Consider the following 121,896-nt stretch of genomic DNA (forward strand, 5'->3'; position numbering starts at 1 on the left):
GGCCCGCAGAACTTGATGAAATTATATTAATAAACCTTGTTAACGATTTTTCCCCGCAATTCTGGCGTTTTCCCAATAGATGACGCACTCTATATACATTTGTGGCGACCCATTTCCTGGCACATCCGAACCGGCTCACAATTAGCCAGCGTTCCGGCTAAGGGAGATAGCCTGCGGGGATTTGTGAGCAGAGAGCTTTGGAGCCTCTGCGCAGGGGGGCAGGTTGAGGGAGGCTTAAAAGTGAGGCTGGGGATTTCGAATAAAGTTTTTTTCTTCGACTGCAGTTACCGACTCCGTGTTGTAATTTTAGCACTGCATGTAGCACACCGCTACACATTGACCTTGGTTGAGGTGCAGCGTATTACTCCACATTTGCGCTTTACTCTTTGTTCGACTCGACCTATTTGTGTGAACAGGCGTTCAGCGTCATGAACATCAACAAAGCCAGCCACAGATCCGAGTTAACTGACCAACACCTCAGATCCATCCTGAGAATCGTCACAACAAAACTAAATCCAGACTTTGATGCGCTGGCTAAAAAGGGAGACCAACAATGCTGTTCCCACTGAAATTAAAAATAAGTTTCTTCGTTGTGTTATGTAAAAAATGCATTTGAAAATATTTTTTTCAATAAGCCTTACATGTTACATGTCATTTCTGTTAAGTGATGGACATGAGTAGTGCGCAGGTGCACGTACATTCTCAAAATAAAAAATACGCTCCAGATCAAATAACGCGCTCCGCATACTGGCGCGCTGTCACTGTTCTGTCTTTGTGCTGGTCGTTGTTGAGTTTTGGCACAGGATACAATTGAATAAGAAGGAGCAGGACAAGTAGACCTGCATCTCCTACCGTTTTTGAAATAAAGACAGTCAGGAGGAGAGTGATGATGATAATATCTTGAAGGATGACAGAATTTTCAGTGCTTTAAAATAGTAACTGTTACTATTAAAAAAAGCTGTATTTTATTCATTTAATTTTCAGTGTTTTAAAAGTCATTTCAATAAATAGCTAAATACCATGGGGCTTCAAAGACAGATATTTTGTTGTAATGCATTTGTTCATTTTCAATTGAAATTAAAGCTCATGTTTTCTACATATCCCATGATATTTTATTTTCTCTTATGAGGTGTATTACCAAAACACCCAGTCCATCTGCTCCTGGTCCGGCCCCCCTGTCAAATTTTAGAACCCTTTTTGGCCCACAAGTCAAAAAGTTTGCCCACCCCTGATCTAGAAGCTCCAACTTCCTTTGTCAAACAATGAAATGTCATCATCTTTAGAGATTGCCTTTTAGAGATTTCTCTTATCCAAAGCTTTTAGCCAGCATTCCAAATATCTATCATCCTTACCTTCAGCATTGCCCCCCTTCTAAAATATTTAAATAGCAGAATTGTTTCTCCCATCTGCTCCACCCTTCTCCAATTGAAAATTTCAATCCAAGCAACCCAATTTTCTTTGAATAACAGGCAATACCACTCTGATCTTTGCTATATCATACTTGCTTTCCTTTTATCATTCTGAAAAATGATAATCCATTGAAACGAAACACACACACACTCACACTCACACTCAATGCTGGAGGAACCCAGCAGGTCAGGCTGCATTTATGGAATGGAATAAATAGTCAAGATTTCAGGCCAAGATCCTTTATTAGAAGTTCCTCCACTATTTTGTGTGTGTTGCTTTGGATTCCAGCATCCACAGAATCTCTTGAGCTCAGAGGTTAGAAATTAATGATGAAAGGTCATGGACCTGAAACAGCTGTTTACTTTCTGATCTGCTGAGTATTTCCAGCTCTTGCTGTTTTTAAATATCATACTGCTACACCGATAGTAACACATACAAAATACCGCAGCAAGTTAGGTCAGGCAGCATCTTTGGAAGGGAATAAATGATCATCGTTTTGGGCTCTTCATCAGTACTGGAAAGGAAGGGAGAAGAAGCCAGAATGAAATGGGGAGAGGGGACCGATTACAAGCTGGAAGGTGATAGGTGAGGCCAGGTGTATGGGGGAAACGAGCAGGGGGAATGAAGTGAGAAATTCAGAGGTGATGGGTAGAAAAGGTAAAGGACTAGAGGAGGAGGAATCTAATAGGAGAGGAGAGTGAACTTTGGGAAAAGGGGAAGGAGGGGCACCAGGGGAAGATGATGAGAAGAGGTAAGTGGGGAGCCAGAATGGAAGAAGAGGGAATGGGAAGCAGAAAATGTTGTCAAAATTTAGAGAAACCAGTGTTCATGCCATCAGGTAAGAGGCTACCCAGACAGAATATGAGATGTTGCTCTTCCAACCAGAGAATGGATTATCCTGTCAAACCTATGTTGCATTCCCTCCAAGACAATTAAATGCTTCCTGTAGAAGCTGTTGAGAGCTGCACTTTCCTGGACAGCTTTGTATCACAAGCTCACTAGCTGAATTTCAGACACACTTAAGTATACACAGGGTGGAATTTGGCTGGGCAGTCAGCAAAATCAATGAATTAGACCATAAGACATAGGGAAGCAGAAATAGGCAACTTGGCCCAACAGGTCTGATCCTTCTCCACCCCCCCCCCACTCCTCCTCAGCCCCACTCTCCAGCCTTCTCTCTATAACCTTTGATGCCGTGTCCAATTGCACCTATCAAGCTCTGCCTGAAATACACCCAGCGACCTAACCTCCACAGCTGCCTGTGGTAATAAATTTCACAAATTCACAAACCCCCAGCTAAAGAAATATCTCCGCATCTGTTTTAAATGGATGACCCCACTCTTGAGGCTGTGCCCTCTTGTCTGAAGCTCCCCCAACATGGGAAACATCCTTTCCACATCTACTGTCTAGGCCTTTCAATATTCAAAACTTTTTAATGAGATCTCCCCTCATCTTTCTAAATTCCAGTAAGTACAACCTAGTCATCAAACATTTAATAACCCTTTCATTCCTGGAACCATCCTTGTGAACCTCCTCTGAATCCTCTGCAATACCAACCCATCTTTTTCTTAGATGAGGAACCCAAAACTGTTCACAATACTCAAGGTGAGGCCTCACCAGTGCCATATAAAGCCTCAGCATCACATCCCTGCTCTTGCATTCTAGATTTCATGAAATAAATGCTAACATTGCATTTGCCTTCCTCACCGCTGACTCAACCTGCAAGTTAACCTTTAGGGTGTCCTGAACAAGGACTCCCAAGTCCCTTTGCATCTCAGATTTTTGGATTTTCTCCCCCATTTAGAAAATAGTCTGCACATTTATTTCTGCTACCAAAGTGCATGGCCATGCATTTTCCAACATTGTATTTCATTTGCTGATTTCTTGCCCATTCTCCCAATCTGCCCAAGCCCTTCTGCAGCCTACCTGTTTCCTCAACACTACTGGCCCCTCCACCAATCTTTGTATCATCTGCAAACCTGGCAACAAAGCCATCTATATCATTGATATACAGCAGAAAAAGCAGTCCCAACACAGACCCCTGAGGAACACTGGTATCGCAAAGGCATAGACATGGGTTTTGTTATCAGCTAAACTCTGGAAAAGGTGGGAAAAGTCAACATGCATATAGAAAAAAAGATGGCTACTAGCATTCTTAAGTATGTAACTGGTAGAATAGATGAGTGGAAACTTGGGAATGTGGACAAATTGGATTTCAGAAAATGCTTATTAAGGTTCCATAAAAGAGACCAATCAACTAAAGCACGAAACAAGAAATTGTGGTCAGAATATTGATAGGGGTTGATAATCAATTTCCAGATAGAAAGCAAAAGTGGGAATCTTTCTTGGGCTGATGGGCTGAGACTGGTGGGTACCACAGGATCTTATTACAATTTTGAAGGACTGTGGTGAGATGGTAGATGAGCCATTGTGTACAGTTTTGGTTTTCTTGTCTGAGGAAGGATACACTTGCTATAGAGTGATCACAGTAGTAGACTGGCTCCTGAAATGTCTTGCCCAAGAGACTACAGTTGCTGGAATCTGGAGCAGCACACAGAATGTTGAAGGAACTCAGTGACTCAGGCAGAGTGTGTGGAGGGCCATCATTTCAGATCAGCTCTCTTCACCAGGCCCGCAGGAATGCCTAGCTTGATCTGTGAGGACAATGACAGTAGATTGGGGCTGTATGGTCCTGAAGAGATTTCACTGAAATATACGTGACACATTGAAACAAAGACCTTGGCATGCAAGATTCAGAGTAGATACAGCCAGTGGTAAGGAGCCCAAGACCAGGTTCTCTTGTTTCAAAATTGGGAGAAGGCCATTTACAACCAAAGAGAAATTTCTTCACTCAAAAACTTCTTAATTTCTGTAATTTTCAGATGTTTAGTGAATGGGTTTGTTTAAAACAAAGACTGATAGATGACATCAGGGAAACATGGGGCTTGCTTTGGAAAACGGCACAGAATTATACTGGTCATGATGTTAATTAATAGTGAGACGGTACATGAGGGCACACTGGGGCCAATATCGTATGCTCACAACTCACTAACCCGAACTGCAAGTCTGCTGGAATGTGGGAGGAAACCGGAGCACCCAGAGGAAATGCACGTGAGCACAGGGAGAACATACTCACTCCTTATGTACAGTGACAGAAATTGAACCCCATTTGGTGATCACTAGCATTGTAAAGCCTCGAGCCAATCACTACACTATTGCCCAGGAAAACCTAAGTGTTGTGCCTCAGTGGCTATTGACCAGTACCCCTACCATCGACCACAGTGAAGTGTTTGAGACTGGTTATGATCTACATCATTGCTGGTCTTCCAGACTATATGAACCACTTTGTATGCAAAGGCATACCAGAAAAAAAAAGTTCACTGAGGAAACTATCTTCCTTGCACTATTACATTCAGCTCTGGATGTCCTCATACAGAATCCACACATACACTAGGGTGATATTCATTTACTGTGGATCAATCTTCAACACTGCATTATGGAACAAACTCATCTCTCAGCTCTTGAATTTTGGCTGAAGGGCACCCATCCGTAAATGGTTTCTAGACTGCCTGACCAGCAGACTTTGGTTGGTTAGAATTGGTCAGGACATTTTATCCACTCTGAACCTCAACACTTGCAGTGCCCCGAGTGGCAAATTCAGCCCTTGTTCTGCTGCCTCTATACCCATGACTCTACCGGGCCAACTCCATCTTCTTATTTAGTGATGACACCACTGTTGCTGACAGAATCATCAATAAGGCAGGGTTAGAGGAAGAAGATCATGAACTTAATTTCATAGCATCAGAACAACAACGTAACCTTTAAAAATCAGCAAAGCAAAAGACCTGGTTTCTCCAACAGCTTCAAGTTTCTTGGCATCCATCTCACCAGCATTGTGATCCCTCCATAGTGATCAAGAAAGCACATCAATGTACTTTCAGACATGTTTAAAAAGATTGCCAAGGACCCTCCCAGACTTCTACAGCTGAAGTGTACCCTGGCAGGTTTCATTTCGGCTCGGTACCGCAATTGCTCTGCTCTAGACCAATAGAACCAGCGGAGAATGGCAAGTACAACTGATTCCAGCACAGAAACAGCACTTCCTTCCCCCATCCGGTCCATCTTCATGGCAGATTGCTTCAGGAAGGCTAAAAGCATCAAGGATGCCTGCACCTGGCCGTTCCCTTCTCTCTGGGCGAAGATACATGACCCCAGACAATCAGATCAGCTTCTTTTGCCTACCATCAAGCTTCTGAACCAATCACCTTGCTGCTGCCACATTCTTGAGCCCTTTGAGTTCATCTGTTATTCTATTGTTATCACTTTAGCACATCTTTATTCATTACTTCACACTCCATGGCAATCTTTGTACCATTCGATTTTCTTGCACTGTTTACTATATATACTGTTTACCTGGAGCTCCATGCAGGGGGCAATGAAATTCCTTGCCCCGGTCTGTATGATAATAAACTAATCCGAATCTGACATTCCTCAATTTCCTTAATATCCCGAAATGTTGCTTAGCAGACTATATGGTTGGGGGGGGGGGGGGGGGGAGTGGTAGAGGGATTGGGAGAATTGTCACAGACAAACCAGTGCTGCAGATAGAGGGACCGTTCTGGGGGATAATTTACGGTCAGGGAGCAGAAGCACTAAACGAGCACTGTAGTGTCAAGTGAACAGAATTAGGAAGAGCTCGGACCGGGACAGGTGTGGAGGATCAGTAGCAGTGCTACCCCAAACAGCAGGATTAAGGAGTGTAGTACCGTTGTAGGGGCAAGACTGATATTATGTTGTATTGTGAGTGACACTGCTTTTCTGACAACCTAAATCATTGCCTTGTGGCTGGTTTAGAAGGTTATATAAAAAAAAAACAGGTGAATGTTACTGCAAAAAGTTCCCTTCTGGCCTGCCTAGGTCCACCATCCCTCTTCAGGGAGCTATTTGCTTTTCATTTCCTCCGTATCACAAGCATTAAGTATTTGGGCTGTGGCATCAACAACATGCCACTGACTCTTTCATTTGTGGCTTACAGCTCACTGTCAGTCTGAGGTATTTGATCCATCTATATATTTGATGCAAGCACATTAATCTTTATTGGAACATGCCATATCACAACAGCAGGACACAGGGACATGAGAAGTTGTCAAATGCTCAGTGGACAGTGCTGTGGAAGTGATGCATGGCTGATGTGTTAAACTAGCTAGTTGAAGAGTTCCAAACATTTAACATCTTTGAGACAGGATCTCAGACACAAAATGTTTCCCTTTCCACAGATGGCGCCCGGCCTGCCGCGTGTTTACAGCATTGTTTTTTTTTAATCTCAGCTTTTCACCATCTGCAGTTTTTGATTTTCACTTAATTGACCTTCTTCCTCAGTGACTGTCTGGACAGGAAAGAGATCAACTCCTACTGGCTGAAGGAGCACAAGTTCAACATCACATCTTTCATTCGTTACAAATAGCTGCTATTAACCTGATCATCTCCATTGTTCTTAAAATCAGTTAGATCACCATTGTTACGAAGGATGAACAACTCTGATGGGCAGAAGGGTGCAGAGTTGCCCATGTCCCCTCCCCTGGGAGAATCACAAACTGTTACTATTTCGATGCTACTAATGAGAGAGACAAAAGAAAACAGGCCAGGACATCTGTTACTGATAACAGCCTGAGAGAGAGTTATGTTTATCCACCATGTTATGACTCCCGAAAGACTTATGGCGGCGGAGAGGGCTGTTTACGTGGTACCATCCTGCTCATTAAAATTCCTCCTCAGTGGACAGCCAGAGTGGGCTGGTTTGATGGGTTAAGTCATTCAAACCTGATGGACACCCGAGATCCCATGAGTGGGGATAAAAGTGAGGTCTGGGGTGACACACCTGAGACACACCAGGAGACACACTATTGAGCATCAGAAACCCACGAGAAAGTGTGGGGCATCGGGGACTGAACAGATCGGTCATTTTAACTCAGTGTTTATAGCGAGGCCGGTGGGGGCTTGTGTGTGTGTCCACCCTTGCCTGGGTGACGAGTCCACCATAGAAGAACGGTCTAGCTAAAGGACGGAGGGGTCATACCTGAATGGTCACAAAAATACATCGACAGATCAAGATTGTAAAATGTTTGCAAGGACAATAGCTGTCACTGTTTGATCATCCTCTCTCTCTCACATAATATTCTACATAAACAAAGAACGCATTCGCTTGAATGTAATATGTTAACGTAATGTCTTTATTGCTGGTATTGACCGAGTAAGTGACAATGGGCCGAATGGCCTACTTCTGCTCCCATATATTATGTTGTACTGTGTTACTGCCATTTTAAAACTGATGAGTCATTAACAAGAGCTGGTGCTCAGAATTAATCACTGGAAATGGGTCCAATTGCAGTGCCATAAACTTCTACCCTTTGTATTTCAGTCCTTTTGATATAATTTTTAAAGTTTTATGTTCTATTTCCATACTTGATCAGATCATCGCTGAGTTTTCTAATTTCGGAGCATACCTTGTAATGCAGCCTTTTCCCCAAACAGTGACAACCTCTTCTGCTGCAGGACTGGTTGTCAAACCTACAGTGCGAATCTGCCATTGCTGCTCAGCAACAGACGAGGGAGAGCAGCACAAGCAGCTTTTGACAGGGTCACCATGAATATGGCACAGACCTGGGAGACTCATGTTTTCCCTCTTTTCACCCTCCTTCCTCAACAAAGCCAGGACAGAAGCCTACTGAGAGGCAATATTTTATTTCAATCCCACAATTTCAAGGCTGCATCCTCCTCCTAAATTGCCAGTTTGCAGTTATCACAGAAAGCCGAGTGTACACCTGAGCAGTGGGAATACGACAAGGCACCAACTCTTGCCCCTCTTCTCTGACTGGATTAGTTTCCAAAATCTTAGAATGTTTTGTAAACCAGGTCCTCTTGCAGAATGGGCACTTACAGATCACAACACAAATGTTGGTGTGAACACAGAAACAGCAAAATAACTCAAACAAGTGTGAAAAGCACCCTGAAGCCCTCCTTCAACCTATGCCCTCCCAGTTCCAGCTTAGCCAATTACCCTTCATTCCCCCACCCCCCACACATGCATTCCCCAAATCATTGCCAAGCACCACCAGATATTCCCAAGACTATAACCACCCCCTTCACCCCCGAAGTTTTCTTGTACGGATTATCTGAGCAGGAGCCTCGTTTGGTGTGGTGACAACCACAGAGACTGACAGCTCAGAAAAGCAGTACTGCCACTAGAAAAGATGAAAGCAGGAAATGTCACCATCTCCCAAGCCAATGCTTTCCCTCAAGTCACTTCCACATTACTACCCACCAGCTTCCCTTCTGCCAATAACCAGATTGTATCAAGCACAATAAGCCCCATTTCTGAAACCTCGAGTTATTTACCCAGCCGAGAAAGGTTTAACAGCTTTCTAAAACACAAGAACATTTTAGCTGCCAAGCTAACCCCCACAGAACATACCACATTACTATGCCCCAGGAACATGGCTGTTGTAGGAAATGGGATGGTTCAGTGTGGGAAATCCACAATTCCAGATTGGGTTGTACTGAACCTCAGAGCCTTGGCCCAGCCATTCCTGGTGCTGATATAAAGACAGGGAAAGGGTGAAGAAGCTGGGGGGTGGGGTAGCATAATAGTATTAGAGAGAAACATTGCCTCCAATCGTATCAAAAATAATTCAAAAAGTGAAGGATAGAAAAACTGTTGTCTGAGGATGTGCAACTTTATCTGGGAAGGATAGGAATTGCTCCCTATGAGGAAGTGGGACTTAACTTTTAAATGATTGAAAAGGATGAAAACACCAAACCCCACAGACAAATTATATTTAAAAATGCCCAACCATCAACTTGCCTTGACCAGCCTACTTGATAAACTTCCAAAGAATGTTTCTGCATTCAGGAATACATCCAATTTTATAACAGTCAAAACATCAGCAACACACTGAGATCCAGACTCCTTACAAGCAAGAACTGTGTGAAGAGAACAAAATTTGGAAGAGTTCTTGAAAATAAGAAAGAGCTCCAGCATTACTGTGGTTGTATTACAGAGTTGTATTACTGTGGTTGTATTTACATCTAGTATGCATGGATGGCATCTTTTTTTAATGATTGTATCACTAAATAAAAATATTATCAGGAAGATGGCAGAGTGGAAGGTATGCGTGCTGTTAGAATAAAATGTTAAATATTAAACATGGTTTTAAACATTAAACATGAAACTAACTCTCAAGTGGGCAGCAGCAGTTGGGCCCCAAGACCTTGGGCTCGTCCCAAAGCTTTCTCAGGAATTAACATTGGAAATAGAATTAAAACCCAGAATGTAGAACTAAAAAATGAGTATGATAAGCTGAATTACTCAGCACCATATCGACATAATGTACGTACTCTATAGATGGCATAGAGTCCATGAATTGCTTTTTAGTTAATGAGGTAGGGGAGATAATAGGTTGCAGCATGGTTTGTGGTGCAGTCGGGTAGCCATAGCTTCCTCCCAGCCCTCTTTTGGCCGTGTAACAATTATTCTTCTCCAAATGTGTTGGGTGGTTGGGTTTGTGTGGTCTGACACTAACCCAGAGCATTTGCACAAGTTTGTTTTTGAAGGGAAAGGTGGAAGGGAGTGGAAGATGAGGGTCATAAATCAGTACTGCGCTTGGCTGCCTTGCTCGGCATCGCCCTGTGGGCTACCCGGCTTATGCCAGGACGTTTCCTTGTATGCAAACCAGCTGTTGCCCGACCACAAAATGAAGTTCATGAAGCCAAATATCTGCGGAGAGAGAAAGAGAATTAATGTCGAATTTGCAAACATTCTAGATCTGAGCTATCCAAAACATCAACCAACCAACAGTAGACGCTCTGCAACAAAACTAGATTGCCACAACTGCACATTGTAACATTAATGCAAAACTGCCAGTGCTTGCTGTCTAGGCTCACAAAAACATTCTGCAGCCACTTAAAGCAACAAACTGAAGGATGTGCTCCCAAAGTAATCAGCCCACCTCATAGCTGGCACAGTAGTGTAACAGCATATCACCTTACAGTACGCACTGTAAACATTTTTTTATTCCCACTGCTGTCTGTAAAGAGTTTCTCCCCATGACTGTGTGGGTTTCCTTCAGGTGCTCTGGTTTCCTCCCACATTCCAAAGATGTATAGATAGGGGTAGTAAGCATGCCATGTTGGTGCTGGAAGTGCAGTGACACTTGCCCAGTCCAACCCTCACCGATTTGATTTGGCGTACTTCATTCTATGTTTTGATGTACATGTGGCAAATAAAGCTAATCTCTTTACCCCCACTAAACCCATTTCAGGGAAGAGTAGAGGCCTTTGGAAGCCTAAAAAAGAGCTTAACACAGATGTAGAGCACAAAGAGGAATGCCGCAGGTGAAAAATTGGTGGCCTCAACACTACCATTTCATATTCCAGGACCAAGGCTGCTTTTAAGTTAGTCCAGCCTCATCATAGACAATCTTCTTTTATAGGAAGCAAGGTCATGCAGGAAGATGATCCCAACTTTGGCCCACTGGACACCTCTCCTAGAGTAGGTCTGGGTTCAAATCTCATTTAAGCCAGCATAATATTAAATGGACACTCCAGTGCTGGTGACGTCGTCATGCAGATGAAATATTAACCTGCCATCTTGATCAGCATAAAAGCACAAACAACAATTTATAAACTTGGCCAATACCTACTGCATTGTTCGTTGTGGTAACTTGCCAAGAACTGGGTGTGCATCTGAAGAGATCCACTGGCTGTGAAGCACCATTTGCATTCAATAGAGAAAGCCATCATACAAAAAAGTGTAACAGAATTCCTCCTGAACAAGGCAACAGCTCAAACAAACCTTTACCCCACCGCTGTGCTATCTTTGCACAGCCAGCACTTACCACAGATGCATTGAGGCGACCCATGCGGGGCAAAGCAGCTGGAGTGCACACAACATCCTGCCTTTGGCAGGTATCCACGTTGCCGATCAGAACAGATGGATTTGAAGCGTACTTAACATCGGACAGACCTTGTGCCCAAGCAGAGGAGGAGACCAGCCACAAGAATGCAAACAATGCGGTCACAGCAAAATCCTGAAAGACAGAGGTCATTCCATTGCTACCAAATTTCCAAAACTGCAGCAATTCCACAACTACACTTGTAATGTACTAATCCAGTTCTCTTTAATCCACACAATGCCTTTTTAAATTGAACCCAATTCACTTCAGGAGCGGTGCGTACACAGGGTCCTTAGTATCAAGGATCCCACCCACCCATCCAGCATCCTCTGACTTTCTACCATAAGGCAGGATGCACAAAAACAAGAACGGCCATGATGGGAACAGTTTCTTCCCCAGGCCACTAGGCTTTTGAACTCCCTGCCACATCGTACTCGAAGTGTCACTGGTTAATCTGTTCTGTCGCTTACAGTATTGAACTCATGGGCTTTAATTTGTTTACTTTTCTGTAACCCATCTGTAGGTTTCATGTGTTATGTATACTACAGTGCTTTACACCCTGGTTCAGAGAGACATTGTCTCATTTGCCAGTATACATTAACAGTATATAGTTATATAACAATAAAGGACTTCTAATTCATTTTGTGTTCAATCTTGTTCAAATGATGAACTGGCTCACTCTCAAGAGTTGGTCAATATTGCTGGGTTCCTCCTCTTGGCGTTCAGGCCAAATTCAAAAACTGGAATGCATACAACATGAAACAAAAAGGCTAAAAGTTCATTGCTCCTGGACAATGGAAGTTATTCCAAGCTTAAATTTATGTTGCCAGAAACCTGACCATCATAAAGCGTCTGATCCATTTTAGTTAATTTATCACATCTCCTTTTATAATCTCTACTCAATTACTACCCACACACATTATCCCTGATACCAGCTCCATAAATCTATAGTGTCCTTTGCAATGAATCAACTACTCAAATATTGCAGATAGAGGACACAAGAGGCCAGTCCAACAATTCCTTACTTTCAACTCTCTGCTTCTAGATAAAAATCAAGATTGCAATATGAATTATTTGAAATTGTATTTAACATTTTTAATTTATGATTTCACTAGTTATGATTTCCCAAGTCTTTAAAGCATGATCTTTTCCAGGGAAAGGGAATTAAAAACTAGGAGGGTATAGGTTAAGGAGCGAGCTGGCATCCTCACCACCCAGGACAGGTCTTATCACTACCAGAGAGGTAAAGGAACCTGAAAACACATTCTCAATGTTTTATGAACATCTTCCCCTCCCACCATCACATTTCTGAATGGACAATGAACCCATGTACACTACTTTTACTATCTGTTTACACTAATTTTTCAATATGCATTTCTGATTGCACTACCCTGCTGTCACAGAACAAATTTCATGACATACTGGATGTCAGTGATAATAAACCTGATTCTAATTTGAGAGGCCAGACAGGCAAATTCTTCAGAGGGGGGTGTAGACACGGAACAAGCTGCGAGTAGTAATAGCTTCGTCCCTTTCATCAGTGAACAGACTATGGCTGTAGGAAATGTTTCTGGACAAACACGCACCAAGTCTTTCGTTTGGCTATTTCCTTTTAAGTTTTCCTACTCTGTAACTGGACAAACACACACCAAGTATACCGTCTTCTCTTTGCTTGTTTTCTGTAGATGTGTCTGGAGCATGCCCAGCACGAGGAGATTCACCCAAATATCCGTTTTAATGTGGACAGAGGTATTTTTAAAAACACCTCGTGTGGACGCCTGTCATTTTTACACAAAACCGGCGTTTTCAAAATCATCCTCTCTAGTGTGAACATAGCCTTACATTCCAAAGACACACAATTAGTAGGTTAATCGGTCACGAGTGCAATTAGGTGGTCTCATTGGTCCAAAAAGGGCCTGCTACCTCGCTGTTTCTCTAAATAAAAGAATCATGGTTGATTCTTGTGCAAGTGGTCCTCAATAGTCCAAATGCACTGAGCCTAGGGTAGAGATGAAATTTCAATCCTGTTCTTATCAATGGGACAGGTATTACTGGCTGCTAATACCAATAGACTGATGCCCTGATTATGTACTCCAACACTTCTTTATTGAAGCTGGAAGTCTCTAAATTCAAAATGAACAAACATAAAACAAGTACGGGTTTATGTGAACTTCATTTGGGGCATTGAGTTGGTGCTGGTGAATCTCAGCAACTCTGGCTGGTATCTAATGAAACAAAGAAAACTAAATACTTTGTTAATCACTATTTTTTCTGGCAAATTATCCCAACCAATAGTCTGTAACTTCCCTTTTGACTTGAAGGCAATTTGATGTGACAGAACTGAGATGAGGTGAGACAGCTGGCCCATCACCGAGAGCAAGGAAAACCCAACGGATTTAAGCACTGGGCCGAATCAGAAAGGTCGGGTAGTGGTCCAGGACCCAGAGCATATCGAAACGACTGAACCAAATGTTTGGACGGTGATTTAAGCATCAGGCCAGATTGAAAAGTTTGGGTATGACAACGTTAAATTTTGGGACTTACAGCAAGTGGTAGATACTTATTCTGCTGGTAAAGGTTTTGGTACCCTACATACACCAACAGAGCAGCAACGCAGTACATGAATGTAAACACTCCAATCGTAACAAAGAATTCTGAAGATGAGGAGAAGTCTCCATTCAGATGAAATGTCTGATAACCGGTAGCATTATTGCAGGTGAGCGCTTCATAAGAAATTCTGTTTAACCTGCAACACAAGATGAGGGGTTAGAAACAGGAACAAAGGATATAATCCAAAATTAAAGGTCTATTTAGAAGGAAAAATGTTATAACATTCGAGCACAGTAAAAGCCCTTTAGCCCATGATGTTTTGCAGCATTTCAACCTACTGAGATCAATCTCATCCTTCCCTACTACATAGCCACACATTTTTCTATCATAAGCTTGTCTAAAAGCTTCTTTAAATGTCCTTAATATATCTGCCTCTACCACCACCCCGGCAATGTGTTCCACACCCACCACTGTTTAAATGATTTAACTCTTATATTCCCCTTAAAATTCTTACCATTGAATTTAAAATTATGTCCCCTTATATTCACCATTTCATCCTCTGGATGTCCACTCTATGCCTCTCTTCTTGTACACCTCTTTCAAGTCACCCCTCATCCTCCTTCGCTCCAAAGAGAAAAGCCCTAGCTCACTCAACCTATCCTCACAATGCACTCTCTCAACCAGGCAGTATTATCTTAATTCTCCTCCACACCCTCTCTAATTTCCTTCCAACTTAGAAGGGAGAACAAATACAGCAAGACTCCAATTTCCAAATATACATAAATCCCAATAGATCAGCATCTCATAACTAGTACACCAAGTACTCATTATTCAAGGGTGTACACAGCCTGCCTATTAGGAGCATGGGCCAAGTGTTTTGCTGGAGCCAGGGTGAGGAACATGGTAGGTCTGTGGCTGCAGTGTAACCACAGCTTGTTAGAAAAGCCCAAACTCAGTTATGTATCCCATGCTCCTTTTAAACTTGGCGGAAAACACATTATGCCGACACATAAAAAGTGAAATGCATTGTGCCGATATAAACCAACATCTGGAGTTATTAGAATTACCTGAACTATCAGAGTTGTACAGTAAAAAAAATTTTTAAAGTTCCAACAAATTTGGAAAGGGGTGGCCCAAAAACAGAGTTTGGGTTGGGGGAGGGGGAGGATGAGTGACACAAAATAGAAAGTGCTAGAGGAAATGAGGTTGGGCAGTATCTGTGGAATGAGAATCACAGTTTCAGAATTCAACAATTTCAGAAAACCGACATTCCCAGTTTGGGAGGCAGCCCTGATGCAAGGTCCTGACCTGAATGTGTCAACAATTCCTCCCACCAGCCCCACTGATGTTGCTCAACCCACTGAGTTCCTTTAGCAGGTTGTTACTTTCTCTCCCTGCAGATTACAGCATCTGTAGCCCCTCTCCATCTCTAACATTAACTCAAAGAGATTTAGTTCAACAGGTCCATTTCTGAGACCCCTCTCCTCGAGCTGTTTCCAATACAGGAGACAAATTGTCTGCCGGTATCTTTTATAAACCCAGTTTCCTCAGCTATCTTGACATACCTCTTTCCACCCTATATCCTCCACAGCATCTATTCCCATGATGAGGCTCCCTTCTCCAGGATAGAGATGTCCTCCTTCAAAGAATGGAGTTTCCCTCCCTCTACCATTGTTCTGCCCTCACCCACCTCTCCACCACTTCCCAACATCTACACTCACCATCTTCCCGCCACCTTAACAGGAATAGAGTTCCTCTTATCCTCATCTACCACTTCAAGAGCCTCTGCATCCAGACATCATTCTCCATAACTTCATCTGCAAACAGGACCCGACCAGAAAACACATCTTTACCACTCCCTCCACTCTCCATTTTCCGCTGGGATCAATCCCTCCATGATTCCCTTGGAATCCATCCCGGCACATATCCCCGCCAGTGTCAGGAGTGCTTTAACTTCTGATCCATCTCTTCCCTCACCTCCATTCAGGGCCCCAGGATGTCCTTCCAGATGAGGCAACACTTCACCTGCATACCTCTTCGGGTCGTCTACTGTATCCTGTGCTCTGATATGGCCTCCTCTATGTTGGTAAGATCCGATGTAGATTGAGGAACTGCTTTGTTGAGCGCCTCAGCTTCATCCACAAAAAGTGGGTCTTCCCCAGCGGGCAACCATTTCCAATTCCTATCCCCATTCCTGCTCTGACATATCGGGCCATATTCTCCTCGCCTGCTACAATGAGGCCACTCAGGTTGGAAAAGAAACACCTCATTTAATCCAGATAGCTTCTAACCCAACCTGACAGTATGAACATCAATTGCTCAATTTCCAGTAATTCTTTCCTTCCCCTTTCTTCATTCCTCCCCCAGTCTGGCTTCTTACCTTGTCTCCTCACCTGCCTATTACCTCCCCTTGGTGCCCTTCCTCCTTCCAGGATCTACAATCAGATTCCTTCTTCTCTAGCCCTTTGCCTTTTCCACTTATCACCTTCTTACCTCATCCTCCCTCCCCCAACCACCTGACTCACCTACCATCTTCCAGTTTGTCCTCCTCCCCTCAATATTCTGACACCTTCCCCTTCTCTTTCCAGTCCTTATAAAGGGCCTTGAACCAAAAGATCAACTGTTTATTCATTTCCATAGTTGCTCCCTGTCATGTCAAATTCAGCCAGCATTTGGTGTGTGTTGATCCAGATTTCCAGCATCTGCAGTCTCATGTTTAGAAATTTAGCTTAATTTGACACCGTGCTCATCAGAGTTTATGTGGACTGAAGGGCCTGTTCCTATGCTGACCATTCTATGTTGCTTTTGTCACCTAGCCTGTGCAGTCTTTTCAGCATTCCTTTATTTCACATCCTCCAACAACTGATTTCTGTCTCCTTTTAAGGTGATGCCAGTGGACTACTATCTTAAAGCCGCAAACGCTGCCCGACCCCAATCTCTTCCACCAGATCGCTTGCTGGTCCAGATTCTGGTTAGGTCACGGGTGGAGTATTGCGTACAGTTCTGGCTGCCCCTGCTAGTGGAAGAATGTTGAGGCTTTGGAGCGGGTGCAGATGTTTACCACAATGCTGCCTGGTTTTAAAGGCAGGTGCTGCGAGAGGCTAGATAAACTTGGGTTGCCTTCTCTGGAGTGCCAGAGGCTAAAGAGAGATCCGAGAGAGGTTTATAAGATAGATTGGACAGAGAGTGTCTGCTCCCCAAGGTTGGAATGTTTAATACCAAAGGACGTGCATTGAAGGTGAGGGGAGGGGGTATATTCAAGGGGGATGTGAGGGGCATTTCTTTTTTTTTTAATTCAAGTCATGGATGCCTGTAATGCACTGCCTGGTATGGTGGTAGAGATGAATACATTAGAGGGTTTTAGCTAGGGATTGATGCAAGGAAGATGGAGGGATAGGGACATGGTGTAGCTAGGAGGGATTAGTGTTTCAGTGTTTTTGATTTGCTTTCTAGCTGGTTCAGCACAACTTTGTGGGCTGAATGCCTGGTCCTGCACTGTATTGTTCTGTATTCTAGATTCCAAGCCCCGCCGTCTCGTCTCTTTTTCCAAGTGCCTCTAATGAAGGCAATGCCATGGTACCATCGGAACAATTTGTAACGGTCAGTGTGCACAAAAATCTTGTGCTGTGCAATTTTTTTGCCCAGTGACAACGTGTGCACTGAATAATTTCCTCAATAAAAACAGTACAAATAAGCCAGTTCTAAAATCTGCAGACAAATCATCGCACGCTCCACATTGTCAACGCCGTCCGCATCAGAAACTGGAAAAAGAAATGTGATTATGTACGATCGCAAAGTTAATCACATGCCAAGGGAGGTAACGGGTGACCAGGGAGGGACCACCTTTTGTGTGCTACTAGCAAAAGATGTGCGCGCACGCTCACCTTAGAGGGAACACTGTGTCTGAGGAGGAGTTACAAGATTTAAATCCAGCAGAGAACTCATAACACCATCTTTCAAGTAAGCCAATGAATTAACAAATCTTCACGCATCTTCATTAGTCTCAGACTTTCAGCCAACCACTGGTGGCTATGCTTTCAATCATCCAGGCCCCAGAGCCCTGGATTCGCTCCAGAAAAGTTAGAGGTGAAAAGTTATGCAGCAGATTTTGGGAGGAGCTTTTATAAACAAGTAGGTGAAGAGTTTAGATGGAGAGTTGCCAGGAACACAGGGGGATTGCAAATGGAAACTTTATTCAGAGCATAGAGAGAAAAAAAAAATGGATCGTCATTGCAAGCCCAGGAAAGGGCCCCCTGAGGGTAGGGTGGGAAGAAGAGGCACACAAAGGGATGGCTGATCGGATTTCACCAGACATATTTCACCTACATACCTGAAAGGATAACCAAAATGGATTGTGATCAGCTGATCCTTGCCAGACGTACATTTAATGGAAGCCTCACTTGCTCCTGAATAGCCACCACATGTGGCAAAGGCAAATACAGCGAATATCTGTAGAGACAAAGAAAATTGAACTCAAGAGTCAGAGAGCCCTACAGCATAGAAACAAGGCTTTCGGCATGCCCAGTTATCCATACCATAGCCTTTCCTATACCGGTCTTCCTTGCGCCTAATCAAATCACTCTTAAATGCTGCAATCGAACCCAGATCCACTGGGAGCTTGCTCTGCGCTCGTGCCATCCTCTGAGTGAGGTTTCCTTTAAATACGTCACCTTTCACCCTGAACTTATCTTTAGTTCTAGTCCCACCCAACCTGTGGAAAAGCCTGCATGAATTTACCCTATCTATGCCCCAAGTAACTTTACATACCTCAAAAAGATCTCCAACACTACAGGAAATAAGGTCTTAACTTATTTCAACTTTCTCTGCAACTCAGGTCCTCAAGTGTTGGCAACACCCTTTTTCTCTCTGCACCTGTGAGTGTGTGGCTCGGCACAGCTCAAATGCCACTGCCGGTAGAATCTCAGATGGTGATGAGAGGGCGTGCAGGAGGGAGGTGTACCAGTTAGGTAAGCGGTGTTGCAGTGACAACCTTGCACTCAAGGTCAGTAAATCCAGGGCCCTTTCCTGGACTTCAGGAAGGGCAAGACAAGGGACCAGAAGTAGAGAGAGTGAGCAATTTCAAGTTCCTGGGCATCAACGTCTCTGATGACCCAACCCGGACGCAAAATGAAAGAGGCCAAGACAGTGGCTATACTTTATAAGCAGTTTGAGGAGATTTGGTTTGTCAACTAAAATACTCGAAAGCTTCTACAATGGTACCCTGGAGAGCATTCTGACTGTTTGCATCAGTCTGGTGTTTTGGGGGAGGAAGGGCTACTGCACAGGATTGAAGTAAGCTGCAGAAAGTTGCAAAATTAGTCAGCTCCATCATGGATACCAGCCTCCGTAATATCCAAGACATCTTCAAGGAGTGGTGCCTTGGAAGACAGTGTCCATCAGCAAGGACTATCGCACCACCCAGGACATCCCTTCATCTCATTGTTTCTGTCAGGGAGGAGGTACAGAAGCCTGACTGCACCACTCAGCAATTCAGGAACAGCTTCTTCCCTCTGCCATCTGATTTCTGAATGGACATTGAAGCCATGAACATGACCTCACTAACTTCTTTTCTCCACCACTTATTTTTAAACTTAACTGTTTAATATACACGTATACACATTTATGAATTCAGTTTTCCCTCTATGTTTATCACGTTTTCATTGTACTGCTGCCACAAAGTTAACAAGTTTCACCACAAATGCCAGTGATATTAAACATGACTCTGACATTTTCCCTGCACTGTTTCAAATACAGTATATGCAGAGCTAAAAACAAAAATCACACAGAGATGGGCAATTCAGTCGAAGGGGGGTTTCCCAGTGTTATACTCCACTGAAGCCTGCTCCTTACACTCTCATCCAAAATAGCTAGAGCCCCGAGTAGGGCACAGATCAAGTGCTGGTGAACACTCTTGGTAAATTTGTACTTGGTCAGCATGGAAATGGTAAACTGAAGAGCCAGATTCTGAGCTATGAATAAAATGGTCATATATCCATCCAAAATGCAGTTTCCCACAACCATTCCCAACAGGGGAGAGTTCTCACCTCTCAGATGAAAGGCACCGAGTTCCTTTATGGATCTGTAAATGAGTTAATGCCTCCAAGAGTTATGGATTTCTTTACGTGTAGAAACATTTGTTCTATGTCTAATCTTTCATGAATGCTGTCAGATCACACCTCAGCCATTTAATTTTTCCTGATACTCACATTTTGATTCTGGTATTGACATTGTAAAACTCATTTCATCTTCAGCAGTGCATTATACACATTTAGTTATCAAGGGTATGTCAAGAGTGATATCACCAAGGTAAATGCTGGCCAGAACACTGTAACGTGCTCAAGTGTAATCTGACCAAAATTTAAATGAAGACAATTGCTCAGTGCACCGCAAAAAAACAATATATTGAGGAAAACACAGCAGATTAGGCAGCATCTGTGGGAAAGAAACAATAGGTACAGGTCGGTCGATCCGTTCTGAAGAGATGCACCCCCAAAATGTTAATTGCTTTTCTTTTATACAGATGCTGCTAGACCTTCTGAATTTTTCCAAGTCTTTTTTTCCTCCCCCCTGATTTTATCAGCTTTCCTTTGCTTCTCATTTATGGTTGTGGGGGACAACTAGAGGTCACAGGTTTAGGGTGAAAGGTGAAAAGTTTAAGGGGAACATGAGGGGAAACTTCTTCACTCAGGTCGATGGGAGTAGGCAGTTTAAATGGCTCTGCATGGACTAGATGGGCTGAACAGCCTGTTTCTGTGCTGTGTGGTACAGTGATAGTGATCAACTCACAATTCAGAAACAATTATATTAAAATCACTAAAACCCCATACAAGAGTCTGGTGGCAACTAGTTATAACCAAATGTTATGCTGGTTTTGTCATTACAACAATGATCAGTATGTCACAAAACTCTCCTCCAAAACGTGCGATTGTTTTGAAACAGTTTATGTATGTTATCACTCAACGTGTTTACTGTACAACAGTGCGCGCCTGAATAATTCCAAGATGAAAAGAGAGAGTGAGACAGAAAGTGAGGTGTGCGGGCAGCATGAGGAGGAGAGGTGTGAGGGGAGGTCAGGCTTATTCAATCTCTGCACTGGTTTTTCAAGGTAAATCCAACATCAAATTAGTCCAAGTTCCAGGCTGCAGAGGGTTAATCTGCACACAATGCAATCAAGTATGATTTTTTTTGCAAGGTCCACTCCCAGTGGCTAATAATAGCTGCAGAATGGAAAGCTGCAGGAATAGGAGTGCACAACCCACTGGTGTGAATCTTACACACACTCCACAAGCTAAAATTAAACTGCAGCTTCACACATGGGGAAGACAAGACTGCAGAAAGCTCCAGCTGCACGTTACACTGCACGCCATCTGCTACTGAAGAGGATGGTGTCTTGATCCCACGTGGCACCTAGCCCTTGGGGAAAGGGGTGGTCACTCACGAATGCTGCCAAAACATACGTGCAGCACCACGCCACGGCTCTCGACTGGGATTTGAGCCCAGGCTCAGGCTTGGAAAGACTGGGAAAAGCTCAAAGTAAATTTATTGCTGAAGCACATGCTGTATGTCACCATATCCTACCCCGAAATTATTCACTGAAGGTACAAATAAATGCAATAGAATCAGTGACAAAATAACATGGCAGGGGATGGGAACGAGTATAGTAGAGCTGAGGATGAGTCAGCAGGTTTACAAGAAGATGATGGGCGTGACATGAATGTAAGAAAGGGCGAGCCAATGGTTGGGAACAAAAGCAAGCAGAACAAAGAGCTAAATTGTACCACAGAGGCAACATTCAAAAGAATGTAGGACTGAAGGTGTGTGTAGCATTCGGAATAAGGTGGGCGAACGTGGTGCAATTACAGAATGGTCGGTACGACATTGTGGGCATCACTGAGTTGTGGCTGAAAGTCAGCCAAATTTGGAAGCTGAACACCAAAGGATATACTTTGCAACGAAAGGTCAAGCATAGGTGGTGGCGGGGCTCTGATGGCAAGAGATGGAATTACATCTTTAGAACGAGGTGACATCAGGTCACAGAATGCTGAATCTTTTGACGGAGTTAAGAAATTGCAAGGGTTAAAAAAACATTATGGCCTCCAAATAATAGCCAAGATGTGGGGTTGAGATTTGAGAAGGCTTTTAAAATCCAACAAAAGGCAAATTAAAAAAGCTACAAGGGGAAAGGTGAATTATGAGGGCAGACTAGACAAAAATATAAAGCAGTTTTTTTCAGTTATATAAAGAGTAGAAGGGAGGTGCAAGTTGATACTGGAACACTGGAAAATAATGCTGGCGAGGTAGGAATGGGGGGACAAAGAAATGACAGATGAATTTAGTGGGTACTTTGCATCGGTCTTCACTGTGGAAGACATTAGCAGTGTGTCAGAAGTCCGTGACTGTCAGGGAGCAGGAGCGAGTGCCATTGCTATTACAAAGGAAAAAGTCCTAGGCAACCTCAAAGGTCTTAAGGTGGACAAGTCACCTGGACTAGATGGACTACATCCCGGAGTCCCGAGAAGTTGCAGAAGAGATTACAGATGGATTGGTCATGATCTTTCAGGAATCGCTCGATTCTGGCATGATCCCAGAGGACTGGAAGACTGCAAAAGTCACTCCACTATTTAGGAAAGGAGAAAGGCAAAATAAAGAAAATTATAGGCCAGTTAGTCTAACCTCCATGGTTGGGAAAGTGTTGGAGCCCATTACTAATGATGAGGTTTCAAGGTACTTGGAGACTAATGATAAAATAAGCCAAAATCAGCACGGTTTCTGTAAAAGAAAATCTTGTCTGTTAGAGCTCTTCGAGAAAGTAACAAGCAGGGTGGACAAACGAGAGGCAGTGGAGGTCATTTACTTGAATTTTCAGAAGGCATTTGATAAGGTGCCACATACGAGGCTGCTTAACAAGATATAAAAAAAATCCTATGGCATTAAAGGAAAGGGGAATGGCTGACAGGCAGGAGGCAGCCAGTGGGTATAAAAGCCAGTGGCCTTTTCTGGTTGGTTGCCAGTGACCAGTGGAGTTCCTCGAGGGCCAGTGTTGGGACCGCTGCTTTTCACATTGCTTGTCAATGACTTAGATAATGGAATTGATGGCTTTGTGGATGATACGGTGCATGGGTAGGTAATGCTGAGGAAGCAAAGCGACTTAGACAAATTGGAAGAATGGGCAAAAAAGTGGCAGATGGAATAGTGTTGGAAAATGTACGATAATGCATTTTGGTAAAAGGAACAATAGTGCAGACTATCGTCTAAATAGGAACAAGGTTGAAAGAGGTGCAGAGGGAGTTAGGAGTCCTCATGCATGGTTCCCAGAAGGTTAATTTATGCGTTGAGTGTGAGTAAAGAAGGCGAGTGCAACGTCGGCATTTATTTTAAGGGGAATAGAATATAAAAGCACAGATAATGCAGAATCTTTACAAGACACTAATCAGGCTGCACTTGGGGAACCGTCAACAGTTTTGGGCCCAAAATCTCAGAAAAGATGTGCTGTCATTGGAGAAAGTCCAGAGGAGATTCTCAAGTAGATTCTGGGTTAATATATGAAGAGCGTTTAGCAGCTTTAGACCTGTACTCACTGAAATTTAGAAGAATGCGGGGGGGGGGGGGGGGATCTCATTGAAACCTACCAAATATTGAAAGGACTAGTTAGGGTGGATGTGGAGAGGATGTTTCCTCTGATGGGGGCATCCAGAACTAGAGGGAACAGCCTCAAAACTGAGGCTGAACAGAGGCAAGGTGGAATTTTTAACCAGAGAGTAGTGAATCTGTGGAATTCTCTGCCACAGATTGCAGTGGAGGCCAAGTCTGTGCATATGTTTAAGGCGGAAATTGATCGTTCCCTGACTAGAAACTGAGAAAATCTACAGCACAATACAGGCCCTTCAGCCCACAAAGCTGTGCTGAACATGTCCCTACCTTAGAAATTACTAGGCTTACCCTTTAGCCCTCTGTTTCACTAGGCTCCATGTACCTATGTAAATGTCTCTTAAAAGACCCTATCGTATCCACCTCCACCACCACTGCCGGCAGCCCATTCCACACACTCTCCACTGGGTAAAAATACTTATCCCTGACATCTCTGTATCTGCTCCCCATCACCTTAAACCTGTGTTCTCTTGTGGCAACCATTTCAACCCTGGGAAAAAGCCTCTGACTATCCAGACGATCAATGCCTCTCATTATCTTGTACACCTCCGTCAGGTCACTTCTCATCCACCGTCGCTCCACAGAGAAAAGGCCGTGTTCACTCAATCTATTCTTATAAGGCATGCTCCCCAATCCTTGTAAATCTCCTCAGCACCCTTTCTATGGCTTCCACGTCCTTCCTGTAGTGAGGCGACCAGAACTAATATCGACATGCTCCAGCTTTTCAGTCTGCTGCAGGTCATCACTACAATCACTAAGATCCTTTTCTGTAGTGAATACTGAAGTAAGGTATTCATTAAGTACCTCTGCTACTTCCTCCAGGTTCCACATACACTTTCCCCTTTCTGATCGGTCAGGGCATCAAAGGATATGGTGAGAAGGCAGGTGCATCAAGTTGAGTGGGATCCAGGATCAGCCATGATGGAATGGCGCTGAATGGCCTAATTCTGCTCCTATGTCTTATGGTCTTACAAACTACACAAAAACAAAGACAGATACAACTGATGTGCAAAACAAGCTGCGCAAATATAAAAAGCAAACCAAATAATAATAATAAATCAATAAATAACAAGACCACGAGCTGTAAAGTCCTTGAAAGTGAGTCCGTAGATTGTGGAATCGGTTCAGTTTTGGGGTGAGTGAAGTTATCCACTCTGGTTCAGGAGCTTCTTAGTTTGAGGATAACTACCATTCCTGAACCTGGTGATGTGGGACCCAAGGCTCCTGTACCTCCTTCCCGAGAAGAAGCAACAAGAAGAGAGCATGGCCTGGATGCCAGGCGTTTGTGATGATGGATGCTGCTTTCTTGTGGCAGCGCGCCATATCAGTGTTCTCAGTGGTAATCTCCTGAGTCATGTCTAACACAAGCTAAGTGTTACCAATCTAAAAATAGCAACTTGCATTTATTCACTAGATTTAACGAAGTACCAAAGTCAAAAGGGTTTTCACAGAAGCATGAGAGCGGCAAAAAGAGAGGAGAAAACATTGACAGCAAGCCAAAGGCATTCCTGCTTTATTGAACACACTGCGCCTCGTCAGAAATCCATGCTTCACATGGCCTAGGCAAGCAATCAGCGGAATGAGCTCAAAGTCTTGATTTCTAACTGAACATAGAATAGTACATACAGCGGGTACAGGCTCTTCAGCCTAGCACGTTTGTGCTAATTCCACTTGCCCCACATGGTCTATTTCCTGTCTATGTGTACCTGTCTGAATGTTTCTTAAAACAACACAATCCTCTACTTCCACCACTTTCACTAGCGGTGTGTTCCAGGCACCTATCACTCTATGTAAAACTTTCACTAGTGCATCTCTGAGACCTTGATCTGCCTGGATGGCAAGTTTCAGTAGACAATTACAACTTGAGAACCGATCTCTCTACAGCAGGAGCTCCCAACCTTTTATATGCCAATACCATTAGCTAAGGGGTCCGTGGATCCCAAGTTGGGAACCCTTGCTCAACAGTCAAGGAATAGGTAGCTTGTACACAAGCCCCACATGCATCCCATTCTCAAACTGACAATAGATGCAGAGTAGGCCATTCTGCCCTTCGAGCTAGCACCGCCGTTCACCGTGATCATGGCTGATCATCCACCATCAGTACCCTGTTCCTGCCTTCTCCCCAAGGTAAAGAATTTTAAACCCTTCTGAGGGTGATAACTACTCTGCAAATAAAATGGTAACCAAGAACCTGGAACCAGGTTCCAGATGTTTGTGTGGGCGGGGGACAAGTGTGCAAAGGGTTAGGTCAAACATCTGTAGAGAAAGGGAATTCAAACATTGAACTGACAAATAAGTACAGTCTGAACACCCCTCATCTGAAGTTCCAAAATCTGAAAACCTCCAAAATCCGAAAGTTTTTTTGGGCATGACATCACAAACAGAAAATTCCTGTACTTTGCACAAGTGGACATGAAGCATATTGTCTCTCAGGCATTACAGCTACAAAAAAAGTTGAGGGGTACATTGAGAATAAGTGAGGCCAGTGATTACATTAGCACTAATAGTCTGTATGCAAAGATAGAGCTTCTGCAAGATTTTAGGCAACTATGAAAAATTCAGTAATTATTTTACTTCAACCCTTCAGTTCTGACACAAACCTAATCACTAGAGTTCTGCAATATTGCAACATTCCTTTGCACTAGAATGGACAGTTTGGGTCCACTTACATATTTTTCTAAAACAAAGTCTTTTTTTCTTGTGAATGCTGCTAATATGCTATGAGTCTGCGACGTTGCTGCAGGCAAGTTTCTCATTTCATCAGATGCATACATGAAACTGTGTACAGGACAATAAACTTGACTTTGGCAAAAAAAAAAAATCAGGGTCTCGCGCTTACTACTAGTACAGCAATGAGTGATGAAATAGGAACAGGAACCTGTGACAGGAGACACCAGTACTTGTACCTCAAGAATGGTAGTCCCAATGGCTTCACGGAAGTATTACCAATACAATATGAAGATTGATCACATTTGCTATGGAGTTGGAAGTAAAATGTAGCATTAGAAAGGAGAAAATGAGTACAAATGATTTGGTAAAATAAATGACCAGAATTAGTACTGTATTAGACAAGATCAGAACATTAAAAATATTACTTATTATAGAAATATAGGCTGGAGTGCGTCCTTCTGACTCTGAGCCACAGCAACCCACTGATTTAACCCCAGCCTGATTGCTGGACAATTTACAATGACCAATTAGCCTACCAACTGGTACGTCTTTGGACTGTGGGAGGAAACTAGAGCATCCGGATGAAACCCATGCAGTCATGGGGAGAATGTATGAACTCTTTACAGGCAGTGTTGAGAATTACATCTGGGTTATCTGCACTTTAAAGCATTGTGCTAACACTACATTACCATGCCACCCCACTGTATGTACAAACCCACAAAACTTGGTAACTTTGGACGATTAGTTAGAACACTAGCCAAGACACAGAACACAAGAGGAAAATGGTTATATTCCAACCAGTTAGGCCTTCTCCATGGATTGTCACTTCGTTGTGGTGGAGAAGCTTGTGTGGTCCTGAGATCCCGAGAGTGATGCTGCCTGGAGCTACGCTCCTGGTAGGGTCACCCATGGCGGTAAGGTCGAGGGTGAGGTCCCTGACAAAGAACAATCCAACCAAGGCCACAATGGTGGAGCAGGTGGACGAAGTTACTTCGAACTCAACGGCTGTGAAGGCGGATGAAGGCTGCAACAAATCCATCAGCTCCAATCGTCATGGTTTCCATGCCACTGGAATCAGTTGGTTGATTTGTGAAGTATCGTGTGCTTCTTGGAGTGCAACATCAAGTACATGTTAAAAAAATACACGCACAGGCATCTTCGCTCTGTGGGCCACAATCAACGGAACGAAGACCATCATCCTTGACCTCAAGGGATAGCCATGACGACGAGGTCACTGCAAGTGTATTATGCTCAATCATAGCTACCACATTATTGGAAATATGCAACTGATCTGGAGGGAGTACAGAGAAGATTCACAAGGATAAGATGAAACTTTATTTATCCTAAAGGAAATTATTGTTGCGAAGTTGCTCAATCAGAAATATATACCTTAAAAAATACACAATGCAAGCATCAAGGTATGAAAAAATACATGAGGTGCATCAAAAAGTAATAGTGCAAAATACAGATGTGCAATGAAAACAAATAACATACTAAGGAAGAGGAGTTGTAGAGTCTTATAGCCACAGGGAGAAAGGATTTCCTGTGGTGTTCAGTGGCTGTTGCCAGGACTGGAAGATTAGGGGTACAAGGACAAGTAAGTACCAGTCACTGCCTTGGTACCAGAGTGGACACTGAGTTGTCACATTAAATTATGGAGGGGTGGCATGGTAGCGTAATGGTTAGCGTAACGCTATTACAGCGCCAGCAACATGATTTCAATTCCCGCGGCTGTCGGTAAGGCACTTGTACGTCCTCTGCTGACCGTGTGGGTGTCCTATGGGTGCTCCAGTATGCAAAGGCATTAGGGTTAGGGTTAGCAGATCAATTGTTCACAAGTGTGTAATTCAGTGCCATGGGCTCATTGGGCTTGTTACCATGTTGAACCTTTAAATAGAATTAAAATAAATAGGTAGAGCTCATTCCCCTTAATGGAGAAGTTTAAAACAGGAACATTGATGGAAAATAATTTTCGAAAGCTGAGATGCGAGAGAAGGAAAAGCTTTTCAAACCCAGATGACGTTAGAGTCTATAACAGTGGTGGTAGTGGGAAAAAAAAATCTTAAAAGACACTTAAAATGGGTTTTAAAACAAACTGACTTGAGCACTTTAAATCTGGTGATAGAAGGTGGGACACACAGGGCTCCTGTGTTGCAGCTTTCCACCGTGTGACTCCAAAAACAGACTGTGATGGTGCCTGCCAAGCATTATTCAGACTACTCACTCTTTAAAACATTTTTAAAATTATGTGAAAAGTGAGACAGGGCACCATTTCAAAGTTTGCAGATGGCAAATGGAGTGCTGTACACAAAGGGGATTATAAATATCAAAAGCATGTACACCAACAAGCGTATAGGGCAAACATGCCACAGATTAAATTGGACAGAAGTGATACACACACTTCAAAATGGAACGAATGAATTTACTCTAATTTAAATCATTCTAAAATGAACAGGGGACCTGGATGCCATGTGCTTAGATCCTTGATGATAGGTTGGGGTGATTAAACATCAATTGCTTAGGTTTCACAAACTGAAATAGGGAGGCTGCATGGAAACAAATTTTGGTTCAGTCTATTAGAATACAATTCCAACTATCAAACAAGGTGGGTATGCAGAAAAGTGTGAATAAAGTCATCCCAGAGATGAGCAAATTCAGCAACATGGATAGTCAAGAGTAGTCTATAGACTAAGGTGAGACTTGACGAAGCGTTCAGACCAACCAAAATCAAAAGAATCTCTGGTGGAAGAGTTGGGAACCAAGAAACACCTCTAACAGAACAAAAACAAGGGTGACAAGGAAAACTTTTCCAGCAGACAGTAAATCAAGAATTCATTGCCTGAGAGCCGATTCAATGTTATTTTCAGAAAGGACTTGGAACGAATCGTAACGAAGAAATAAATAGAGTTTCAGGGCCATAAAACAAAGCCAGAGCATGCAACTGGCTTAATTGCTCTGACAGAGAGGCACAGGGGTTCAACATACTGAAAAGCTTTTCACAGAAGGAAGATGACCAAGAGCAATACATTTGAAGTCCACACAGGATCAACAGAAAGAACATACCTCGCGAGGGCAGGGGCGGAGTCGAGAAATTGAGTAAGAAGTTTTTCCTCCAAGAAGTTGAGCCAGTCTTCAACTTACAGCTTGAAAGGCCGATGGAGGCAGAAACCCTCAAAATTAGGATACATGGGAAAGTGCTTGAAGAAATTAAAACAACAAGGCTACAGACAGAGTAGTTCGAGGGAGTTACCTAAATAGCTTAATATTTGGTGGGGATAGACCAAATTGTCTTCAATGCTGAGAATTTTCACAATTCTTTTGGAAGCTAAATTAGTTAACTTTTGATCAGAGAAAAGCTTGCAGAAGGTTTAAAAATAGAAGTCTAAGGATGGAAAATAAATAAGAGGCATGAAGCAGCCTGAAAGCATTACAGAGTTTGATGCAGAAAGATCCAATAACTGATGATCAAGGAACTGAAGGGAAAAAAAATGATGCAAGATGTGACAGTCCCAAGCCTCTACTAATCACCTTCACTCCTTAAACTTAAGAAAACGATTAGTGCAATGGAGCTTTAGCTGAAACACATTCATCACTGTCTGTTTGCTGAACTCAACCGGGCTGTTTGAACTTTGAAATTTTCAGTACAATTTCAAATCATCTCCAACAAACTATTTTACCTAAATGCTCCCAAGTACTCAATAGTTTGTTGGAGATGATTCTAGAGGAATCAAAATTATAAATGAAACTTTCACTACTTCAACAAGGTAGGGACTACAAAGAATTTGAGGGTATCAACAATCATCTTGAATTTTACAATGAATATGAGGATTTGGAAGATGTAATCATTGAAAGCATTGTATGAAGGCAGTCCATTATCTACACTACACGTTAACGCAATTTGCGTTAATTTTGTTCATTTACTGTTTAGCAAAAGAACACGCCAGCATACACCAGATAAATTCTTCTGTCAATTACTATTAGGAACCAATACACAATTTTGTCGTCTAAGAGTCCTGATGAAGAAGCTTAGCCTGAAATGCCGACTATACTCTTTTCCACAGATGATGCCTGACCTGCTGAGTTCCCCCGGCATTTTGCACGAGTTGCACAGTTTTCTAGTACTGTAGTGGTATTAGCAGCAGTCCAAATTGTTCTCCATTTCATTTAAATACATAACTTGATACTCATCAAGGAGCAATGCCTCATTTTGTGATTCTGATTGATACAATTCAGAATAAAAATTCTCGTATGTCTGAAGTGTATTGTATTGTAACTTCTTGTTAACAAGTTGTCTTCGTTTTTCTTCTGTCATATCTTTGAGATTCTTTTTCTAATTTTGTAATCTCTTTTTCCAATTGATCTATTTCTACCATATATTCCTTCTTAATTTTATAAGTATAACATTATCTGGCCTCTCAAATACACCTTCATTGCTTCCCATACTATAAATTTATCAACTGAATGTAATTTTGTATCTAAAAAAAATTCTCATTGTTACCATCAGGAAGGAGGCACAGAAGCTTGAAGGCACACATTTGATGATTCAGGGACAGCTTCTTCCCCTCTGCCATCCAATTTCGGAGTAGACATTGAACCCATGAACACTATCTCACTACTTAATTTCAATTTTTGCATATACACACACTTACTGTAATTTTGTTTTTTTTTAATTACGCATTGCGTTTTACTGCTGCTGCAAAGTCAGCAAACCTCAACATATGCCAATGACATTAAACTCAATTCTGATTCAGCTAAATGGCATTTTCTTTCTTTTATACTTTTAAAATTATTTCCATAAAACTGCAACGAATAGGGACAGCTGCATAATCAGGCCAAAACATACTGGTCCCAATTAACCACAATCCACTGTGTTCTACCCTGCCCTTTTCGGAAAAGGGCCTTTAAACTTGGAGTACTGTGTCTAGTTCTGGTCACCTCACTGTAGGAAGGATTGGAAGGGGTACAGAGGAGATTTACCAGGATGCTGCCTGGTTTAGAGAGCATGCATTATGATCAATGATCAAGGGTGCTAGGGCTTTATTCTTTGGAGAGAAGAGGGATAAGAGGAGACATGATAGAGGTGTACAAGATATTAAGAGGAATAGATACTGGATAGCCAGCACCTCTTCCCCAGGGTGCCACTACTCAATACAAGAGGACATGGCTTTAAGGTAAGGGGAGGGAAGTTCAAGGGGGATATTAGAGGAAGGTTTTTCACTCAGAGTGGTTGGTACGTGGAATGCACTGCCTGAGTCAGAGATGGTTGACGCAGATACACTAGTGATGTTTAAGAGATTATTAGACAGGTATATGGAGGAATTTAAGGTGAGGGGTTATATGGGAGGCAGGGTTTGAGGGTCAGCACAACATTGTGAGCCAAAGGGCCTGTAATGTGCTGTACTATTCTATGTTCTAAACCTGCCACTGTGACCAGGATCAGCATGATGGGCATATCTTCAGGAATTTGATCTTGATATGGAGATCTGAGGTCACATTATACGCTGACACCCAAATAACCTACGATATTCCCTCTTCTCATTGCTACCAATAACGTGGTGGTACGGGAGCCTGATGACAAACAGTCAACACTTATAGGACAGCTTCTTCCCCTCCATCAGATTTCTGAATGGACAGTGGACCCATGTACACTACCTCCATATTTTGTACTCTTTGCACATTTTTAAAGTATATTTATTGTCATTTATAGTTTTCAATGTCTACAATGTACTACTGTCACAAGATAACATTTCATGACCACAAAACAACATTTCATGTATGATTCTGACATACAAACAATATAAATTTGCTTCAAATTTCATCAGATCTGGGAAACTCCATGGAATGATTTATGACAGAGCTATACTTAGTTTACATTGTTGGTCAAAAAATGGGTGGAGAACAGAGTTGAGGAGAACAAGGTTGAAAGTTCTGCTTTCCCCTCCTAAAAAAGATGGAGCACTGCAAGATCTCACCAGGTCCCATGTTCTAAATGATCTAGACTTTCTCTATAGCTCTAGTGAGATTCTAGGGGCTCCATTGCTTAATGGCATTGGACAATTGCACGAGGTTGGGAACCCATGCTACAGGGTCTTCATCCCGCAACATGATTCCACACATATTGACCAATTTGCTGGGTGTTTCCAGTAGTTTAATTAGATTTCAGATTCATTATATTGCAGTTTTGTCCCTTTTCCTTCCCCAGCCTCATCTGTAGCCCTTTGCATGTAGTTCAGTGTAGGTTGCAACCACAAGCAGAATAGGACACCAAGTCTGTAAATTTAACCCACAAATACTCAGGTCAGGAGCTTCCCACAATCAGCAGCATATGTGCGAGGAAAGGAATTGGCTACATTTTGGGTAAAAACCTTGCATCTGAGCCCAAAACATTGACGCCATTTCCTCCCACAGATACTTCTCAACCCGGTGGGTTCTTCCAGCAGATTCCAGTACCTGCCATCTCATGTCACCAGATCTTCTCATGCTTGTCGGCTCCAATTTTCCCTTCAAATGCCACAACCAGATCTATTTGTAGACCATGAATATTCTCTGGCTCGGCAGAGGAGAGAAGTAATAGAAAAGTATGGCACCCTCATGCCAGGTCTCCCCTTTGCTCAGGTTCTGCCTGCAGTTATCTTTTGTGTCTTTTCATCAACACAAGAACAGAAGGCAGCCTCTGGGCCCATTGGACCAGTCCTGGTATTCGACATGTTCACGGCTGATCTGCCTGAGCTAGAACTAGGCTTTCACAGAAATGAAATCATTGGTTGTCATCTTCCAAAAATTTCCTAGATTTGAAACACCCTGATTACACTCTGTCACCTTCTAGGATAAATACTAAACACCAAGGTCATTTCACTCTCATCAAGCCTTCCAGTATAATATTAATAAATAAAACATAGCATTGTTGTACCTAGAGTAGAGCTATCCACATGTGGTACTAACTAGTATTCCGTGAACAAGTACAATACATAGGTAACACGAGTGAATCTGCAGATGCTGGAAATAAATAAAAAACACAAAATGCTGGCAGAACTCAGCAGGCCAGACAGCACCTATGGGAGGAGGTAATAACAACGTTTCGGGTCAAAACCCTTCATCAAGAGAAATCCATAGATGCTGTCTGGCCTGCTGAGTTCTGCCAGCATTTTGTGTTTTTTGTTTTTTTACAATACATAGGTGGTGGTTTGGTCCTATATTAGTCCCAATTAGAAGACTAGGAGTTTAGAGGGTTCATTTTCATAGTTAACAAATGTTGTACTGAGAGGAGCAAAAATTTTGGTAACTAATTGCTTTCAAAGGAAGGGCATCAATGGGCTGTGAAGCAATTGAAGCAGAGAGCGCCAGTTGGAGCCCAGGCGGATGTGCTGACTGACCACATTTTTAAAAAGCGGGGCCATCACTTAAAGCAGGAAGAAAAATAATTCGGTAAACACAGATTGTAATGCCTGAAGCAACATTTTTTTTTGAAAATGTATATCTCTTATCTTTAATCCTGTTATCTTTTGTCACAGCCTTGGCATTAGTTGAATGAGGGAATGAGGAATTGTCTAAAACCAACCAACAAAGAGCAGGCAGTGTCTCAAGGATAACTGAAATCAGAATCAGGTTTATTATCAATAACATACTTCATAAAAGCTGTTATTTTATGACAGTGTAATACATAACATATACATTCCTGACTGCAATTTGTTGTATAAAAAGATAAGTAATGCAAAAGAAGCAAAAATAGAGAGGTAGTGTTCATGGTTTCACTGCCTGTTCATAAATCCAATGGCAGAGGGCAAGAAGCTGTTGCTGAAAAGTTGAGTGTATGTCTTCAGGCCCCTTACCTCCTCTCTGGTCTTGATCACACATCCCCTGTTAACTGCTGAGGGACAACGTGGTTCAAACAAAATTGCACCTGGGTGGAGCAAAAGCCATTGTACCGAGATAAGAAGGTAGCCGTTTAACACTGAGGATGATGCATTTCTGGAATTCCCTACTCTGGGTGGTTGCACAGGCTATATCTTTAAGGGTAGATTGATCTTGTAAAGAGTGTTTAACCGAGGGCTGTGAAGAACTGGCTCAGAAGATGCTTTGAGCCACTCACCCAGATGAAGACCAGCATCTGTACAGTAGTAGAAATCGCCGAGCATGACTACAAGATGAGCATCTGGCCACAGGCACTTGCCTACATCAAAACTGCTTACCACATGGTGTCATCCAATTCATCCATGCCCTTTTATCTATTCCTAAAAGCCACATGCATGATTTGCTACCTCCAGACTTAACCATTCCCACACAGCGCTGGGGCAGCACAGTACAGGCGACCCAGGTTCAATTCCCGCCGCTGCCTGTCAGGAATTTGTATGCTCTCCCTACAACCGTGTGGGTTTCCTTGGGGTGGCACAATTTCATCCCACAATCCAGACAAGTTCCAGTTAGCAGGTAAATTGCCCTGCGATTAGGGTAGGATTGAATAGGGGGATTACTGAGTGGTGTGACTCGAAGGACCTCATTCCATGGTGTGTGTCAATAAATAAATGACTATCACTATTATCACTAATATACACCATAACACTGTCATAAAATAGATAGATAGATAGATACTTTATTCATCCCCAAGGGGAAATTCAACATTTTTCTAGTGTCCCATACACTTATTGTAGCACAACTAATTACACACAGTATTTAACTCAGTATAAATATGATATGCATCTAAAATCACCCTCCCTATAAATATGATATGCATCTAAAATCACCCTCCCAAAAAGCATTAATAAATAGTTTTTTAAAAGTTCTTAAATAGTTTACTAAAGTGCATTGAGTGGTAACTTAAGCTCAGTCCTAACCCCGGCGCTTTAACATGTCTTGCCCCTGGTGGTTGAATAACAACCTTCATGGAGTATGTTAGTGATAATACGATGATATCACGATGGAATGGTGCAGAAAGCTTGATGGACCAAGCAGCCTAACCTTATCCCCATCTTTTATGGTCTCTCCGGATTTCCACCTTGTGAAGACGCCCTTTACACATAACATTGTCCATTAGCTACTTCAACACCGACAAAACCACACATCGATTTAAAGGCTCTAGCTGTAGGTGCCCCAGAAAATCTTTCCATTCCCCATCTCTGGGATCGCCACTGCTTCTAGTCTTTCAGCACTGACGCACTCTCTAACTGCGGCTTCTCGCGAATCCCCCTAGGGAACAAAATCCCGGCCTTTCAAGGCACTTTTTGCAAAAGAAAATTCTTCAGCTAATCAGCTGATATCCCGCAAATATTTGTGGCACAGTGTCAAAAGTTTATTGATGCCGTCTATCTTCATTAAGATACAACTCGTGCAAGTTTTTAAAAAGTGTTGAACACAACATTACTGTACCGAGGAACAAAGTTTTATATAGCTGCGGGGAGGGGTGGGGGGAGAAAAGAAAGAATCTTACTTTCGGGGGTCAACTCCACATAACAAGCGCATTCGGTGTTCCCGCAGTGGTAAAACAACCCAAATTTGCAGTCATTGTATTCACACAGGCGCATCATTAAAACATACTTCTTACTTCAATCATAAGCGCCTCTCACACAAAGATTACACCCCATCCGGAAACACAACATGACCCACTGATACTTAGAGTAATAAACATTGCTCCAAAACATTTCCTCTTACACGAGCAGAAACAGAAGGCCTGTAACACACACCCATTCCAAGACTTTGATAAATCCGAGCGGCTCCATAAGAGGACCGAGGTCGAGCTTAAACTCAGCGAGCTTCTGAAATTACAAAAGAGAGGAGAGGGGAAAAAAAAAGCAAGCTTTTAATCCAGAAAACGCGCGCAGACACAAACTTTAAAACGTTTTCCAAACTTTGCTGCAGCATCTCAGACCTTAAACGGGACCGCTTCCATTCCGTGACACGAGAAGTAACTTCTCTTATGTGAAGTTGATATCAGCTCCCCGACAGACAGAGAGAAAGCAGCTCAGAGAGACATGAAAACGCCGCCCGAAAGAGTAGCCGCTCTCCACCCTCTGGAGCCAATCGAACAAGTGCAAGTACAACGACTCCGAGGCACCATGTGACCCAAGGCTGAAACTGACTCGAGGCAGGATATAATTGACCTGATCTCTACTTAATCTTTCAGATCTCAAAGGCAAATCCAATTAAGAAGCTGAGAGCTGGGTTATTAAAACTTCTTTATGGGTTAAGAGAGCTCAAAATCTGTAAATATCGACATTATCCCAGACACTCCAACCCAGTCAAATACAATTACCACTGATGAAATGCCACCCCCGCTACATTTGGATTCCCCACCTTTCTGCTAATGAATCTTTTGATTGGATCTTTCTGAACAGGTCGACAACGAAGCGTTGCAAAATAAAAACCTGCCGGAGGATCTCAACGGGTCAGACAACACCTGTGGAAGGGACTGGCAACATTTTGGGTGGAGATTTTCATCTTCCTTTGTATAGGGAATCAAAGGCAATGAGGGTCATGCAAGAAAATGGAGGGAGGTGGAACATTGGCCTGCAAAGCACAGAGACATTGGAGTATTGTGTGCAGTTTTGGTCATCTACCTACAGGAAAAAAGTAATATGGTTGAAAAAGTACAGAGGAAATTTACAAGAATGTTGTCGGGTCTGGAGGACCTGAGATAAGGAAATATTGAACAGGTATATGGAGGAATTTAAGGTGGGGGGTTAAGGGTCGGCACAACATTGTGGGCCAAAGGGCCTGTACTGTGCTGTATTGTTCTATGTTCTATGTTAGGACTTTATTCCTTGGAACATAGAAGATACAGAGAAGATTCCCCAGAATGTTACCTGGGTTTCAGCACCTAAGTTACAGGGAAAGATTGAACAAGTTAGATTGTTATTCTTTAGAGTGTAGAAGGTTGAGGGGGGACTTGATAGAGGTATTTAAAATTATGAGGGGGATGGATATGCTTTTTCTATTGAGAGTAGGGGAGATTCAAATAAGAGGACATGAGTTGAGAGTTAGAGGGCAAAAGTTTAGGGGTAACATGAGGGGGAATTTCTTTACTCAGAGAGTAGTAGCTGTGTGGAATGAGCTTCCAGTAGAAGTGGTAGAGGCAGGTTTGGTATTGTCATTTAAAGCAAAATTGGATAGGTATATGGACAGGAAAGGAATGGAGGGTTATGGGCTGAGTGCGGGTCAGTGGGATTAGGTGAGAGTAAGCATTCGGCATGGACTAGAAGGGCCAAGATGGCCTATTTCCGTGCTGTAATTGTTATATGGTTATATTGAGAGAAGATTTGATGAAGCTATACAAAATTATGAGGGGTATAGATTGGGTAAATACAAGCAGGCTTTTTCCACTGAGGTTGAGCGGGACTACAGCCAGAGGTCATGGGTTAAGGATGAAAGGTGAAAAGTTTAAGGGGAGCACAAGTGGAAACTTTTTCACTCAGAGGGTTGAGAGAGTATTGAATGAGCTGCCAGCACAAGTAATGCATGTGAGCTCGATTTCAATACTTAGGGGAAGTTTGGATAGATACATGGATGGTAGGGGTATAGAGGGCTGTGGTCCCGGTGCAGGTCGATGTGACTAGGCAGTTTAAATATCTTTACCTGGACAAGATGGGCTGAAGGGCCTGTTTCTATGACTCTACAGGAAGTTCAGCCCAGGATGTCTGTGCTGACCTGTATGCCAAATGGAGCTAATCTCACCTGCCAGCACAGAATCTATAATCTCTCAATTTCCTTCACATTCAGATGTCTCTTAAATGCCACCCTCACTGTCCGCTTCCAGCACCCCCGGCAGCATGTTGCAGGCACCCAGCACTTAATCTGTTTTTTTTTTAAAAATGCTCCATAAACCTTTCAACTTTTATCCAATATTATCAATTCTCAACAAGGAATTATTCAACCGGGTATGTCCAATATGGAAATATGTAAGTGTAACTTCTCTCCTCCTTTTACACTCATCTCCCAGTTAAGTTCCCACCATCCTTTGAATTTTATAGAAATGCTATTATTTCTTTTCCTCATCCCTACAGTGATCTAACAGACCTTGTAATTATGGCTCTCACCTTCCCTTTATGCAAAGCACCACTACCTTTACATCCTTAATTTGAAGTGATTGCTTAGCTAGAATGTCTGCCACTTCATTTCCTTCAACCCAAACACAGGCAGGGATCTTGTGCCCACTCATTTCCCATCCACGCAAAACTGAAGACCTTGCCAAGGCAGTGGTCTCAAAACTCCACTAACGTTGCCAATATTGGACAACCATCTTATGTCCTCTTATTTTAACTAAATAAACCATTTCTAACTGCGGCCTGCATAGATGTAAAGGGACTTCACCCTTTTCTACCAGTAATACTGAAATTGGGGATGATTTAGCAGCACCACAGGTTTTTTAAATATATTTATCACGTAATGGATTGTACCGCTGCTGCAAAGTTAACAAATACTATGACATATGCTGGTGATATTAAACCTGATTCTGATTCCAATGCTTGAACTTGAACTTTATTGAGGGGCTTTAAGCTGGCTCATGAGGTTGACCCAAAAATAACACATCCACAATCAAAGAGAGATCTGCTTAAAGTGATATACATTTGTTTAAGGTACCTCTTACTCGCACCCCAATCACACCCCAATCACACCCCAATCACACCCAACTGAGCACCTGAGCACACAAAGGGCTTTTTTACTCTTCTCTAGAATTGTATTCACGCACACCTTCCATACTGAGAACCTGTTCCACGGATTCTTGTTTAAAAGACTTACCATATAACTTGAGATCAATTGTGGGTGTAATGCTCCTTTCAGAAAAACAAATAACGCGAGTCTTTAAATTCCCACCAACATCATCCCCATTCCTCTATTTCATTAATACCTGCCTGCATTTTCCTAACTATATAACTTATACTCCTGCCTCTCTTCGACACTGCACCGTCATCAGCATATAACGATTTGGAAATGTCTGAGCCAACATTTAATATCATTAATCATAATATCAAAGTGGAGTGGGCTACACACACACACTTTGTGGAGTCCCATTCTCAATCTCATACTCCTTAGAGAATATTGTTCTCACCCTAACTTGTATCTGTCACATAGAAAAAATTGAATCGAATTGAACATTCCACCACCTATACCCATCTTTTCCAATTTAAATAGCAACCCTTTGTCTATAACATATCATAAGCTTTTTCTACATCAAAGAAAGCTGTTACCACTGAGTTTTATCAATTTTGGATTTACAAATATCAGATTCCAAACTAAACACTGAGCCTATGGTCAGTCTCCCCTTAAGAAATCCAGATTGTTATACAGCTAATTTTCCACTACTTTCCACAAAATAGTGGAGAGGATGTTTCCCATTGTGGGAGAAACTAGGACCAGAGGGCACCAGTCTCAGAATAGAACATAGAAATTTACAGCACATTACAGGCTCTTCGGCCCACAATGTTATGTCGACCATACTCTAAAGACTGCTTAGAATTTCCTTAGCGCATAGCCCTCTATTTTTCTAAACTCCATGTACCTATGTAGGAGGCTCTTAAAAGACCCTATTGTATCCACTTCCACCACCACTGCTGGCAGTGCATTCTATGCACCCACCACTCTGTGTGAGAAAATTTTACCTCTGACATCCCCTCTGTATCTTCTTTCAAGCAACTTAAAACTATTCCCCCTCATGTTAGCCATTTTAGTTCTGGGAAAAAGCCTCTGTCTATCCACACGATTAAGGCCCCTCATCATTTTATAGACCTCTCATCTTCCATTGCTCCAAGGAGAAAAGGCCAAGTACACTCAACCTATTCTCATAATGTACGCCCTCCAATCCAGGCAACATCCTTGTAAATCTCCTTTGCACTCCCTCTATAGTATCCACATCCTTCCTGTAGTGAACACCGTTCTCCAAGTGGGGTCTGATCAAGGTCTTATATGGCTGAAACATTACCTTGTGGCTCTTGAATCCAATCCACCGTTAATGAATGCTAACACCATACGCCTTCTTAACAACACTGTCAACCTGCACAGTAGCTTTGAGTGTCCTATCGACACAGACCCCAAGATCTCCATTCCTCCACACTGCCTAAAGTCTTACCATTTATATTATATTCTGTCTTCAAATTGGACTTACCAATATGAACCACTTCACACTTTTCTGGGTTGAATTCATCTGCCACTTATCAGCCTCGTTCTACATCCTATTGATGTCCCTCTGCAACCTCTGACAGCCCTCCACACTATCCACAACACCCCCAACCTTTGTGTCATCAGCAGACTTACTAACCCATTCCTCCATTTCGTCATCCAAGTTATTTATAAAACTCACAAAGAGGAGGGATCTCAGAACAGATCCCTGTGGAACACCACTAGTCACCGACCTCCATGCAGAATAGAAACCATTTACAACCACCCTTTGCCTTCTGTGGGCAAGCCAATTCTGGATCCACAAATCAAGGTCTCCTTGGATCTCATGCTTCCTTACTTTCTGAAGGGAACCTTGCATGAGGAGCCTTACTAAATGCCTGAAGGAAATCCATATACATTACATCAATCTAACTTCAACAACGTGTTTTGTTACTTCCTCAAATAATTCAATCAGACTCATAAGGCATGACCTGCCCTTGACAAAGCCATGCTGACTATCCCTAATCAGATTATGTCTCTCCAAATGCTCATAAATCCTGCCTCTCAGGACGTTCTTCAACAACTTGCCCACTACTGGTCTATAATTTCCTGGGTTATCTCTATTCCTTTTCTTGAATAAGGGTACAAAATTTGCAACCCTCCAACCCTCCAGTATTTCTTCCATCCCTATTGATGATGCAAAGATCATTGCAAGAGGCTCAGCAATCTCGCCTCTCGCTTCCCATATTAGCCTGGGGTATATCTCATCTGGTCCCCGTGACTAATCTAACTTAATGCTTTTCAAGAGCTCCAGCACATCCTCTTTCTTAATGTCTATATGCTCAAGCATTTCTATCCACTGTAAGTCATCCCCACAATTGCCTAGGTCTTTTTCCATGGTGAATAGTATTCATTAAGTACCTCCGCTACCTCCTCAGACTCCATGCATATATTACCACTATCGCACCTGATTGGTCCTATTCTCACATAACTCATCCTCTTGCTCTTCGCATGTAAAATGCTTTGGGGTTTCCTTAATGCTGCTCACCAAGGCCTTCTCGTGGCCCCTTCTGGCTCTCTAAATTCCACTCTTAAGCTTCTTCCTAGCAACCTCCTAATTTTCTAGGGCTCTAACAGTTTCTTGAACCTTTCATAAGCTTTTCTTTTCTTCTTAATTAGATTTTCTACATACTTTGTACACCATGGTTCTTTAACTCTACCATCCTTTCCCTGCCTTAATGCAACATACCTATGTAGAACTCTATGGAAATGTCCCCTGAACATTTGCCACATTTCAGCCATGCATTTCCCTGAGAACAGCTGCTTCCAATTTATGCTCCCAAGTTCCTGCCTGATAGCATCATATTTCCCCTTACCTCAATTAAATGTTTTCCCAAATTGTCTGCTCCTATCCCTCTCCAGCGCTATAGTGAAAGGGATAGAGTTTGGTCACTACCTCCAAAATGCTCTCCCACCGAGAGATCTGACACCTGACCAGGTTCCTTTCCCAATACCAGATCAAGTTCAGCCTCTCCTCTAGTTGGCTTATCTACATATTGCATCAGGAAACCTTTCTGAACACACCTAACATACTCCACCACTTCTAAACCCCTTGCACTAAGGAGATCCCAATCAATATTAGGAAAGTTAAAATCACTGATCACAACAACCCTATTATTACTGCACTGTTCCAGAATCTGCCTTCCTAGCTGCTCCTCAATATCCCTGTTACCATTGGGGAGGGGTCTATATAAAAACACCCAATAGAGTTATTGCCCCTTTCCTGTTTCTGACTTCCATCCACACTGACTCAGTAGATTTCCTCCATGACCTCTTCCTTTTCTGCAGCCATGACACTATCCCTAATTAGCAATGCTACACCCCCAACTATTTTGCTTCTCTCTCTGTTCTTTTTGAAACAGCTGAAGTCTGGCACTTTTAGCAGCTATTCCTGCTCCTGAGACAGCCAAGTCTCTGTAATGGCCTCAATGTCACAGTTCCATGTATTGATCCACACTCTAAGTTCATCTGCCTTGTTTATGATCTCCTTGCATTAAAATAGGCACATCTAGAACCATCAGGCTGAGTGCATCTTTGCTCTAACATCTGCCTCTCCTTCCTCACAAACACCCTACAAGCTGTCTCTACTTGCGCTCCAACCTCCCCATCCTCTGCCTCTTCACTTCGGTTCCCACCCCCCTGCAAATCTAGTTTAAGCCCTCCCCAGTAGAGTGGTGTCTTCTTAGAACAAAGATGTGGAGGAAATTTCTTTAGAGAGTGGTGAATCTGTGGAATTTGTTACCACAGGTGGCTGTGGAGGCCAAGTCTTAAGGTATACTTATGGCAGAGGTTGATAAGATTATTGACTGGTCAGGGCATGAAGGGATACAGGGAGAAGGCAGGAGATTGGAGCTGAGAGGGAAAATGGATCAGCCATGATGAAATGGCAGAGCAGACTTGATGGGCCAAATCACCTAATTCTGCTCTTACTTCTTAAGGTCCAAAATAAGAAAGCCTTGCTATAACCATTCATTCTATTATCTTACATACATGAGACGTTAGCAAAATAGGTGTATAACTGGAAGTATCTGATTGATCCTTGCTAGAAATACAGGGATAACAATTGCTAATGTACAGGAAGGAAGAAGTCGCCCTTCTACCTATATTGTATTAAAGAATTCTAAGACCAACATAAGTTTCGAATTTGAGAAGAGTGTAAACATATTATAACAAGATTAATCTTTCCCAGGTGATGTCTGACCAGCACTATTAATAACCCTTTGAAGTTCAGACAATGTAAGTTCAACACCCAAGCAGGAACTGGGACATTGTGTTTTCTCAGCAATTTGAGGATTGCTTGCCAAAACTGTTTCTCTGTAGGACCTCCCTACTTAAATTGGCCCAACTATGTACTGCATATCAATATATGCTTTTGCTAATAAATCTGCTTCATCAAGTTTTCTAACTTCCCCCATTTTTCATATCATGCCCCAAATTTCCCCTACCTAGATCTCTTTCAATACGATCATAGTCATCATCATTATTACATGTCGTGGCATACAATGTAGGCAACCATGATCCCAAGACTGTTCTTGGCAAATTTTTCTACAGAAGTGGTTTGCCATTGTCGTCTTCTGGGCAGTGTCTTTACAAGATTGGCTGTTCTCAGTCATTATCAAATACTCGTCAAAGACTGTTTTCCTGGCGTCAGTGGTTGCATAATCAGGACTTGTGATATTTACTGGCTGATCATACGGTGAATGTAGTACAATCACAGTACATTCTCCAATACATTTCTTTGTCCTTCCCACTACTTTTCTAACTATAGCTTGAGCTCTTTCAAGTTGTATGAAAGATGAATAGGAGTGACAGTCTCTACCTTTCCCATAAGCTTTATTCTGCTCCTTCATAGCTTATTTTTTACATTTATCCATCCACTAGGGAACAGCTTTCCTTTTATTATCTGCCAAACAATCTGGGAATTGATTCCTTAGCTTTTGAGTACAGAGTATACTCAATTCAATATCCTTCAAAACCAAATCATCAGTAATTCTATTTTCATATAGATCATCAAATGCATCACAATTTGCCTTTTTAAAAATTCCATCTGGAGCTATGAGAACCTTTCCTCTGATACACAATTGACTCATAAACAACTCCAATTGCCATAACCCTATTGAAATAACTCCCACATTTGCCACTCCTCCTCGTGTATCCATTTCCAATCATGTTTTGAATCACCACCGTTAACTTTGTATCTTAAAAAGATTTCAACCAGGTTTCATGTACACATATAATATCAGGTTTATTTGGTAAATCTTCAGTAAATTTCATAAATTCTTGACCATTAGCCAACTGGCTTCTAGCGATTCATTGCAAGATTAGAAAAACCATTAACAGTCCTCCTTTGAAGTCTGAACATTATTTACTCCTCCTTGTAAATCACTGTTAATAACATTTAGAGTTAAGTCTTTTATCTCAATGTCTTCCTGCAGCTTTTAATGTAATTTTAATTTTCCTGTCCTACTTTTGGTTCACGCTGTACAATTTACCAATCTACCATGCAAGTGATACAGTTTAGTCTGTTAACAATCAATGAATCCTTTGTTATACAATCATGCATTTTACACACTGGCTCTAATCTGTCTGTATTCTGGATATTAATAGGTCCCATTGACACTGTCTTCTGTACTTTCTGCAGAGGCTGTGCATATGATATGTCCATTTCCAACCGAATACACTGCATTTCCACAGCTTTTAATATGCAGGATACCATGCATAAGCAGAGCTATTCTCCCACCACAGTTGCAGCATTTTCACCTAACACATTTTCCACAATTGCATAATCATATTCTACACCATATCTACTATCCTGCTTTTTGTCTTTCCACTCAGCTGCTACATGGCCAAACTTCTGGCATTGAAAACATCCCAGAGAGGGAGGCATATAGACTTGAACCATATAACTCATTTAACATAAATTAACCCTTTCCAACAACATTTTTTCCATCAAATTTAATCAACACCAATAAGCTATCTGTTCTTATTCCACCATGAAACCCTTTTAAACACTACTTTACCCCACAACTAAATTTTTTTTTTAACTTGGTCCATGGATGCATCAGGAAGCTCTCCAGAGACTACTCCCCAAAGCCACCATCATTCAATACAATTCCTTGATATGGCTTTCGTTCCTCCCATGGCTTTTAACTCCAATGGTTTCTCATATTGCATATTATCTTTACAAAGTACTAAGAGTGCCCTATCTCTTAAAGGCTTTGCACCCACAATATCTCCTAATACTTTTTTGCAAATCCTTAGTTAGTCTAATTGGATAGATATCAAAAGTAAGTCCACATTCAAAACTCAACAAAACCTTAAACTCCTCCTTCCTTCCTTCCTTCTTTCACTTAAATCCTGTCTAGCTGACATCTCTGGATGATAAGCCACAACAATTCTTGATTTGCCAATTATTTTTCTGTTTCTCAGAAACCTACCATTTGCCTTCCTCTGTACAAATCCGATCACCCAATATCATCACCCCTGTTCGCTACCTGTCTTCTCCATCCCTTCCTGTCAGAGAGCAACACCCAGCAGCGCACTTAACCCTTTGCTCCAACCCCAATCAATAAATGTCATTCAATCCATTCAAATATGCTCTTACCTCTTCTCCTCACCTACCAAAAACCCTCCCTGGTGCCCCTCCTCCTTCCCTTTCTCCCTTTCCCTCATAGTCCAATTTCCTCTCCTATCAGATGCCTTCTTCTTCAGCCCTTTAACTTTTCCACCTATCACCTCTCAGTTTCTCACTTCATGCCCCTTTCCCCCACCTATCACCTTCTAGCTTGTATTGCTTCCCCTCCCCACCCACTCCAGCAGCATCTTCTTATTCTGACTTCTTTTCCCGTCCTTTCTAGTCCTGATGAGGGGTCTCAGCCTGAAACTTTGACTGTCTATTCCTTTCCATTGAGGCTGCCAGACCTGCTGAGTTTCTCCAGCATTTTGTGTGCATTAATCAGTGCATTTTCTGGGATGTGGGAGAAAACCCATGGGGTCACAGGAGCACATTACAGACAGCAGCAGCATTAAACCCAGGTCACTGGCACTGCAATGTCATTTGCCTTATTCAACAGTGACTGAAGACCTGTGCAGCAGAGTGTGTAAAGTGGAAAAACTGTTTTGTTGGGGCAGTTCCACTTTCTCCATCTTAGAAGCCCAGGTCTGGGGACAAACTAGGGTCTTCCTTGATTGCAGTAGATGACCATGACATCTTCTGTACCTTGTCACGCCCTTCGCCCTGCACTGGATCTCACGTGCCCAATCTGACTTCACCAGCTGGGACAGGCATGTCCCCATCTCACTGGAGTCTGCCCTCACCTGTTACGGGGGTGGTCACTGTCAAGGACCTCAGCCACTCCAGCTCTGTTCCCCCTCCTCCCATTGGGCAGAAGATAAAAGAGCCCAAAAACACAGGCCCAAGGACAGTGTCCACTCTGCTATTATAAAACTATTGAACAGATGTCTTATAAGGCAAGATAGATTCTTCTCCTCAATTTACCTTATCATGGCCTTGCACCTTATTGTCTGCCTGACTGTAACACTATTTTCTTCATGCTGTTATTACCTTTCCCTTGTATTACTTCAAGGTACTGTTGTGATGAAATGATCTGTAGGGATAGCATCAAAGCCAAGTTTTTAAACTGTACCTCGTTACATGTGACAATACCAAACCAATGAGGCTTGAAGTAGTCTGGAGTTACTGAGAATGGACAACACAAGAATGATTAGAATATGGGAATTGCTACTGCAGGATGGATTGCTGATGGGAGCATGTGGTAAGGAATAAGCAAAGAGTGCACCTTGTTTGGGTGACACTTCCCCAGATGTGCGGCTCAGAGCTCTGAAGTTCCATTGGCAGATTTCTAAGGGCGGCTGACTGTTTTTGCTGATTAACTGGGTCCTCAGTGGAGGCCCAAACGAATGCAAGGTAACCAGCTCCCATACTGATCTGCTAGATCTCCAACAAAGTCAAGGCAACCTCTCTGCTCAAACATGGTGAAGAAAACTTTTCACAGGGACAGACCTGAAACCCTGAGATACATTCCAATCAATTTTTATAGAATTCCTTCCTTGCTTTGCTGTGGTATTTTTATTGCAGTTTGATGGTGAAAATGCAAGCTTCCCAGTCTCCTTTAAACTTGAGGAAAGAGACAAGGGAATGCAAACCAATGAGGCTTGAAGTAATCTGGTTACTGGAAATGGACAACACAGGAATGATTAGAATATGGAAGTTGCTTCTGCACGATAGATTGTTGATGGGACCACTTGGTAATGAATAAACAGAATAGAGTGCACCTTGTTTGGGTGACAGCTGTGCAGATAAGAGCTTTGAAATTGTGGAAATTGAGGCATGTGACAAGAACATATCTTGGGGTATTTTTTTATTTGGCCTTCATGAAAAAATTCCTTGTGTGGAGATATTAGTTGAAAATTTTCAGCGTTTGAATTCCTGGTCTTCATTCTGCAGCTCTAATGTACCAGTTCAGCATGAGAACTGGGTTACCCTATGCCAGTTCTGGATTCAGCTGAAGACCAAGATGTTTATATTGCTGAAATTGAATGACTAGTGTATTAACATTGATAAAATAGATCTTCCAAGGAGGGTTGCTTACATGCAGTGCAGTGCTCTGAGATTGAAGGTAAAAGTTGGGGAGGGGTGTGGTTAAACTGTCCGAATCAATTGTAAATTCAAGTTCCCCGTGGTCTTTAACAACAGCAATGGAGTAAGATCGCCGCACAGTGGCATGTGGTTGTATGACAGGATCTGCCAGCTTTTGTTCCCTATCTATTGATCAACGCAGGAAAACACCCAATCCATCTTCTTGGTTTTTTAAATGCACCTCTTTCCCTCATCTCACAGATAAGAGAGAGTGCACCCGCCACTCTCACCTGGAAGTAGTAATGGGATAAAAACCTGTCTTTATTTCTGTCTTAGCCTTCAGCTGAAAGCAGCCAGATAAAAAAGCAGCAGAGCTTGCTTCGAGGACTGAGGTTTATTCTGAGTCAGAGGATTTGACTCAGGATGCTCACTCCAGAGATTTGAACATTGAGGGAGTGCTGAATTGCTGGAGTGTTTGAGATGCCAATCTTTGGACCAGATACGAAACCCACTTCCTCCCTCGGTTGTTTATTTTATGATTAGTGATACAATGCAGAGCAGACAAGTTCCGCCCCCAGCAACCCCCAACAAACCCGGGACAATTTACAAGGGCCATTTAACCTACCCAGTACATCTTTGGACTGTAGGAGACAACCAGAACACCGGGGGGAAAACACACGCAATCTCACAGAGGGTGCCAGAAATGAACTTTGAACTCCGCCATGCTCTGAGCGTTGTATTAACCACTATGCTACCATGGCACCTGATGGTTGTGTGGGTAGAATACACAGCTCCACACTCGGAAGATCAGGACATTACTGCCCTGTATCTCCGCCATTATTTCTCCCTCACCCAGCATCACTAAATATATACAACCTGATAACTGCCTCACATGACTTGGGTGTACATGAATTGGCAGCTATGTTTCCAACATTACATGTACCTAATTTGTTCTTTGCTGTAGGACGGAGCATTTTTGGCCCCTCTTCTTGGCAGCAGGTTGAGACTTATCCACCACTTTCGTGGATGAGCACAGGAATGTCTACAGATCTCCACAGCACCAGCCTGACAGCTGAACTCCGTGAACCAGTGGAAGGCTGGCAGAGGGCCAGCAATCTCGGCTCTGTGGGCTCAGAGGAGAGAAAAACTCAACCAGTATTTCTGTTTCTAAATCATGTTCACAGTTCTCAGTCAGACTCCTCCTTTACCAAATCCTTTTGTGGATTCATATTTTGTCCTTGATCTGCCGACATCCAAGATCATCCTCTTCAAACTCTGCTTTCTGGAGTATCGCTGGGATTAATCAATGCGTCATTAGCATCCAATCTTTAAGTTGCTTCAGTTTCTAACTCTGGATTTCTATTCTTGGTCCTCTCTGTCTCTCTTCATGCTTTCCCTTAAATCATACTGTTCCCCAGGAGTCTGGTTGCCTAACATCATCAATTTTTCTTCATAACAACAACGGAATGAGTACCTTGGAATATTATACTGCTAAAACTGATATGTAAATGCAAATCAGAGACACATGGGACTCTGCAGATGCTGGAAATCTGGAGCAACACACACAAAATGCTGGAGGAACTCAGCAGGTCAGGCAGCATCTATGGAGGGAAATGAATAGCTGACGCTTCAAGCCAAGAACAATCATCAGGACTGGAAATGATTCAAGATTCAAAATTCCAGTATATTTATTATCAAAGTATGTACACATTTATACAACCTTGAAATATGTTTGCTCACAGGTAGCCACAAAGAACCCAATTAAATAAAAAAAAAGACCAACACTCGATAAGCAAGAGAGAGAAAAAAAATCAAGTTATGCAAGTAATTGAAGTGAACAACACATTCTGAAGCAAAATTTAGTCCTCAGATTTGAACCCCAGAGCAGTACAGAGTAGGCCCAAAACCTTGCAAAACCTTCAACATATTAGCAGGCACGGAGCACAGCAGCTGAGGCAGTCTTGAATGCAGAAGAATGGAACTCAGAATATAATGGTAAGGGGGAAGCGAGAAACATGAGCTGCAGGTGAATCCAGGTGAGAGACAAAGGTAGGAATGTAGGAGAGGAGGGAGAAAGGGACTTAAATGAGAAGATGGGAGTCCTGCCGAAGGTTTTCGGCCCAAAATGTTAACTGTACTCTTTTCCATAGATGCTGCCTGGCCTGCTGAGTTCCTCCAGCATTTTGTGTGTGTTGTAGAAGGTGAGAGGTGGTAGGTGGAGGTGGTAAAGGGCTGAAGAAGAAGAAATCTGACAAGAGAAAACAGTAAACCATGGAATAAATGGAAGGAGACGATGATCCCAAGGGAGAAATGTGAAAGCCCCCACTCAACTGCCTTACACCTCTGAATCTGCTTTCACCTATCATTTGCCAACTCATATTTCTTCCCCCCCCCCACCCCCACACTTGTTGATAGTTGTAGAGCCCAGCTAATTGCAGCATTTCATTTTGAGATAAGGGACATCATTTGTCCTTTAGGCTTGGAAAGCAATACTGTCTTGTATTGGAATCATTGAATTTCTTTTTGTGCTCCATATTTTGTGATGGATCCATCCCAGGTTTTTGGAAAAGCAGTTATTCTTCCAAAAATTGCTTCTTCATGTTTACACATTGGCAGTGCCCTAACACGCCATGGTATTCTTGGTCCCATACAAGCATACATCCAGTTTATTTTTTTTTAAAAAGACATTCAAACAGACTGCACGCTGCAATGTCAGGAACCTGAAGACCAGAAAGGTCATAAGATATGAGCAGAATTAACTACTTGGCCCATCGAGTCTGCTCCGCCATTTCATCATGGCAGATCCATTTTCCCTCTCAGCCTCAATCTTCTGTCTTCTCCCTGTATCCCCTCATGCCCTTATCTATCATGAGTCCATCAACCTCTGTCTTAAATATGTAAATACTTGGACTCCAAAGGCACCGGTGGCAACAAATTACACAGATTTACCATGCTCTGCCTAAAGAAGGTCCTCAGCTTCATTCTAAAAGGATACCCCTCTATTCTGAGGCTGTGTCCTCTGGTCTTAGACTCACCCACCACTTGGGAACATCCTCTCTACATCCACTATATCGAGGTTATTAGACATTTAATAGTGCTCAATGAGGTCATCACTCATTCTTCCGAATTCCAGTGAGTACAGGTCCAGAGCCATCAAACACTCTTTACAGAACGAGCCTTTCAATCCCGGAATTATTTTCATAAATGTCCTCTGAACCCTCTCCAATGATGGCACATCCTTTCTAAGAGGCCCAAAGCTCTCACAATACTCCAAGTGTGGCATCACCAGTGCTTTACATTACATTCTTGCTCTTGAAATGAACGCTAACATGGAATTTGCCTTACTCACCACTGACTCAGCCTGCAAGTTAACCTTCAGGGAATTCTGCACAAGGATTCACAAGTCCCTTTGCACCTCAGAGTTTTTAATTTCCTCTCCATTTAGAAAATTGTTTACCCTTTTATTTCCTTTACCAAAGCGCATGACCATACACTTGCCAACACTGTTCCATCTGCCACTTCCTTGCCTATTTTCCTAATCTGCTTAAATCCTCTGTAGCCTCTACTTCCTCAAAACCACAGACCCTCCACCCATTTTTGTATTGTCTGCAATCTTGGCCACAAAGCCATAAACTCTGCCATCCAAGTCATTAACATGTAGCATAAAAAGAAGTGGTTCCTATACTGACTCCAGTGGAACACCGCTAGTCATCAGCAGCCAACCAGGAAAGGCCCCCTTTATTCTCACTCTTTACCTCCTATCAATCAGCCACTGCTTTATTAATGTTATCATCTTTCCTGTAATACCATGGGCTCTTAACCTGTTAAGCAGCCTCATGTGTGGTGCATTGTTAAAGGTCTTCTGAAAATCCAAGTACACTATGTCCACCAATTCTCCTTTGTCTGTCCTGCTCATTATTTCTTCAAAGATTTCAAACCAATTTGCCAGGCAAGATTTTCCCTTGAGGAAACCATGCTGACTACAGCCTATTTTATCATGTGACTCCAAATACCCTGAAACCTCATCCTTAATGATTGACTCCAACATCTACCCAACTACTGAGGTCAGATTAACCTTTCTTATAGTTTCCTATAGTTTCCTTTTTTCTACTTTACTCCCTTCTTGAAAAGTGGAGTGACATTTACAACTATCTATTTCTCTGGAACCAGGCCAGAATCAATTGATTCTGAAATTGAAAGATCATCATTAATGCCTCCACAATCTTTTCAGCCACCTCTTTCAGAACCCTGGTACGTATACCATCTGGTCCAGATGACTTGCTTACCTTCAGAGATTTCAGTTTCCCTAGAACCATCTTCCAAGTAATGGCAACCACACTTCTGCCCCCTGACACTCCTGAACTACTCGCATTCTGCTAGTGTCTTCTGCAGTGAAGACTGATGCAAAATACTTTTTCAGTTCGTCCACCATTTCCTGTTCCCCATTATCACCTCTCCAGCATCATTTTCCAATGGTCAGATATCCACTCTCGCCTCTCTTTTACATTTTATAAGAGGAAACTTTTAGTGTCCTCTAATAGCTTACCATCGTATTCCATATTGTCTTTAAGATATTAGTTGCTTTCTATTGGTTTTTAAGCATACTCCCAACCCTCCAAACTTTGCTCTAATTTTTGCTCTATTATTTGTTCCTTCTTTGCCTTAAATTCCCTTTGGGTAGCCTCCAACCTGATGGCATGAACATCGATTTCTCAAACTTCCAGTAATGCCTCCCCTTCACTATTTCCTATCCCCTTGTTCCTCTCTCATCTTATCTACTTGCCCGCCCATCACCTCCCTCTGGTGCTCCTCCCCTTTTTCTTTCTTCCATGGCCTTCTGTCTCTTTAACCAATCAACTTCCTAGCTCTTTGCTTCATTCCACCGCCTCCAAGTTTCACCTATCACCTGGCATTTCTCTCTCTCCTTCCCCCCACCACCTTCCTAATCTACTCCTCAGCTTTTCTCTCCAGTCCTGCAGAAAGGTTTCAGCCTGAAACATCGACTGTACTTCTTTCTTTTAAATGCTGCCTGGCCTGCTTAATTCACCAGCATTTTTGACTTTTTGTTAGCCATGGTTGTGTCATCTTTCCTTCAATATCCTATGCCTTTTGAATTGCTTCCAGAAATTCCAGCCATTGCTTCTGCTGTCGTCCCTGCCGGTGTTCTTTTCCAATCACTTTTGGCCAGCTCCTGTCATGCTCTGCAATTCCCTTTACTCCACTGTAATACCAATACATCTGACTTTAGCTTCTCCTTCTCAAATTGAAGGGTGAATTAGAGCCATATGAATTCTACCATATTATAAGCACTCCTCCTTAAGGGTTCCTCTACCTTAAACCCTCTAATCAATTCCAGTTCATAGGACAACACCCAACTGAGAATAGCTGATCCCCTAGAGTGCTCAACCATGAGCTACTCTTAAAAAGTCATCTCATAGGTAAGCTAGAAAATTTCCCCTCTGGGATCTAGCACCAACCCGATTTTCCCCAAGCTACCTGCATTTTGAAATCCCCCATGACTATTGTAACATTGCCCCTTTGGCATGCATTTTCTATCTCCCATTGTAATTTGTGTGCCACATCCTTCCTTCTGTTTGGTGGTCTGTTTGTAATTCCCATCAGGGTCTTTTTACCCTTGCGGTCCTTGGTTCTACCCTCAATTCAACTCCTTCTGACAGTATGTCACCCCTTTCTAATGATTTCATTTCATTTCCTAACCACAGCCGCAGTGCCCCTGTACCTACCTGCCTGTCCTTTTGATAAATGCAAATCCTTGGATGTTAAGCTCCCAGCTATAATCTTCTTTCTGTCACGATTCAGTGATACCTACAATGTTATACATGCCAGTCTGTCACTGTGCTACGAGTTCATCGACCTTATTCCAAATAGTGCACACATTTAAATATAACACCTTCAGTCCTGTATTCACCTTTTCCAAATTTGTCCACCTTTTACATTGCCACTCACCCTGTTGACTGCAGTTTTGCCCTATCACCAGCCTCTCCTTGCTAGCAGTCTCACTACACACTGGCTTTGTTTGAACCCCAACTAGCCCATCCTCAGCACCATCACTCCAGCTCCCATCCCCTGCCAAATCAGTTTAAATCCTCCCACATAATTCTAGCAAACTTCCCTGCAAGGACATTAGTCCCCCTCAGGTTCAGGTGCAAACCATCCCTTTTATACAGTTCGTACCTGCCCCAGAAGATCCCAATGATCCATAAATTCTGAACCCTTGCCCCCTGCACCAGTTCCTTAGCCATACATTCACCTACCAAATCATCCCACACTTACCCTCACTGGCACAGAGCATGACAGCAATCAAGAGATTACTACCTTGGAGGTCCTGTTATTCAGCTTTCTACCAAGCTCCTTAAAATCTCTCTTCAGGACCTCCTTACCTTGTTTACCCATGTCATTGGTGCCAATATGCACTGAGACTTCTGGCTGCAGCCCCTCCCCCTTTAGAATGCCATGGATTCGATCTGAGATATCCCTGACTCTGGCACCTGGATGGCAACATACCATCGGGATGTCTCCAGCGCACCCACAGAATCGCCTCTTCCTTTCTGATCCACAGTGACCTAGCATTCTGCACTAGCTGTGCATTTCTCCTGACAGTCAACCGACTAACTGTCTCCCGCAACCTAGGGGTGACTACCTCCCTGTACCTCCTATCACCTCCTCATTTTCCCTTATGAGCTGAAGGTCATCGAGCTACAGCTCCAGTTTCTCAACCCGTTCTCTAAGCAGCTAGGTCTCCCAGTATTTCCAAACTCCTCTCAGAGTACAAAATACTATCCCTTGGAGCCATTCTCACTGCATGACTATGGCCTAACAGATGAGGAATGAAGAACTAAGAACAAAAAGAGAAACTTGCCAGACCCTTTACCTCACACAGGCCTGATCTTGTCCAACCCTAATGAACCAAAGCTGCTTCAACACTGCTCCACTCACAATGGCCGCTCCACTTGCATTATTTTTATTTGCCTTTTCTAATGATCTTGCTCAGTGATTGGCCGAACTGTGCCACAGCTCAGTATTGGGTGAACCAGAGTAAATGATACATCTGCTCAGTACTAGGATGTAGGGCTCAGGGCTGCTCAGTATCAATACACCAATGCTGGACAGGTGTAGATCTCTCTCAACTCCTCCTCTTGGATGAGACAGAAGCTCTTTATCTTTCTATCTCTTTGTGTGGCTGCAAAGCCTGGGAGTTATGCATGGTAACAAACTCAACATTAGCCATTGACCTTTGCAGTTTTCCCCACGTACATTCCATTCCATGTTTTGTGATAGATCTATCTTGCACACTGTGCAAACCGCAAGCAGCTGGGATATTGGGACTGGAGGCAGTGACTGAACCAAAACCACACTGTAGAGACAAAACAATTTGTATTGGCACACATCTTCAACATGGTAAAGGTCTTCACAGATTTAACAAAAAAAAAGATACCAGGCACGTATTTTAGGATAGATGGACAACCAGATACTTCTTTTAAATAGCCATATTACAAGAAATGAGAGAGGAAGAAGAAATATACCTTTAAAACTCTTAAGATATAGCAGCAGAATTAGGGTATCTGGCCCATCGAGTCTGCTTCACCATTTCATCATGGCTGATCGAATTTTCCTCTTGGTCCCAATCTCCTGCCTTCCACTGCACCCCCCCCCCCATATTCCCTCATGCCCCGATCAATCAAGAATCTATCAAACTTTGCCATAAATATACGTAAAGTCTTGGCCTCCACAGCTGCTTGTAGCAACAAATTCCACACAGATTCACCACTCACTGGCTAAAGGAATTCCTCCTCATCTCTGTTCAAAAAGGACACCCCTCTATTTTGAGGCTGCACCCTCTGGTCCTAGACACTCAACCCCTTTAGGAAACATCCTCTCTACATCTACTCTGTCAAGACCTTCTGCCATGCGATAGGTTTCAATTAGGTCACCTCTCATTCTCCTAACTTCCAGCGAATACAGGCCCAGGGCCATCAAATGTCCCTCATATGGCCAGCCATTTAAGCCTGGAATCATTTTTGTAATACACTTTGTAGAGAGTAAGAGTCTGGGATGAGCTGGGGTTGGGAACAGTCCTGATTGAGTACATTTTCCAGGAATAGCATATGCTCTGCATGTACCTATATGGTAAGCTGTTATTTGTAGTAAAGGAAACTGGAATAATTATTCCATGAAAAGGTTGTAGAAAACTGGGATTTTTCAATATCAAAAGAATGACAGTGCTTTTAAGGAGCTCCATATCTCACACAGGTCGAAGAACAACCTTCCACTTTTCAGTTGGGCACAATGCAAAGACTGCTAGAAATAAAGATCAAGTTTCAATTTGTAACCTCTGATCCCGTCTTCCAATAGTCTTCCCGTCTTCCCTAGTGATAATGACTCTGCTACTCCCACTTCTCTTCAGCTTTCACCTGTGCCATTGTATCCAATTGTACCACCAACTTCTCACGTCACCACTGCAGCCATTTTGTTTTCTGCACTTCTCCCTTTCTCTGCCGCAGCACTTCCTGAAAACCTGCTGCATCACTCAATGCCATTTCTATTGCAAGTCTTGTTCTTCACTCTTCAGATGCTGCCTGATCTATTGAGTATCCCCAGCATTTTCCATTTCTTCTGCTCAAATCCAATGTTAGTTTTGTATCAATTGTGCTTGATGCTAGATTATCCGTAATCTTTTTGAGTGGTACAATGTTCAAATGCTTAATGGGTTGACTGGCCTTGTGTTGTTCTGCAGTGAGATACTGACTTATTAGAGCAGACTAGGTTTGATTCTGGGTTGAGTTATCTGAGCAGCACCTTGAGTTGGCGCTTTGCTAACTATCACTGCTCATGATGCTCTGTTCTTTCCTGGTAAGTGGAATCAGCCTGTGTAGGCATGACAGTGTTGGCATTATTGGCCAACGGACCTGATATCAAACAGAAACCAGGGACGACAAGTCTACAGCCCTCCTCACCAGACACTGTGCAAGGCAACCATTTTCTTAGAGTGTAATGAAACATGACACAATGACAAGAGAATATGCTTTACTATTAATCCAGAGCCATCCAACTGCGAGGACCAATAGAAGCAACTTCATTTAACCTCCAACTTCATTGGGTTCCTTGGGTATAGTACCAAGAGTTTAATGGTATAATCACTCAACCGTCCCATTATAGGTGGTGAGTAGACATTCAAATACAGATTTCATTCAAGGCACAGGTTAATAAACCAAAAGATAATAGTAATCAAAAAAACATAGGATGTGTTGAGGAAAGAGAGCAGCCCCTGGGCAGTATTAAATCACGAAGCAGCTTGGGAACCTCCTGTCTACACTTGTTCTTTTAGTAAAAAGAGACTGAAGATTAGACAACTGTACATACAATCAAAGTTCAAATTAAATATTAAGAAGTTCCAATCTCACTCCCAAACACAGACACGCACACTGGTGTTACAAGCAGTAGACTTTCTAACAATTATTAAGATGGGCTATAGCTCTTGCATTTTTCATTACTCAATCTTCTAGTTTCTATAGGCACGAAAATAAACTGGGAGGAAGGTTCCACCATCATTACTCAGTTTACATTGTGACATTTCAACAAGTCTGAATTCGTGTCTCTCCATGCTTCAGTAAGGCATGTCCAGTTTTTAAATGGAATTCTGGTCCTTCCAATGTCACGGTGATGTCTTAGCAAGACATGGCACGATTGCCTTTCTTCACTCCATTGTCTCATCTTTAATTGCCAAACCTCAGACACCTCGTGGCTGCTGAACATCATGTAGTCTAGTGACAAAAATACACTTAGTTATTTTACAGCACCTCAGACAACACTAATCCAACATTAAAACTCCAATAGTCTGGCACACTGGGGACTTGGGTGATATTGGCTGGCAGATTTTCTGAATGTTATTTATGTTAATTCCACAACAATTTTAATTATCTTTATGATATTACATTATAACAAATTCTACAGTGAACTTAAAGTTTCAGAGAAGTGCAATAACCAAGGTCCTGGTCCCGAACAGACTCAGTAGTGTACGGACTAGTGAGTCTTTTGCCAGCATGGGTCCATTGAATCTTGGAGGACAGGAATGATGAATACCTGGGAGCCTGGGGAAAATTACCTGATGAGCCAAGTACTGAACCATTGGGATTACCAAATGGCTGAGTAGTGTTTATCAGAATTTTACTGTGTACAGGTGACTCCTACCTAGTAACATGCTATATATGATATATGAAGTATTCTATCTAGTATATGTGGTATAACGGAATATGACCTGGAACATTCAACCTATCCACATGCAATAGTCTAAGTATTTACAAAAACACGGTAATGCCATCATTCGAGTCTGATGTTCTCCTAAGGCAGTCATTCCCAAACTTTTTTGGGTTACTGCACCCTTGGCTCCCAGACCACATCCCTAGTGCCCCCCTCTTCCCTTCTGGCCTTTACACAAAATAAAGAATTTTGATTTACAATGCACAGTGAAAGAAAATAGGAACTCCAAATTCAAAGCAGTGACAAATAATTGCAAAAATTATTCAAACCTATTTAAAACTGCAAATGAAATTTCTTTAATTATGGTTAAAAACAATTTTCATCAACAATCTTAGAGCATACATTAGTCCAGCTATTCACAACTTCATGGCTTTTTAACCCTTCAATGAAATGGGTGGGCTTGGTGCAGTGATATCAGCATCTCAGCATCAAGCTGAGTTTCACTCAGGAGTCTCAGATCCTCATGTTCAGCAATTTGCAGACTGTTTTGCTTTGAAAGAAGCTAGACAACTACACTGAAACTGTGCTCCACAAAATATGTTGGAAAGGCAATAAAGAACAAATTGACCTTTTTCCACAGTGCAGGATAATGGTCAGAGATTTGTTTCTGCGACCAAAAATCCTTCTATGAATTTTTGAACCTCTGTTTCAGCTCAAAGTCAGTTGTACTAAGAGCAGTTCTTCCTCCGTCCTTCCTATTAATTCCTCATTACAAGTGCTGCGGAATGGATTTATTACACAATCTGGAATTTGGATCAAGAACCTGAAATCTCTCTGGTACATCTTTAATCAGCTCACCCAAGTGGGCACAGTATACCTGAAGATCATCATCTGGCATTCTTTCTTTCTCTTCCAACTCAGAAGTTGGAAAAGATTGTGACAGCCAATGCTGCACCCAAGTAAGGCCAACTTGGACAGAAATGTGGTGGCGGCTGAGTTGATTTTGATAAAATTCCCATTTCCTTGCATTTGAACAATGATTTTCATTTAACTTTGTGAATAACTCGGACAAATAAGAATGTCATGACAAATATTTTTGAGTTGATTACTTAATGAAGCATTTGAGTCTTCAAGGAATTTTATCACAGTTTCAAAAAGCACATTAAAGTGCCCCAGGCAGTTTCTGAGAGCCATCTGACTTGTGTCCAACAGCAAGCATTCAAACTGTTCATCATTCTCAATAAAAAGATCTCAAAATTGTCATGAATTGAGAACATAGGACTTTATATACCGTTTCTGTGATAATAATATTTAATCATTTGTGTAGCCCATCACTTCGGAGTTTTTGTGACAAGATGTTGTCTGTGAATTACACAGTGAATGGTAAATATGTTAGGTACAGTTTTTTTTTCCAAGAAATTAATAACCCTATGGTGGCACACTGTCACTATTCCCGAGTTTGAATCCAAGTCGGGTTGAGCGTCGAGCTAGCAAATCAGCCTCGTAAAAACAAGAATAGCTTGCTACGGAAACACTGTCATGACGGTGCCCCGATAACTCCACTGCCAAGTTAATGGCTAGTTCCTCTTCTATATCTTTGTTGGGCTAGATAAATGTAGTTATGGTCATTCAAAAGGGCAGATTCTGAACTTTACCCCATTGAAAGCCTTGCTCTAATTCACAGGAATTGCAGCACTGTGTGATTAAAGTATGGGAATCATACTAACAGTAGTGAACAGCAATAACGTGAAGGCCAATGAAGGCCAATAGCCCAATTTCTTCAGTCCAGGTCGCTCATGATATGCCAAATACATAAGTGTCAACATTGCTTTTCAACTATAGCACACCATGAGCAAAGTCCAAGAGTATGGTGTGTTATCAAGAGATGAGGTGATTATGCGGTTGTTGTAATCAATTAATAAGCACTGAGGATCAAATGCATACATGTAATTAATTTCTTATATTTAGCCTGCAATCCCTGGGCTGTCCTCATTGCTACCAACTCCCTCCCACGCCTGCTCCACTTTGGGAACCGTTGTCCTAAGGGGTTGTCTGTTGGCAGGTCCTCATATGGCTTGCAGAGGCCAATCCAGGATCCACAAATCTGGGTGGATTTCCTTAGTGAAGAACAATGTTGTGGCTTTGTTTGATGTGGGGAGACTGATGCATGGGCAGCCACCATAGTCCTTGATACATTGGGGTCAGAGTCCACTGGCATGAAATGCAAGACAACTGGGGAACAGTCACTGTTGCAAACTTCCTCCACCTGCATCATCTCCAGCTAGCTCACTGATGAGGTCTTTCAGAAACAATACCCAGTTACAGTGTTGGTATATCATATATAGTGGGGCAATCTACTCAGTAACATATAGGACGTACAGGTCCACTACACACATGCTCTGACTGATATATATACACATTTTTTAGGCTAATTAAGAGGCTGCGCCAATTAAACAAAGTTTCGTGGAAATAGTTAAGGTACTTAAGACAAATGGAGTAACAAATGATGTATTTAAATGAAACAGATTTACCAACAGTACCACTACACTATAAAACTATTAGTTCCTTATAGTAATTGAAGGAATTCATCCACGATGCAATGAACAAATCAGTGTGAACACCTACTGCAGATAATGGACATCCAAATTTTCACTTTAATTGTAATATTCCACATGATGTCAACACCTTCAAATTCTTTGAAGTAGTGAAATAGTTTCATTTTCACTTATGGCTTTTTCTGACATCTCCAAGCCTGAATGCTTGAAACCACAGTGAGCAAAGCAGCTCTGAATTGTCCTACTGCTTTTTGCTTGCCAACTATTAGTGATAAAAATCACTGGTCTTTGAAGACGAACACATGCAACTGATGCTATTTAAAAACTGATCGCTCTAAACATGGTATGAATGCAAGCAAGTGGATAACTATTTCAAAGGAACAATGCAATGAATGGCCTCTTCCACAAATCCAACACCCTTCAATTATATTTAGAACTGGGAGCCAATACTGGTTGGTAAAGGAATTACTGATGGTCAAAAAAAACCCAACAGATACAAGATTGGAATCAGGAGCACTACAGCAAAGAAACAGGCCCTTCAGTCTATCTAGTCCATGCCAAACTGTTATTCTTGTCTCATCTTCCTGCAAGGGAAACATAACCCTCCATATCCCTCCCACCCTTGTACTTATCCAAACCTCTCTTAAGATGTTGAAATCAAACCTGCAGCCATCACTTCCATTAGCAATTATTTCAACGCCTGCGCCATCCTCTGTGTGAGGTTCCCCTTCCACCCTTAACCCATGACCTCTAGTTCTTGACACCCAATCACGGTGGATAAAGCCAGCTTGCATTTACCCTATCTACACCTTTCACTATTTTGTACAGCTTTATCAAACCGTCCCTCACTCTCCTATGCTCCAGAGAATAAATTCCTAACTTATTCAATCTTTCTCTATGATGCAGGTCCTCATGTACCAGCAACATCCTTGTAAATTTTCTCTGTACTTTTTGAATCTCATCGATACCTTTCTTATAGGTAGGTGACTAGAACTGCACACAATACTCCAAATCAGACTTCACTGTTGTCTTAGTCAACTTCAACACAACTCCCAAATGCAATAATCTGATAAAAGCCAATGTGCCAAAAACTCTTTACAAACATATGTATTGACTTGTGATGCTGCTTTCAAGGAATCACGGATCTGTATTCAGATCCCTGTTCTACTGCACTCCTGTGTCCTACTGCTCACTGTGCAAGTCCTATCCTGGTTTGACCTCCCAAAGTGCAATTCCTCATACCTGTCTGCATTAAAGTGCATCTGGCATTTTTCAGCCCATTGTATACCAGCAGCAGAGGTTTTGATTACCTGGTCATTGAAAATGATGTATCCAAGAAGGTAATTAAAAATGTTACCCAAAAGCAATAGGATATTTAAGCCTACGTGGACACAGGGTGGGGGTTTTAGGGACAGATCTAGGTGTCTTGTAACGATGGGAAAAGGACCTCTATAAAGGAGAGTTATGTCATCTATAGCCTGGCTTCAATCAACTCTCAAAACTAAGCACTTTAGTTAAGTACATGCAGAGCTGCAATCAATGTCAAAGGATGGAATCAATTCAATGGCTTCATTTCCTCAGCCTTGCCAATAACTCTAAAAGCAGCGTAAAGATGAATGGTCTGGTTCACCTTTGGATGATCATGTTGTTGTGCTGGAGTTCCTGAGTTACGTCTTCCATCTCCTTCTTCAGCTGCTTCATCCTGTTGGGCAAACAAACATCTTCAAAGATCCACATCTCAACCTTCATACCCAAGTACCTTCAACCCATGCACATAGCAAGGACACCAAAATTATTTTTGATGTGCCAAGTGTCTTCTCATAAAGATCCTATATTAGTAAAGCTTCTTTATACTTGTCCAACAAAATGCATGTTAGCACTGCCACCTGAGCATTAGCAATTCATTACACATCTACTAGCTTTTCCCCATTGACACGGACACATCCCATCATAGACATCCCCTTTATTCTAACCATCCCCCCACCTTCCCTCTTACTTGCATCTTAGTTCTGACCAAGGTCGCAACCCCCAAACATCAACGATGTTTCTCTTCCCTCAGGCTGACTTTTCCCCCAAATTTTTCTGATTGTTTCAAATTTCCAGTATAAAGTATTTTTTGATTTTCACATAATTGCTGCCTGTATATTGACTTCTGCTCAAGAAGCCGTCCTTTCAAACATCTCCCAATACTTACAAAATGCTTAATATTTTTGTTTTTTCTTGAAAAGTGGATAATGTCATATTTTTCTACACCATTTGCAATGCTGTTGCCGATTATTTGGATTGTCCAAATTCCCTTGAAACCTCTTTGCATCCTTACCTCTACCCATATTCCCATGTAATGTTGCGTAGGTCATACCACTAGTGTCTGGTTGTATTTCTATGAGAGTAATTTAACCAGGGAATGGCTTCAATTGCATTACATGCCAAGAGGGAAAAAATGTTGATTTTCAGCTGCCTGGCACTGAAACAAAATATCCCTACACATTTGAATTTTTAGGCCACAAGAATGTTTGGGAGTGATGTCTATCAGTCCAAGTCCAGTGGAGGCCCAGAGACAGCCCATCCTGGGGTAAAAGGACCCATGTCTGCCTGGTAGGAGGGAAGGCGGCAAGGGGATTGTTTTGTCATGGTGCTATTGTTCTTGCTTGTGTGCTCTGCGAACACGTTGGGCATGCTATGTTGGTGCCAGACATGTGGTCTGCCCCCAGTACGTTCTTTGGTTGTGTTGCTCATTAACACAAATGACATTTCCCTATTTTGATGCACTTGCGGCAAATTAATGAATCCCGATTAAAACCAACTGTGGAATTCATTTGAGGGGAGGCAGTTACAGACACCAACAAGGTAACCAATAATTCTGTGCAACTTTAAATTTGGATATTCTGTATAAAATCTCATGACTGCCTCCAACTCAGGAACAGCTCGAGGAAGCTGGCCCCCACCTGATGGCCATTTCCATGCATTTCTGTTCAGGGTAGATAGCCAAGGCTGTTGATTTTGTCAAGGTTTGTTGGTCGTCTTGGAGCCTCAAAAGGACCTGGTCCAGTATCTGCAACCAAGGTAGAAAGTACAGGTTTGAGAGCATTGTGCAATTAATCAAGATGTTTTCAGAGCTGTAAACAATATTATTCTTTAACACTATTCCTCATTTATGCAGAACCTTCTCTGAAACAGGGCAGTAAGTCCTACATCCACATCAAAGTCTCAAACTGTCACATATCCATCCATCGTCAAACACAGTAAAGGACAACTGAATTTTTTGAGCTTAAAGAGTAGAAGGAAAAGTGCCTTGACTACTACAAATTTTAATCATGCCAGGAGTGCGATCGCTCAAATTGAGTATTATGTCCTCCTATGGGTCAATTGGTGGGTGTTCAGGTGGAGTTCAATCTGGGATCCACATCAATGTAGACTGCTGGTGTGCGACTTTGTTTAACATGGAGGCTGATGCACAAACAGCAAACCACACGATCCTCGACAGATCAGGGTTTGGTCCAGTAGTACGGAATGCAGAGGGACAGGGGGCTCTTCCCTTTTGCAGCTTTCCTCCGCCTTCACTGCCGTTGTGATGTGCATCATCTTCTGCCAGCTCTACTGATGGTCGGATGACCATTTCTCTGGAACTTCCCCCTTGATCTTACCACCTTAGGTGACTCAACCAGAGACTTTATAAATCACTGGTGAGGCCTCACTTGGAGTACTGTGAGCAGTTTTGGGCCCCTCATCTTAGAAAGGATGTGTTGACATTGGAGAGGGTTCAGAGGAGGTTCATGAAAATGATTCCAGGATTGAACAGCTTGTCATATGAAGAGTGCCTGATGGCTCTGTGCCTAAATTCATACAACTCAGGAGCATGAGGGGTGACCTCATAGAAACCTATCAAATGGTGAAAGGCCTTGATAGAGGAGAAGTGCAGAGGATGGGACTAGAGGACACAACCTGAGAACAGAGGGGCGTCCTTTCAGAGGGGAGATGAAGAGGAATTTTGTTGTTATCCAGAGAGTGGTGAATCTGTGGAATTCATTGCCACAAGTGGCTGTAGAGGCGAAGATGTTATGAATATTTAAGGGAGAGATACTTGACAAATCAGGTCTTGAAGGGATATGGGGAGAAGGCAAGAAATTGGGATGAGAGGAACAAAATAAAACATCCATGAAAAAAAATGGTAGAGCAGACCTAATAAGCCAAATGGCCGAATTCTGCTCCATATCTTATGCTAAATTCTAGATGGCAACACTCTCATGATCTCAGGAACTCACAAGCCTCTCTGCCACGACTAAGTGCTGATTCTCGGAGAAAACAAATTTCAATAGAGTTGGAGATGATGACATTTGCATCGGAACAGGAATGAATTAGGGATTAGAAATAATATTGTGATTGCCATCAGACCAGATAGCATTTATGGAAAGAGAAACCAGCTTAGTGTTTCTGACTGAAGACTGTCAGAACGCAGAGGATGGCTATTCAAACAAAACATTAAACCAGTTTCTCTCCCCACAAATCATGCCTGATCTCCTGAGCACACCCAGCACTTTCAGTTTTTGTGTTGATTTCCAGCAAATGTAGATCCAAAAAAAATTTTGTGCAAGCTTTCACTATTCTCTCCCATCGTGAAGACCAGTAATTTGAAGGACCTCATTCTTTTATCTAGCATTTCTTACAACCAGAACAGTTCTATCAGGAAAAAGCAGCATCTTTAATTTGATTGGTCAACAAAGATAAATTGGCAGTGCTAGAGGAATAAACAAACAGCTCCTGTAGATTTAGGTGTGACAGAGTTAACATCTTCATCCTAGCTCCAATATTTTGAGACCTATTAAACAAAATTATTCAAGGTAAATTTATTTTAAATCCAGTGACCTTCCTCCTTCAAGTTGCTTACAGTAATATTCAAAAGATCAAAATTTAAATATCTGGAGACCCTTGAAACCCAAATCTGAATAAAACATGCAGAACTACTTAAACATATAGTATTTCTAACACTTTGTAATACAGGTAACAGATTTTGTCTGTACAAAAGTTTACTTTTAATGAGAATAGTAGTATTACTTAAAAACTGCAGATGCTGGAAATCTGAAGTAAAAATTGAAAACATTGGAAATGTCCAGTAGGTCAGGCAGCATCTTTGGATTCAGATCAAAGTTTTTCCAATAGAACAGGGAAAAAAAGGAGAAAATGATTTGAAAAGTGTTGGATATGAGATTGGGAAACATGGGTCAGAAGCAATGGTTGGGCCATGTCTAATTGAGGGTACAAGGAAGGCGTCCGAGTGTTGACCGGTAATCTGAGGATCAGACATCAGTTCATAACAACACCACCCTCATTGACAGGTTTGATGTGATTTTTATAGTGAGCGCAATGGTGCAGGTTCAGAAGGGGTTGGGTTACAGTGAACAGAGGAAGGGAAGAACTGAGATGATCAATCTTACATTTGCAAAGAGTAGATTCATCATTGGGCAAGAGGCCAGAGGGAGATGTCCAAGTGATCAGGAATTCTGGAGATGAAAAAAAGGGGCCATTGTCTGGAGAAGATTCCTGACCGAAGAGGTAGAAGTGACAGAATAAGAGTTCCACACCATGTCAGACTTGGAATTCATTAAGATGTAAACACAGCAATAAAGTTGTGGCCTCTGTTGAGGACTGCTCACCTGGGCATTAGAGACAGGAAGTTCAGAAGGCATAGAGAAAAATATCAACAGGGTCAGGATTGAATTGGGAAAGAGATCCAGAGGAGTATTAGAATTAAAAGATTGCAGTCTTTGTTATCTGAAAGGAAGGGTCTATTCTATGGTTGCAGCAGTAAAATAATAAAGTAGAACCTTACTCATTTACTCTCCATACAATCAAATGGCTATGTTGACATTCAAATGCCATTTCTATAAACAATGAGTTTACACAAAATTTGTGAAATGTCTGAGGAAAATTATGTAGAAAAACATTCTAATCATTCTTTTATTTAAAGCGGTCTTAACCACACTGTTTTTAAGGGTATGCAGCTTGATTAAATTTAAAGCTCCATAGGTAGGTGTGATTTATTTGTGTTATGTGGGAGCAATGGCTGCTTCTAGCAAATATTTTGATGTTGAACTGATTGCGGCTCAGATTTTTAATGTTTGCTGGTTTCCAAAAACCACACAGCCGAGCCAAGGACAAATCCTGTTTCAATTATTCCAACTAGCTCAATCACTTCCCATTCCATCTCCACAGCATTACTATCAGCTGTAACATTTTGACTACTAAAGTTAAACCTCTTACATCAAAACACATTTTGCTGCCGTTCCATGTTATAGCAAATTTGAAAACAAATCTTTTTGCTCATCATTTCCATTCTAAGATCTATCTCCCTGCATGCATTTGAGGAGACACCATTTCTAACTCATTGTTTTGTAGACAGAAAGCTCAATTGCCCAGTCTGTTCCCTCCCTCCTGTTCGAATTAATCATCACCCTTATCAAGCCAACCAGAGCCCAGGCATGTGACAGAAACCTTCTGGTTTGTAGGAGTCAGCAGCACACCACAACAGCAGTAAACCACTCATCTTTAGATAATGTAATGGTGCCGTCATTGACAGTCAAAGTGGCCAGCAAGAAGGCAAGGAGGAAGCTTGATGATTTGCAGTGTTCTAATGAACTCCGAGCTCATCTCCAGGAGATTTTTATGTTTGCTCTACTTGCATAATAACTCCCCCATTAAGTTCATCACAGAAACTTATCTGCAATGCATAGCACCCTTCAACTAACATGGTAATTGTTACAGGCTGTCTGCCTATCCCACTGGCCCAAAATTAAATAGGGTTTAAGTACCCCTTCTTTAAAAGCTGTTGAATATTTTATAAACAGCAGAAATTCTGCAGATGCTGCAAATTCAAAGGAATACACACACAAACTGCTGGAGGAACGCAGTTCAGGCAGCACATATGGAAATGAAAAAACTGTCGACCTTTCTTCAGGATCTTGGTCCAAAAATGTCGACCTTTTTAAAATTTCCATTAATGCTGCCTGACCTGCTGAGTTGCTACATTTTGTACGCATTGTTTTGAATATTTTATATTTCCAAATGTTTTTTTTAATTATTCTTCTCTCAAATTAAATCTTTTCCTTTCTTTCTGTAAGTAATTCATCACTAATTGGCTCCCTTTATGGTTGTATCTCATTGGTTGGCAGGATTTTTGTTGTCACTGATTATCAAGTTCCTAGAGAGCTTGTTGCTCGAAGTGCTGTTATCACCTGGTAGTTTCAGGAAATCACAGTCCAAATATTTTGCATATTACTATTACAAATTATCACAATGTGACACTCCAGTCTTTTCCACTTCTGATTAAAAGTAAAGTCAGTATTAAGTCACATCTACACTAAATGGGACTGTAGTTTCCATCACCACTTACTTGTCCGTAAACTCATAAATTGGTTCTTTCAACAGGGTCGCAAGACATACCTTGTTCAAATAAGCTTCACAGTTTTCCAGATCCTGACTGAGATTCTCGTATTGTTCACAAAGAGGTCTCAGTTGCTTCCTGATGTCACAGGCAGTCCTGTAGACGGTAATAGTAGTTTCAGATCTGGACTAGACATTGATTCTATGAAAAGCAATGGCAAACGTCCCTAAGAATGTGTGCGCAAATTATCTTTAGTGCCAAATCAGTAAATGACTTTTTCCATGGAGAGCTGTGAAGAGTTTTCACAGGAAATTCTATTGTATTAACAGCCCGATTGTTAATTCCCTTTCCCTCCTTACATCACCCGTTGTGTTCATGGACTGAATACCACCATTTCTCCTGGTGTTCTTCTAAAGAATCATTGGGTACTTCAAGGGTGGCACCTTAGTGTAGCAGTTAGCATAACAGTTCTCAGCACCAGCTTAAAAAGCAACCAAAAAATGTGGGAAATACTCACCAGGCAAGATCTCAGTGGGTCAGGACTCATCACACCATTAATAGTTCAGGTGTCTAGCCTGGTGAGCATTTTCACAGCATTTTTGTTGTTTTCTAGCAGCTACAGTATTTCGTTATTAGACCCTTCGTGAAAATCTGGTCCTAGCCTCAACTCCAAGGCTGCAGTGCAGCCGTCAGCTCTTGAACACAAGACAAGTGATCTAAAATGGTCCTTAATCACCAATTCCAAAATCAAGCCCAAGCCACTTGCCTGGTGGCTTTCTCAATTTCAGCAAGTTTGCAGTTACCTGCCCAGATAACCCACTCACTTTCCAACCTTCACCCATTCTATGCAACCACCTTGCCCAACAGGTCTACCATGATTTCTCTGGCTACACTAGTCAGCCTGAAAACACATACCACCAAGCCTAGGACAGCTTCTATCCTGCTGCTAATAGACCTCTTGTATAATAAGATGGACTCTTGACCTCACAATCTACCTTATTGTCTATCTGCATTCCATAATCTCTCTAATTTTAACTTCTATCCTTTGCACTATTTTTGCTTTCCCCTTGCAGTACCTCAATGTACTGAGGTAATGAACTGATCTGTGTAGATGACATAGTTTTTCCATTGCACCTCAGTACATGGACAATTTACCAGCTTACGGTGACAGTGGGCTTATTAGCTTTAATTAAGTACCTCATCCAGTCCTTCAAACAGGTTAGCAGCTTCTGATACTTTGGTACACAATCATCTTTGAACAACACCAGCACCTTCTTGGCATGGATTCCCATTTTGATTCTGAAACATCAAGGAAACATTAAGAACACAAGTTACTCTGTCATAAAGCAGACAATACTCACACAGATGGAAAGTCCAGAACAGCAAAAGGATTGGAAAGTGTGAAAGACAAGTTGAAACGCACAAAAGTTACACGAGGGCTGGGTTTCATAGGACATTATAATCTTGACACTTCATTTAATCTAAAAGTATCTGTCCTTTACTAGTGTAGAGTCCACAAGAAACACCACATAATCCAAGGAAGTAAACCCAGATTTTTTATAAATTACTTGTCAGTCCTGATGAGTTATCCAGACCCAAAATGTCAACTGTTTATTCCTGTTCTTAGATGTTCCCTGACCTGCTGATATCTTTTAGCATTTTCTATGAGTTACTCTGGACTTTCAGCATCTGCAGAATCTCTCGTACAGTCGGCCCTCTGTATCCATGGGGGTTTGGTTCCGGGACACCCCCACCATCCCCTGTGGATACCAAATTCCGTGGATGCTCAAGTCCCTTATATAAAACGGTGAAGTATTTGCACATAACCTACACACATCCTCCCGTATACTTTAAATCATCTCTAGATTACTTATAATTCCTAATACAACGTTAATGCTATGTAAACAGTTGTTATACTGTATTGCTTAGAGAATAATGACAAGAAAAGTATGTCTGTAAGTGTTCAGTACAGACGCAACCATTGTAGCTCTTCTGGGAATGCTGATGCTGCCTTGGCATCAGCCGATGCCGATTCTCCCGTGATCTTTAAGTTCTGAGGCTATAGTGCTTTACATAGCTAGCCAGCCATCCCTTACTAGAGAACTCCTTCCTCTCGCTCACAACACAAGTAGCGAACGAACGAGACATGAGGCAAACAATTCTCAAACAACAAGTGCTGGAGAGAACTTCCGTTTTTTTTCCAATCCCAATCTGTGGTAGGTTGAATCCGTGGATGTGGAACCCGTGGATATGGAGGGCAGACTGTATTTATGTCTTACTGTGGTAAACTATATATACCTGTCTGGACACACCCCTCTGCTGACTGCTCCTGTGACTCCTCCCTCAGTCTCTAAGATGCCGTGCTCTGTTTTGCTGCTAATAAAAGCCTATCGTTCACCTCCCATCTCCGAGAGTTATTGATGGTGCATCAGTTACTAGTTAGCCTTCAAATGAAGTATTGTATCTAATCTGGGCAGCACTTTCAAGACAGCAAGTCAAGGCTTTGGGAAAGAAACTCCTCACCTTGTAGAGTTCACAGAGAAGATTGATCAGGATACCTGTGACGAGGAACTTTAGCGTAATGGAGCCGCACTAAAGACTAAAAGTTGAACAATGGTAGGAAATGAGGTTTAGCATGTTCAGAATTATGAGTGTTTCTGACAGGATCGGAACAATCTACTTCCATTGACAGGAGAGAGAGTAAACAAACGGAGAAGGTTTGACTTTGTCCAAAATTCAGGAGAGAATGGAGGCAATTTTATTCAATGAAATGCATTGTTTGAATCTGGAATGCACTCAATGAGGCCAGTAGAAGTTTCAGTAATAACTCCTGAAGTTAACGGGAATAATATGAAGAAAAATTGCAGGAGTGTGTGGAAATAGTGCAGGAGCCAGTCAGATAGCATTTTTCATGGCTGACTCAGGCAAAAGGGGTTGAGCGTTCGCCTTCTGTGCTGTGAAGTTCAAAGAACTCTAAGCGCTCCTCATGTCACTGCTCAGTTAATTAGTAAGGTTGCTATGGGTAACCTTGGCTTTGACAGAAAAATAAGGTGTTTGCATTCATACAACACTTCTCTGCATTTCTCGCAAAACTGCCAAAACCCTTGGTATGCATTGAAAAATAAAGTACAAGGTTAAGACGACAAATTTGGCAACAATTTTGCACGCAGCAAGATACCATTGAGTGCTGAGATGAATGATCACATTCTCTACTTTTAACAGAAAAATTTGCCTTTCCAGAAACACTTTGCAGTCCTTAATGTGCGTCAAGCTGTCAGGGTAACCTCTTATTTGCCGTCTCAACTGTGGGTCAGAATTTCTGACAGTGCAGCAATCTCTCAGTACCAAAATGTGCAATCAGCTTTAATGTGCTCAGGTTCACTTATGAGCCTTGAACATTCAGACTGAGGGGCAATCTTTTGTTTATGAACTGAAGTAGAGTATAACAAATAAACCAAACTTACTTCTCAAATTTATGGATCTGCTCATCATTATACTGCAGCTCTGAAATGAAAATTAGTAACATTCAGTCCTTAAGCCAAGTCTTCTCCTCATGTACGGGGGGGGGGGGGGGACTGTGCTGGTCTGCCACTGTGATCATGCATTGATTCCCAGATGGATATGCCGTGCGTCACAAATCAAACAGATGGTCCACTGAATTTGTGTTGGCCATCAAGCAAGCATTTTTACTGTAGCCATACACTAACCTAATGTATTTCTATTAACTCTCCCTTCCCCAACATTCTACCACCCATTCGGAGCAATTTACAGTGCCCGATTATCCGACCAAGCCATAAATGTTTGGGATGAGGAAACACCTGGAGGAAACCCATGTGGTCACATGGGGAAGCTGCAGACTTCAGACAGGATCAAACAAGGGTTACTGGAGCTGAGGGGCAGCACCTCTACTCGTTGCCCCAATGTATACTGGCACGTAACCCTCCCCATTATCAAACAGTCTGCATTACACTGCACACGAATGGAAATAAAGACTTGGATGAGATCAAGGAATCGCAACCAACAGCAGCAAGAGCTGAAGCCTTCAGATGCAGGCCAACGGGGTAGACCTCATGCTCTCGCATATGGATCCAAGTGAGTAATAATTAAAAGGAAGTTTAATTGCATTCATAACCTCGATATCCCAAGACAATTTGTAACCAATGTAAGTTTAACATGTAGTCATTACTGTAATGTGGAAATACAGTGAATAATTTGGATACAGCGAGCTCAGCCAGCAGAGAATGGCCAGATAATTACTTTCTCGTGATAGAGAATAGAGCCACGAGATGTGATTGAGGCTCCGGAATGGAACATGAACCCCATGACCCTCAGATTCAGAGCAGACTGCTTCCAATGAGGCATTGCTACAGGGTCAGGCCAAACCTTGGCTTTGTGGATCTTTGCAGTTACTGACCAACTGTACCATTTCTCATCTGAGCTCTTCAATGAAACCATGAAGTAGCTTCCTTACTCATTCTCATTCGATCTTTTTTGAGCTGGTGGTGAATAGCGGACACTTTCTCAAGTAAGACTCCCACTTTTCCGATTCTACAAAGTAAATCAGAGGAAAAAGGCATTAGTCATTCTTCATTGGCTGACATTTCCTTTTCACCTCTTGGTTCCTTCTCTCCTCAATTGTGGGGTATGATCTAATGACACTATTCAGGTCTCACTCATGTCAGGGTTAAGACGGCCAGTCTGGATAGAGATCCTGACCCTGTCTCATCCTCTATCAACACCCAAGACAACCTTTGAGCAAAGACTCAATTAAAACAAGGAAGAGCTCTTAATTATATAGCTCATTTAATGACTTCAGATACATGACAGCACCTTAGAGCCAATGATTTTATATAGGAAACATGCATAAGTCCTACAGGCATTGAAGAGAATATTTTTTAAATTTTAAAGCTATGTTAGTTAGTTCCACCTGGGAGAGATTGCCCATTCTTCAGAAAGAGCCCTGGGATCTGTTTTTTTAAAACCTTGTGTTGAAGAGCAGACAAGGCCTCAGTGGTTGAGGGTGGGAGATACTAAAGAGTAACAGTTATTTGACATGGCATGCTGAGCCTGGTCCCCTTACTCAGGTCGTTGGGATTTGATCTCAACCTACAACTATGCCACAATGAGTGAAAACAAGATGACATCATACCATCTGCTCTGTTCTAAAATTACAAACCAGCCCAAGTCAAACCACTCCAAACCTGACTGAGCTGGAGGGCTTGTACCTCCCCCCTTACATCAGACCATTGCTTTCTGCCTGTGTGGCAGTTCTAAAAAGACAGGAGGAGGAAAAGTAGGGGAAAGAACTTTGTAAAAAAAAATGTACAATCAGTGCATTTATTTATCAGTGCTCAGCCCAGTCTGATCCAAGCCAAATCCAACACACCCATTGGGTCATGGCAGCCTCAGGTCATATTGCCAGATTCTAGTCTCTCCCTTCCGAAGGCTGAGGCCTACAATCCAATTGTAGCCGTTGTTACCCTTCAACCATCAGGTTCATGAACCAGTGTGGATAACTTCACTCACCTCAACACTGAACTGATTCCACAACCTATGGACTCGCTTTCAAGGCGTCTACAACTCATATTCTCAGTATTTATTATTTGATTTTCTTTTGTATTACACAAGTTATCATCTTTTGCATTTTGGTTGTCTTTGCTTGAGGGCAGTTTTACATTTCTTCTATTGCGTCTTGTCTTTCTTTGTAACTACTGTGAATGCCGGCAAGAAAATGAATCTGAGGGATAGTATATATACAGTACATATTTTGATAATAAACTTACTTTCAACTCTGAACTGGGGAAGGAATTTGAGACAGGTTTGCTCAGTAACCTCTAGTTAAATATAGAGCATGCAAATGTCAAGGATTTGACTTTGCATGTTTTTTGAATCTTCTTCAAAAAAAGTAAAGGTCTGTATAAAGGTAGTGCATATTAATAATATTGTTAACAGAATTGAGTATTATATATCTTTCACTAGTGTCCAAAATTAACATCAACCTTTTGGTCTTATTCACATGAACATGAAGTCAGTCGAAGTTGTCACACCATAACTTTGTACATTGAAGGTGTGTCCCACATAGCCGCTACACTTCATCCCACTGGAATTCCCAAACTATTTCCCACACTTCACACCAAAGAATAAACCCCACACATTATATAGTTGAAAGGACAGTCAAAGCACAAAGCCGTTGGTTCAGATTTTCCACATTATTAATGGGGCAGCAGAATAGCGTAGAAAAACACAACGGTATTACTGTGCAAGCAACCAAGGTTCAATTGCTGATGCTGTCTGTAAGGAACTCACACGTTCTCCGTGACTGTGCTCCAGGTTCTTGGGTTTCCACCCACATTCCAAAGACAGATGGGTCCGTAGCTTACATGGATGTAATTGAGCAGCGTGGGCTCATTAGGCTGAAAGAGTTATTACTGTGCCGTAGAACAGACCAAAGAGCGATAAGAGTCAGGTAATAAATGTTGGCCTTGCATGCAAGCTCCACGTCATGACATATGAGGAGAATCCTTGAAGAATGATGAGTAACAAGAGCAGAGAAGTTAAAAAGGAGACAAAAGAATTTGAGAGCAAGCAATAAGGGACTATTATTGGTGGAGTTATAGCACTGAAGGGCCATTCATTTAAAATTGTCACCACAGAGTGAAGGGAAAATTAGGAGCAATATCTTTACAGAGCACTTCTGAAGTTGGAAATGCTTTGTCACAGGAATGGTAGAATGACAGGGAAAAATATAATATAAATCGGAGAACTCCAATGGAGAGAGTAGAATACTTGTACATAATTACTCTAGCAAAAAAGCTAGCGCACATATGATGGGATGAATGGCATTGATCACCATTGCCATCCTCTAGGGACGAGCTCCTTAGGTTAAACTGTGCTCACGTATTGTCTTTGTGATGGAGGTCACTGCTGTTGGACCATTCTGCAGCTATCAGATCCAGTTGCTTCTGACTGTTTTGAACATTCTGTGAGACGCTTGCCAAGAAATCCATTGTCTGCAACACAAGGCATTTAAACTTAGATCAGATATTGCCCCTGCTGTAGAGTGTATTACACAGTTATCCAGTGAACAGAGGACAACTTAAACACAAAATAAAGGCACCACTGCTGTGCTCTATCAACTAACCCCAGATACACAGATGCTTCAAATACTTCAGGTCAAGTACAATGCCTTAGATACAGAGAAGATCTCCCTCCACAGCATCCCAAATGTTCAAAGTACAAAATTTTCTTGTAGGCATATGCAATAAATCCAACAAGTATAATAGAATCAATGAAAGACCACGCCAACAGGGTGGACAGCCAGTATGCAAAAGGCAACAAATTGTGCAAATAAAGTAAATAATAATAAGTAAGCAATAAATATCAAGAACATAAGGAGTCCATGAAAATAAGTCCAGAGTTTGTAAGAACAGTTCAGTGATGGGGCAAGTGAAACTCTGCCCTATGGCACAAAAGCCTAATGTTTTAGGGTAATAACTGTCCCTGAACCTGGTAGGGAGAATCCTGAGGCTCCGGTACTTTCTACCTGATGGCAGTTGCAAGAAGAGACTGTGACCCGGATTGTGGGAGCCCCTGATGGTGGATACAACTTGACTGCAACAACACTGTTTAGATGTGCTCAGTGGTGAGGAGGGTCATGGGTAACATGATTGACTGTGTTGTATCCACTACGAGGGGTGATTGATAAGTTTGTGGCCTAAGGTAGAAGGAGATGAGTTATTAACTTCACACACAAAATGCTGGTGGAACACAGCAGGCCAGGCAGCATCTACAAGGAGAAGAACTGTCAACATTTCGAGCCGAGACCCTTCGTCAGGACTAGGGTTCTTCTCCCTATAGATGCTGCCCGGCCTGCTGTGTTCCACCAGCATTTTGTGTGTGCTGTTTGAATTTCCAGCATCTGCAGATTTCCTCGAGTTATTAACTTTTTTTTTTAAATTAGTTTTTAATACATTTTCTACATAACTACAGATAAAAAAAACCCAGATCAAAATGAAGGACATTGATACAGTGCAAAAATAAGCTTACAATAACAATCTGATACAGAGAAAGATAATTGAAAAAGCACCCAAATTGAAGACAAGTAAAATTAGTGTCCTCCCCAAGCCCCACAACACAAAACAAAAAAAGGAAACTCCAGACCACCCACAACACAATATAGAGAATATAAATCAGGACAATCAAACCCCCAAACTGTGAATACACTTAGCAACAGAAGATATTAATGCCTACTACCAAAAGAAAAAGGAGCTGAAAGCAAGGGACCGAAAAAATAACCTTAGTTAGGAGGAAGGTTATGAAAGTAATCAATAAAAGGTCCCCAGACCTTATGGAACTTTAAGACCGAATTAAGAATTGAATAATGAATTTTTTCAAGGTCCAAACAGGCCATAATATCATTATTCGAGTTATTAACTTCAAACTTTCTGCATAATCACTCAAAGAGTTGACCTGCATGTGCATGTAACGAGAGCTGTATAACTCATCTCCTTCTACCTTAGGCCACAAACTTATCAATCACCCCTGCTGTGGACCACCTGAAGGTCCAAGACGCCGACTTCTATAAAGAAGGGATCTGTATGCTCCATGACCGCTGGACTAAGTATGTAAATGTAAGAAAAATAAATGGGCTAGGTTTTCTAAAATTGACTCCTTCTTCCATAGGCCACGAACCTATCAATCACCCCTCGTACTTTTTGGGGGATTTTCCATTCAAGGGCTTTGGTATCTCCATAACAGGCTGTGAAGTAACCAGTCAATATGCACTCCTATAGAAGCTTGACAAGGTTTTAGATGTCATGCTAAATCTTTGCAACCTCCCAAGAAAGTAGAGGCACTCTGTGCTTCCTTTGTAATTGCACTTACGTGTTGGGCCCAGGACAGTCCTCTGAAATAACACTGAAGAATTTAAAGTTGCTGACTGTCTCCACCTCTGACCTTCAATGAGGATGGGCTCATGGATCTCCAGTTTCCTCCTCCTGAAGTCAATAATCAGCTCCTTCGTCTTCCTGTCATTAAGAGGATGTTGTTGTGGCACCACTCAGTCAAATTTTCAATCTCCATCCTATCTGATGATTTGTCAACAGCTTTAATTGGGCCAATGACAGTGGTGTCATCAGTAAACTTATATGGCATTGGAGCTGTTCTTGGCCTCACTCATAAGTGTAAAGCAAGAAAACAGGGTTAAACACACAACATTGTGGTGCACCCGTGCTGATGGAGATTGTGGAGATGTTGCCAATCTCAACTGACTAGGGTCTGCAAGTGAGGATATTGAGAAACCAATTACACAAGGAGGTATTGAGGCCAAGGTCTTGAAGCTTATTAATAAGTTTAGAGAGGATGATAGTATTGAATGTCACGCTGTAGTCAATAAAGAGCATCTTGATATATGCATCTTTGCTTTACAGATGTTCCAGGGTTGAGTGAAGAATCAAGGAAATGGTATCTGTGTGGAGCTGTTGTGCTGGTAGGCAAATTGAGGCAGGTTACCACATTCTTTTTAGGCTCATGTATAACTGATGCTTGCCTGAAGCAGGTGGGTACCTCAGACTGCTGAAGTGAGAAGTTAAAATTATCAGTGAGCCCTCTAGCCAGCTGATCCACACAGGTCTTTAGTACTCGGCCAGGTACCCCATCTCAGCCGGATGCTTTCTGACTTTCTGTGAAGTCACAGGATCATCGGGGGCTGTAGACCCAATAATCCAGTTGCACAACACAGCGGGAACCTCCCCCTGCACTTTCCTTCATCCTCTCATTTCTTGTGTCTTCCAATTTTTAAAAACACCTGTTTTTTAAAAAAAAACCTCTGACTGGTAAACTTTTCTTGCTCTTCATTTTTAATTTCAACTCCATTTATGGGCAGTCACCAGGTTATTGTGCACAGTCAACACCTGAACAAGTTACATCTATTTTTGACCAAGTCCTCCCATCCAGAAACGGGACCTGCTATGATGTATCCCAAAGCTGGTTTATTTGGTGCCTGTAATTTACTCACCAAAATTGGATGCAGAGTCATGACTTACCACTTTGGGTACTGTAGTAAACTGTGTATACCTGTCTGCACACACCCCTCTGCTGACTGCTCCTGTGGCTCCTCCCCCAGACCCCTGTATAAAGGCGATTGGGGCACTGCTCCTCCCTCAGTCTCCGAGATGTCGTGCTTCCTTTTGCTGCTAATAAAAGCCTATCGTTCACTTCCTGTCTCCAAGAGTTATTGATGGTGCATCAGGTACGTCAGTAAGATAATGTAAATTATATTTTTATTTTCCTCAACATTCCCTCAGAGATTTAAGTTGTTGTGTTGTGCTGTTGCAGGCTAAAAACATGGACAAAGACTGAGGTGTCTGTGCGCTCAGTGCCCAGGACCCATTCAGCACAGCACTATGGCCCGTCCCATTCCTCAACACCATGCTATTAGGACATGCCCTACATCACTGTCTGGTTTCCCCCAACTATTCTTTGATATTTCTGCCTTACACTTACTTTCTCTGGTTATCTCCCAGCTCCATGGCAGCCTTTACCATGGGCTGGGCTTGAACGAGACGGCAAGTGTGAGGTCAGTCAATAACTGCTGTAAGACAACAGTGGGCTTCTAAGCCTTTTAAACAACTGGAAACCACGTTAGTGGTCACAGGTTTGCTTTAGGCCAAATACAACACCCAAAATGGGCAAAGCCAAAAATTCTACACTAGTGTTTTTACCTCCCCTATACAACTTCATGTTTTTGATCCTTCAGTGAGATATCCCTTCCCCTTCTAACCTTAGGAAAAGGACAATGAGAGTCTATCCTGTCACTTAAAGTTGACTAAACGTTCCCGTACTCTAGTCACATGCCTTAGCCCAATCTCCCAATAGCAATCTTGACTATCAAGATGCTATCAAAGTTAAATAATTAATTTTTAAAAGTTTCAGTTTAGTCCTGCCATAGTTTTTTTTTGCTCAAGGAAACATTTTGTGGCACCAGTTCTGAACTGCTATGTGTGAAATCCAGATACGTCCTAGGATACGCTGGGACATACCATCAGCGATGCAACTTGGAGTCATCTGGAGTTTTGGGTCTTTCAACATCAGACACCCTCGACTAGGTGACCGAGGCAGGGCTGATCAGGCCTTGCCTTGTATCCCAGCAGCATTGGTCCATGGGTCACACCCCTTGATCTACAGCCATCTGGAGGCTCATTCAGCAGCCTCGGTGATGGTGCTGATGGCATTATGGAGGCTGCAAAAAGTTCCAAGGAGAGAGTAGGTTCTGCACAGCAAGCAGCTACCAAAACCTCTACAGACTCCAATATCCTTCTGTGCCAGAGTTAAGCTGTGGGAGAAATCTATGCCTGCCGCCCTACGCTCAGTACCAATCAACACCAGATATGAACAGTTGACCTACCGATTGCAGCTTAACGTGGACATCACCAACTTCAGCTGGATTCGTTCGATAGTGTGGGCCACATCTGTGAGGAAGAGTTTAACCATTAATATTCGGATCTATTTCTACATCTGCCTCATTTCTTAAACAGAAAAGTTATGATCAGCATAGCTGGAATCGGTTAACAAGCCAACATAAAATTTTTTTTAAAAAGCAGTAATAGGCAGCACAGGCAAAGTGGACAATGAATTAGTGCTTACAGCACAGGTTACTCTTGGGTAAACTCTGATCTGATTCTGGTCTGAAAAGGAAAGATCTTTTTTTCCTCCATCCGCCTCAAAGAACTTTGCTCTACTGAATGCCAATCCAAGTAACTTCAAAACCTGCTTCTAGCATCACTGTATAGGATCCAGCCGGAAGGATAAATGTAGGCATTATCTTCTAAAAATTTTCAACACATTTTGTGGTCGTAGGACAACCTAGAGTAGACTGATTTTAACAATGAATGTGCATGCCTACAGAAAGGGAATAAAAAGGCAGGTCCTCATGTTAAATAAGACTTGCAGCTTGCTTACGTTTGTGCTCAAGAGATATGCTAATTCTTAACAATGGCATTCAGCATTTCATGCTTAATCATTTTTGAAATGTCAGTTATTCAAAAATGCAGGTTTTATTTATTTATTTCGAGATGGGCCAGGAGGGCCTGTTCTGCACTAACAAGCCGGACCACCCAGCAGTCTACACGTTTTTACCCTAGCCCAATCACAGGACGATTAGCAATGAACAGTTAACCTATGACTGGAACGCGGGAGAGAACTTGAGCATCAGGAGGAAACGTAGCCATTCACGGGAGAACCCTATAAGCTCCTTCCTGTAGGTATCAGAACTGAATTCCAACACCCTGAGCTGTAATAGCATCATGCTAACCAGAATACTACCCTGGCGCCCCAAGTTTTCAGAGCCAGCAAAGACTGAGTAGGGCTTTATTCACTGTCAGAGGTTTATTTTTTTTAAAACAAATATAAATAGGAGAACCATAGATGTGCTTATTTGTTGACTTCTGCCACAATCTCCATCCCTACCCACCACCATTGCTCACTCCATTGAGTTATTGCCATTGCAAGAAATAGCACAACCTCAGAATACAGGACTGCCCTTTAGAACAGAGATGAGAAGGAATTTCTTGAACCAGAGAGTAGTGTATCTGTGAAAGTTGTTGCCACAGATTTCTGGAGGTCAAATCATTGCCTATATTTAAAGTGGAGGTTGACAGGCTCTTGATTAGTCAGTGCATCAAAGCTAACAGGGAGAAGACAGGAGAATGGGATTGAGGGGGATAACAAATCAGCCATGATGGAATGGCAGAGCAGACTAAATGGGCCGAATGGCCTAATCCTACTCCAATGTCTTGTGGTCTTAACATCTAAAGAGAAAGGTAAATCTAGGTGACCGGTAGCAGAGGACAGGCATGAAGAAAGCAGTTCAAAAACAGTAAAATTTAGTCTTTTGACGTGGCCCACATGGGACTTATGGGGTTAAGCTACAGTACGTGCCAGAAGCCAGTTATCAATATTTTCCACAAAAAAAGGTGACAGGAACATTATTAAAATTCTAAACTCGACCACAGGCAAGAATGTAAGCTAGATGTCTGGGATCTGGAAACCATCCAGTGCATCGGGCACAGGTTAAAAACCCACTGTGTGCTGGCTGCGGTGGGCACACATATTATTTTAGGTAGGCAGCAGTAATAGTTTGGAGAAATGTGCACGTAAAGTTTGAAGCAAAGCAGGCAGCAAACACAGTTTGGCCGAGGGAGAGCAGATGTCTTTGGACCAGTGTTCCCAGAAGTCTCACATCAATGGGAGATTTCCAGCTTTCACATCCGAGTCTGCTATTGATTAGCTGACGGATAATTCAGTTACATGATTACGTTCAAATCCATTATTTCTGTGTCATCTAATTATAGCGATGAGATAAAGTGAGTAAAATACATATGCATGAAGAACAGTAGAACATTCAGCCAGCTTCACCAATTGTCAAGATTTGGGCTGATCTAATCCTAACCTCAACTTGACATTCTTATCTATTCAAGCCTACGCTTGCTGGAATCCAGAAGAATAAGAGGACGATCTAGTAGAAGCATATGGAATTATGGATGCAATAGATGTGACAGGGGCAGGAAAGTGTTTTCCATTGGCAAGTGAGACTGGAACTAGGGGACACAGCTTCAAGATTTGGGATGGTGATAGAAGTAACTGCTTTTTTCATGGTAGTAAATCTGGAATTCTCTGCCATGAAAACAGTAGAGCTTATCTCAATAAATATATTCAAGATGGTTAGATTTTTTGCACATCAGGGGAATTAGGGTTATGGGGGAAAAAGCAAGTCGTAGAGCTGAGCCCACAGCCAAATCAGCAATGATCTTATTGGATGGCACAGCAGACTCAACAGGTCAGACGGCCGACTCCTGCTCCCATTTCTCATGTTCTTGAAGCAACCTTTTGCCTGATGGGGACTTGCCTTTCTCCACATCCCTGGAAGGAACTGAAAGCAGCAACTGATACTCACATCTTCTGAATGCTCATCATGGTGCTCTGGCAGAAATCCAACTTCTGATTCAAAGTCGTAACTTGCTGAATAGTTTTTCTGCAGTCCTCCTTCAAGATTGCACTAGAGGAAAAAAAAAATCAATCAATTGGAACAGTCAATCGATCCAGTTTGTCCATCATTCAAATCAGTGATGGTCTCTCAAACTCCATCAACCTGAAAACCAATAAACTAGTCTATCATTTGCAACTAGATTAAAAAGCAAAGTCAACTAGTCTGAGCTCTTGTACAATTCCCCAAAGACTAAAATTTTAAGTGGTTATAATAAAGATATTGCAATGAGTGCTTCTGTTGGTCGTGGTTGATGATGGAAGTTGGTTTCCAGCGGTCCGCATTGTACACGCGAGCCAGGGCAGTACAATATGGAGAGCAAGCTGCTGCCCATGTAGCAGGTTCCCCTTCTCTACAATGCCAACAAATCCAAAGAAACAGCGGAGACTGATAGTTTAGCACCAGCAAATTTGCAGAAGTTGCACAATGTAGGACTGCCTAAGGGACTCCAGTTCCCAGTTCCCCTCCCCATGCTCGGGGTGTACTCCTGTAGCCTTCCCCATGGGTACAGTCACAAGACAGCAGAGTTTTGAGATCAGAGTTTTCCTTCTCCTCGATGTACTGCCAACCACGGCTCATGAGCCCCATCTGGCCAAAGCAACTGGTTTTAAGGCACCGGTAACCTGCCTTTGCTTCTTTTCCTGACAGTAGAAACAATTCCACTAGGCTGAGTAGCTAAAGCACAGCAGCTAGACTGATTGTCAGAGGCTATTTGAGGCACACAACATGTTGAAGATTTAATAGGTAGTGGGAGCTTATTTCCATTACCACCCCCAGCTACAATAACCTTAAAGAACCTTGCAATAGGATATTACAACACATTTCAACAAATATATATGATCCAATTCATGCAAGTGAATTGAAATACAAGACAGCCGTAGATAAGAAGGCATTTAGGCCAATTATTACTCATTTGTTCAAATATACCCTGTAGCCTTATTACATCCAATTGTCTCCAAGATTTATGCCTCCACAACTCTATTATGACTCTCCCACCCCCAAATATGGTGGTAATCTCAGTCAGTGGACTAATTCCTGATATCTGCCCTAGGTTTAACCCTTTAGTAGTTCATGCTGGTTTTCTTCTACAATTTTAATTTAAAGCAATGTTCTAGATTACCAAAAAACACCTAACTCCATTATACAGCTTAAAGAAACACTTCTCGCTCTTCACTCCTAGGTTCTAGTACAGGGGTCGGCAACGTTTACCACTGAAAGAGCCAATATGCACCCATTTCCCACAGAAAAGAAAACACTGGGAGCCACAAAACCCGTTTGACACTTAAAATTAAATAACACTGCATACAATGTTTTTTTTTGCCTTTATGCTATGTATAAACAAACTATGTGTTGCATTTATGAAATTGATGAACTCCTGCAGAAAAAACGAAATTACATTTCTGTATGCAACAAAGACATTTTGAACTCCGAAAAAAAGACTTTGAGTTGAAGGTTACTCCATAGTTAGCCTACCTTGGATCAAAGAATTAAAAGAAAGCGCGCACTGGCGGGTGTCAGGCATTGGCAGTGATGTATATTAATAGCGATAAAAAACATGTTGTAGCGGTGTGCTACACGCAGTGCTAAAATAAAGACACTGCAGTCAAAGGTAACTTTATTCGAACTAAACAGCCTTGCTTTAAAGCCTCCCTCAACCCGTCCCCATGGGCGCGGATGCTCCAAAAGACACGTACTCACAAACCCCCGTAGGCTATCTCCCTTAGCCGGAATGGTGGCTAATTGTGAGCCAGTTCAGATGTGCCAGGAAATGGGGTCTCCACAACGTTTTTAGATTGTACAAGATCACCATAATCTTCAAATTTCGAATTACATTTCAAAAACTAACAAACCACAGGGTGCCGCAGCACAGAGATGAAAGAGCTGCGGGTTGCCGACCCCTGCTCTAGTACTTCAGCCTTCTCCCATTTTTCCCAATCAGACACTGGAAAGAGCCTTAATATCCTGCTCTGCTTCAGGTCTCGGATCTTTCTGCTGTCCCTTGGCTGATGAGATTGTGCAACGTATTAAATCTGAGTCTAAAGAACAGTGCTAAACTATGTGATCTAATCTAATACCACGTGTGGTGTCCAGACTAGATGGTATCAAAATATATGGCAACACTACAAACTTCACTGTCCCACCAGAGACCCAAGAATATTTAAATACATAACCAAAGGATCACAGTAAACTCATGAAGCCTAATTAACTTTCATCCGTTCTAACCAGCCACCTGGCTCCAACAATTCTGGTGGTTATAGTGAACTCAGCACAGGCAGAGTATCTATTTAGACTTACAACTCTGGACCAAACAGAGTCCTTTTAGGTCCACATCAGGAGTATTCAAAAGATCCACTCAGATGCATTGTTTGAGATCCATTTTAAATTTTCATTCCGTTAATAAATCAATTTGTGGTCCCAGGTCTTCTCACCTCCATAATCTCTTCCAGCCCCTAAATCTCTGCACTCCCCCCCCACCCAATCATGGTCTCTTGCCCACTTTTGACATTAATTGTTCCACCATAAGGGCACAAGACATGGAGCAGTCTTCCACCGAGCTTGCTTTGCCAGTCAATGAGGCTGATATATTTTCCTTCTCAGCAGTATTTTCCTGCCTCCTCCCCGAACCTCTGACACCCTATTAATCAAGAACCTATTAAGCTTTGTTTTAAATATTCTCAATCATTTGGACTCTATAGATGTCTATGTCAAAATTCCACCAATTCACTATCTCTAGCTAAAGTAATTGTCAAATATATCTGTTTAAAGGGGTGTCCTTCTATTCTGAGAACGTGCCAACTGCTGCTAGACTCTTCCACTATTGTAAACATCCTCTCCACATCCACTATCTAGAGCTTCAAATACTCAGTAGGTTTCAATGAGATTTCTCCCGCTTATTCTTCTAAACTCCAGTGAATACAAGCACCACCACTAACAAAGTGACTTAAGTTACCTTGAACCCAAGTTCCACACTTCCCTCCCGAAGCTTAAAATATCTCCCAAGGACAATTTTCACTTGATTACACTCTTGGCTGCTGCTTCCAAAGTTTAAATACATTTGACAGGACTGCATAAATGTCAAGTTGTTGTCGTAATCTTTTCACCAAAGCCCAAGTGTCAAATTAAAAAACAAACTCCAAATAAATAAAGGCTTGTGACAGTTCCAACTCATAAAATTTACATTTCACAAGAGGAATGGTTCCCCATGCTCAAACTGTACAAGGAGGGATAGAAACCTACATTAACTTGAACTGATGTTCCAGAAGAGTAACAATATCTTTCAGTGCAGGAGGGATATTGAAGTGAATTAGCTTTTCACCTTCTGCAGATACTCACAGCATCCAGTATAATCCCTGAAAGATGATGTCTTGACACTTCATTAAGGATTTTGTGATTCTTAGCAGTTGGTGAACAGCACTCGTCACAGTCTGGAACAGGAAACAGACACTCAGCAGGTTCACGCCCAGTTAGCACTTGTACAGTGAACAAACACAAGAATGAAAGAAAAAGCCTGAGTAGCCTTGGCCCTTCATGCCTCCTCTGCATATAGCAAGATTAGGACTGATCTTTTACCTATGTCACTTTCCTGTATTGACCCCCTATGTCTTGATTCTGTCAGCATCCAAAAAAATTTTAGAGTCACAGATTACTGCAGCACAGAAACAGGCCCTGCAATCCATCTAGTTCACGCCAATCTGATCTTTTGTCTCATATTCGCCTGCACCCGGACCATATCCTTTCAATTCATACACCTGTTCAAACTTCTTAAAGTTTTCAACTTAATGCACAGCCATCACTTCTGCTGGCAGCTTGCACCACAGTTGTATCACCTTTGAGTGAACAGTACTCCTCTCAAGGTCCCCTTAAATATTGTATCTTTCATCCTAAACCAATGACCTCTAGTTCTAGTCTTACCCAAGCAGAGGGGGAAAAGCCTACTAAAAATCACTAGAAAAGAAAAATCTTGTGATAGAGCTGCATCAATTATCCCCATTTCTATAATCAAGCACTCGGGCCAGGCACCACACAGATGAGACAGTATAAATTGTCCTCTATACCCTTGATGAGGTATAGCACAGGTCAGATACAGATTAAACCTCCATCTCAATGACCAAGGAGCACGCTATTAACTATCAAACATCAGGTCACCGAGGATCGGATTCATTTGGAATGTCTGCCTCCCCTTTGAGGTTACGTTCATGACACACTCCCACTCCAGCACACCTGGACATGTCTATGACTAGTGGACACTGCAGGGAGTGGAATGCACCCTTGATGCAAGATAACTTTTCCCTTTGAAATAACGTTTTATTTTGATAAGAAAATAAGAAAAAGATACCAATATTACAAGGGAGATGTAGAATTAGGTTAAATACAGAACAAAGGCCCTGTTAAACAGTCCCTTCAATTACAATGCACTGGAGTTCATCCTGCTTGCAGTGAACAAAACTTTTTATTTAGTTGAAGTTATTTTCAAGGTACACAAACTCTGGGGCTGGGATAAAAACTGAAGGAAAGAGGTTAGTTCCCCTGAGAGAGACCTCAACAGCAGGATGTGCCCAGCGATGACCCTCATCTACAGGATATTCTAGGGTCTGACCTCATCTACAGATTATGCCCAGGGATGGCCTTCATCTAAAGTGAATGTCCGGAGATGAACCTCACCCATCGGATTTAGCAAGGATGGCCCTCATCTACAGGTTATAACCAGGGATGGACCTCAGCTACAGGATATTCCAGGGATGGACCATCTAAAGGGAATGTCCAGAGACGGACTTCGCATACAGGGTACTCCAAGCACGGAACTCCCCAGCAGGATATCCTAAAGATGGACCTCAGCACCAGGATATCCCAGGGTTGGACTTCATCTACAGGAAATGTCCAGAGGTGGGCCTCACTTACGGTACAAATCTCATCTACACAGAATGCCAAGGGATGGAACTCATCTATAGCACATGCCCAGACACAAAACCAGCAGCTGAATTCAGATTTTCAAACCAGCACAGGATTTGCTGTGCTTTTACCCAAATTGGAATAGATCCAAAATGTTACGCTGAAAAGTTGTACAAGATGTTAATAAGGCCAAATTTGGAGTACTGCGAGTACCTCTGGCACCTACCATCAGGAAAGATACCAATAATATTGAAAGAGTACAGGGAAAATTTACAAGGATGTTGTCGGGACCTGGGTTATAGGGGAAGATTGATAAGTTTGGAATTTATTCCCTGAAGCATAGGGGAACAAAGGGAGATTTGATAAAGTTATACAGGCCAATTGCAAGAAGGCAGTCACTTCCCAGTCTCCTCCCAGCTAACAGAAATCACCTCCCACCTGTTTCCAACTCTTCACTTGCAGCCTATTTAAACCCAGCTCACCTCCAGAGACCTTGTTCAACCACCAGCTAGCCTCAGCCAGTTGCTCGTAGCTTTCTGTTATCCTAACTATCTGATCTCTTGTTTTGTAGCCTCCTCTACATTTTCTGACAAGCAGGTCTCTTCCACTGGGGTTGGATGAGACAGGATACATTGGTCTAGGTAAGAGTGGAAAAATGAAATATTCAGGGAAACTTGAGGGGAAATTCCAACCCTCAGAGGGTGGTGCAAGTGTGGACCAAACTGGCAGAAGTGGTGAAATGGGATTTAATGAAGTGTGGATAGGAGGAGGCTGAAGGACTATGGTCCAAGTGCAGATCAAAGAGACTTAGAATAACAGTTCAGCATGGACTAGTTATGGCGAAGAGCTTGTTTCTGTACTATAGTGTTCTATGACTGTTTCTACAGTGCTGCCATACAAAGACATTTCACCTGGGCTAGAGTTTCCCTCTGATGAAACACCAGAAACTAAACCACGACTGTGCCTCCCATCCTCACCGATGTCCACGATCTGCTCAAATCCTTACCACCCTCTATTATAGACCACCCATTACCTTTGCAAGATTTGCATCACTGATCAAGTCAAATTTTGGTGGAAAGGTTGGCACCTCGGCTGTGAAGAGAATCAGAATCAGGTTTATTATCACTGGCATGTGATGTGAAATTTGTTAACTTAGCAGCAGCTCAATGCAATACATAATCTGGCAGAGAGAAAAAATAGTAATAAAAACAAAACATAATAATAAGTAAATCAATTACATATGTTGAATAGATTTTTAAAATGTGCAACAACAGAAATACTGTATATTTAAAAAAAAAGTGAGGTAGTGTCCAAGGGTTCAATGTCCATTTAGGAATCGGATGGCAGAGGGGAAGAAGCTATTCCTGAATCACTGAGTGAGTGCCTTCAGGCTTCTGCACCTCCTACCTAATGGTAACAGTGAGAAAAGGACATGCCCTGGGTGCTGGAGATCCTTAATAATAGACACTGCCTTTTTGAGACACCACTCCTTGAAGATGTCCTGGGTACTTCGTAGACTAGTACCCAAGATGGAGCTGACTAGACTTACAACCTTCTGCAGCTTCTTTCAGTCTTGTGCAGTAGCCCCTCTGTACCAGACAGTGATGCAGCCTGTCAGAATGCTCTCCACAGTACAACTATAGAAGTTTTTGGAGTGTATTTGTTGACATGTCAAATCTTTTCAAACTCCTAATAAAGCATACCCGCTGTTTTACCTTCTTCATAACTATATCGATATGTTGGGACCAGGTTAGATCCTCAGAGATCTTAACACCTAGGAACTTGGAGCTGCTCACTCTCCCTACTTCCGATCCCTCTATGAGGATTGGTATGTTCTCCTTTGTCTTACCCTTCCTGACGTCCACAATCAGCCCTTTCATCTTACTGACGTTGAGTGCCAGGTTGTTGCTGCGACACCACTCCACTAGTTGAAAAATTAAGGTTCAGCAATCTCTGACAGCCTTCTGCAAAGTCACTTTCATTTACATTACACATTAGGTGAAGAACTTTCACATTTTGTACAAATTCAAATTGCAAAATTTTGCCTCCCCAATCATGTAATGGCTGGATTGTCTTTGAGTGCTTCAAATTATCTGAAATAACAGGCTGTATTGCTTGTAAATATCTTAAAAGAGCAAATATTTGATATTAGAAACATTACCCAGCTAACTAATAAAAGATTCTGCTTCTGCTGTCCTTAGAGGAAATGTGTTTCAAAGACTTATGACCCAAGAGAAAAAAAAATCTTGCCTCATTTTTCCCTTAAATTGATGACACTTTAATCAGTGACCTTTAATTCCTCTGCACATGCATCACGTCACCACCATTCAGGATCCTACTTTCTTCAATCACATTCCCTCTCCATCTTCCAAATTCCAGTGATTAAAAACACATTTCCTCACAACTCAACTGTTCCAGGAATTCATCTTGTAAACCTTCAATGAAATATATTACCATTTCCTCTTAACTAAGCAGACGAATTTAGTATATAGAATTCCATAATGTCTGTTATAATTGTGGTGTAGCTCCCTACCTTTGTATTCAATTTGCCTAGCAGTAAACAATAGTCAGTAAGGGATGTTGCAGCAGTATAAAATGTCAGTTTGGCCATATTGTGTGTAGTTCTGGTCACCCCATTGCAGAAAGAAAGTAAAGGGTTTGGAGAGGATTCAGACGAGGTTTACCAGGATGCTGCCTCGATTAGAGGCTATTAGCTCTGAGGAAATGCTGGACAGTTTTGGAGTGCTTTCCCTACAGCACGAGGGGCAGAGATTACAGAATTACAAGAGGCATAGATAGGGCAGACAGTCAGAATCTTCCTCCCTGGGTTGAAAGATCAAATGCCAGAGGGTGTAGCTTTAAGGAGAGGGGGATATGAGAATTAAAAAAAAAGTTCCTGGAATGCACTGTGGTAGTGGAGCTAGTGGCGTTCAGGCAGCTTTTAAATAGGCACAAGAATATGCAGAGAATGGAGGGATATAGATCACGTGCAGTCAAAAGGGTTAATTTAATTTGGCACCATGCTTGGTACCAGGGGTTCCCAAATTCTTTTATGCCATGGACCAACACCATTGAGGGGTCCACTGACCCCAGGTTGGGATCCCCTGCTTGTTGCAGATATCATGGGCCAAAAGGACCTTTTCAAGTGTTGTGTTGTTCTATGTCAGAATTCTGAACTCTTTTTTTTTAAATGTCATGGACGAACACCATCTTGTGTCTGTGAACCCAAAACTGGGAACCCCTCTTTATGTTAATTCTGATGGCTTTTGCACAAACCTGCTGCACCCATAATCTAGCCTTTTGCAAACTTTGCAATGTTACTTACCCATGTCCTTTGCTGGGATTGAGGTGGGCACGAGGCCTCCACCACCTGTCACCAAGGGCACAGCTTAAAAGTATGATTGCAACCCTTGTTGTAATCAGTTCTGAAGCAAAGGAGAACCAGTCATGATTGTGCGAGGGCTGGGCATGTGACCACTCCAAGCACAGGTGATCACTGAACAGTGCATTACCTGCCACCAGGTAGGCGATCACCACGTGATGCTTGTTGCAGTCCCAATTTACAGGCAAGTGTCAGGCCATTATAAATTGGATGATACAGCTCATTTTTCTATTCTATTGGTCTTCCATTCAGGGAGATCAGTACTGTCAGAGCACTGCCAAAGGAGTGCCTCACTGTCATTTGGACTAGTTTATTGTACACTACTTCTCCTTAACAAATACATGGGAATAGAGTCAACTAGAAACAGGCTGATCTTTGAGTTTGCACTGACCACCAAGCCCCAATTGACATTAATCTGACACTGATCCCATTAATTCTTCCCTCATTCTCATCACTTCTCTTGGGTTCTGCTACTCACCTGCTCACTATGGGCAATTCCCAACAACCAACCCACATGGCTTTGCAAGTCCTCTGAAGATTGCACATGAACATCACAGTATATACCACATATGGACAGAGAGAAGCAAACTAAAGTAACAAAATGGTGGCATCCTACATTCTTCCATTCACACTGCGGAGAAGGGCTGACCAGGGAAGCTTATTAAATCTAATTGGTATAATGAAAAAAAAACTGAATGTTGACATCATCTGCGCAAACGGCATCAAGAACCCCCCCCCCCCCATTCAAATAGACCACTTACGCTCTTTGTATACGATTCCAATGGGTGCCTTCTGCTCCTTGCTCACCAGAATGATTGGCCTCTCCTCTGTTGTTCTTGGTACCAAGTTCACCTGCTGGACCAAGCCCAGCTCCAAGCAGTGCCCTTCATGAATAAACTCCTGATCGGGAGCTGGTATGTCAGTCTGTCTAAAAATGGCATCCTTCAATACATTGATTCTGGAAAAAAAGAGTGGCAGCAAGAATTTGATGCTGAGATGATGATCGATCCAACGTCATCCACTCAACTCCCTCTGCCCTCACATCTTTATAAATTTTCTAATTGTATTTTCTGGCAGATCCACGCCTCCCTTTTCCTTTCTCCATGCTAACTGTATTAAATTAAGAATGCATTGCAACATCTTCAGCTTTAGTTCAGTCTTTCTTTGACCCCAATCTTTTCTTGCCATCTATAAACTACAAGATCCCCAACGAACCTCATCACTCATCTAATCTCTCCCACTCTATTCTGCTCTGCTATGAGCCCTGGCCTTTGAAACACAAATAGTTTTAATGGCTGTATGACATTTTGGGGTATGCTGAAAGACAATTTACAAAATTGTAATTGTTTTGCATTTGTTACTCACTGGCGTTAACACATTGAGTATCAGCTTCTGGGTCTAGCCCCTGCATGTGTAGAGAATGTAACTGCAAAACTAATTTGCCAGCAACATTATTATTGTATGAAAGTGAGAGGAAGTTCAGTGCTCGGTGCCTGGGACTCAGCGACTTCATTATCAGCCAATTCTGGGTTTGATACCAATGATCGAAGTCAACAGGTCTGGAGGTTGGAGCCTGATGTCAGCAAGTCCACTGGAGGCTGGAGGCCCAGAGGTGGTCGATCGTGAGGCTGGAAGCCTGTCTGTGTGTGTAGTGGGTAGGTGGAATGGAGGGAAGGTGCTTCTTCTGCTGCTGTTGATGCTGGGATGTGTGGCAACTCTTGTCCCAGCACACTAAGGTTATGTTGGTCATTAATAAATGAGTTTCACCATAAATTTTAATCCACATGCGATAAGTTAATCCAAATCTGAAAATTGTTAGTAGAAAACTCAATGGTCTTTTCATTCTGATTCCTGTTCCGGCTTGTCAGACTTGCCAAGTTGAGGCCATCCCCAGGGTGGAGGGGCAACACCCTGTATTCTGTTTGGGTGGCCTCCAACCAAAGGGCATGAATATCGATTTCTCCTTCCAATAAACTAATTTCCACCCCCATCCCTCTATTCACCACTCTGACCTTTTACCTCTACTCACCTGCCTATCACCTACCCCTGGGTCCCCTCTTCCTCTGCTCTGTCCTGTGGCCCACTCTCCTATCAGATTCCTTCTCCAGCTCTTGACCTTTCCCACCCACCTGGCTTCACCTTCCAGCTAGCCTCCTTCCCTTCACCTCGTTTTTATTCTGACATCCTCCCCCTTCCTCCTCAGTCCTGAAGAAGGGTCTCGGCCTGAAGCATTGACTATCTATTCATCTCCACAGATGCTGCCTGACCTGCTGACTTCCTCCTGCATTTTGTGTGTGCTGCTTTGGTCTTTTTGTTTGCTTTCTCTTTTCCATCGAAAACTATTTGTTTTGTAGCTCCACTTATGAACAGGATTGCTGCTGTGACGTTCTGCCATTCAAGCAAAATTACAACATTAAAGAAAGAAAAACCTTTAAAAGGTGGAGTGCCACCATTAACAGCTCACAGTTGCACTGTAACAGAGATGGCACTGAGCACGCCAGACTGTCAGACCGCTGGCGGGGCTGCACAATCTTCAGTGGCAGGAGATACAGAAAGAGAATGTTGACCCTCACGGGATCAGGGATTGATAAACTGGAGGTGGGGACGAGAGCAGAGACGGAGCAGCAGAGAAGCAGAAGCACAGTTAGCTGTCAGTCCAGGCAATTCTCCACACCCAGCAACCCATGAGATAAAGTCAAAGCTTAAAGTAAATTAATTGTCAAAATATGCATGTCACCTCATACTACTGAGATCAATTTCTTGCAGGTGTTCATAGCAGAAAAGAAAATACAAAAGACAGACAGAGAACACAAGTTGTAGAGTCCTTGAAAGTGAGCCCAGAGGTTGTGGAATTCAGTTCAGTGATGGGATGAGTGAAGTTATCCATGATGGTTCAAGAGCCTTTTGGTTGAAGGGTAATAAATACCCCTGAACCTGGTGGTGTGGGACTTTAGACTTCTCTATCTCCTAAGTGAGGATATTGTTGATGGTGAGAAGGATAGTCTTAGGTTACTCAATGATATTGATCAGCTAGTAAATCGGGTTTCTTCAAGCTTTCCATCCACCTTTTCTGCCACCTTTATGGATCAAAGTCTCTGTTCTTCCTTGCCCCTTGGGCTCTGCATGGTCGATGCTCTGCCTTTATTACACTTCACAATGTGTATTACCTTATTGGGATTAAACTTTATTGATAAATTATTCTGCCTAATTTAGAGGCACGTCAGTGTTGGAGTTTTACTATACCTCTGATCACAAGTCCTGTTGGTGCATATGCAAGTATTCATTGCAAGCTTAATAAATCAATCAGTTGATGTTACCTTGCAAGAAGGGGTGGCAAAGTAATGTAGTGGTTAGCACAACTCTACAGTAGCAGCAACCCCAATTCAATTCCTGCCACTGCGTTACAGAGTTTGAATGTTCTCCCCATGACTGTGTGGATCTCCTTTGGGTACTCTGGATTCCTCCCGCAGTCCAGAGATGTACTGGCTGTTAAATGGTTATTGTAAATTGTCCCGTGATTAGGCAAGGGTTAAATTGGGGAATGGCTGGGCAGTTCAACTCAAAAAGCCAGAGGGGACTGTTCTGCACTGTACTCCGAGGAATAAATAATTAAATAAATATTGTGATTCCTTTCCGCAGCGGTTTCTCCAGAGGCCAAACACATTCCAAGATGAGCCAGCCAAGTACTGATTATAGGGAGTGTGTCCGTTATATTAGATCTGCTCTGGACATCAACGCAAACAGACTACTGTCCCTTTACCTGAAACTGTCAGCCCTCGTCTCCTAGTGACTGAGAGTACATTGACAGGTCTGTGGCTGCCCAAGGTGAACTAGTTTCACGAAAGGACACTTGAAGCAGGTCAGGAAGTACAATGAGCTGTCAGAACAAAGTGCAGCCATCCCACCATCAGAGCCAGACAGGATGGTCATCCATCAAACTGGGCAAAGCATTGACAAGACCACTGGATCTGTTCTCACCAACAGGCTAACTGTTGCTCCGGCCCCCAGAGCTACATCTCCACCATTGTAGTCCTGATGAGTAGAGCACGCAATCTGAAAGCTACCACCGGACACCACAGAGGAGGCAAGGACAGAGGTCTGTGTGGCCCTAAAAGCCAAAACCGAAGATTACAAAAGGAGAGCGACTGGCCCTCCAGTGAAACCCAGCCATCATGATTTTACCAGCAGATAAAGAAAATGCAACAGTCCTGATATCCCCCGAGGAATACCACAGGAAAATCCAACACATTCTGGTCTGTCCCACCTACAGAGTTCTACAGCGAAATCCCATGGATTCAACTGTCAGGATGACCTCCGCTCTGCTGAAGAAATCTGGACTCCCAGCAGACATCTGCAAGACCCTTTTACCTCAGGCACCAGTAACACCAAGACTTTATGGGCTCCCTAAGATAGAAGGAGGGTTCCTCTGAGCCCCATCGTCAGTGGGACAGATTTGCTGACTTACTACCTCAGTAAACATTTAATGACCATGCCGCTTCTCTTCGTTGGGAGCTGAGAGCATCACAGCACGAATGCGACCAGCTTCATTAAACCAATAACCAACATCCAGCTAAGTCTGGAGGACATAATGGTCAGTTTTAATGTGATGTCCCTATTCATGAGACTTCCCATTAAGGACAGCTTAGAACTCTTGCAGCCGAGGTATGACAAGGGTATGATTGGCCTTTTTGAACACACCTTCACATCAGCATTCTTCCTCTACAAGGGGAACTACTATGAACAAATGGATGGGGTGGCCATGCTGTCGGCCATTGCTAATTACTACATGGAGGACTTTGAGGAGAGGGCTCTGAGTTCATCGCCCTCACACCGCAATTGTTCCTTCAGATACGTTGATGACACCTTTGTGGTGTGGCCGGTTGGATTCCAGGCACTCCAACAGTTATCAGCATACACCCAAACATTCAATTTACCATGGAGATGCAGAAAAATGGCTGCCTCCCATCCTTGGACATTCTAACATGACAGAAACTGGACAGCAGCCTTGAATATGGTGTCTATCGGAAACCCATTCACACGGACTTGTACCTCTACAGTAACAGCTCCCATCACGCCACCCAAAGTAGAATGGTTCTTTGTATTTTGATTAACCATGTGAAAGTATTTCCAACCCAGAGAGTCTCCCCCAGGAAATAAGATGATTATATACGATGTTTCTACAGAGCGGCTACAAGGTGAAGGGAATCAATCAGGCCCTTAGAAAGGGCTGACAGAAAATCCAGGAATCTTAACGATGAGGAGGAACCCATTGCTACTGCCTGACTTCCCGATATTTCCATGGTTTCAGGAAGGATTGCCAGGATCCTAAAGAAATTAATGATTAATACTATCCACAAACCCATTAGGAAGCACAAGTCACAGTATAGAAACATAGAGAATATGTGCAGGAGTGGGCCATTCGGCCCTTTGAGCCTGTACTGCCATTCAGTATGATCATGGCTGATCATCCAACTCAAAACCCTGTACCTGCTTTCTCTCCATACCCCCGATCCCTTTAGCCACAAGGACCATATCTAACTCCCTCTTAAATATAGCCAATGAACCGGCCTCAACTGTTTCCTATGGCAGAGAGTTCCACAGATTCACCACTCTCTGTGTGAAGAAGTTTTTCCTCATCTCGGTCCTAAAAGGCTTCCCCTTTATCCTTAAACTGTGACCCCTTGTTCTGGACTTCCCCAACATCGGAAACAATCTTCCTGCATCTAGCCTGTCCAATCCCTTTACAATTTTATACATTTCAATAAGATCCCCCCTCAATCTTCTAAATTCGTCAACAACGCCCTGGAACTCAGGTTGGCTGGCGTTTACCGGACTCTCTGTGAATGCAGAGCAGCGCATACTGGCCAGGAGCACAGGAGGTGTATCCATTTGGGTTTCCCGGAGAACACGGCAGTAGTAGAACACTGCATTCGCAATGGCCACAAGATCAGCTTCAATTGCACAGAACTACCGTATTGTGCTGTGTCAATGGTTTTTGGGACCGCCTGGTAAAGGAAGCCATTGAAATAAAACTGGAGGAAAAAAAAAGAATTTTAACAAAGACGAAGGTCTCGCTCCAATTAAGAACCGGAATTCATTTGTAAACCAGGTGGGAGAGTGGAAACCTGATTGGACGAGGACTAACCAATCAGGAGGGACGGACTACTGGGGTACAAATACCACCTGACTAGACATACCTAGGCACCATCCCTGATGAAAATGGCAGAGTTCGGCATCGAAATGGCAGTTAAAACGGATACCTGTACCCGCTGGAAGCCTGAGAGGAGTTTATTCACAATTCTTTTCCTTCAAAACCTGGCTAGAAAAAGTACAGGCTATGTGATGTACAGTAAATTAATGCATTAAATGGAATGGTAATACAAAGTACACATTCCAATTTTCCCATCAGGAACCTATCCTTAGATTTGCAGGTGAGTATAATGCCATCTTCTCAATTATCTACTCTATTTTGGAATACATCTTACCACTCGGTGATTCAGAACTGTAGCCAAACACAATCATTAAGCATAGAAAAATGGTGATAAACCGCGATACTTACGTGTTGTAGGAATGGACATAAACTTTATGTATCGTAGCTTGCGGCAGTGAGAAGACATGGATCACAGTTCTGTGGAGGATGTCATTGGTCTCTGCAAAGAACTGGTCAAATCCCCAGCACTTGTCTTGATCGGCCTCTAGGATATTGGCGAGGATGGGAACCAGGAGAAGCTTCAAGCCTCTGGAGCAAGATTACAAAGGAGGAAAAGGAATTAAGGCTGGTAAATTATACTTCTTAACACAAGCTGGAGATACTATCAGCAAAAGCAAGAATTAGAAGCAAGATTGGGGCGTGTGACCTCACAGTTCGACCATTCTTTAAGATTATGGCTGCCACTTTCCCAAGCTAACCACACATCTTTTAAAGCAACTGATGATCTACTGGAAGAACTCAGGAGCAAGCAGCATCTGTCGGAAGAAAGGAATTGTCGATGCTTTATGTTGAAATCCTGCGTCAGGATAATTCCTTTCCTCGCACAAATGTTGCTTGATCTGCTGAGTTCCTCCAGCAGATTGTTTGCTGTTCCAGATTCCAGCATCTGCAATCTCACGTCACTGTGCCATCTCCAAAATACTCATCCTCCTTGGTCCTGATAGTGCTTATTTGAGCAACAGCCACCTGATGACTTAATTCCAAGGACTAGGAGTCTTTTGAGTGAATATGTTTTTTTCTCATCATTTCATGAGAACCAATAATTTCTAGTACTTTTATTGAATTCGAGTTGATTCATAGCTCAACGTAGTGAAAGTTTTATTTTTGAATAAATACCAATGCAATGTGTCTCCAAACTTTAGTCCCTTTTTCAAAACTATTATCTAGGCTGTTACTTTTGGCCTCTCCTCTCCACTCCAGCACAACCTTTCGCTTTCCATCCTCGCGTGGATGCCAGGCTGTGTCACAGTAAACAGGAATGTAGCAGGCCAGCTATTCTCACCCAGTCAGAATTAGAAATAAGGGTTGAGTACACCCGAGCAAGAAGCATCCACAGTTACAGATCCCATTCTCCAGTACCGACCGTTGGACATTGGATCATTAGCCAATGGAAGCAAGTGAACATGGAACTGTTACAATGAGTGTCACTGTATGAAAATCAATGACTATGGAGCTCAGTATCAGAGAGGTGCAGTCACTGTAGAATTTCATTACCTGGGAAACTGTAACCCAGTGATGGTCTATGTTTGTTGAACTTCCATGCCAGTGAGGATCAATCATTGTGAACTAAGCACCAGTAAGAAGTAAACTACATCCTAATTATGGTCACCCACTGTAAAATTCAGTTATTTTAAAGGTATATGCAAGAGCCTAGCCAACTGACCTGGTGTTGGTTGAGAGGGGAACAGAGGCCTCAGTACAATCTTTTTTGCAGATCATGTAAGGAATAAATTTATTTTCTCATTGAAACATATAAGATTATTCAGGGATTGGACACGCTAGAGGCAGGAAACAGGTTCCCGATGTTGGGGGAGTCCAGAACCAGAGGCCACAGTTTAACAATAAGGGGTAGGCCATTTAGAACGGAGTTGAGGAAAAACTTTTTCACCCAGAGAGTTGTGGATCTGTGGAATGCTCTGCCTCAGAAGGCAATGGAGGCCAATTCTCTGGATGTTTTCATGAAAGAGTTAGATAGAGCTCTTAAAGACAGCGGAGTCAAGGGATATGGGGAGAAGGCGGGTACGGGGTACCAATTGGGGATGATCAGCCATGATCATATTGAATGGCAGTGCAGGCTCGAAGGGCCAAATGGCCTACTCCTGCACTTATTGTCTGTTGTCTATTCCCTGACACCCTTTTAAAAATAACAAACATCCCTGCACAACTCCACATCATTATCTCCCAGCATTTCACGCCCTAGTCTTCCGGTTTGCTTGAACATTCAACCTTTTGACTCAGGCCAAACTCCATCTTGACGACACTTCATGTTAATATTCTTTGACTGTTATCATGTGCACCAGTCCATCCATGATGCAACTGTATGGCGGACCAAGCCCAAGCAGTTTAATATATCCTTCTCCCATCCCTCCGCTGCATCTTAAGGGTTAGTTCCATCACAACTGGGACTGCAGTGTAACCCAATAAATTTGACATCAAAATTACAAGATTCCATTCTGCCAACTTTTTAAGTTGGTCAAGAACCGATAGTGAGCCTGCTGCTTCAAGGTACAACTCAAATGCGAAAAAACAAAAAAAACCTGTAGAGCATGTGGAATCCTTTCTATGCCGTAAAGTAGCCAGCATAATCAAAGATCCACCCACCCAGGATACCCTCTCTTCTCCCCTTCAATCAGGCAGAAGATACAAAAGCCTGAAAGCACATAACCACTAGGCTCAAGGACAGCTTCTCTCCTTTTGTAATAAGAGTATTAAATGGTTCCCTAGTACGATAAGATGGGCTCCTGACATTATAACTACCTAGTTTTTGTTTATATTATTAACCTGCACTGCACTTTCTCTGCAGCCATTACACTTTATAGTATGAATTATATAGGGGTCTTGCCAAAAGGTTTCAGCCTGAAACATCGACTGTACTCTTTTCCTAGATGCTGCCTGGCCTTCTGAGTTTCTCCAGCATTTTACACGCTTTATAGTACATTGTTATTGCTGTATCATGTTCTACCTCAATGCACTGTGTAACGATTCAATGAACAATTTGGCAGACAAGCTTTCCATTGCATCTTGGTACAAGTGACAGTAACAAACCAATTCAAATACCAATACCATCTTACACTGAGAGCCTGCAAGTGATTGGCAGGTCTTTGCTCCACTCCACGGGTCCACATTCCCTGCGCTGCACCCCTGCGATGGTTCCCTCTGGCTTCTCCGTTGTGATTTTATACCTGGAATTAAATGATTTCAAAATGGTAATGATCTAGCCAACCTCCAAGATGAACCAGATGTTTCCACAATGAGACAGCGTTAATTCACTAAGTAATGAAGAGTTCAGGACAACGATAGGGCTGCAGCTGGCAGATTCAAAGGCTGGTTTGAATATCAGTGCAGAATGGGGAAAAAACACAGACAATTGTAATGATCCTGCTGTTCCTAATTATACCATCTGCAGATTCATCTTTTGTTTATGCATTTGTCCTATTTAGAACATGAACAGGCCCTTTGGCGCACCATGATGGGCGACGCATGATGTCAGTTTAAACCGTACACATGCTCAATTCACCGCCTGTTCATGCATTTGTCTGAATGCCTCTTAAATGTCCCCATCATGTCTGCTTCCACCTCTTCTGGCAATGCATTCCAGGCACCTACAACCCTGGGAGAAAAATCGCTTGCCTCTTAAATCACTTAAAATTTCCCTCCCTCACTTTAAACTTAAGACCTTGAGCATTTGACATTATCACCCTGAGAATCACTGATAATTTCATACCATGGCTTTCATAATTTTAATATATTGCTATATTCGGGTCACTCCTCAGCCTCTGATGCTCCAGAGAAAATAATTCAAATCTGTCTAACTCTCCTTATAGTGGATATTCACTAATCCAGGCAACATTCTGATTAGCCTCCCAAGTACCCTCTCCAAAGCCTCCTCACATCCTTCCAGTGGTGGGGCAACCAGAACGACATATAATACTCCAAATCCGATTTGGAACAGAGTTTTATATAGCTGCAACTTGCCTTTCCAAATTTTATACTCACTGACTGAAATGTCACAGTAATGCAACATCCATCAGGGACTCCCACCACACAGGACATGGTCTTTTCTCAATGCTGCCAATAGGAATAAGGTACAGGAGGCTCAGGACTCACCACCAGAAGTTATTCCCCTTCAATCATCACGCTCTTGAACCAAACAGGACAACTTCACTCGCCCCACTATTGTAGTGTTCCCACAGCCCATAGACTCACTTTCAAGGACTCTTAAGCTCATGTTCAATATTATTTATTTATTAATTATTATTTAATTTTGTATTTGCACACTTTGTTGTCTTTTGCAGACTGGTTGAACACCCTAGATGGTGTGGTCATCCACTGACTCTGTCCTGGTTATTATTCTATTATGAACTTATTAAGTATGCCCACTAGAAAATGGATCTTAAGATTATTTATGGTGACATACATATACTTTGATTATAAATGTACTTTGATGACTGCAAGCATGCAATTTGCATTCTTTATTATCCTATCAACTAGTGTTGAACCCCTTCAGAGAACTATAAACTTGCATCCCAAGATCCCTCTATAGCCCAATGCTCCAAAGGGCTCCGCCATTTACTTTCCTCTGAAATGTAACTACCCGAAGTGCAACACATCACACTTGCTGGATTAAACTCCATCTGCCAGTTCTTCTCACGTCTCCAACTGGTCCATATCCAGCTGAATCCTGTTATGGCAATTCCTCACTATCCACCACTCCACTAATTGTGTCATCTGTAAAATTCCTAATCAGCCCAAATTATAGACATCATAAACAACAGTGTCATTGCTTCTTTTATCCTTTAAACTTCCTATGTATGTACTGCCATTTTTTCTGAACTCCCAATATGCAGCTGTCTGAAATTTGTTGTTTCTGTAATTCTGTAAGACAGGTCATCTATTCTACTTGTGAATAATCCACTGATGCTCCTCAACTTACAATATTTTCAAGTTTTCTTTTAGATTTCCAGGTACTGCAGTCTATTGCAATTGTAGATGTAATGGGATTGGATGAAATGATTAATAAATCGATAATACAACAGAAAGAGAAGCCTCACTTTGGCATGCTTCAGGACTGGAGGATGTCCCAGACTGTGCTTCAGCCAACGCACTTTTAATGTGTCAGGATAAGCGACAAATTCAAATAGTGGGAGAGTGCAGGACCAGAGGGCACATCCTCAGGATAGAAAGACATCCCAATAGGAGGAATTTCTTCACCACAGGTGGTGAAGCTGTGGAATTCATTGCCACCTGCAGCTGTGGCGGTCAAGCCTTTAGGTATATTTAAAGCAGAAGTTGATTGGTTCTTGATTAGCAAAGGTGCCAAAGGCAAGAGAACATGGTTGAGAGGGAAAATTAATCAGTCACGATCTAATGGTACAGCAGATTCAATGGGCTGAATGGCCTAATTCTGCTCCCGTGCCTTTTGGTCTGAGAAAAAAAGATATACAGGTTTCCCCTGTTATCCGAAGGTAGAGTGTTCCTATGAAACCGTTAGTAAGCCGAAATGTCGTAAATTGAAGAAGCAATTTCCATTAATTTATATGGGAAAATTTTTTGAGCGTTCCCAGACCCAAAAAAATAACCTACCAAATCATACCAAATAACACATGAAACCTAAAATAACACTAACATATAGTAAAAGCAGGAATATGATATGATAAATACACAGCTATATAAAGTAGAAATATTGTATGTACGGTGTAGTTTCACTTATCAAAATCGGGAAGACAGAGAGCCAAAATCGATTTGGAGAAAAAAAATCGGTACGTACGCCCACGTGCACGTACATGCCTACGCATGCAACTGCCCACACAAGGCTTCACGGTCATGGTAATCTTTCTCAGGGTAAACACATGTATAAAGTGGGCGTCTTTTTTTCGTAAAAGCGAAAATCCTCCTTGGTTAGCGAAAACATGTACTAATGTAGGTCTTTCGTAACAGCGAGCTGTCATAAAGCAAACGTTCGAAAAACGGGGGCCACCTGTAGCGTATTGGATAAGAAAACCACCCAAGCTAGAAATAATAGATGGTTGATATGGGAATGGAAAATTGACTGAGTACTATAAGAAAGGTTCTGAAATGGACATACATCATCTCCTTATTCTTGCGAGGCCCTCCAAATGGAATGAAAGGTAGACTGCCAGTAGCTGCTTGGTAAAAGGTCACACCAATGCTCCACAGATCCACCGTGACTCCATACTTCTTGTGTTGGGGTTTATGGAGCACAGCACGCTCATACATATCTGGGTGCTGTGAAAACACAGATAGTTAAAAAGCATTGAGAGGGTGCTGAGAGTAAAAATAAAAGTTCAACATATCTGATTGTTCAACGTCCATCCCTAATGATAGACACTCTCCAATTATTCTTCCTTTTGGGACTAACAGTTGGCTGGGATGCTAATCAATAGAAGATGGAATTCTTCTAGTATGAATCTTTATGTCTCACTTGAGGTGGACAGCGTCAACAAGCTGGCTCATGATTGTACCCTTCAATTTATCTGGTGTCCACACAACAGCATTTCTGAAGATTTGTTAGTAATTGTCACCAACGTATTATTTCCCCTCTCTTGCTCCCATGACAATCAGTTGACTTCAGGTAACTCAGCACAGAACATTGATGTAACACAAATTTGTCCTGACTCTTAATCTTATAACCCTAGTCTCTGCTATTTACTGCCTCAGACTCGTGAAGATAAATTGCCTCTGAAGTGGCCTAACAAGCCATTCAATGCAAGCGCAATTAGGGATGGGTAATAAATGATGGCATTGCTAGTAATGTCCAACTCGAATCCAAAGGCAAAAAATGTGAATCATCCAAACCATTCTTTAAAAAGTTAGTCAAGCTCCCATTGAGTATCCACACAGTCATGTAAGAATGAAAGACAAGGACATCTAGCTCTTATTTTGAGCAGGAAAGCCAGTAATTGATACCCCTGTTACGCTGAATATTTTCCTCCCATGAACTCATGCTGTCAACCAAGCTGACATTAGCTGAGAAGTTTCAATTATAGTGTCCATATTCCGGCTGACATTAACCTTTCACTCACAAGACGCTGACTTTGCCAGCAAGACAGCCATTTATCACTATGACTTATTATTCACAAGCTGGTGTTTATGAGCGGTCATCTTCAAAGCTCCTCCAAAGGAACTGCAGCTACAGTGCTGTTGGGTTAGGAATAACCTGACTGTGTTGTAGGAGAAAAAAATACATATATTTTAAAAAAATATATATAGACACACACACACACACACACACACACACACTACACACACACTACACACACAATACAGTATTTTCCAGTCAGGATGCTGTTCTCTTCAACAGGATCTGGAAGGGGCCCACCTCTCTATTCACTTGCTGCTCCTGTTCTTGCTGAGGGAGGTGATGAGCTTGTGGAGGTAGACAAGTAACTACAGTGCATGTTGAAGATGGATGGCATGGCAAACATTTTGCGCTGGTGGTGGAGAAAGTGCATGTTTGTGTCCATGGATGTGGGAGTGGGTGGGTTGGGGTGTTTTGTCCTGGATGACATTGAATTTGGGGTTGCTGGTGCTGAGCCCAGGCATGCAACCAGCGTTCCATCACACTCCATACTTGTGCACCCTCCATGATGGTGGCCAGGAGCTAATCACTGCAGAATGTCCAAAGGAAAATCCCTACAATGTTAACAGTGGGATTCAGTGCTGGTAACTGCATTGAATGTCAGGAGTAGACGGTTCGACTTTCTCATGTGCAAGTGTTTCTTGATGTTCATCTGACCATGCCTCGATGTTGCCCAGGACATGCTAAGTGGAGGCATAGACTCTTTTATTGTCTGAGCAGCTGCAATAGAACTCTGAGCACATGTCTCTTGTCCCCTTCACCTCACTAATGGTGGTCCCAAGAGAAGATTTATGATATATGGAATAGTACTTGAGCAAAGCTTCAATCAAATCAGTCTTTATCCTTCTAAAGAAGAGGAAATATAGTTTGTGCTAACTTTCTTTGAAGTATAACCCTTGGAATCTGACATCATTGCAAGTCTATTCTTAATGTGATTCACAAAGTGTGGTATCTGGACCAGAAACAGTGCTCCCACATAACCAAGACATTAATCACAATTTCTGCTCTCTATTATTTGAGTACACCAGAGGTCAGTCATTTTGATCATCTTTTGCACCAGTCCAAGCCATCTAGAATTTTTAAAAAATATACATGGACCCACAAGGCTCTATAAACTCTGTTCTCTCTCTGAAAAGACCCTTTTATGATAAGGATGCTTTATCCTTTACGTTTCAGTGGAATTTGGAAAATTTGACTGCACTGACTTTCATTTGCCATCAGATTTCTGAACAGTCCATGAACATATTATTTTTGCACTACTTATTTATATTATCTGTATAGTTCTTAATGTAATTTATAGTACATTTTATGTGTAGCACTCTACTGCTGCTGCAAAGCAACAGATTTCATGACTTATGTCAGTGATAATAAACCCGATTCTGATTTGGACTTCTGCCCAAATGTTTGATGTACTTTGGATTTAAGCACCTTCAATAATAGTATATCATCAGCTCCAACTGCGGTAGAGCTTGTCAGATGGACAATGTTTAATCCATTTAAAAATAAAAAATGCTCATGGCACTCTTCACCTTTACAGATACAGTGACATACTAACGATGCTATTGGAATGATAACTCACCAAATATTCTTCAGTCCCGTACAGTGACATGAACTGTTCACCATCCTCCAGTTCCCTGGCTGCTCCGAAGTCCGTCAGTTTATAGATGGACTGACCATCTTCCCCGACCACTCGCATGATGTTCCCTGGCTTAATGTCCCGGTGCACAACTCCATTTTCCCTCAGCTGATTCATGCCAGCAACTGGTACAAATAATTTCAAAACAGGTCAGTGATAATAAAACTGACTCGGATTCTGAAAGGGCAAATTGTTGCAACGAAGGAGGGAAAAAAAAACAAACAACATACAGTCAAGATCCAACTATCAGGCTGTCACTTTTGAAATGTTCGCTGTTATAACTGAACGAGACAGCCTCTTGCCTACCGAGAGTGAAAATAATCAGGTAAACTTTCACCCCGAATCTTTTCAGCGTTGACCTCTTCAGCACAATGCTTACATCAATAAAGCAGATCGCAATTTCCATAATGTAAACAGTACACTGGACACAAATTCAACCGCTAAAGCTGGATTTGTCATAAAATGTAATGTTATGGCATTACGGTTTTGGTAGCCTTGAAATTGTATAATGTCCTATGACTTGGTAGTGAGAGGTTTGACTGGATATTCAAAGAGTGTCCCAATAAACCCTTACTACTCAAAGAGGCATTTATATATCTCATGTCCTCTGATTCCTCCACCCTTTGATATACCTCTCGCACCTTCTTGCCTACACTAATATTTACAGCAGCCAGTCATCCCACTAACACCTCTTTGGGACATGAGAGGAAATGGTTGCCTGGGGGCCGCGCAAACTCCACACAAACAGCACTCAAGGTCATGACTGAGCCAGGAAGACTGCAGCCCTTACTGCTTCATTGCTCCACCACCCTTGAGAAGACGTTTCCCCTCAATCCTTTCACTTCTTCCTGCCCCAGCCACCAACTTTCCAGATTCCACCCCCACCTCCCCCCACCGCCAGCCTGTGACCATCCCAACTTCAATCAAGGTAAATGCAATCAGCTGAGTCTTACCCACGCTCTGCAGCACAATCAGGAACTCAGATTCCGAAAGGCCAAAAGTGTTTTCTGATTCTTCCAAGACATTGAGTAGACTTCCACCGGCACAGTATTCCATCACAAGGACCTTCTGCTTGGTGCTTCCCTGGTGGATGGGCACACAGAGAATGTCTGAATCTCACCATTCAGAATTGAGGGACCAACATGCAAGACGATGGTGCCTGGGTCAGTGTCCACATCGCATTTGGCAACTGGCCACTTGTAAAGACCGGTCTGGGACAACCAGTAGGCTGTGAGGTTATGGAATGAGGGTATTTGTTGGATCTTGGGATCTGTTGGGGTTCTAGGGACAGAAAAGATATTCTGTTTCTCCCTTAGGTGAGGTGAAAATCTAAAACAAACTTTTTCTGTTATTTTGTTAACTCTGCTTACGAGAGGTCTGGAGGATTCTCTTTAAGCTGGTGTTTAGAGCAAGGATTAGGGAGGGTGAATACAATAGTTTCAGGGATCTTGGGGACTAGTCTTTGAGTAATAGCAGAGAAATCAATCTTCTACATGTTGTTTCTTGGGTAATCCTCTTGTGATATTCATTACAAATTCTGGTGGTGAATGAGGGGAGTAATTGGATGTAGAGCAAAGGTTTAAAAAAAACCTGCTTCATTTTTAAGCAACATTCTTTCTAAATGGTGACACAGTACAGAACTCACCACTTCCTCTACGGCAAACAGCTTGACAATATTCTTGTGGTTCAGTTTACGTAACATTTCAAACTCTCTCATCTGCACTTCATAAGGACGCATGTAACTGACATGATTGAACACCTTGACGGCATAATGATCTCCAGTTTGCTGTGAAGCAGATGGCAAAACAGTTACAAGTGTACGAGAACGGGGAAACACAGCAAAATTTAATCAGTTCCCACCCATTTACCATTTCATCAGGCACTTCAGTGTCTCCTGAGAGACAGACCACCACAACACAAACAGGCCATTTGGCCCATCTGGTCCATGCCAAGCTATTAAATCTACCTAGTTCCATTGACCTGCAGCCATTCCATAGCTCTCCATACATCTCTAATCCATGTATCTATTCAAATGTCTCCTAAATGTTGAAATCAAACTTGCATCCACTACTTCCACTGGCAGCTTGTTCCTCATTCCCATCACTGTCTGAGTGCAGAAATTCCCCCTCCCTTACGCATTTCACCTTTCACCCTTAACCCATAACTTCTGGTTGTCATTCCACCCAACCCCAGTGGAAAAAGCTGCTTGCATTTACCCTATCTATACCCCTCATTACTTTGTATACCTCTATCAAATCTCCTATCAATCTATTTTCTAAAGAATACAATCCTAGCCTATTCAATCTTTCCCTATAACTCAGGTCCTCAACTCCTGGCAATATCCTTGTAAATTTTCTCTGCATGTTTTCCAATCTTACTGACATCTTTCCGGTAGTTAACACACAATACTCCAAATTAGGTCTCACCAATATCTTGAAAACCTTCAGAACAATATCCCAACTCTTGTACTCAATACTTTGATTTACAAAGGCCAGTGCTTCAAAAGCTTTCTTTACAAACCTATCTGTAGTGCCACTTCTGGAATTATGGATCCGCATTCCCAGATCTCTCTGCTGTACCACAATCCTCAGTGCCCTCACACTCACCGTGCAAGTCCTACTCAGGTTAGACCTCCCAAAGTGCAACATTTGTCTAAATTCTGTCTGCCATTTTTCCAGCCTATTTTCCCCAGTTGTTCCACCAGATCCCACTGCAAGCTGTGTTTTCTTTTCTGTCCACTACACCCCAAACTTGCTGTCACCTGCAAATTTGCTGATCCAATTTACCAAATTATCCACCAAATCATTGATACAGATGACAAACAGTGGATCCAGCACTGATCCTCTTGGCACACCACTAGTCAAGGTCTCCAATTAGAGAGGCAACCATCTACTACTGCTCTCTGGCCTCTGAGAATACCTTCCAATAACTTTCCCACTACTGATGTCAGTCTCTCCGGCCTACAATTTCTTCGCTTATTTTTAAGAGCCTTTCTTGAAGAACTGAACATTAACTATCCTCCAATCGTCCAGCACCTCACTCATGGCTAAGGATGTTTGAAATTTCTCTGCTAAGGCTCTTGCAGTTTCTGTACAAGCCTCCCACAGGCTCCAAGGGAGGATATAGTCAGGCCCATGGGATTTATCCACCCTCATTTTCCTCAAGACAAGAAGCTCCTGCTCTGTAATCTGTATATAGTCCATGAACACATTACTGTTTGCCTCACTTATATAGACTGTGTCCATCTCCCAAGTTAATACAAATGCCAAAAAAAAAATCAATTTAAGGTCTCTTTTGGTTCTATGAATAGATGATCACTATAATCTTCTAGCGGACCAATTTTGCTCCTTGCTTTTGCTCTTAATTTATCTGTAGAATCCCTCGGAATTCTCCTGCACTTCGTCTGCTAGACCTGTCACACCTTCTTTTAGCCCTCCTGATTTCTTTTTAAGTATTCTGCTGTATTTTTAAAAAATACTCATCAAGTACCTTGTTTTCTCCTTCCTGCCTATACCTGCTATGCACCTTTTTCTTAACCAGGCTCAAAATCCCTCAAACATCAAAGGTACCCCAAATCTACTAGCCTTGCCTTTTATTCTGACAGAAACATATACTCCCAAATATTACATCTGAAGGGCTCCCATTTACCAGGTACACATTTGCCGGAACACAACCCGCCCCAATCCACTTAGCAGATGCTTTCCCATACTATCAACGTTGGCCTTTCTCCAATTCAGACTCTCAATCCAAGGGCCAGATCTAACCTTTCTCTCGAAATATATTCAATTCAGTGTCTCCATTTTATTGCACAATCGTCCTGCTTGTCAAATTCTTGTGACCATTACTGGTCAGATAATATTAGTGCTTTGGTCTTATATCCTGTTCCCAATTTTAACTATTTCCTGAGATTTGAGTCACCACCAGTTATTTCACTTGTATTTTTAATTTCCCCTTCTTCTGGTAGTGTCAACTCCTCATTAGTACGCAGTTCCACACAGAGACAAAGTACAGAGCCACCTGAAGTTGGAAAATCAGAGACCCGTTTCCAAACTGCTGCTGGAAATGGTCAGCTCTCTACACCCTCTCTATTCATCCTCTCAGTTGTAAAGGATCCCACAGAACCGCCTGAAGAGCAGTGGTGTCAACCAGCCAATTAACTAAAGATTCTGGCTATAATTTCTTTGTCAACCATGGGACCTCACTGCAAGACAGCTCCCACTCATTCCCCAAGCCCAACCTCCCACCCAATCCCCAAGCCCACTCTCACCCACTTCCTAACCCCAACCTCCCACTGCTCCGAACCCTACCCTCTCACCCATTTCCCCACTCCATCCTCTCATTTTATTCCCAACCTTTCCTGGAAATGTCTGCAAAAAATGAATCTCAAAATAGTATATGGTGACTTTAATAAAAAAAATTACTTAGACCCCCTCTCAACGTCCTCACCAATCTCGCTCTCAACCATTTCCTAATCCCATCCCCTCACCCTATTCCCAGTCCTACTCTTATTTCCTGCAATCCCACCCTGCTTCCGATCCCTGCCTCCCAACCATACTCTCTCATCCTATTCTTCAATCCCTGTTGGTACCCACTAGCATTTGTGCTAACCATTCTGATGTTCCAGTAATTTGCTCAAATTCATCCAGGTGAAGAGACTAATTTTCCATGACTTTCCTTGTTTATCCAAATGTCCTAATTGCTACCCAAGGCTTGGTGCTTAAACTTATCCTGAGGAGGTAAAAATGTACTGTACCTTGCGACGTGCTTTATACACATTTGCAGTTGCTCCTTGTCCGAGGACATCACTGAGTAACCAGAGGTAATTCGAAGTGCTCTGCATCCCTGGTTTAGGAAATAAACTTTAGGGTTCTTCGGGCTATTAGAAGCAAAGCAATAAATCAGAATCTAGGGGAGAAAAGCTAAGCCTCATCTCTCTTCTTTTCTGGTCCTGATGAAGGGTTTCAGCTCAAAACATCAACTGGTTATTCTCTTCCATGTTTGCTTCCTGGTCTGTTGAGTTCCTTCAGCACTTTGTGTGTGTTACTCTGTGCAGAAAATTATGATGGACCTCAACAGAACAGAGTATATAGAATATGGTGCAGTAGCCAACAAAATCAAAGACCTTTCCCACCCCATTTATCACCTTTTCTCCTTCAGTTCCATCAAGCAAAAGATACAGAGCCTGAAGACATGCATCCACCAGGCCCAAGAATGGCTTCTACATTTTTTCATTAGATTTTTTTAGACAGACCACTTGTACGATAAAGATGAACTCTTGACCTCTCAGTATGCGATAGTGCATGTAGATATACACACATATGTACTTTTACATACATAGTGCCTATGGAAAGTATTCACCGCCCCCTGGAAGTTTTCATGTTTTATTGTTTTACAACATTGAATCAGTGGATTTAATTTGGCTTTTTTTGACACTGATCAACAGAAGACTCTTGTGTCAAAGAGAAAACAGATTTCTACAAAGTGATCTAAATTAATTACTAATATAAAACACAAAATAATTGATGGCTTAAGTATTCACACCCCCCCCCCCCCCATTTAACATGACACACCAAATCATCACTGGTGCGGCCAACTAGTTTTAGAAGTCACATAATTAGATAAATAGAGATTAGCTCCACACCTCCAAAGGAGAGTAAAGGTGTTTCAATGACTGTAGTAAAAATGCACCTGTATCTGGACGGTCCAACTGCTGGTGAGTCAGTATCCCGGCAAAAACTCCACCAAGACAAAAGAATGCTCCAAGCAACTCCGCAAAAAGGTTTTGAAAAGCACAAGTCAGGAGACGGATACAAGAAAATATCCAAGTCACTGAATATCCTATGGAGTACAGTTAAGTCAATCAAGAAATGGAATATGACACAGGTGTAAACCTGCCTACAGCAGACCGTCCTCAAAAACTGAGTGACTGTGTAAGAAGGGGACTAGTGAGGGAGGCCACTGAGAGACCCATGTCGACTCTGGAGGAGTTACAAGCTTCTGTGGCTGAGATGGGAGACTGCGCGTACAACAACTGTTATCCGGGTGCGTCACCAGTTGCAGCTTTATGGGAAAATGGGAAAGAGAAAGCCACTTTTGAATAAAAAAACAACTCACATGAGATCACAGTTAGAGTTTGTCAGAAGGCATATGCGAGATTCTTAAATCAGCTGGAAGGTGATTCTGTGGTCTGATGAAAGCAAAATTGAGCTTTTTGGCCATCTGACTAAACACTGGTGTAAGTCAAATACCACGTCATCAAAGACACACCATGCCTACCGTGAAGCACAGTGGTGGCTGCATCATGTTGTGGGAATGCTTCATTGCAGCAGGCTGTGGAAGGCTTTTGAAGGTAGAGGGTAAAATGAATGTGGCAAAATACAGGGAAATCCTGGAGGAAAACCTGATGTAGTCTGCAAGAGAACTGTGACTTGGGTGAAGATATTTTCCAGCAAGATACTGACCCAAGCATAAAGCCAAAACTACACAGGAATGGCTTAAAAACATGTCCTCGAGTGGGCAAGTCAGGATCCAACCCTCAATCCTCAATCCAACTGAGAATTTGTGGCTGGATTTGAAAAGGGCTGTTCACTCATAATCCCCATGCAAACTGACAGAGCTTGAGCAATTTTGTGAAGAATGGGGAAAAATTTATCCACACAGACTCAAGGCTGCCAAAGATGCATCTACTAAATATGGACATGAAGGGAGTGAATACATATGCAATCAATTATTTTGTGTTTTATATTTGTAATTAATTTAGATCACTTCATAGAAATCTGTTTTCACTTTGACATGAAAGCATCTTTTCTGTTGATCAGTATTAAAAAAACCAAATTAAATCCACTGTGATTCAATGCTGTAAAACAATAAAACATGAAAACCTCCAAGAGGGGGTGAATACTTTTAATAGGCATTGTATTCCTGTATGGCGAAATGATAACTAAACTTGAATTTAGTTTCAATTTGACTTCTTCTGTCACTGCAACACTTGTATTCTGCATTGCTTTTCTCTTTGTACTACCTCAGCGTATTTAGATTTTGGAATGATCTGTACAGTTGGCAAGCAAGGCAGAGATTCTTCAGTCTAACACACACAAAATGCTGGAAGAACTTAATGAATCAGTCAGTAAAACAGACTTTTCGGGTTGAAACCCTTCATCGTTGTACCTTGGTACATGTGACAACAATAAACCAATTACCACTAGAGAGCAGCTGCCGATATTACACAGTTCTGGTAAACAAATAAAGTGCAAGGGTCACAATGAAGTAGATTGGAAGGGCAAGAATTTAACTTTAGCACATGAAAGAGCCATTCAATATAATGACTGTGAGATTGAAGCTGTCCTTGAGTCTGCTGGCACATGCTTTCAGGTTTTCATACCTACTGTCCAACAAGAGAGAGAATGGAGAATCACCAGGCAGGGTGGGATTTTTGACTATATTGGCTACTCTCCTATAGATTCAATGATCCCAGAGACACACCACTCATTTAGACTCTCCCACTTGATAAAGACCCATCACCTTACTGAACAGCTGAGCAGCCATGAGGAGCCAAATGTTTGAGCCCTGCTCCCACTCATTTCTTTCCACTTCTCTATCCCTGCCTATTCTCAGTCTGGCTGCCGGCCTTCACCTGCACGATTGTCACCCTCAGTCCGCGAACCTTTATCATGACATCTGATTGGCTGCTTTTTGTGAGGTCAAATAAACTTCATCCACTGGCTCCTCTCAAATTCATGGTTTTAAGTTTCACTCCAGAGTCCTGTACACAAAATTCTGATGCTCCAAAGCAGCCCAGTGGGGCATTGCACTGTTAAACGAAAATAACACTGGAGAAACCAACTGACTCTTACAGCTGTCTTGACTATACCACTTCCCATTCTGTCACTTGCAAAACTACTATGCCTTTCTCATAGCTCCTCAACCTTTACCACATCCATTCCTCAGATAGGGCTTTCCATCTGAAAGGCCCCAATTTTTCCAAGAAAGGGGTTTTCCTTCCACCTGCTGTCCTCACCTGCACCTCCTCCATTTCCAACCCTTCTGCCCTCTCCCCACCATCACAGTAGGGAGAGGGTTCTCCTCATCTTTACCCATCACCCGATGAGTCTCCGTATCCAGCATATCATTCTCCACAACTTCTGCCATCTCCCAACAGGATCTTACCACCAAACACATCTTTCCCTCTCCACTTGCCACAGGGTTTGCTCTCTACATGACTTCCTTGTCCACACATCCCTCCCCATTGATCTTCCTCCTGTCACTTATCACTGAAAGCAGGACAAGTGATACACCTCCTGCCTCACCTCAAATAGTCCTTATAGATGAGGCAGGTGTAGCACTTGCCCTGCTTGTAGGAGGAAGATCAATGGGGAGGGATGTGTGGACAAGGGAGTCACATATCCCTAACAGTTCATCTGTGAATCTGTGTCCAGTGCTCCCAGTGCAGCCTCCTCTACACCATCTCAGATTAGGGAACTGCTTTGTTCAGCAGCTACACTCTGTCCACCACAGAAGGCAGATCTCCCATTAGCTACTACCCATTTGAATTTGACCTCCATTCCCATTAAGACATGTTAGTCCATGGCCTACTCTACTGCCACAATCAAGCCAAACTCAGTTTGGGGTTGCTAGACCTCGTAGTCCAGTTGGTTAGCCTCCAACCTGATGGCATGAACTTCAACTTCTCCCTCCTCTACTTTTCCATGTCACATTCTGGTAACCTGGTCACCCCTTCTCTGCCCATCACCATCCTCTGGTTCCCCTCCTTCCCCTGGGTCCAATCTGTCCTCTATTAGACTCCTTTTTCAGTCGTTCACTTCACCCACCTCACCTAGCACCTGCCAGCTAGTACTCCTTCCCATCTTCCCCCGTCCTCCACCTTCTCATTACGGCTTCGTTCCCTATCCGGTGAAGGGTCTCGGCCTGAAACATCGATTGTCCATTCATTCCCCTGCAGCGTTACCGGCCGAGTTCCTCCAGCATCTTGTGTTGTTGTTGTTCAAGATCTCAAGCATCTGCAGAACCTCATGTGTTCATAACAATAAACATCGCCAATATCCAGAAAAGGACCCTGCAAACAGAGTGGAGACAAGGGAAGTCCCCTCCACAATACTTCGCAGCACTAGAATCAAAGGCACTCCTGTTCAATTACCACCCCGGTGGTAAAGCCTCACCTAAGTACAATACTTAGGACTTTATACTAAAGTCAGTTTTATTCTTCCGGATAGGGGACGACAAGCTCCGCGCCTGACGTAACGAATTTCGGAAACAATAATCTTTCAAAGTGCAACTGATTCGGAAAGGCTTCAGCAGGTGTCGTTAAAGGTCTGAACTCACCTGGTCCCGAATCCAACCCTGAGTTAGTTTTCGCTTCTGAGTATCTCGCCCCCGCCACAGAGCGGCGGAGCTCGCAGAGCCAGTGATCCCAGAAACAGCAACAGAAGGGAAATTGAAACTAAAAGCGTGCTGCTTTCACTTTGTCGCTCTTTCGCAGCCTCCGGTACCCCTAACTTCCCGTCACGCCGAATGGTCGGCTGCTAGCGCTAACCCCTCAGGCTTTCCTCACTGTCGGGAAGGGGTGGGGTTGATGCCCACGCAGCTCCTGAGAATAGTCACGGGATCACTCCGAACCCTTTGAACTTTGTTCGACGCCGACCAATGGGGTCTGGAACCTCCTGACATTGCCGTTGACTGTAGGGAGGTTTAGTGTTTTTAATGGCTGAGAGAATGGGGGAATTGGTAAAGGTCGTCTGATGCAACTTTTGGTCTAAACCATGTTGATAGAACAATCTTAAATGTTACTGACCTGCAAATTCCTTGTATTCCCCTCCGACATCACCCTCACTAAAACAGATCAACTGTTTAAGATGGTCTTGCTGTCTGAGGGATCTTCCTATGGGCAATTTGGCTGCTGCAGTTCTTACATTGGTTATAACTGTGCACCCTACTTATTAGCCGGTGCGGAGGGGAGACGGCGATCTCCAGGTCAGTTGGCTTCAAGGCCCGGCCGCCCTCGGATCCAGTCTTCGAGGCGGCTGCCTGACCCCGTTCCAGGTTTATGTCCGTGCTTGGCTGTCCTTGGATCAGGAACATGAGCACAGTGGGGGATTTCCGCAAACTGGGACATGGTAGATAGTAATAATAGTATTTTAATATGAAAATGTAAAGAGTTTATGATAATGGATTGTGTTGCGTTGCTATAGTAATTGAACGAACTTTTGTGATTGTGGAGTTCAGGAAGAGTAAGACGACAGAACACGTACCAATCCTCATAGAGGGATCAGGACTGGAGAGAGTGAGCAGTTTCAAGTTCCTGGGTGTCAACATCTCTGAGGGATCTGAACTAGTCCCAACATATGGATGCAGCTATAAACAAGGCAAGACAATGGTGCGTACGTGTTCCTGATCCAAGGACACCCAGGCACAGGGAAATGTTGTACTTGCAAAGACTTTATCAGGAGACTGAGGTGTAACCTAATACAGGTGTTAAAATCACAAGGGAGCATAGATTTTTGCATTCTTTATCCCTGGGAAAGTAACTCAGAAACTAGAGAGCATAGGTTTAGAGGTGAAAATATCCTGCTGGCAAACTTCTTCATACAGAGGGTGGACAAGCTGTAACTAAAACAGGTACAATAACATAATTTCAGAGACATCGATAGATAGGAAAGGTTTGGAGCAAAGCAGACTAACCGTGGTCAAATGATATGGGCACCTTGGTCAGCATGAACAAGATGGGCCAAAGGGCCTATTTCCCTTTCTCCATGATTATAATACCACTGTTCGATGAGAAATACTGATTGGATGATTGCTCACACTCCTCCCTTCCTGAACTGCCTAAGAATGAGGGGGGAATCTCATTGAAACTTATCAATGAAGGGTGCAGATATATTGGCTGTGGAGAGGATGTTTCCTGTAGTAGGGAAGTCTAGGACCAGAGGGCATAGCCTCAGAATACAAAGACATGCTTTTAAAACAGAGACCAGGAGGTTTTTTTTAATCCAGAAGATGTAGAGTCTGTGAAATCCATTGCCATTGACAGCTGTGGAGGCCAAGGCAGAGGTTGATAGGATCTTGACTAGAAAGGGCATCAAAGGTTCAGGGGAGAAATCAGGAGAATTGTGTTAAGAGGAAAACAAAATCAACCATGATGAAATGGTGGAGCGGATCCGATGGGCCAAATGGCCTAATTCTGCTTCATCTATGTCTTCTGGTCTAACTCTGAATTGGTCTACATCCTCCAGGGAAAAGCAGCTTACATGCCTGGTAACTCAACCACCCTAAACGTTTGTTCTATCCACCACAGTGTCTCCAGTTGAACCACCTACAAAGTGCACTGCAATTCCTCATCCAGACTAATCCAACAGTATCTCCTGGCAAGAGGCTGAAGGAAAGCAGTTTGATGGGAAGGCCACTACCTGGAGGTTCCCCTCTGAGTTAAACACCATCCTGACTTGGAAATCTGTTGCCATTCTTTCATCATCGTTGGGTCTAACTTCTGGAATTCTCTTCCCAATGGACTGTAACAGTACCTTCACCATAACTAACCTATCCTGCCTGAGAGGTTGGACAAACTTGGATTGTTTCATGTGGAGCATGGGAGGCTGAGAGGGGACCTAATGGAAGTATACACATAGAGCCTTTTCCCCCAGGGTGGAAATGTCAAATACTTGAGGGGAACAGGTTTAAGGTGAGAGGGTAAAGTTTAAAGGAGATTTACTACTAGGAGATCTGTCAGAAAATCAGATGCTTGGAATGTGAAATGCAAACAGAAAGTGCTGGAGATACCCAGGAGGTCAGACAGAATCTGCAGAGAATTGAGGAATTAATAATTTGGGTGTAGTAATTTTTTCAGAAGAATTTCGTCCAACTGAGGTTCCTGACAGTTTTGGGAGAACTGCTGTCACTCCAATGTTTGGATTCCTGCTTGCTAATTCATCGGATAAGTATGTATAAATAACCACACCCCGCGAATGCAGTAGCATTAGTAAAAGTGGACAAATAAATGAGAATTGAAGCAGAGTCACATTTTAGGAGAAATGATTAAGAAGCTTGGTTAAAGAGGTAAATATATACGAGCATTTTTAAGAAAGAAAGAAGCCAATGAGAGGTTTAAGAAGAAATCCACAGAGCATTGTGATAAGTGACATCTACCAATGATAGGGTGATAATAGTCTTTGTGATGCTGGAGAGGACAGAGGTGGGTGGAAACAGAGATCAAGTAATGTGAAACAGCTGGAGGACATTATAAAAACAGTAGGTTGTGGGAGCATTAAGATATTTGAAGTTAGTGTTGAGAATTCTAAAGGCATATCCATAAACGTGGAAGAATATAACATTTGACCCATGAAACCAGAACAGAGACTTTCAAAGGCCAATCCTTTAGTTTCAGTTAGAATTACTTGTTCCACCACCTCGCCTCCCACCAAACAGTTTCCCTATCTCTGTGGTACAGAGAGCTCTGTAGGAGTGTATCCCGACCTCACTCAGACTGTTTTAAAGCCTACCTCCATGTTAGATGGTCTTCAACACAAATTTATCCAAATCAAGTTCCCTTCTTCACCCGTTGAGGTCACCCACATGGAGTTAGCTTGAGTCTAAACTGGTTTTAGTCGTTTGCTCTGTTGCATCCACACAGTCCTTGAGATTCTCCTTTTTGTCTTATTCCCTGGGACTAGATCCAAAAACGTATCTTAGACAGTGAGGATACTGATCATAAATTCTCATGCACATAGAAATGTTGCCCTTTATCTGCCCTTAGCAATAATTACAGTACCATTTAAAATCAATATAGATAAGGTCACATCAAAGCTTCTGTATGCCTTTTCTTAAGGCTTCAGTAATTCTGCTAATGTACTGCTCTTGCTCCTTCTAAATACTTGGTTTACGCACAAGTCCATGTCACAAACGACACATTTGTGGGTAATTCAGGAGAACACGCACCATTCACACCCCTTTTTACATCGGCAGCATAGCCATGGAAACTGCAAGCAGCTTCAAACTCCTGGGAGTGGATACCTCGCAAAACCACTCATTCTACACAATCAAGAAAGCTCACCAACACCTTCTCCTTTGAGGAGGTTGAAGAGAGCTGAACTATACACATCTATACTCGCGTCCTTCTACAGGCGCAATAGAGAGCATCTTAACATGCTGCAGCACTGCATGGTACGGAAACCGCACTCTGGTGAACAGGAAGGGTCTATAACAGGTAGTCAAAACTGCAGAACATATCACTGGCACCAGCCTACTCGCCATAAAAGACATATATACGGAAAGATGCCGGAAAAAGGCCAGCAACATCGTGCAGGGTCCCACCCTCCCTGGTCATGGAGTGTCAGAGAGGGAGGAGGCTATGTGGCATCTATACCAGGACCACCAGACTCAAAAACAGAAACATTCCCCGATGAGTAAGGCTGATCAACACCTCCATTAACTGACCCCTCCACACACCCAACTACAACTACTTTATCATTTCCTGTCAGTCACTCCTATATGTAATTTTAAATTTATAGGTTGATTGTAAAGTATGGCCATAAACTATCTTACAAATTCATATTTTTGTTTTTTTATTATAATGATCTTTATCTTATTGTGTCTTTTGTGCTGTGTCAAATCTGCAGTACAAGAATTTTGTTCTCCTTTACACTTGTGTAGTGGAAACATTAAACAATCTTGAATCTTAAATGCAGAAAGTGTGTGCAATTCATAAACAGGCCTTCAGGTGGCAACATAATCTTTGCCTTGAGCTAAATTTGCAGAGAACGAACTGCTGGAAGTGGATGGTGAGGTCACTGCCCCAACAGCACCAAGGCAAATCCACCACCCTTGATGTCCTGTTAGCACCTGGCAAAAGGAGAGTTAAAATTGACCCAATGTGTTAACAAGACAAAAGGAACAGGAAAAAGATCAGCAGTGCCAGCAAAACTAAGCCTGATGCACTTAGGTATGCCTGCTTTGTGTGTACTACTGGGAATATAAGGTGTGTACCTTGAGACAGACATGGAAATTTAAACTCCTGATGAATCAGGTATCCCAGCATAGTGTGTACTCCTGGCAATATGGGCACACCACTTTGGAACATGCACAGGGGACTACAGGTATCTGAGCAGGGAGTGGAATCCTCAAAATTCAAAGCTCAAAGTGTTATCTGGGAACTTAGATACAACTTTTAGGAGCACACACCTGGATGTTCAGGTGTGGGCAGCTTGTTTTTACTGAAAAGGAGAGTGCAATCAAGAAAAACTGCTTAATTTTTCCAGCATGTCTCAATTCTTCTGGAGCCGTTCCATGTAAAAATGAAGGTCTCCATGTTAGCGCGGCAGCCAGCACTGAACTATTCCAGCTCAGGGCAACAAGAGTTCAATTCTGGCACCGTCTGTAAGGAGTTTATACGTTCTCCCCATACCACATTGGTTTCCTCCTGATGTTGCAATTTCCACCCACAATCCAAAGATATACTGGCTAGTAGGGTAATTGGTTATTGTAAATTGTCCTGTGATTTGACTAGGGTTAAATAGGTGGGCTGCTGTGTGCTGCAAGGGCCTGTTCCTTCTTTACCTTTCACATGTTCATTGGATGCTGACACCCAACACTCAAAGTACTCACAATCAACCTTACCTTCACCCCACTTGACCCTTTGCTTACTGAATTCTTCCTTAAAGTAATTTTCTGCCATTGCCGTTCTAGCTAATTAAATGATGGCAGAATGTAGTATTAGTGGTAAGACTCTTGGCAGTGTGGAGGATCAGAGGGATCCATAGGACGCTCAAAGCAGCTGCACAGGCCGACTCTGTGGTTAAGAAGGCGTACTGTGTATTGGCCTTCATCAATCAAGGAAGGAATTGAATTTAGGAGCTGAGAGGTAATGTTGCAGCTATATAGGACCCTAGTCAGACCCCACTTGGAGTACTGTGCTCAGTTCTGGTCACCTCACTACAGGAAGGATGTGGAAACCATAGAAAGGCTGTAGAGGAGATTTACAAGGATGCTGCCTGGATTGGGGAGCATGCCTTATGAGGATAGGTTGAGTGAACTCGACCTTTTCTCCTTGGAGCGACGGAGGATGAGAGGTGACCTGATAGAGGTGTATAAAGTGATGAGAGGCATTGATCATGTGGATAGTCAGAGGCTTTTTCCCAGGGCTGAAATGGTTGCCACAAGAGGACACAGGTTTAAGATGCTGGGAAGTAGGTACAGAGGAGATGTCAGGGGTAAGTTTTTACGCAGAGAGTGGTGAGTGCGTGGAATGGGCTGCCGACAACGGTGGTGGAGGCGGATACGATAGGGTCTTTTAAGAGACTTTTAGATAGGTACATGGAGCTTAGTTAAAAAAAGGGCTGTAGGTAACCCTAGTAATTTCTAAGGTATGGGACATGTTTTAAGGTAAGGGTCTGTATTGTGCTGTAGGTTTTCTATGTTTCTTAAAAAACACCTTTCTGACTAACCCTGATATTCTCCTGTTCTGTACCTGTCTTTACCAGGCTGGGCCGGGGAGATGGCTTCCAGAGTGTTTGGTAAGGCAGTTGTTCATCTAAGTGTGACTGTCACTCGGTGACACAAAGCTGGATTACCATGATAGGAATACTTCTGCAGAAACTGACAGAGCCAGTGAGTAACTTCAACGTCTCCAGTACAGAGTCCATACCCGCAGATTTCCAGTCAACCCATGGCCTCCCTGCTCCCTCCATCTGGATGTTGTGCTGGGTCACTGAGATCTTAGCGTTTCATGTTTTCTCACAGTCCTGGAGGAAGGCTCCACATGCTGCAGAATAAAGGCAGCCATCCCACACCTTATACATTTGGCAAAGCAGACACAAAGAGTGCCTTTTAGCTCAAGGAAAAGTTTCAAAGGAAGGGCAGGTGTGTTTGAGTCAATGACGCAACTGCTCATCCTTGCCCCCAGGATCTGCACCGATCCTGCTGTTCATGCTACTCCTGGCATAAAAAGCTGCCTTACCTCCTTCTCCCAGCTGTGACCCTACTGACATACTCAATTAGCAAGTTTATGGTCAGATGGCAAGCTGTTACAGATTCACGTATCCTGGTCCTGGATCTTGCTGTGCTACAGCTCTGTGCCAGCTATCGACTGGCATCTTGCCCCCCGTTATAGCTTTGCGGGACCTGTAAAGGTTGTAACTCTGCTCTGTGCTGAATTCACCAGCACACAACAGTGGCAGAAAGAGTATTTTGAAACCCAAAATTAGACTGAGCTACACTTAGCATGCGGTGGTCCGATCTCACAGGGTAAGGCCTGGTCTATGGTCGCAGAACTTCACCATAAGAAACAAAGCATAATTGCATTTATGCAGCACCTATCTCATCCTTGGGGAAGGTCCAAATGCTTCAAGGCTAATGCATAACTTAAAAATACAACTGCAGATGCTGTGGATCAAAGAATACGTACACAACGCTGGAAGAACTCAGCAGATCAGGTAGCATCCATGAGAAAAGAGTAGCCAATGTGGTGCCTCTTGGCCCTACCCCCTCCCCATCTCTATTACTGGGCTTTGGCCCTCCCTTCCCCCCCCATTCCTGATGAAGGGTCTCTGCCCGAAACGTTGGCTACTCTTTTCTCACGGATGTTGCCTGACCTGCTGAGTTCTTCCAGTGTTGTGTACCTATTCTCTAATGCATAACTTACTGTTAAGCAAGCAAATATGAGGGGTGATTGATAAGTTCGTGGCCTAAGGTAGGAGGAGTCAATTTTAGAAAACCTAGCACATTTATTTTTCAACATAGTCTCCTCCTACATTTACACACTTTGTCCAGCGGTCGTGGAGCATGCGGATCTTGGACTTCCAGAAAGCATCCACAGCAGGGGTGATTGATAAGTTTGTGGCCTAACGTAGAAGGAGATGAGTTATACAGCTCTAATTACATTCACGTGCAGGTCAACTCTTTGAGTGATTATGCAGGAAGTTTGAAGTTAATAACTCATCTCCTACCTTAGGCCACAAACTTATCAATCACCCATCTGTGGACACTTTCTGGAGGTCCAAGATCCGTATGC

At 42.5% G+C, this 121,896-nt stretch overlaps 2 protein-coding genes across 4 annotated transcripts; both read right to left on the bottom strand.

Annotated features, from left to right (window-relative positions):
* Positions 1 to 7,486: 7,486 nt before the first annotated feature.
* Positions 7,487 to 36,242, bottom strand: LOC132381111 (synaptophysin-like protein 2). Of its 2 annotated transcripts, none has more exons than XM_059950342.1 (6): positions 36,091 to 36,242; positions 35,906 to 35,977; positions 18,241 to 18,359; positions 13,905 to 14,106; positions 11,304 to 11,495; positions 7,487 to 10,183 (listed from the first exon to the last, which is right to left on the bottom strand). In XM_059950342.1, the coding sequence occupies exons 1-6, from the start codon at positions 36,109 to 36,111 to the stop codon at positions 10,058 to 10,060; spliced, it is 732 nt and encodes a 243-aa protein (XP_059806325.1). In that variant the 5' UTR covers positions 36,112 to 36,242; the 3' UTR covers positions 7,487 to 10,057. The 2 variants fall into 2 exon arrangements, with proteins under 2 accessions (XP_059806325.1, XP_059806326.1); XM_059950343.1 differs by lacking the exon at positions 36,091 to 36,242 and adding an exon at positions 24,363 to 24,533 and having other exon boundaries at positions 35,906 to 35,956.
* Positions 36,243 to 55,148: 18,906 nt separating this feature from the next.
* ikbke (inhibitor of nuclear factor kappa B kinase subunit epsilon) lies at positions 55,149 to 114,488 on the bottom strand. Of its 2 annotated transcripts, none has more exons than XM_059950345.1 (21): positions 114,222 to 114,488; positions 109,636 to 109,724; positions 106,528 to 106,668; positions 105,836 to 105,965; positions 104,826 to 105,007; positions 102,233 to 102,393; positions 99,219 to 99,329; positions 96,496 to 96,675; positions 90,698 to 90,894; positions 87,588 to 87,646; positions 84,998 to 85,089; positions 81,575 to 81,676; positions 79,028 to 79,091; positions 74,521 to 74,633; positions 72,095 to 72,171; positions 71,088 to 71,127; positions 68,821 to 68,922; positions 67,683 to 67,779; positions 63,191 to 63,297; positions 61,876 to 61,947; positions 55,149 to 57,254 (listed from the first exon to the last, which is right to left on the bottom strand). In XM_059950345.1, exons 2-21 carry the CDS (start codon positions 109,720 to 109,722, stop codon positions 57,221 to 57,223), a joined length of 2,148 nt encoding a protein of 715 aa, XP_059806328.1. In that variant the 5' UTR covers positions 109,723 to 109,724; positions 114,222 to 114,488; the 3' UTR covers positions 55,149 to 57,220. The 2 variants fall into 2 exon arrangements, with proteins under 2 accessions (XP_059806328.1, XP_059806327.1); XM_059950344.1 differs by having other exon boundaries at positions 109,636 to 109,758.
* Between the last annotated feature and the right edge of the window lie 7,408 nt (positions 114,489 to 121,896).

Source organism: Hypanus sabinus, chromosome 25 (genome assembly GCF_030144855.1).
Source record: "Hypanus sabinus isolate sHypSab1 chromosome 25, sHypSab1.hap1, whole genome shotgun sequence".
NCBI lineage: Eukaryota > Metazoa > Chordata > Chondrichthyes > Myliobatiformes > Dasyatidae > Hypanus > Hypanus sabinus.

Bases quoted from the DNA above. Each gene is read 5' to 3' on its own strand.
- LOC132381111 (XM_059950342.1), bottom strand. From the start codon at position 36,111: ATGGAAGCGGTCCCGTTTAAG. The intron at 18,360-35,905 runs GTGTGTGTTACA...TTGTCTCTACAG, and splicing joins TTATCAAAGTCTTGGAATGG to ATATTCGCTGTATTTGCCTT. The intron at 11,496-13,904 runs GTAAGTCCCAAA...TCTGTCTTTCAG, and splicing joins ATAAGTATCTACCACTTGCT to GATTTTGCTGTGACCGCATT.
- ikbke (XM_059950345.1), bottom strand. From the start codon at position 109,722: ATGCAGAGCACTTCGAATTACCTCTGGTTACTCAGTGATGTCCTCGGA. The intron at 105,966-106,527 runs GTGAGTTCTGTA...CCCATCCACCAG, and splicing joins TGTTTGCCGTAGAGGAAGTG to GGAAGCACCAAGCAGAAGGT. The intron at 87,647-90,697 runs GTAAGTGGTCTA...TTCTCTTCACAG, and splicing joins TGGAATCGTATACAAAGAGC to CCGAGGTGCCAACCTTTCCA.